We start from the raw sequence: 144,179 nt of genomic DNA, 5'->3' as shown, positions 1-144,179 counted from the left end.
AATTATCTGTTGCCCCAAGCCTAAAGGTTTGAAATGATTCACCAATAAAGCAATCTAGGCCTGACATTTTCAGAAATAGCTGGCAGGTGGAGGTGTCAGGGATGGTTCTTCATTCGTGTTTTCAATTTATTCCATTTTGTATCTTTGTATCTGCTAAGGTTCATTTTGTTAATTCCTATTCTCTTAGCAAACATCCTCTCATCCAAGTTTCCAAGTTCATTTGCATGTAATTTTTTAAGGTTTTATTTAATAATGCTGTAAATAACCATAGAATGTGTGGCTATTTCTAATTTCTCATTTATAAATATATACATAATTGGGGGATTTTTTTCCCTTCTTTTTGATTAAACTCAGTAGGGGTTAGTATGTGGGTAGGATGTAATTAACTCTAGAGCTAAAATGCCTGATTCAAATCCAGTCTCAATTACTGCTTGTCCTTAGTGTCTTCCTGTGCAAACGGGTGTGTGCATTAGGACAGATTAGGTGAGGCCATGAACACACGCATCAACATCCCAGTGACCCACAGCTCCAGTCAGGCTGTGCTCCCTGCATCCTCACTCTCTATCAAATTCTCTCCAGGACCCCGCCTGATAGAGCAGCCTCTTTTTGGAAGATTGCCTGACTCTGAACAAAAATAAATAAACAAATAAATAAAAGGACATGGAGGATCACCTGCTGGTTCTTAAGACTTCTGTTCGGAAATTCTATCTGAACACTTTTGTTCAGATTTCATGGACTAGAGCAAGACATGGCTGAGCCTTTATCAATAAGGCAGAGAAGTGTAGTTCCCTCCCCACAAAAGGGACAGCAAGTATCTTGCAGAAGTACACAGTCCACCAGAGTGGGTGGTAATAAGTCTGTGAGGAAGCATGGGAATTCACATAACTTCCTGTGCTTAGTGTGGAACTGTAGGAAAGACTTAATAAATTATTTCATTCAAAACACATCACGGAACATCTAACATCTGTTGTATGCTTTATGCTAGGCAGAAGGCAAATAAGGTAACTGGTTCTTAGTTTCAAACCTATTCCAGCTAGACTATTCATAAGAGTTGAACAATTAATGTGATATATAAAGATATATAGATGGCATTAATGATTCTATATATATATGTGTGTGTGTGTATGAAAATTTTCTAATCCTGGGCATCAACATCACAGATGGCCCCAACAATGCTGGATACCAGATGCCAGAACTTTTGCCACCGTTCTCCTCTAAAATCTTCATCACCGTTCTGGCCAAAAGATGATGCTATGATGTGGATATGGTTTCAATGTATCAAGAGTTTGGTCCCCACATGGCAATGCTGAAAAGTGGTGGGATCCTCAAACCTTAAGAGGTAGGGCTTAGTGGGCAGTCATTACTGGCACCTCACAGACAGGCTCTGATTTTCTATCTTGTGGTATGATCTCCCCCATCTCTCTCTCTCTCTCTCTCTCTCTCTCTCTCTCTCTCTCTCTCTCTCACACACACACACACACACACACACATACACACTCACATACACTCCCACCATGATGCCACACATTAGGAGGTCATTACCAAAACTGATGTTTGAACTTTCATCCTCCAAAACTGTGAGCTAAATAAAACTCTTTCCTTTTTAAGCATTCTACCTCAGGTATTTTATTATAGTTTCAGAAAATAACCTAATACAGATGGATTCCTCAGAGCACCTGCTATTCCACATGGTTGCTTCTGAATCAGTCTCACACAGAATAGTCTCTGACTGTTGTATCCAGGGTAAACTTCCTGTACTTAGTTGCAAGGGAAGATAGGTCAACTCTTTCTTGAAGGTGCATAACTGATAATGAAGAAAACCAGGGAAATTTAGGAAATATGTCAGATACTGGATGACAATGTATGATAAATGTCTGTGAAACAGGTGTATGAGAGCACTTGCCTAGCATGGGTGGGGCCCTGGATTTGATTCCCAGTACTGGAAAAAAAATAAGCTTATATAAAAATTTAAACAGATTTTACTTATGCAAAGCTTAGAGTTCAGTAAGGACACTGATATCAATCATTTAATCAAACAAAATTATAAGCACTTGTGCACAGATCTCTGTGAGCTGTGATATTCAGATTCAACAGATGGTCACAGCTTCCCTGAGGAAATGGACATTAAGTGGAGATTTGAAGAAAGAGAAGGAAAGGAGTTTATCAGATTGATTGTGTGGAAAGGGCCCAGGAGGCAGGCAGAAGGAATTGTGCAAAGATCCCTGTCAGGAAGGACAAGAGAAGCCCTCGAGGGGCCCAGAAGAAGCCATCACCACGTAGCTGTAAGATAATCCTGGAGAAGTAGGCAAGGTTGGACCACTGAATCCTACGTGGGGCTCTGAAAACCTCTGGGAGCTTGGGCCCAAACCCACAGTCTCTGACTCAGTCCAGTGTGAGACAGAAATCCGTAAATTTTAACTTTCTGCAGGGCCTCTGACACAGTCAGGATTTGAAAGCATTAGTCTAACCTCTAGCTTAGCATTCCCCTTAAAGTGATTTTTAAATGGTAGCAACACACTGAGAGAAAAGGAATGATGGGGAGAGAAAAGAGTATTTTTCTAACACCTGCCATTTGCCAAGCACTGTGATTAGGGCTTTATATAAATTACCTTCCAGGTTGGTGTAGTAACACAAGTGGGGGAGCACAGCCCCAGATCCTACAGGCAATAAGGAACAGGAGCAAGGTTGAAATCCAGGCCTTCCTGGTAGTAGACGCAATCAATGGTCTCTCCACTTAACATGCATGCAGCCAGCCAGAGTTCTGTATGTGTGGTCCTTGAACCAGCAACATCAACATCAGCTGGGAATTTGCTAGGAATTCAAATTCTGAACCTCAGACAGCCAAAATTCCAGGGTCAAAGCCCAGCAGTATTAAACAAGCCCCCTGGTAAGTCAGATGCACTGCAAGGTTTGAGAATTAGTGCATATGGCCAGTTGGTCTCAAGAATATTTGAGTAAGGGCTTCTAAACCTTCATCTAATATTTTTCTAGCATGTCTTCTCCTTCAAACATAAGAGCAGCCTTATAAGTACTCCGTGGGAAGGACCTCATGTTGCCTCCATTAATCTGTTGTCGGCTGCGGCCAAGTAACTTCTGTTTTGCTCACAGATGTTGCACTGATATGAAAAAAACCCTGCCCCAAGGGTCCATGAGCAACAGCATGTACATTCTCCACTCCCCTGGAGAATAGAGAGCCCACAGGACTAAGAAGAGACTTCCTGTCTCTTCCTTCTTGTAAAAACGTAGGAGAACAGTGGAGTGGCTTTAGAGCTTGAGAGGATTTTCACCATCCTTAATAAAATCCAGCAAAAGGGCCCCGATGGGACACTTTCCCCTAGGGAAGCATGAATCAGTCTCTTGCTGATGCAGTTTTGAACAAGACTAGCAATTCAAACCTTGTTTAAAAGAACAGGGGAGTAGCCTTTCCTTGTGATGGGCAGGGGAATTTCAAAGAGAGAGAGAGAGAGAGAGACGCAGACTGTGGGGTTCTGGAGGGTGCAGGTGATGATGTTGCATAGTCAGCCCATCTGGGTTTCCCTGAGGGGTGTGGGGTACCAAGGGTGTATAACCACGAGATGTTGACCTTTTTTCTCCCCCTAACAAGAGCTCGTAGAGATTTTTCCTGACTACCCTTTAGTCCCACTTTCACCAAACAAGCTCAAGATTTCCTCAAAGTGTCCAACTTAGGACCAGTGACCCAGTTTATTATGCCCTGAGAAACCTGGCATCTGGCAGTTGCAGTGTGAGGTCACAATTGTGCTTTGTCATTTGCTCTAGACAGGTGTCAAATGTCAACTTGTTGCCAAGACAGAGTCAGATCCAAGAGAATGGTGGTGACTACACCAACCACACAAACTTTACTTTGGATCTAAGTCCTAAAGCAGAACGATGCTGAGCTTTGAATTTTCAAACAGGGTTCTGGGAAGTTCAGAGTTGGAAGATGAAAAAGAAAATAGGTTAAGTAGAAACCAAAAGCCATCAATCTTTTCAGTTGCCAATGACAGGGAAAAAAAAGAAAAGAAAAATCTCAGGAAGGAAATCGTGCTTGTTTCTCAGCTCACTGCAGAGCGAGGTTAGCTTGCAAAAGCTCAGGCACCTCTTTATTTATATGGTTACAAAAGAGTAAGAAGAAAAAAAAGTATTTATTTTTCTGTGACAAAGAGCCATAGGTGGGTGCTGGATGCTTCTCTTTCTTTTCATGGTGAATAGTCAGGCTTTTTTTGGCTTTGCTGTTTGTGTGTGTGGTGTGTTGGATGTCTATATATTGTTGTTTCTGTTAACAGGTGCTGGTTATAGAGAAATGGCCTGGATTCCAAATGAGTATTTTTCTGTAAAAAGGATTACTTGACAATTTGTGAATTATAAAGCAATCTTTACATAAAGATTAGGAGTGAGAACTTGGGCTGATGTTAAAAAATAAGCTGAGGGCTGGGGTTGTGACTTAGTGATAGAGCGCTTGCCTAGCAATGGGAAGCACTGGATTTGATCCTCAGCACCACATAAAAATAAATAAGGTTATTATGTCCATCTACTGCTAAAAATTTTTTTTTAAAAAAAGCAAGCTGAATTATTTAGTGGGTTTAATGATATGGATGCCTCTGCATGTCCTTAAAAACATAGCTCACCAGCCTCTTAGAGGAGAAGTAAATTAGCACAGAGGTTAAACAAACCTCATCAACAGGAATCACATTTGACATTCCCCAATCAGTGGGGACCAGAGTCACTTCTCCGCATTTAACAGTTTATCCAGCTCAGAGCCACAAAGGGGGCTTCTTCCCACTGGTTTTCACTACCCAATTGAAGACCCTGCTCTTACATGAACATGAATTGCTGATTTATTTATGTAAACCGTTGTCTGTCTTTCCCAAATCTTCTAGCACTTTTCAACACACTTTTGGCATTAGAAATTTTCTCATGCAGACACTATACAAACTTTCCTAGGCCTCTGATAGCTAGACCTGCCATGTGACTTAGATTTTGCCATCAGAACCTCCTGCTTTTAGAAGCCAGTAGCATCGAGGAGCAGGTAACCACAGAGGTTCCATTTTGGCCAGGATTCTGAAAGGCAGATCTTGTTTCCCAAAGCAGTAGTGATAGGAATTGCTAGCTATAGCTTCCAGTGTACTTGTGCCGAGAGAAGGGTCAATTCTGTGTCTGTGCTCACCCCAAGGACCAGATCTTCTATCCTGTTATAGGCACCTTGGACTATATAGCTCCTAATGCCAATTCTCTAGTCCTGATGAAAATTCTTTAAATCATTGTTCTTTAATACTTTCTTTTTCAGCCTAAAGTGGCCCAAACTGAATTCTGTTGCCTGCAACCAAGGATCCTAACTTATATAATATGTATCATCTTATTGGATCCCCAGAACAAATCTATATAACAGGGTTAATCTCATTTCACAACAGGAAAACTGATGCTCATAGCACTCACTTAGACTAATAAATGGGAAAGCTGAGATACCACATCTTTTTTCTCCCCATTCCATGGACTTTCAACCATACCACACTATGTATCTTCACAGTGAACTTGCACTGTAGTTTCTTTTATTTTCCTCCTACAGCATTCTATCCTTAACTCAGGCATTATTTTTCATTGCTGTAGGTATTTAGGTCCTCTCTCTCAGCATGTTACCTGCTTATACTTAGACTCTATGTCTGTAATGTCTATATTGCATCTTAGCTAGTTTAATTTTCTTTACTTTTTTCTTTGTTATGGTTTAGACCTGGTATATTCCTCAGAGACTCATGTGTTGAAGGCCTGGACCCCTGTGCAGCAATATTCAGAGGTGGAGCTGTTGGACTCAGGCAAACTCTGACCTCGTCAGTGGATTAAATCCAATTTTGGTTCATAATTGATTGGACTACTGAAAAGTGGTGAAAACTGTAAGAGCTGGGATGCAGTTGAAGGGAATGGGTCCTTGGAGGCATGCCCTTGGGGAATATATCTTGTCCCCAGCCCCTTTCTCCCCCTCTCACTTTGCTTCCCAGCACCATGAGGTGAGCTGGAGTGGAAAATAAGCAATTAACGTTTCCCATAACTATACCCTGCCATGATGATCTGCCTCACCTCTGAAACTGTGAGCCAAAAATAAATCTTTCCTCCACTAAGATGATTTTCTCAGGTATTTTGTCACAGCAATAGAAAACTGGCTGAGACACCCCTCTTCCTTATCATTTTTATGTATCTAAAATCTGATTAAAATAAAAGCATTATAGATAATATTTTGGGAACTACATCTCAAAATCAGCATGCAGACTGTAAACTTCTATTAAAGGAAGAAAGAAAATATCATTGCTGGCTACCCTATCTCCATCTTCCCTTCTGTTGGAGTGATTAGGAGCATCAAATCTATTTTAGCACCTGAAGCTTGTTGCCATCTGTCCTCATCCCTTCATACATACTTATAGGCAGTCTCTCTCACTCACTTAAGTCTTTTTCCCCAAAGAATCTCAGATAAAAATCTTGTTACTCCCAAACTCTTCGTGGGTCCATCTCTAACCTGTTCTTCCTATCAACCCCGGGGCAATCAACCTTATAATGGAGGAGCAAGGCTGCCCCCAATCCCCATAGTAAGGCTCAACATGAGGCTAATGTCTCATTCTAGTGTCTCCAGCCATTGACCATTGGATCTTCCCTTGCAGAAAATGAGGTTTTGTACCCTGTGAAGGATATGCTGATCTTTGCCTCTCATACTTCCATCTATTTTCCTTCTTCCCCCTCCATTCTAGGGAAATTTAGGGGATCTTTTCCCCTGACAGTCCAACATCTTCTCATAGTCCTTTTGAGTTTAGGGTCATCTCTCTGGAATTTCTTTTCTGCTACTGAGCATAGGACAGGGACTAGGAATAAGACCCGCTGGAAATGACAGCAGAGGAAGTTGTAGCATTTCAAATCACTGTCACTCAGATGCCATCCCATCATGTACATTATTGATTTATTCTTAATAGCATCCATTTAAAAAAAAAAAAAGAGTAGAAGGGCTGGGGTTGTGGCTCAGTGGTTAGAGCGCTCGCCTAGCATGAGCAAGGTGCTGGATTCAATCCTCAGCACCACATAAAAATAAATAAATAAAATAAAGGTATTGTGTCCAACTACAACTAAAATATGTGTGTATACATTTTATATATATATATACATATATATATATATATATATATATATATATATATACATTTTATATATATGTATATATATTAAGAGTGGAAAATAAGTAACTATTGCTTTCCAACTGACCACTTCATGCCATGTTCTGGAGGATTTAAATTTTTTACTTAAGCCTCACAACAACCTTACAATATCATCCTTTTTATTTCAGTTTTGTAAATAAGAAATTTAAGTCAACAAAAGAGCAAATAATCAAAGTTATAAAGGCAGTATGTTCTGGAACTATTATTTGAACCCAAGACTTTTTAATCTCAAAGTTCTTTCCTCAGTAAAATGAAGCTTATGAGCAATGCTTGCCTTTTTGGAACCTACACAGTACAACAAAATGCAGATTATCTAAGAATTTATGTTTTCAAATCCAGGGTGTTTTTTTTGCTTTGGGGTATTTATTTTGCTTTGGAGAAAGGTACAGGCTAATTGTTTCTTCCTCAACTGGCTTATTTCATTTAATCATTTATGAAAATTATTTCCTTAGTTGACAAGCCTGAAGATTTAGGCACAGCCTCACCTCATCATTTCAATATTTCTTACCATGACACCACCGGTAGAATGTGTCAAGAAAATAACATGCAGCCCCGCATGTTCTGAAAATGTGCAGCAAAGTGAAGCAAGCATTCTCACACCATCACACTGTACTTTTGGAGGCAAGTTTTTTGAGAAATATAAATGAAAAACCTCCAACCAGAAAGCACAGGGAATTCCAGAGTTCTGCCCCCAAAATTCCCTGAGTGTCATCCCAATTTGCATAAAATGAGAATTTTAAAACAACAATAATGAAAACCAAATGTTATGCATCAAATCAATTTCAAAAGTCTGGGAAAGAAAGGAGGAGTCTTCTTTTTCTTTTTTTACTATTTTTTTTCCCATTTGAGTGTGTTCTGCCCAAGATCTCAGGATTCTAGGAACCATGAGATGTTTCTGTTAAACAAACAAAACTCATTCTAGATGCAGCAAGGGAACAAAGAAATCTTTTTTATTTGTTGTGATGAAATTCAAACAGGATTGAAAGAGACTAAGAGAGGAAAGAGATATTTCTTTCCCGAATTGCTGCCTTTGGGATCATAGTTTGTTTTCCCTTCATCTGTAGCAACTTCCTCCCCCAGGGCTCTTCCCTATGACACCTACTCAGCAAATAAAACTGAAAACCTGATTTGCCACAACACCTAGGAATTGGAGAAGGTAAACTGTACCCACTAGCTGTGTTAGAAATAAGCTGATTGGCAAATGTGTGTCTTCTAAGACAGCATGATGTCCAGTGCTATAGAAAACAGAGTTGTTTAAAAACTGGTCCTTATTCTGAAAGAACTTATGTACTTTGATGGGAAGAGATGATCACAAATGAAACACGAGTGAGCAAAATTAAATGATGTTCACTTACTGTGTTTTATAGCATATACTGTAAAAGGGAAAAGGTTTCAGGAGAAAAAGTGAACATTATTTGTAGGTAGAATCCTGCTCATTAAATTCCTTAACCTCAACCTACATCATCACTAAATCCTGCTCCAAACCTGGAAGCTTCCCTGCTGAACCACTTGGCTCCTCACTTTGGTATTAAAGTCATCCTTACTAGCTTCCAACTCCAATAAACAGAAATGTACTAATAAACTACCCCAAGCAAAGTACTTGCTCTGTTTAGAGATCCCAGAAATCACTAATAAGCCAGTACGTTTCAATGGCATTTTCCTTCAGTCTTTGGATGTTGGCTGCAGCAGAAGGGAAGCATGTGACCTTGAGCAGGGCAATTTCTTTAGCCAGAGCAAATATTGCACAGGACTGAGGCTGAGGTTTCTGCATACAGCACTACCAACAGAGAAATAAGTCCTCCAGTATTGTCTTAGTCTGTTTTGTGTTGCTATTATAAAATACCTGAAACTGGACGACTTGTAAAGATAAGAGATTTCTTTCACTCACATTCCCGGAGACTCGAGAACATGGTGCCAGCACCTGGTTGGCTCTAGTGAGGGCCTTGTGGCAGACGGTATCATAATGGTGGGAGCTCATTCAAGAAAGAGGTCACGTGATGAGACAAGAAGCAAAAGAGGGAGCTAAAGGGAACTTTCTTTATAAAAACCCATTCTTGCCAACACAATACTCTTTGAAAGATCAGCATTAACCTATTTTGAGGGTGGTGCCCCCATGACCTGATCACCTTCCACTAGACTCCAGTTCCCTAAGTCTCTATCACCATTCTGGAACCAAGCTTCCAGCATAGGAACATTTTGGGGACACATTCAAACTATATGAAAACCATAGCAAGTACTAAGAGGGATTCAAGCATTATGTCACAGCATCTACAGTTTCTCCTTTCTACTGACGGGACCCACTACTTTAAGTTCTAGAAGCATCTACACTAGGATTCCACAGGGAAAGAGAGTAGAGGAAGGGTTGAGAGTCTCCCTGGGGAATTTAGAATAGAGGTGTTAGTAGGAAAAGCTGTACCTCTGCCCATCACAGCTGGTTTCAGGGTCACAACTGATTTCCATCATGCCATTCCTCTTCAACCACTGGAAATTGTCCTCCCTCGTGGCAAGCACCTATGCTAGCTCTGGTGGCCCAAAGTTGGCATTACCCAGTTCTTCATCCCTGAGTGACCTCAGTCCCCAGTCAGCCTGTCCTTCTCAGGCAGTGGCTACTGCATTTGCCCATTTATCATCAAGAATGGCCAAAGGAGTATCAGGAAGAATAGTTGGGTGACATTGCTTTCCCTGTCTCCATTATGTAACAGAAGCCATACTTCCCCCAGATGTTCAGTCCCTGCTAGGATTATGATTTGAACCCACATATTAAGCCATTCCATCTTTGAATCAGACTTTGACCTCATTCATCAGCTGACTGTTAGCTATCCCCAAATGCTTATAGGAGTGACATAGGGACTTGCTTATTCATCTGCTTATGTCCTCTGCCCCTGCTTATGCTCCATCCCTCACATGGTGGCATGTGCTTCCATCTTGCAATGGATGGTTGCTGCCCAAATTTATGACTTGGTGGGTCTGACAGAACACCGCTCTTGATGAAGTTCTGACTCTGTATTCATTTGGTGTCTCATGATCAGTCATTCCATTGCTACCACGGCTCAGCTTCGAATGCCAGAAGCTGTTATTTGAAATACATACAAGTATTTGCTAGCAATCACATGGTCTTGCTCCAGAATCATGGGAGTCTGTGCTATGAATATTCCTTGTCACTTGGCATAATCTGAATATGAAGTATTTTCCCACCACTGAATTAGACTATTTGCATCAGATGAAAGAAATGCTAGTTCATTGGGAGCCCCATGCACTTCAAAGGATAGGAAAAAATAAAATATTTAGGGAACCCATATTAGTAAAAAAAAAAAAAATGATGGTATAAGGGAACATATCTGCAGGATAGGGCAAATTATTCTATTGTGCACCTCTCAGGACAAAAAACAAGGCTTACTACCTGGTGGGCCTACTGAGGAATTGAAGTCTGCATTTTTCATACCTAGGAATATTACTTCAGACTCTATCATGTACATTGAAGATTGCTAGTTTTGATTGGGGCCCAGAACAGGAAAATGTCCAAAGGCAGATAAAGGCTACTGTGCATTTATTCCTGACACTGACCTTAAGATATAGAAGATCCCTGGCTACTCCTTGGTCCTTGACACTCCTTATGATAAATTCTATGCACCTGGCTGTGAGGGTTAAGTGGCACCACCAGATCCCTGCTGGGATCTTATCTTCCCCATTGTTATCAGGGAGTCCAGCTCTGCAAAGGCATCTTCTCTGACCAGTCCTTATCCACAGAAGTTAAGTGCCACTGAACTTCTCAATGACACTGGTTCCCTCTTCTCAGCACATTCCTTAATCCTTTGCTCAATGGCATATCATACAGAACATCATCATATGGTGAATTTTCTGAGTTTGTGTGATATACCACTGTCTTTTATTCTCTTCTTCCATAGTTATGACAATAATGCATTTCATCTCCACTTAGAGTGAGCTTTGTCCATGATTCATTTAATGTGAGAGCCATCTAATAGCAAGTTCATGCCATCTGCAGGTATCCTTGCCAAGGTGTTAATTCCTGTACCATAATTCTTCCCAATTATTAAATTCTCCTTCATCCAACTTTATGTTTTACCATCCTGAGGCAGGATACACAAAATTCAATCCCATTTAGAGTCTCCTGTTTTTCTTGCAGGCTTGTTCTTGCTAGGTCCTACAGCCCCTTTGGGTGCAGAACCTATTCTCTTATGGGTACTAGATCAGTTCTCTGCCAAATTAGGTTATTATTTAATCCTACTTCTTGGCCTGGTGACCAGGAGAGGTAGGAACAGATTCTGAGAGCTCTGCATAATCTTCAAGTTTAGGAAGAGCATTCATACTTAATAAGGAGTCAAACCCCTTCTGGAAGTTCAGAGCATAAAAAGATATGTTGAAATTCAAGGGTTTTTGTTATTGTTGTTGTTAATTGAATTTTGTTGTTTTTGTTTTTTTCGTTGCCACAATCTAGCCCTATCTCAAGTATCAGGGTCCAATTCTTTCCCAATCAAGGTGAGGGTCTTGGCCCTGCAGACCTGCCTAACTTGAGATCTTAGGCTTCTCTGGAGTTCTGCCACTCTTACAATTACATCATGAATCATAATTTCTCAGCCCTCAGGCTGCATAAGATGAGAGCCTCTTTATAAGCTACCAAAGAAGCCCTCCAGCTTTCACGCTTGGTCTTTAATTGCTAATGAAACTTTTGCAGCCTTTCATTATCTAGTTCATAACTGTCCATTGTGCTTAGCAACAGCCACACCATTTCACTGTCCTCAGAGTATCTTATTTCCCCTTATTTCTCAAAGACCTGAAACATGTCACCTGCTAGACCATTTTCTTCAACAATACTTTTCCAGTCCACTTCTGAGTCTTGATAAGCACTGCTGATTGGTGACTGGTGGAATTCCTCAGTAACCACTGCATGGCAAATAGTCCAGCTCCCAATTCCCGTCTTCAAGTCTCTCCAGCCATTCCTAGCACCAAGTGTCATAGCTTGCATTCCCAGATAGCAGACTCCGAGATAGAAAGTAGCATGCATGAAATGTATTACAGGTTGTTCTTGCAATTAATACCTACAGAAGAGAGAAGGAATCAGGGATACAATCTCAGTAAGACTTCAGGCGGTTCTGAATCTATCTAGAGTTGTGCAGAATTGAGCACGCCTTTCTAACACCATGGTAACTAGTCATCAGAAACAGGCAAGGTCTTGAATTTGGGTGAGGAGGCCATCTTTGAATAATTCTGAAGAGGACTGGCAACTCACAGCTCTAAGGACAATACTCTCTGCAGCTGTGGGGAAGGACTCTTTTGTTGCTAATGGAGAATCTAGGAGTCAAATCCCAGCACCCATTAGAGCCTCTCTCAGTGGGATGTCTAATACAGGCAAGAAATGTAGGAGTCCAAACTTTAGACAGCTAACTCTAAAAGGGTGCATGCCAGAAAAAGAGTGTTGTGTTTGTTGAAATTGTTTGGGCAAAATTGAGGGTAGTCGCTGAGTCAGGCAGACAGGGAGGTGAGTTGAGGGGAAGAATTGCATAGTGATTCAGGAGGCAATGATTTCAGTTCCTCCTTTCTCAGATACTAAATGACTGCCAAAGTCTTTTTGCCTCTCTGACCTTGTCTTCTTAATTGAAGGTGAAGGAGATAAACTAGAGATTGCTAGTATCTAGAATATATAAAGAACTCTCAAAATTCAACAGTCTAAAAATATTCAAAAATTAGGAAAAAGACAACACATTCCACTGAGTAGGATATATGGATGGCAAAGAAATATATAAAAGACCATTAACCTCTACAGAAATGCAAAATAAAACTATAATAATAAAGCACTACCCAGCTATCAGGATAGGAAAAAAAAAAAGATACCACCAAATGCTGGCAAGAATGTGGAGAAACTGGATCACTCAAAAACTGTTAGTGGGAAAATAAAACGGTACAGCCACTCTAAAAACAGTTTGGTAATTTCTTTAAAATAAAAAAAAAAAAAAAAAAACAGACATATGCTTACCATATGACCCAGCAAGTGTATTCTTTAGGCATTTATCCCAGAGAAATAACAACTTATGTTCACACAAAAATATGTACGTGAATGTTCATAGCAGATTTATTTGTAATGACCAAAAAGTAGAAACAACTCAAACATCCTACAATAAAGGAATGACTAAATAAACTGTGATCCATCCATGGAATACTACTCACCAATAAAAGAAAGAGTACTGATATATGCAAAAACTTTGCTGGTTACCAAGGAAATCATGCTAAGGGGAAGATGTCCCACTCAAAATGTTATATGCTTATGATTCAATTTATACAACATTCTTAAAATGACTTAAATTATAGATTGAGAGATCAGACTATTATTGGTGGTCAGAGAATATGACGAGGAAAAGAAAGGTGGCAGCTATGGCTCTAAAAGCTATAAGTGACCCTTCTGGTGGAACTGTTCTGTATTTAATTGTAGTGGTGACGTATGAATTTATACATATGATAAAATTACATAAAATTAAATATGCATACATAAAAACACAATGACTGTATGTAAAATTAGTGAAATCTGAGTGGGATTGGTAGATTCTATCAAGGTCAATTTCCTGGTTGTGATACTGTGCTAGAGTTATGCAAGTCATTGCCAATTGGGAGACATGGGACAAAGGGTATTTGTAATATTTCTTACAACTACATGTAAATCTGATGATATCAAACTAAAACCACTTTTAAAATAAACTGATATCAGAGGAGCCTTTAAAGTTGTAGATCATAAATAAGTAAAGTCGTCATCACCCTTCAGCTCCAACAATGACAATGTTGATTGGGCAGTGATTCATTTTAAAAATGCATTGTAATTACCTATTGTGAGCAAAGCCTTGTGCAGAAACCTGGTCACACAGCAATGAACAGGATAGGAGCGATCCTTGCCTTCACAGAACTTACAGCTTCTAGAGAAAGTCAGACATTAAACAAATGATTACCCAAGCAATACAATTACTACTGTATGATCCTGTCTAGGAGGTTAAGAAAGAGTTCCCAGAAGAAGTGGGATTTAAGGTGGAAAGAGAAAGAACAGGAACTACTTAGGGATGGAGGAGGAGGTACCTCCAAGAGGAGGAAATACACTAGACATATGCTTATATGTCTTGAGCAAAATGGCTGAGGGGGTGGTACAAGAGGCTGAAAATGAGTCTGGATCATGTGCAGCCTCCAAGGCCACAGGGGACACTTTAGCTCAAAAGCAATGAAAAGATAGGGAATGGTTTTTAGGAAGAGTGAGAGGTGATTGCAGCTGCAGGAGAAACACAAGCTATTTTAGGAACTTGTGATTACAATAGCAATTTAGGACTGGAATAGATTACCAACAGAGTTTGGGGGGTCATCCTTTCCAAATAAGTTGGCTGTTAAGGAAGATAAATAACTTCACATGGGAAAGTATGCAGAAGAGACTGCAGGGGGTTGCAAATTAGGTCAAAGTGGGGGAGTTAGACAAAGCAAGACTATGGGGCTCTTGTCCCAGATACAAGGCCTTTGAAGTGGGAAATAAAGGTAGTCCTTTTGCTCTTTTTGTCACAAGGTGGAAGTCTATTTTGTCGGGCTGTAGGAGCATTTTCCTATCACCTCTTAAGTTCACTAATACGCAGGATGATAGGACGGTATTTCAGAAGGGGAAGGACGCTATGGCAGCTAAAAAGCAAAACAAAACACTCCCCCAAGCATCTGCCAAGACTTCAAAGACTTCTTCACCCACATCAATGGATGATTATTTTCCTGGGAGATACTTTTATCCAATAGGTGGGCAACTCACAAGGAAGAGGAATGGGACAGAATGGGGTCTTCATTTTCAACAACTTCCCAAGGAACTTTTTCTTGCTCCTATAGTCTCCTCAAACTCAGGCTAAGTTCTGTGTGACTCCCTTTGTTTCACTTCACAATTTCTGTGAAGAACAAATTTACAGGTGCTAGAAATGGGGAAGCTTATAAAAACCCATCCTAATAATTAGTGGTCCGTGTTGATCATTTCTAAGTATAATTCCAATTGTACTTATTCACAATTATCTTAATGGTTATTGAGCACTGCTCAATGCCATGCTACTGCATGTTTAGTGTTTTATACATGTAATTTCTAGAAAAGAAGGAGTGTAAAATTTTATTGACTAAAGGATTGAACAGTAATTGCTAATCATCAGATAACCAGAAAATGACAACAGGATCTATGCACATCTATCAATTAGTGAAAGGGAGTCCTACTAAAGAAGAAGTTGAGGCAGCAGGATTGCAAGTTCGAGACCAGCTTCAGCAAGTTAGTGAGGCCCTAAGCAACTTAAGACCTTGTCTCAAAAAAAATAAATAAGAAGGTGCTGACGATGTGGCTCAGTGGTTAAGTGTCCCTGGGTTCAATCCCCACTACCCTGCCCCCCACACAAAAAAACTAATTGTGCATACTTATTAGACAATCAACCTGGCTGAAGGAAAAATGGGTAATAATCTTCTAATTACCTGCACTAAAAGACTGAAAGACTTTTAAGTTGTTCCTAAAACTACGTAAAGCTCAAGTAATTCCTGAGGTTGTCCAGTTAACAATTGATTTGAAGACATTATCAAGGAAAGTTAAACAAATTAGCAGAAACACTTGAGTAAGCCCAGATATTGTGCAAAAAAATAATGGATCATTTTGATTGCATTTGATGGGAACCACCAGTTAAAAAAAAAAAAACATTTCATTCCACATGGCCAGAGCTATATACTCTGATAGGGTTATGGAAATTATAACCTCAATACCTATGGGAGGATGTGTTTATATACAAATAAAATACTGTTGGAAATCAAAAATTATGTATCCAGTAGTATTTCAACCTAAGTCTTCCATTCTAATGTCATAACTTTACCTTCTCAACTCTTTTCTTTCCATTCACAGAGCTCAGGCCTAAAAGTTAAAGGAGAAAATACGAGAAATCTATTCAGTGGCAAATAAATTAGTAAGCAGTAACATTAGGGATGTTGGTTACTCTGTCACCCAGCATCCCAAGACTCTCTGTTGGCCCATATTTGGCATGAGATCTAAGGGAGAAAAAAAACCTTAGTAGCTGCAAGTCACTGACAGTCTAGGGTTGCTTATTATTGCAGAAAAAATCCCAGCTCTCACTAGAAGCTCAATAAATGCTTTAGGTTAAAATATGCTTAGAATGCTGACTACAATCAGTTTGAAATCCTCAGCCCAAGAAAGCTGGTGAGCTGTAATCTGGTACTTAAAAATCCAATTTGGCCAAGTCCAGTCCTACCTCTATTAAAGGCAGACTCAGAACCTACTCCCAGCTCCTCTCTGATAACCCCCTCCAATAAAATGCACTTCACTATCACCTATTGCCTTGGGAGATCATCTTCTCTCTAAGGGGAGGAAGGCCTTACCAGACTATTCACATTACTTAACCTCTTAGTCAGACCTGGAGAGAAAGGTCTTTGTTAACAAAGGGTAATGAAACTTAGCCTGAGGGCCTGAAATGGAAAGTCCTTTTTCCGATGGGAAGATTCTTCAGCTTCAGAAATCAGCGCTTTCCAACTTGCCTTCACCTAACTGTTTAAAGCAGAAATTGAAGCCCTTGGCTCCTAAGGTTAATGGTCATAGTGAGGGAGGGTGGATATTTGGAGGAGTTGGGGGACACCGGCTAGGCTTTTATGTGGTCCCAGTTCTGCTATCACTTCCCATCTCAGTCACCAACATTTCTCCAAGGGACACTGCCATATCTGTTCATTCAAGACTGGCTCTATCATTTGTGGAGGTCAGTGAAACATGAAAATGTGACACCCCTTATTCAAAATCTACTAAGAATTTCAAGATTACAGATCATTAAACCAAGTGTGGACCATACTGAGTGCAGAGGCCTATGTCAATGCACTGGCACATGTCCACAAAGTTGACCCTGTGTCCATTGTTTCCAGCCCACTTATCATGAAATTGCCAGCTCTTGTCCTCTGTAACTGACTTTTGGATATGAATTTGTTCAACCATCTCTAAGCATTATGTATGCCTGTACTTGTCCACTGGACTGAAGGCAGAGAGAAAGAAGTGAGGAGGGAAAGGTTCAAGGCCTAAGTGGTCGTATTAGAAGATCCCCCACATTATAACCATGGCTACAGGAGCAAATTTATTTACTAGTGCTGTGTGCATAGAAGACAAATTCATGTAAGAAATATTAGTCCTTCTAGAGATTTAGAAATGCTTGCTATACTCAAAAGTAGTAGTAGTAGAATAAAACTTTCATAAATAGCTTTTAAAAGCTTATGGGAAAGGCTGTGTTTGGAATCCTTAAGCCACCTCTGACAGTATCCCAACCATACTTGTTCATTGGGTTGAGGGAGGTAGGAAGGGAGTTGCAAAAGGTGCTTTGTTAGACTGTTCTAGAACTTTTCAACTTTCCCATTGCCCTGTATGTTTACATGCATTTCATTTAACTTTTCTGTACTATATACATGTTATGTATATATTGGATTAGGAGTCCTAATCTTATAACATCTAGTCTCTAGATATTAAAGAGACTAACAATATGTGACAAAGGTAGTTAGTAAACTAACACATTTTGTATACTTTGTGTTAAAATTCATAGAAAAGCAGTCTTCTGTAAAGGACTTTTGGAAGTGAAATGGTAACACATCTGAGTGACACACATGCCTGTCTCACATGTGATACAAGAGAGAAGGAAATGGACAAAATAAGGGATTATAAACCAGAATGTTCCCACTTAGAAGACACTTTCAGATATAACCATTGCTACATGTGTGTAGCTTATTCAGGACTACTCTGCACATAGTGAACAACTTAAGTCCTTATTTGAGACATCTAATCTTTCTACATGGTTAGAAGTGTACAGACATTGTTAAAAGTAGAGGTAGTCAATAAAACATTTTGTAGATTGAAAAAAAGATTGCCAGCCCTTAAACTATTTGTGGCATTCAAGAGTTGCTCTTGGGATGTGGGGGAAAATAAACTCATACATTGCTGGTGGGACTGCAACCACTCTGGAATGCAGTATGGAGATTCTTAAGCAAACCTAGAATGGAACCAGCATTTGATGCAGTCATCCCACTTCTAGGTTTATACTTCAAAGACTTAAAATCAGCAAAAATCAGCAAACTACAGTGATGCAGCCACTTCAATGTTTATAGCAGCTCAATTCACAATAGGTGAACTATGGAACCAACTTAGATGCCTTTCAACAGATGAATGGATAAAGAAACTGTTATATATATATATTATTACTCAGCCTTAAAAGAAGAATGAAATTATGGCATTTGCAGGTAAATGGATGGAGCTGGAGAATATTATGCTAAGAAAATATTATGCTAAATATTATGCTAAGCAAAATAAGCCAATCCCAGAGAACCAAATCTGAATATTTTCTCTGATATGTGGATACTAATTCACAATAAGTGAGGCGGGGAGAATAGAGGTATTTTGGACTAGAGGGGAGTGAAGGATGTGAAGGGGACATGGGGTAGGAATGATAGTAGAATGAATCAGATATTATTACCCTATATGAATATATGATTACATGACCTGGGTAACTATCACGTACAACCAGACGAATGAGAAGCTATACTCCATGTATGTATGATGTGTCAAAATGTGTTCTACTGTCACCTATTATTAATTAGAATAAACAAAAAATATTTTTAAAAAAGATTTGTTCCTGTTATTTCCTAAAGCTGTCTCTGTCCACAACTTTCATGTGGAGGCCTCAAAGTGAAGAGAAGTTAGTAGAAGAAAGATGTTTGTATTACTTTGGAAGTCAGGGCTCTTCAGAGAAATGGATGAAGGGATGGATGTTTGATTGATAGGTAGATAGATAAATCAATAGATGTGGATGAATAGATAGATGATACATATACGTGTGTGTGTGTGTGTGTGTGTGTATATATATATATATATATATGTAATTGACTCAGATGGGTGTGAAGGCCGAGATGTCCTATGATATGCCATCATCAAGCTGTAAGCCCAAGAGAGCCAATGGGTTCCAATCCAAGTCTAAAGGTTTGACATCCAAGAGAGCCGATGATATAATTTCCAGTCCAAATGCTAATTCAAGAACTGGGGGAGCCTGTCATATTAATTTCAGTCCAAGTACTAGTTTGAAGGCTTCATAAAACTCATGTCCCAGCTCAACAAGAGTCAGTCAGAGAGAAGAGATTTTCCCTTACTCCACCTTTTGGTTCTCCTTAGGTTTTCAATTAATTGGATGAGGCCCACCCACATCAGGGAGGGCAATCTGCTCTGTTAAGTCTATGAACTCAAATGTCAGTCTTATCTGGAAACATCCTCACAGACACCCAGAATACTGTTTCTTTATATATCTAGGCATTCCATGGACAAAGTGGCACATAAAATCCACCATCACAATGCTCTTCTCTCTTCCCTGGACCCATCTCTAAATTCTCATGGGAGCTTTGCTTCCTTGAGCAGAAGATGGAGAACTAGTCCTGCTTTCCAAGACAATCATGAATCAATAGAGTCTGTGACCACACATTGACCTCCCAGCTGCAGATGCTACTCAAGAGTTATCAGGTTGATCCACTTTCTATGCCCTTGGGCACCTTCCTCTAGTCAGTGCCGGGCATCAACCCTTTTGGCTTCAGAGATGGTTTATCTTGGCTTTTTCTGAACCGAATAGCTTGATGTCTCTAGCCCAGCAGCAAATCTAGATAGACCATTCATTCTCTATCTCTCCAAATCTAGATAGACCATTCATTCTCTACCTCTCCACTCCCAACATATAAATATTTCCATAGCAACTTCGTGATAACAGAATACTTTACATTTTTTAATTTTATTTTTGGTCATTCCATTCATTTGTAATACTGAGAATACAGCTAACCCATCAGACAGGAAGAGTCACAGTAGTAGGTCACTGGGGCATCTGGCAAGAAATGGAGAGTGAGGGCCTCAGAGCTTGATTTTCAGTTTTTCTTCCTATTCTTGACAAAGGAGTAGTGTTGCTTCTCCCTGTGGCTCTTGGCTGCAGTTGCCTGTGGGAGGCAGGAGGGAAGAGTTGGGTTGGGTTTTGGAATGACATCTGCTCAAATTCATCGCTAACTTATTTTATTGCCTAAGACACGTTTCTTAATGCTTCTCTCTGGTCCTCAGTTTCTTCATCTGCAAAGTGGGGAGGCTAATAACTACTCTGGGAGATTATTGTGAAGATCATAGATGTGTAAAGCACTTAGCATATCCTAGAGACTCAGAAATTTCCTTATAGCCTGGCTCCTTCTTCTGGGTGTCAGTCCTTGTTGACTCATTTTGAACAATAGGAAAAAGATGAGCACACATTCTCATGGAGGCTTGGAAGACATCAGGTGTGTTTTCTGTCTTGAAAAGGAGATCCCAGAGCCTGGTTAGCCTTTTGCCTTGTTTTCTCCAAATCACCTTGTATGTTGGTTCTCACAACTTATACCCTTGGGAGCTCCCCTCCCTCACACCTCCCAGGGAAAACGTGTCAGCCCTTGGTGCTCAAGGAACACAGTTTTGGGGCCCATCTTAGCACAGACACTGGTCACAAAGAAGCACTTGACCTTAATCCACCTCTGGCAATCAGAAAATATGTGGAGGTATTCAGCTGAGGTACTTGATTTAGACAAAAAAAAAAAAACTCCTTTCTCCTCCTTACTCCTCTTAATTTGCTATCTTTGCAGAATGCCATCCATATTGCATAATAATTACAAAAATGGACCTATATCTTTCTGCCCCAGATGATCTTCCTATATTCATGCGTTAAACTCCTTTTTTTTTATTCTGTTAAGTTATACATTGCAATAGAATGTATTTTGACATATTATACATACATGGAGTATAACTCCCCATTCTTGTGGTTGTACATGATGTGTAATTACACAGTAAACATAGGAATGGTATGTCCAATTCATTCTACCGTCTTTCCTATTCCCATCCCCCACCTTCCCTTCATTCCCCTTTGTCTAATCCAGTAAACTTCTAGTTTTCCCTCTTCCCTATCCCCCTTTATTCTGTGTTAACATCCACATATCAGAGAGAACATTCAGCCTTTGGTGTTGGAGGATTGGCTTATTTTACTTAGCATAATAGTCTCCAGTTTCATCCATTTACCAGCAAATGCCATAATTTTATTCTTCTTTACTGCTGAGTAACATACCATAGTGTATATGTATCACATTTTCTTTATATCTGTTGAAGGGCACCTAGGTTGGTTCCATAGCTTAGCTATTGTGAATTGGGTTGCTATAAACATTGATGTGGCATCACTATAATAATGCATTAAACTCTTAAAGCTCAGGAACAATTAAGATTTATTTCCCCTGGTAATAAAAGTTGAGAAGCCAAGGTCTCTCCAATGATCCTCGGGGGTCATTTGAGGAGTCCATCTGGCTGTATTTAATAGACACCATAAAACCAGCCTCCTTTCTTTTATGAGGCCAAGACATGTCCAAGAGTCTTCCTTCTTTCCATCCCTCATGCCTCCTGGTCTGCAGTGGCCAGCCCGTTGCCTGGCTTCTCCTGCATTTCAACCCCAGGCTGAGCAAGAGCCTCTGAAGCAGAGGTCAGCAAAGATTTTCTATAAAGGGCTGGATAATACATACACTAGGTTTTATGAGCCAAGATATACCATGTGGGTATTTGCATAACCCTTTAAATATAAATTGTTTACTTTTAATAATTTTAATTTTCATTTGTAGAGGTTTTATTTGGTCATCTGACAGGCATGATCATTTTCAAGTCTCTTGTTTTTCACACTACCATTTGATAAAATTTTTTTTCTGTGTTAAGCATATTAAAGGTGCTTAAATTTATTCCATCATCAATAATTGAATGTGTGCAGTATTTGCCAGGCCGTGCATGCTGGCTGTTGGCTTCTGCTGATTCTTTCTCAACATGCCATTTTTCCTCAAATGTACCGTGGTACTTTCTTTAAGTGAGTTCCAGTTCAGTGGAATTTTCTATCTGGGAATCTGTGCGTCTTAGGTTAACAGTGGTTCCTTCATGAGGATTCACATTTGTCTTTAGGCTGAGAATACTCCCAGTTCTGTGCCATATTAAAACAAATTATTAGCTATGGTTTTTCAAATCACACTGACAGCATAAATGTGGCTGCAAGCACACACAAAGCTGACCTCTGGTTATAAATCCTCAGATTCTTCCTCCACATCTAGAGGCAGGATGGAGATAGGGAAGTTTCCTTTCTTTCAATGAGGAAAGGAAACTTCAAAAAGTCCTGGTGTAAACTGTCACTAAGAAATGTTTTTCGGGATATAGATGATTTATAATTTATAAGAAAGCCTCCAAGCTGACTCCCCACATCCCTTAATATTTTGTGTCCTGTCTGGTGTGTGGATAGTAAAACCAATTTGGGGGGGTGGTTCCCTGGGGGGGTAGACGGATAACCACAGAGAAGCCTTCAGTTTATCACCGACTTACCTCTCTGGATTCGTGCTTCCTTGCTTGTTAGTTTGTTTTACTCTTATTTTCCTGCCTGTATCATCATGCATTTGTAAAGGCTTTTAAAAATATTTCACTCAGAATTTTCAGGTGGATTTTTGTCTTGTTTTGTGGTGCAGGGGAGGGAATCCAAGGCATTGAGTATGCAAGTCAAGCATTTTACCCCTGAGCTGTGTCCCAGCCCCTTTATAGTGTTTTAAAGATATGTTTTGAGGACATCCCATTCAGTATTATCACCTGTGATAAACGTTTTGAAAGCTCTAGTCTCCCCAGTGTATGAACTCAAATGTATAAGTCTGGGAGCAGTTCTTCTGGTATTCATTCCTTTGATGGTTCCCTTATATACTGAATTAAACATGGTCAGAGTGACCACAGTATAACGAAGTGATGGTTTGTCAAGGGCTAAGTCATAACAGGTACTGCGCTTTCTGTTTGCTCTTTCTCAGATCACTCACTAGGATAGAAGCCAGCTTCAGAAAACTCACCTGTAAAGAGACCGGTGATTTCTGGAACTGAGACCCATCAAAGCCACATGAGTGACTAGATAACAGATTCTTCAGCCTCACTCAAACTTCAGATAACACAATCCAGGCCAATATCTTGTCTACAACTTTATGAGCAACCCTGAGCTAGACTGACCCAGCCAAGTGGCTCCTGAATTCCTGAGCTTCAGAAACTATGAGGTAATAAATGTTTGGTATTTAAAGCTGCTAGGTTTAGGGGGAAATTGCACAGCAATAGATACCAAATATAAATTCTTTCTGCCCTGAGATGAGTGGAGAATTCCAAACATTTTAGAAATATTTTATGACAGTCTGTCGAGAAGTTCCTCATTAAATTGTGTAAGTGTCAAGTAGGTAGGTAATGTGTAGTAAACCCCATACTCTCTTAAATGACCAAGAGTGTGGCCTTGAGAAGGAAGGCCTGGGATGCATGAGATGTGGCCTGGGGAAGTTCTGTCGACCAGAGTGTTGTAGGTCTAGAGCGAGGCTGCAGCAAAGAGGGGCCATGTGAATAGAGAACAGTTGCCCTGGAGAGACTGGGGTCACCAAGGTGACACCTTTCTCTATCCCTTTTGCTCACACTGTTTTCTCCCCCTTGCATCTTGCCTGATCCTCTCTGGTTTTCTAAGCTCTACCCATTCTCCACTCATCTCAGATCGTACCTTCTTAGCTCCACTTCTTTTGACTGTGCCAGAAAAGACTGACTTGTCATCCCTCCTGTGAGCTCCCATGACACACCCTAGCTTGCACGGGGTCTGCACAGAGCATGGCCTGCCCACCTCTCAAACCAGATTAGAAACATCCTGGCATCTATGTTGCCCACACCCTGATACCTGGCAGAATATTTGCATGTAGTAGGTGTCTAGACATCTGTGCCTGATGAAGGCCAACTCTGTGAATAGTTTGCCTCCTAATACTGCTTAGGTCATAGCCTTAAGTAAGACAGTTTAGGCTCCTAAGACTTAACTTCCTCATGCCTGTGAAAAAGGGACACACCTACATTAAGTAGGTAAGAAGCTCTTTGGGGCCGCTTATGCACTTGGCAAATGGACCAGCTGAAAGGGAGCAGGGGCTGAAATCTAGCCACCATTCCCCTTCCCAAATCTTGTGGCATCCCAGAAGAAGGGACACTTTTGTAATTCATCCCCACAGAGAGCTCCTTTTGTCGCACACACAGAGATGTGTCTTGCTAGAAGTTCCCTGAGCACTTCATAGTATGGAGTAGCAGTCTTTCCATGCACAACCTCCCTAAAGTCCAGGCCTGGGGAACTGTTGTTAGAAACCCTGGGAATTTCACAAGTTGTCAAAGTAGCCCAATAGAAAGCTGGTTCCATTTCTCAGACATATGGTAAAGCTGGGAGTTTTAATTGCTGTCTTCCCCATGTGACTGGCCGGTCTTTGCCGTGATTTTGATTTAGGTACATTTTCCCTCACCAGGATTCCTGCAGGTTGCCACATTACTCTCTCTTACTCTCTCCCCTGATCCTGTTCATTCTGTACTTTTTGTTTGTTTAATGTGTGTTATTTCCTGACCAATCCAGTTTTCAGTGTTGATATTTAATACACCCACTTTTAAAAACACTGAAGGGTATTTCTATTTGTACAAACAGAGGAAAAAGTCAAATAAATGAACCTTATAATTGGCACTTTAACGAGCTAATGATGATAACATGGCCCTTGTGTTCTATGCATGATACCACAGGTATTCCTTTCTGTCTTTCTTCTGAAGTTTTTCTGCACTCTATTAGCAGCCCTTATGACCAAGAGAAACTATTTATGTTTCCTTAGATTAAAATAATTCTTGATTATTTATATGTACGTAAACCTAAAACCTACCTTTATCAATCATATTTCCTTTGCCAAAAAAAAAAAAAAAAAAGGAAAAACTGCAGTATTGCAGTTTTAGGGACTGAACTCAGGCCCTCTCACATGCTAAGTAAGCACTCTACAACTCAGCTACACTTCAGCCCTATAACCAAATTTCCAAACCATGCTAACTGATGGCACACAATTCTCAAAATTATCACATTCTGCCTTTACACACACACATACACCAAAAAAAAAATATATATATATATATCTTTAACCAAAGTTAGCATACCTTTCCAAAGACATGTCCAAAATTCAACTTTGTTCATAACAATGTACCAAATGGTCAGTTGTTCCTAATAGTCCCTACCGAATGGAACACCATAGAGTGGACACCTCTAACCTGTAGATGCTTCAATAAGCATTTTTGCTATATTCCCTTTATTACATATCTAGGCATTCTTCATTCATTCTTGAATGATATTTTTGATTCATTTCAGTGTGAGTTGCTGATATCAGTCCACTTTACCCCCCAAACTCTGCAGCATGTGTAAACTAGAGTTTAAAATTTGTTCATAATTTCTTATTTAAGCCCAGCCTGGTGGTGCATGCCTGTAATCCCAGGATCTCAGGATGCTGAGGCAGGAGGACCACAGAGTCAAGCCCAGACTCAGCCACTTGGGGTGAACTTGTTTCAAAATAATAAAAAGGATTATAGATGTAGCTCAGTGGTACAGCATCCCTGGGGTCAATCTCCAGTAATAGAAAAAGAGGGTATTATTTATATACAGTCAAACCCACAGGTCTTGAGTGTACCAATAAGTCTTACTTCAGATCCTCTTTTAAAATAAAAATATTAACCTTAAGAATAACTCCTGAAGTCTTTAATGCCTCAGCATGAATTGGATTTACCTATTTCATAAATAGAAAATCTTTAACAGGAGAAAGCAAAGGAAAAGGCAAGTAAAACATCTACTTCATTACTTTCCTCACTGGAGCTCAACTGCAATTATTGATTGATTGATTGATTGATGTATTTATTTTTGCGATGCTAGGTATGGAACCCAGGGCCTTCATGCACACTAGACTAGCACTGTACCACTGAACCATATCTTTAGCTTTCAATTGCAATTAATTTTTTGAGACTATTAACTATTTATTTATTTATTTTGGTACCAGAATTGAACTCAGGGGCACTCGAGCACTGAGCCACATCCCCAGCCCTTTTTTGTATTTTATTTAGAGACGGGGTCTAACAGAGTTGCTTAGTGCCTCGCCACTGCTGAGGCTGGCTTTGAACTCACAATCCTCCTGCCTCAGGCTCCGGAGTTGCTGGGATTACCAGGTGTGTGCCACCATGCCCAGCTGAGGCTATTAACTCTTAACTGTGCAATGTATTCCAGTTCCCATTAATATTATTGTGAAAATCAATATTTCTAAGAAACACCCCATTTCTAATAGTAATAATAAGGTTCTTCCATGTGCCAAGCATTAAGCTGATTTCTTTATACACTGCATATTTAATCTTCACAATCAGATGAGGTATTTAATAATGAAGTTGAACAGCTTTCTCAAGGTCACACAGCTCACAAGTGGTACAGAACCACACAAGGCTGATTCTCAAGCCCACTCAGTAGTCAACATTTCACCAATATTTACTGAGCACCTACTAAAATCCCATCACAATTCCAGGTATAGAGTGTGCAATCAAAATTTGATACTTAGAAGAAACTATAGTTCAGCAGAAAGGACACATTAAACAAATAAAACATAAATATTGTGAAGTAAATAAATTTTGTGTAAATCCCAATTGATAGATGTTACTATTCCTGATTTGCAGTGAAAAATCTAGATTCACAAAAATGAAATTGGTCAAAGACTATAGTTCTTATTAATAGGTCAATGGTATTGAAATAAAGATTGATTTTAAATGTAGATAATTAATGGCACATGATAGGTTTCTTTGTGAACAAGAATTTCTGAGACAAAAGGAAAAAGTGAATATAATTAGCAAAATCCTTAGAGTAAAATAGAAGCAAGAAATAAAATAAAAACTGCTGTCATATATAACAAATTAGAATAAGTAAAATTTAAAAATTTTTTTTAAAAGTGTGCACATCTTGGCCTAAAGAAAGGTGAAATAGTACATGAGGTGATGATCAACAAAGAAATCACTGAAAATGGTGTAACTTATAACAAAAGTTTCCCAAAGAAAGCAATGCAAAATAACTTAAGGGGAAAAAAATCCTCAAAAGGCATTTTTGGTTTTTGTTTGTTTGTTTTAAGGAGTCTTTTCACACGGTGAGCAGAGGAGCTGAATTTGTGATGTGGCTTCTACTTTGGTACCTCTGAGTCGTTGTATACATGCTTCCAGTTGTAGGGAGCACACACATTCCTAGGGTTAATCTATGGCAGTTGAGACAAATCGTCTTGAATGCAAATCATAGTCTAGTTTTAGGGCCCAAGTTCCCAAAGTAGATACAATGGAAAAATCAAATTAGATTGTGTTTGGTCCTTTTATTTTATGTCTTAACAAAGGGGATAAGGGGACAGTAATATAACTACGATGATTATAAAAACATAATTGCATCAGAATCTCTGGGATAGCGTCCAAATACTGGATAAGCTCTGTTGACTGTATTGCACAACCCCGGTGAATAATCACCGGCTTGGAGAAGGAGCCTGGGGGCTGCAGTCAGAGAACTGGGTGTGAACTGCAGCTGGAAATCACCTTTCAGCCTGGAGGCCTTAAAACAAGTTACTGATCTCTCTCATTCTATTTCCTCTTTACAAACAGGGATGAGACTGTAGCACTAAATACATGTCAGATTTGAGTGGTTTCACAAATGCTCCCTACTGTGCCTGGATTATTAGGAGATGACAAAATAACCATTTCTTTCCATAGTACACACACACACACACACACACACACACACACTTTACACACACAAAAGGCAATATTTTCCAAAGAAAACTGCAACTGATCTCTAGATGGGGAACCAGGCACCCATAATTGGAGGAGAAGGAGAAGGAGAAGGTAAACATGGTCAGGAAGGGCTGAATTGAATCCAGGGTGTCAGGGTGCTGGGGGAGGTGGGCTTGGAAAAAGTCAAAGACCAACATGCTCGAAAGCCAGACAAGGACAAGGACGTTGGTCTGAGAAAAGGACATATCCTTGGTTTTGGAAACTGATTACTGTTAGAGCAAAATATTAACTGAGTGACCTTGAATCTCAGTTTCTTCATTTCTAAAACAAGATTAGGACTACCTCACTCATTTGTTGTGAAGATTAATATAATTAAATGTGATGACATGTATGAAATGACATAGTTTGTTATAGATGCCAATAATGGTCAGGTAGTTTTCCATTTGAAACTAGTTTATAATTAAATATTGTTGATTAATATTGGTTTGGCTTTACAATAGCTATTATTGATATTCAAAATAAAAGGAAAACAGATCAATTCTTTGCATGTTGAAATCCAGCTCCTTGATGCTATAAAGAGGCTATATCACTTTCCCTTTTCTTCTCTAGAATTCAGGCAATGAAGACCTTCTTTGTACTTCAGAGATAAGTCAGAGCAGTGGCTGGTGTTGGTCCAGAGGCAACATGCAAGCCAGGAGTCAAAGGAAAGTTCAGACCAGGTACAGACTCCTAGACTGTTTATAGTAAAGCTTTTTTTTTTTTTTTTTTTTTTTTCCCTGCCTGAGAAACTTCCTTTTATATTTGGTCTCAGAAGATTTTATCTGATTAGCCAGGCAGCCCACAAAAGCATTTCCACCCTTGTTTGAAATGAAGGACAAACTGAGCACCAACTGGGAATGGAGCTTTGTGTAATTCCCTAAATCCAATTCAACAGATGACAAATTGTTGAGAGAGCATGACAGACTGTATTTGTGTGTGTGTGTGTGTGTGTGTGTGTGTGAGAGAGAGAGAGAGAGAGAGAGAGAGAGAGAGAGAGAGAGAGAGAGACTGTGGGAGAGACTGTGGATTGAACCCGAATGTTCTATCAGCCTCCTGAGTTGCTGGGATTATATGCATGCACCACTGTGCCCAGCAGCGAATTTCATTTGACATTAGTAATTTCTTCAATCAAGGGGACACACTCAAAGATTAGAACGTTTCTACACATGGGGATAAGTATGACAATAATTTGCTCTGCTGATATGAGGCACTGTGCCTGATTTTCCTCTGTCCTCCAGAGTGAAGAAGAGAGTGTTTTTCTTGAAACTTTTCAGGGTGATATTTGAAATGTGAACTGAGATCTTGACCAGGGAGGATATATAACTGCTGAAAAGGCTAATCAGTCACCTTGAGTCTGATCTACAGATAGGGACATGACTTCTATTTACTGAATTATCATTCTTCAGAGTACTGATCCTTCTCTCCTGCTCCTGACCTTCTCCAGCCTCCACTTGTCCAAATCTAAGTGGCTTCTTACTCATCGGTGAATCCAGGTAAGCCCTGGTGTTGAACACAGCAACAGCCCTGGGCTCTAAGAAGGGAGACAGCAGATCAAGATCAGGGTGTCCCGATGGCTTCTATGTTGAAGGTATAACTCTTCGTAAGTGCTTCAAGAGACAAAACTAAAGATGCCTTTTCTATTTGGAAAGATATTTTGTCCATAGGAATATTCCCCAGCACCTGGAATGTAGCACCTTCAGACCCAAACCATCACCATCACACCAATTCAATGAGCACCTCCAGTGTGAGTGTCAGGCACCATTGGGGCACATTTCCTAGTGGACCACATTTCCACTCTTACAGCTTTGCAAGGTCAATTTACTCCTCTCCATTTTAGAGAGGAAGACACTAAGCTTCAACCTGATCAAATACTTCGAAAAGGTTCCATGGTTGATTGAATAAATGCAAGATTGGCTCCCAGGACCACCTGACTCCAAACCCCCCAGTTTTCTTATTTTAGTTAATGTCACAAATAGAAAGCCATGTGCTCACAATAGTACAGTGGGTGTTAACTCCTCTTTCTCCTTCACCCCCAATCCTATCTTCCATCTGATGGCCTTTCAAGACTTACAATGGCTTCTTCTTAATTGATTTCATATCTGCCTCCTCCTCCATGAGCATCTCTAACATTCTCATTACTTTGCAGTAGAATGATGGTAATTTCCTCATTTTTGACTTCACCTTTCATGGTCCTCCAGTTCATCCCTTATACTCCTCTCAAAGTCATCTTTCTAAGAATCAAATCTGACCAAGCTACTCCCCAATTGTATACTTCAATGGCCTTCCATTATCAATAACTATCATTTTATAGTACTTACTATGTGCTGGGCATTGTTTCAAGTATTTTATATACAAGTGCTAATATTATCTCCGTGCTACAGATGAGGAAACTAAAATGTAGATAATTATGTTTCTTACCCAAGAATACCAGCTATTAGGTAGCAGGATTTGAACTCCATAAAGTTCTAGAGCCTGTGCCTCTAACCCCATACCATGTGTATCATCTGTGTTTCTAATATGGCATGTAAGGCTCCTCATAATCCAAAGTCTCCTGCTCTGATCTTTCTCCCTGCCCTATTCTCCAGCCACTGGTAACTACTTAGAGATTTATGAGCGCACTGTGCCCTCAAACACAGGGCACTTCCATTCCCTTTCTGCTCCCTTGCCTCAAATCCTATCCTCCATATCTATATGATTGACTCTGACTCATTCTCTGAGGCTTGATTCAAGAGTCATAACATCTGGCAGGACTTCCCTATGATCATCGCTGTTCTCTGGAGTTTACACTAAAGACCCTATCTGCTACAGTGGCCGAATGCCTGTCACTACCTTCTGAGGCAGGCTATGAATTCCTGGGTCTTCAACATCATGTACCTTCAGGATGTGGCACAAAATGAGTGCTAAGTAATTTTCCTTGAATGAAAATTTAAAGTAGAATTTGACAAGTGACAAATAAGTTCTATTACAAGATGGGTAGAGATATTTAAAATTTGGGGGGAGAAAGAAGACAATAGTGGGCCAAAGTATATCCAACAGTGTCCTTATTTTACCTAAGAGAAAACTGAGACTCAGATTAGTAAGTTCTCCGGTCACAGAGGTAGGACTGGAGATAAGATTTGGATTCTGACGTCAGTTAAGAGATCCCACCCTCTACCTGTACAAACCTTTTGTATTTTAAGTTGTGTATTTAATATACAGCATTTCAATATAAATTGTATAAACTAGTAATTTTGTGGGCATTGTTTAGAATGAACATACAAAACACGAGTCCATTTAAAGACACTGAGAGGAGAACAGTTCTCAGAACTAACGAAAATCAGAACAATGGAATGATAACAACAAGTCAATATTTATTTTCAGGAAACAGGGTAAACTATGATAAAGTTAACTAACCTCTAATTTACGTATCTGCCATAGATATAGCTGATGAGATGTGCCCTAATGTCAGGCTGACTTGACACAATAAAAATGTACTGACTGGCTAAGTCTTTCCACTGGGACCTTGAGAATTCTCGGTCCATTGCCAATCAATTCCTTGCACTTTGGACCCTTCCCCAGAACACTTTCATTCTTTCCTTCCCTTCCGTTTCCTTCCACTCCTGAAAACCTGACATTCTCTTTAGCTTAGCATTTTACTTTCTGGGGCATTGTTGGCTTCCTTTCTCATTTATCCTAGAACTGAAGAAGGGGGACACATTCTCATTGTCCTTCACCCTAGATCATCCTTGCTTTGTCTTCTACCTCCTCAACAATCTCTTCTCCCTGGAAATCCATGTCATATCACTCTTGGTCCCTTTGTGCCGCTGCGTCTATCAACTTTCAAGTTACCTTTCCATGAAAACTACAGCCCAAACAATGTTTGAGTGTGACTACCTTTTCCTTCTTGAAAAATCTCTTCATTTGTTCTTTGGGCTTTGTGTTCACTCACCTGAAAGGTGGGATTTTTTTGTTTGTTTGTTTTTTGTCTTTTTGGTGCTGGGGATGGAACCGAAGGCCTTGAACAAGCTATACAAAGGTTCTATCAGTGAGTTATACCCAAGCCCATAAAAGATGGGATGGATTGATTGGTTGATTGATTTCCTTCTTTCTTTCTTTTTTGGTAACTGGGATTGAACCCAGGAGCACTTGACCACTGAGCCATATCCCCAGATGTTTTTTATTTTTTATTTTGAGACAGAGTCTGAGTTGCCCAGGGCCTCACTAAGTTGCTGAGGCTGGCCTTGATTTTGCGATCCTCTTGCAGGGGATTACAGGTGTGCATCACCGCACCAGACTAAAAAGGGGATTTCTTTAAGGTCCTGCATACCCAGTCTTTAATTTTTCCCTCTTTCTCTATTCTACCCAATGTCCTTCAATATCTTCAACCATTACCTCTTTCCAAATGTCTCTCAAGCCTACCTCTCTTACTCAGAGTTTCTCCTCAACTATAGGCTAAAATTCCCAAATGGCTTTTTGCAATATCTCCAAAATATCCTGTCAGCTCAAGCTTTATCAAGAAATGGACTCTTTCTCATAATCCTGGCCCTCCCTCTGCTCCCCTTCTCCCAATGAATGGTGATGATCTAGAAGAGAATGCTCAGAATTCCTTTCAGAACTTGCCTCTACTCCATTACCCCCAACATCCCTTCGGTTACCATATCCTCCATTGCTCTCTGTTTACAGTTGCTGTGGGTCTGCCCTCACCAGCGCTCAACCAAACTACCCCAAATAGCCTCACTGCCTGGGTCATACCATATCACGTAGCAAAGCAAATTGCTAGACTAAGACTAGAACATGTGGATCTCTGGCTCAGACACCTTCTAAATATCAACTTTATCTAGAGAATGGACCTAAATTTTTTTAACTGGAAAGCCAAGATTATCTCTGGAGCCTATTTTTTTCCCTTCATCCCCTATATGAATCTTCCTTAACCAAGCCGGATTTCTTGATGCCTAAATAAGAAATTCATTCATTTATTTATTCAAGAAATATTTATTAAGTTGCTCCATATTAGCCCAACACTGTACTATGAGCTGGGCATATGGTGGTAAGCATGACTTGTGTTTAAAATTAGATGATACAAGCAATGACAATGAAATATGGTCAGTACCAATCCAGTACCAGGTGTGTCCATCTAGGGGCTCCTGAACCGGGTAGAGCAAGGTTTGGGGAATAGGGAGATCAGTTAATCTTTGTGAAAGAAGTGAGAATTGAGCTGAGGCCTGAAGGTTAAATAAGATTTATTCAGGTGTAGCGTGGAAAGAGGGGTGTTATTAAAACAGAGAAAAATGTATTCATAAATATTTGGGGTAAGAAGGGATTGACAGAGAAAAGGGAACAGAATGGAGGTTGGAGACAAAAGGAAGAAGAAAGCAAAGATGTTGCAGAAGCAAGGAATGAGACTGTAAAGTGAGTGAGAATGGACTACAGTGTCAATGCTGCCAAGAGGTCAAGTAAGAGGAGTAAAGAGTGTTGTTGGCTTGAGAAATGAAGAAATAAAAAAATACCCTCATATCTTGGACTTTTTAAAATTCCTGGCAGTTAGAATGGATTGTTCAGTACTTACCACATAAATCTTTGCTGAATTAGCAAACCTCTCAGTGATCACGTGGCATTTCCTGTGTGTGATTGTTAGAAGCACTTGCTTCTTGCCACCTTGAGGTCCATTTAGCTGTATACACATGTCATCTCCCTGACTACACAATTTGATGATGATGAACTAACAATTAGTCATCTTTGAACCTCTCATAGTTCTGAGCTAAGTTCATTGTCACTGTCGTCATTCAAACTGAACTCAACTGACTGTTCTCTCTTAAATTCATTTAAGCACATAAAATGTATGACATAATCTTGGTCCTGGAAGACAATGATTTTTTTTCTCTTTTTTTTAAAATTTTAATTTGTGATATATGACAGCAGAATGCATTACAATTCGTATTACACATGTAGAACACAATTTTTCATATATCTGGTTGTACACAAAGTAGAATTACACCATTTATGTCTTCATTACCCTTCATACACTTAGGGTAATGATGTCCATCTGATTCCACCATCTTTCCTACCCCCATGTCCCCTCTCTTCCCCTCCCTTCCCTTGCTCTATCTAGAGTTCATCTAATCCTCCCATGCCTGCCCAACTCCGTTATGAATCAGCATCCTTAAATCAGAGAAAATATTCGGCATTTGTTTTTTTGGGATTGGCTAACTTCACTCAGCATTATATTCTTCATCTCCATCCGTTTACCTGCAAATGCCATAATTTTATTTTATTTTAATGCTGAATAATATTGCATTGTATATATGAAGACAATGATTTTTATAATAACTTTTTTTTTAACTATACCAGGAACCAAACTCAGGGTCTCACCCATGTTTGGCAAGTTCTGTACCACTGAGCTATATCCCCAACATTTTAACAGTATCTATAACAGGCATGGAAATTTTGGAAATTTTTAGTCTTTTGCGGGGGCAGGCAGGGATCAGATCCAGGGCTTCATATATGCTATTAGACAGGGTCTCACTAAGTTGCCCAGGCTGGCTTTGAACTTGTGATCCTCCTGCCTCAGTCTCTTAAGTCTCTGAGATTATAGGCATGCACCACCACACCCAGCTTTTTAGAGTCATCTTTAACTTGTTCAAGTATTTTCACATGCTTTACATTTTCTAAATTCTATAAATGATTATTAGATTGTTTCATTTAATATACATGAAAGAATATAAACCAAGTTTCTGAATCAAGTGAAACTCTTTGAAGCTCAGAGTCCTCAAGTAGCAACTCATTAATGAAGCTGAGTTAACTACTCACACATCTTTCTCTTTAGAGAAAAAATTCTAGAGATTCATTAAACCAGGCAAAACTAGAAAAATGACATCGAACTTTTGAGATTTATAAGGAATGAAATCAAATGAAAGTCATCTTCTTAAATTCTAAGTGATGATCATTTGGATATGGCTTATTTAAAGAGAGTAGAGACAACATTACAAATGAAAGATAATTTTATTTTGTTGTAGATTGAGAGTTTTCCAAAAACTTTTTATAGCTAGAGAAAATAAGAGTCCCTTAACTTTTTTAAAAAATTAGTACACTTGATAAGCTCCAGTCTAAACTATGTTAGAATTTCTCTTAGGCATATTTCACAATTCTGCTGCAATAGATTCTGAAACTTTTATCACTTCCTTCCTAGCCTAGCCTCACCCTTTACCACATTTTAAATACAGAGCACAGAGATAACCAACTCATCCCTACATCTCATAATAGAACTGGAACTAAAGTACAAAGCTCCACTTCTTTAAAAAAAAAAAAAAATGGGTTTGACGATACAGCTTAGAGGAATAGCAATTGCCTAGGGTGTACAAGGTCCTGCGTTCAATGTCTAGCACTACAAGAAAAAGAAAGAAAAAAAAAAAGAGAAAATCCTGAATCAACTGTCTAAATGTCAATTTCTGATGAAACAGGATAGTGGGTATTCAGGCAACTGATACTTTTTGCTATTCCTTCCTCTAACTGTGAACTATAGCTTTAAAATAAATTTTTTTTTAAAAAAAATCCATATGGTCCAAAGTTAATGGACAACTTAATAACTGAATGAGTTACTTTTACTGACTCTTAATTATTCAAGTTCTCTGCTTGGTCCATGAGTGCTTAGAGATCAGTTATTTTTTTCAGTTTTCAGAGGAAGAAGCACGTGAAAATAGTTCAGAGAAACCAAGAGATTCTAGAGTAAGGGCAATAAGCTGACGTCAGAATTCCTGGGAGGGGAAGCAACCTAGTACTTCACGGCATAAAAGGCATTCAGTGAGTACATGCTTGATTAATTGATTACTTGTTTAACAGGGATGAAAGCTCAGCTTCTTGAGAAAATGGTACATGTCACTTTCTTTCATTACTGACCATGGACATGCTGGGCCAAACTTGGGAGAACTCTTGTCAACTCTTAATAGTAGTGACAGTTCAACATGGAACTCCTTCAACTCAGAATGGTGCCTGCATTTGTAAAGCAGCTGACCCAGGGTTATGGATATTGTTGAGAGCACAGTTAATGAATTCAAAGATTAGGAAGAACCACAGAACTCAAGGGCAAGAAAGAGCCAGTGCCTCAAGGAAATAGATTTCATTTTTTGGGAGAAGCAGATTAAACCCAGGGGTGCTTAACCACTGAGCCATATCCCCAGCCTGTTTTTATTTTTAATTTTGAAACAAGGTCTTGCTAAGTTGCTGAGGCTGGCTTTGAACTTGCAATCCTCCTACCTCAGCCTCCCGAGCCATTGGGATTACAGGCATGCACCACTGCACCCAGCGAAGGAAATTGATTTCTAAGCTACTCCCTCATTTGGCGAGCATTCTGTTACCACAAAGGTAACTAAATGGCATTGACTTAGTTGGTAGAAAAGTCCACCAAACAAAAAAGGGAGTGCATAGTGTTTCCAGTGCAGCTGTTTATGCTGTGTTCTGATTGGAACATGAGGCATCTCCCAAAACGCTCATATGCTAGGCAATGGAACACTCAGAGGGGAAATGATTAGATGATGAGAGCCGTAACTTCATCAATGGATAATCCATTTGATGGATTCATTATTCAAATGGGTTACCGGGCAGTAATTGTAGTCTGGCATGGCTGGAAGAAGTTGGTCATTGGGAACAAGTCCTTGGAGAGTATAATTTGTCCCTGGCCCCTCCATTTCTCTCTCTCTCTCTCTCTCTCTCTCTCTCTCTCCTCTCTCTCTCTCTCTCTCTCTCTCTCTCTCTCTCTCTCTCTCCTTAAAGTCCTCAAAGCATAAGTTTAAGCACCTGTAGTGAGTAGACTAGTAATAAAGAAAGAAAAACTTCAACTCTAAAGAGGGGGTTGCCTGGGGCTATAAGTGGTATGTTCACTGAAGCTTCTTGAGACAAGTGTAAATCAAGCCTGGTGTGGTGGCTTGTGCCGGGAGGCTAAGGCAGGAGGATTGCAAGCTCAAGGCCAGTTTTGGCAACTTAGTGAGACCCTGTCTCAAAATAAACATTTTTAAAAGAGCTGGGAATATAGCTCAGGGTAGAGTGCCCCTGGTTTAAATTCCCAGTACTGCAGGAAGGTTTGGGGGAGTAAGTTACTCTGTAGAGAGTGGGACAGAGTCAGAGTTTGTGTGTGTGCGTGTGCATACATGTGATTGTGACTTGTTTGCAAGAGTGGTTTCTCCATAGTTATTTATTTAATTTTCCCTCTCAGCAGCCACAGCCCTGGTTAGACCCAGGATCGCAGCCAAGTCAATGCACTCAGACTGGCAAGATTCTCAGGGAAACCTGAAAGACTGGAGCTTGAAAGGATATACAGAGCAAGAGCCCAAGTCACCATTGCCCAAATGGAGGAGTTGTTCCTGGAGAGGGTGCAAGATTTGGGCCATGAGGTGGCTGAGCAAGAACTGCAGCCCTGGCCCTGCTCGCAGCCTACCTGGGGGTGGGGTACAAATGCCTGGAGCTTTCCTTGTTACCTATAAAATACTAGCAATGAAAGAAAGTCAGAGTAAGGATACTCACCCTCTCATTAACTTTCCTTCCTGGCAGCACACACCATCTTTCCAAATCTTGCTCCTGGGCCTGGAAACAGAATTCCTCCTTAGAGGTTTCACACAAAGGAGCCAGAGGGCGGTGGTAGAGAAGGTTTAAATGAGTTCAAGGTATGAACAGGTCGGGAAAAGGGTTACACAGGAGGAGAGGGGAATATGAGGTAAGTCAAAGAGAAGCCAAGGTCAGCCATGGTCCTATGACTACAAAGGCCCCTGGCCAAATTGAGCAATGCATTTTCTCCTCTCTGCAGGGGAGAAAAGCCAGAAGAGACAGGTTCTGGGAGCTGCCTCTGAAAATCCCAGCCTGCTTGGGGTGACATTGCTGAGTAGAGCTAGTGGAGGGATGAGACCCAGAGACACCATGGGGTCCCCTATTTGAAAACTACCTTTCCCAAGGAGGGTCAAAACTGCAGCTGGGAGCCCAAAGCTGGGCCAAACCTCAGAAAACCACAGTCCCTTTGGGACTTCGTGTCAACCTTTGGTCTGAACCTGCCCAAGACCAAGATATCTTATGCTTCCTGCCAGCCTAATCCTCCTGAATATGCCTTCATCTCACCCCTCCCTGGACCAGATCACTCCCCTGGCTCCACATTGCCTCATTCTTCAAGTCTAAACTTCGCTTCCCTGTTCTTTACACGCACATTCCACCCCCACCCCGCCTCACTCCCCATCCTCCATCCCACACATCCTGCTTTAGACACTACTATCACCTCACTCTCCCCTGCAATGTCCATGATCATTCCTAACTCTGTTGTCTTTTCTCCTCTTCTTCTATTCAGAAAACCATGCTTCTTCCTCTGTCAAAAAACTAATCTACCTCTCCATCAAGGTGTGGCTCACTTCTTCCAGGAATCCTTCTTCTTTATCAGTCCATCTGGATCGCTTCCATCTAGAAATGTCATTCTAACAATCCAAGAGCTGTACCAACACCAATACTAACACTACTGCTAAGGCTAGTGCTAACACAGATGGTAAAGCTTACTGGGTGCTCACCACATGCTGGACTAAATTCTTGGTCATTTTGTGTGCTGACTCATTTACTCCTCCCCAGATCCTACAAGGTAGGTACTCTGATTCATTTTACATATTGGAAAATAATAAAGGGTATATAACATGGCCTTAGTAAGTGCTCTCACATTTGGTGGGTATTTAATATACAAATGGCCCTGGATGTTATCCAATGAGAGGAGAAAGCTTCTCCCTTTTTCAGTGGTAGAGCCATTGGTAACCCTTGGCAGCTTTATTTATGAAAATAAATCATTCCTAAACTGATTCAGGGTTTAGGACAAGCAGTATTCAGGCTGAATGGGAAGCAGGGAGCACAGGGAGAGTTGCATTTATCACAATTAATATCTTGTGCCTTGTCAAATATCTGACATACTGTGCCTGTGTATTACCTCTTGTCTAAGGCATGTGTAAATGTTCAGTTAATATTTAATGGCCTCCACTGGAGAAGAACTCATGGCTCATGATGAAGATTGATGTTGGACTTTTTATTATGAACAATTTCAGACACACACACAAAAGTAGAAGAATTTAATAAGCTCCGTTGTACCTGTCACCCAGATCCAACAATAATCAACTCTCAGGCTTGTTTCATCTATATCCCACTTACCAGCCCCCAACCCCAAATTATTCTGAAGCAAATCCAAGACACTGTGTCGTTTCATGTTGAGAATATTTCAAAGAAAAAGGAAAGGGAGAGGGAAATATACATTTTACATAAATTTTACTTTTCCTTAAACAACAGATGGAGCCTAGGAAAGAACAAGACACCCAGTCCCCGGGAAGGAGAGAAAATAACACTCTCCCATTTTAATTGCTTTGCTACTGTATATTTACTCCATAGATTCTTGATCATAGTTCTGTAAATTTATAGCTTTAATGTTCTCACTGGGGGTTGTCTCATCAGCTCCAATTACATTGGAAACACCTGGCAAGCAAGATCCACATTTTCCTCTTACTGAATTTAACGTCATGTGTTCTGCTGTTCCATAGGACATCTGGCTTGCCCTCCTCCCTCCCTTCCTTCTTAATGTCTGCCTTCCTTCCTAACCAGTCTCCAGGCTTCATAATAATGTCCTAACTTCCTTTTGTTACTCCCATAAACATTCACTGGATACAGCTCCTGGTATACAGTAGACAAAATTGGAACATGTAGCACACCAGTGGAACTGACAGGTGGCAGGAAGGCATCTCCCACAAGGTGATGGTGCAGCTGAGTCTTACAGAGTAAGCATGAATTAGCTGATTGCAGTGGGTGGGGGGAGTGGTTGTTGGAGGAAGGGAATTTGAGGCAGAGGAAATAGCCCCATCAAAGATCTGTGGAAGAAATTTGGGCCTATGTGAGAAACTGCAAAATGTACCACATGGTTGGATCAATATATTTAAATAGGTCATTGAGGTCAACAATGAGATTTGAAAATACACTGCATCCAGACCTTGTAGGACAATACCAATCAGAGCAAGGGAGCAGCTAGAGAAAGACAGGTGGGAGAGAAAGGGAGTCCTGATGCATAAGAGAACAGCTATGATGAACTCCCCAAATGCCTGGATTCACCAAAGCTCTTTTCAACTTTGACATCATCTCCTATGGAAATATGTTCTCCCAAGATCATCATATCTCTTTGAAAATTAACTAAAGACTGATGCCCCTCCCCTGAAAGATTTTTTCCTGATCTAGAACCTATATTACTGCTAGAAATATTATCTATGGCATACATATTTCTTTAGTTTGCAAACATTTGTTTTCCCAGGAAAAAAAAATGTTTTCAAAACAGAAACTAGACCAGACTTTACGATTTTTACATATTTGCTTCGCTTGGTATGACAAAAGAAATGCAAAACAATTATGAGATGGGGAGTGGTGATGCAAATAATAATTTTTTGTTATGGTGGTTGTTTTTATTAGGTTACCTGTACCTGCAGTGCACCTGTGGAAATATATCTGAAAATGTTCATTTTTTAGCACCAGGGCTGTTTGATCATGTAGCCGATTTATGAACAAAATCTGTAGAACTCAAAAGGAAATGCAGATCTGCCGATTGGCTGCTAAATTGGGGTTGTGCAGGTAACTGTTGCCACTGATCTAACCTGGCTATGATCACTGCCTCCACTTAGTTTGCAGTTGAAAATTCTACACTTCGCTCTTGAAATGTTGTGCTCCACTGCTTTCAGAGCTTGAGGGCTGGAGGGGTCATGTTTTTAGTTCCAGAGGTCATGAATTTGATTTGCAGTAAAGAATGTACTAGAGAGCTCAGGAGTGAGAAGTGTGATTAAATGACCTCTAATGGACCTTCCATTACATAATAATCTCCGTCCTTGGGTCGCCGACATCTGGAGCACTAAATGTATAAAAATATTTTTTTCTAAACTAAAAACTAATCAAACTTTAATTGATGACTTAATGGATGGTAGTGGAAGGCATTTGACCATGTTGGATCTAGTTTCACACTTTACAAGATTTAGATTTTCATTCTTATTTAGATTGACATGATTCAGATTCAGGGTCCATCAAGAACATTGTCCCAGGACAGGATAATGCTGATTCTCTGGAGACCAGATGTGACTTCATTTCCACCCATCTGTTCTCCCATTTGAGTCAAGGGTTCACTCACTTGTTTTCTTTATTTGTGGTCCATGGGTGGCTGGATTCTGATAGTATTGTGTTTGACTGCTGTTGGACAGACTTTCGCCCTCACCTTTGAAGCTCAACTCTGGGGAAAGATCTAGTCTTAAAGAGGAAGAGCTCTTTAGAGGGGTAGTTAGAGCCTAGAGTGAATCCCTGTCTCAATTTCCTCCAGATTGTTTTTAGTGGGCTTATTATTCCATCCCCAATGTTTCAGGAAACAGCTCTCCAATACATACTACTAGCATTCTCTATGCCATACCCTGCTCTCTGGGCCTTGGTCGATCTCCTACCCTACTCCTGCTTGGAGCCACCTTGAGATTTTAAACTGTGGGAACTTGGAAATTATTCTTACAAACTACAAGCCCTAGATCACTGAGGCTCATAACCCCTGGAAATTGCCAGAACATATCCTCCAGTTAGGTTCCCATTTGGACCTTCAGACTCTGTTGACTCCACTGCTGGGCTCACAATCCTATAATTCACCGGTCCATCCAACTCTTCCAGGCCTGAAACTCACATACATCCCTGGACTTAGTTTGTGCCCAGAGAGAACATGAAGAAGAAATGTGTAGCCTGCTGAGCCTTGCCTCAGTTACCAGCACCACACTATCACATTCTAATTGCTCTTCTCTGCTATCAGTTTTCTTTCTTGTATGTCTTGTATGTCTTTCTTGTATGGTTTCTGACCCAGAGCTTGACCTGACTATGGTAACAGTGTCTGTCTCAGGACTCTTGCTTCCTTGAAACTCTGAGAGCCTTCTTGGCCTCTGGGATATCACCTTACTCTGATATTTGGCTCGAACACACTCAGACCTCCCCAGCCTTAACTTTCTAGTCACCATGGACCCAGAACTTCTGACTCCAAATTCAGTGTTCTCCCCAGGATGCTATAATATTATCTGTCTCCTAGATTCTACTCAAAAGAAAATAATTATTCCATGAAACAATTATTCTATTCTCATTGATAGAATAGAAATAGTAAGAGTTCCTATACCACAAGATTCAGATAAGAATGAACAGTGAATAATCTCAAGTGCACTGAATACTGTAAAGGTGGAGTGTTCTCTGAATGTGTGATGCGTACAAAGCAGTCACATGACTGGACCTTCTGTCTCATGCTTTTTAACAAAAAGCCTGGGAAATGGTGGGAAATCAAGGCATAAAAGGTATGAAATCCTTGCTTATATGAGAATGTCTACAATGTAACTTCAGTTTCCTCTTGATTTTTCTTCTCCTTTTCATCATTCCCCAAAGCTTCTAAATGGATAGAACTGCACTTCAACTGTCAGAGTTTTCTTTGAAATCAATAAGGAGGAAGGCTTACACTAGAAAATCTTGCCATCTTTATCCTTGACTCATATTTAGTTTCTGGATCTTCTAATATGCCATTCATATGACTATCCTTAAAATTGGCTACATTTGATTGTGATATCCATATTTCTCATAGTTTCTTGTTATGTTCATATTGCTCCTAGTTTCTCTTACTAAGTTGTGAACTTGTGGATGTCAGGAGCTTTCATTTATTCATTTATTCAGCAGGTAGTGACTGGTCATTTGCCATGTTCCAGGCATGCTTCTAGACATCAAGGACAAAGCAATGAACAGACAACTGTACCTGCAGTGCACCTGTGGAAATATATCTGGAAATGTTCATTTTTTAGCACCGGGGCTGTTTGATCATGTAGCTGATTTATGGTAGTTACTTCTCATTGGTAGTTACAATTTGTTATTTATTACAATGTTTGATGGATGGATGAGTGGGGTAATAAATAATGAGAAACAAATGTCACAGGACTCTTGGAAATGCGCTTTCTTACTTACCTCTTCTTCCATCCCCCATGAGATTTCCTACTTGCCATTTTGGTGTGGATAAAGCAGAAGTTGAGCAATCATGCGGCACTGGTACGGAACAGAAATGTCTCCTTTGAAGAGACAAAGGACTATCAAGGAGACTCTTGTGACATTTGTGACTTTTTTTTTCCCTCAAAAAGATGCAATGAGAGATTCCTGTGTGTGTGTGTGTGTGTGTGTGTGTGTGTGTGTGTGTGTATATATTTGGGAAATATATATATATATATTTGGGAAAGAAAATAGCTAAGTTCCATATTTCTAATTTCTCTCCCATTTGAATTTTTTATTACTTTTGCATAAGCCTGAGAGAAACCCCAACAAAAGGATCCCAAATCCTTAGAAGAAGCTGGGGTGAGAAGGGGAAATCACCACTTCTATAACAGCAGGCAAGAGGCTAATTCACTTGATAGATTTCCCTACAATGCTGATGGTCGCATTTCAGGTCTGATTTATATAATTCCTACCTTGGCCTTCATGGGTGCACATTTTCCAGATGCCATGGAAATATTCTAAAAATTTTTCACTTACAATTTGTAAAAATTCAAAAGTACATATAAATGGTAGATAACTCAAAGACTCAAAAGTGCATATCATGACAAAAAACATTTCCTTTCTCCTGTCTCTGGACTTGCCCATTCTCCCTCAAGGCATCTTTTTTATACATGTTTCTTACACATCCTTGCAAGATATTCTATAAACATATTTGAAATCCAGGACTCCAGCATGCACATGTGTTTCACATATACAGCTGTTTAAAATCAAATAAGGTAAAAATATTTCAAAAACTCAGTCCTTACTTAAATGAGTAGATCTTATTTTTAACTTTCAAGTAAAGGCAAAAAGAAAACTTGGTATCACAAAGGAGTGCTTCCTGGGACTCAGGTGACCAGGTTCCACCACTAACTTGCAGATATGGACATAGCTGTCTCCCAGAGAACCACAGGGCTTTCTAGATGGCATCCAAATTCCCTTCCAAAAAAAAAAAGGACCATATGTGTGCTAGACAAGAGATCACAGTTGTTTTCTCAAGTCAAAGTCCAACTTAGGTACATGCTGCATTTGCAACATTATACAAAAAGATTGATGTTGCAGATGGTCTAGGTGCTACAAAAATCACTATGAGATAGTGCATTTTCATGATTCATTTTTTACTACAGCTCTTTAAAAACAGACAAACCGTCTATTAAGTGTATATTGTAACCTAAGCCAGAATAACATCACTTCCTTAATATTCCTGTCCTGATCAAAGCAATGAAGAATTATTTGCAGGTGGGTTCATCTCAGCAATTAAGTTTTTTTTTTGTTTTTGTTTTTTTAAAGAGAGAGAGAGAGAGAGAGAGAGAGAGAATTTTAATATTTATTTTTTAGTTTTCGGCGGACACAACATCTTTTGTGGTGCTGAGGATCGAACCTGGGCCGCATGCATGCCAGGCGAGCGCACTACCACTTGAGCCACATCCCCAGCCCCAGCAATTAAGTTTTAAGGTATCACTCCCTCGGTGTTTGATAGTGTATCAATTCTTTGCACATCGCTAGAGATTAGAAGTGTCCCCCAGAGGCCCAGGTGTTAAAGACTTGGTGACCAATCTGTGGCACTCTTAGGATGTGGAACCTGGTGGAAGGAAGTTAGGTCACAGGGGGCATGCCCTTGAAGGGGATATTGGGACCCCAGTCCCTTCCTCTCCTTTTTTACCTCCCACCTGGCTGGAGGTGAATGGGCTTCCTCAGGCTGGTTATAGCAAAATCACATTTAAATAACAGAGTCCCAGGTTAATTTCCTGGAAGATTTACTCATCAGATCTTGGTTGAGGTTTAGGAAGTGCTCTTTCCAAGCTCTTAAATAAGTGATTCTCCAACCTGACTACACACTGAAATCTCTTGAGGAACTTTTAAAAATGCTCCTGCCTCTTGTCCCATCCTGAGATTCAAACATGGTGGCTCTGGAGTATGGCTGGGCACTGGTTTTCTCAGGGCTGTCCTGCTGGTTCCAATGTGCAGCTAGGACTGAGAACCACCATCTGTAGATCTTGACCAGGAGTGCTTGGTTCAGCAAATCCTTTTGGATCATCGAAATGTTTTTTGTTTTTTTTTTCCCTCCTCAGGTGGAATTGGTGTAGTCTTCTCCCACGTTAATGCTACCTTTTTTATGTGTGAAATGGAGGCATTATCGGTGGTGCCTAGCATGATGCAGAGAGCTGTAGCACCTCTTTACTGAGGAACTAACTTATTAGTGAGGCAGCCTCTGGGCCCCACCCCCCAAAACAATTGGAACAGAACCTGAATTTTAACAAGACCTCTCCATCTCTGTGTTTCATTTGCACATTAAAGTTAAAGGAGAACATCAAAGTGTCCTCCAGTTGTGCATTTCCAGTTTCCAGGTGTTGTGGATATTGTCAGGTCCTAGATCCACAGTGATAAGAATCTAAAATATCTAAACATTGTTTTCTACATGTGGCCAAAATAAAGTGTGTAGGAGATTCCTTCTGGATTTCACCATAAACCTCCTTAATTGGACTTTGGGAATCTGCCTTTTTAACAAACTGTTCATTCCCTGGTAATCTTTATTTAAATGAAAGTTTGAGAGCCAATGACTCCTGTCCAACTTTTTCCCAGAGAGAGATGATTCTATGAAAAGCAGCCTGATCTAATTGCATTTAGTCTAACTTAGCTTAGAGAAAACTATGTTACTCTCTGAAAAAAATAAATAAATAAATTGTCTCTTCCTTAGCCCTTCAAATTACTGAAGCTAGTCTTTCTCCTGCCTAGGGGATATTTGTTTCCAACAGCTGCTCCTAATTCCTTTTCTTACTCTTCTGGTTATCCGCCGCCCCCCTCCCCTCCCCCCCCCCCCCCCCCGCCTCCCCACCCTCACACTGGAAATCTAGTTTCACCATACTTCTCAAAATAAGGGAGCCCAAACCAGGGAATCACAAAGTTCAAATGATGCAATCTTCAGCTCTGATCAAAACTATGTACCTTTGGGCTGGGTTGTGGCTCAGCGGTAGAGCTCTCGCCTAGCACATATGAGGCCCTGGGTTCAATTCTCAGCACCACATAAAAATAAATAAATAAAAATTTAAAAACAAAACAACAATAAAAAAAAACTGTGTACCTTAGTAGTGCAGATGGAGTTTACATTCTTTTCTAGAAAGCCTATGTACCACGAATGTTAGCTCAAAATTAAGCTTTTGTTAACCACAACTCCTATGTCTCTAGTTGCCGTTCCTGAATAGTCTTGAAGTGAGACAATCAGAAAACCCAGATTCAAGTCTCATTTCTATAACTTTGCTATGAGGCCTTAAGCAAGTACCTTAGCTTTATAAGGCAAATTTTTATTTCTTTTAACAAGAAATTTTAATAGGTGTAAAATAGTATCTATTTTAGCATTTAATATTTTGATAGGTGCAATAATAATACTTATTTTAAAGGGTGAGTGTGAGGATTCCATAAAATTCTATAGAAAGCACTTTGTAAAGTTTAAAAATATAAATGTGGGTTATTAATAAAAAGCACTCCCAAGCTACATATAATCTACAAACAACTGTAATGCTGATTTATTAATTCATTATATTTTCTACTCCTACATAAACCAAGTGGCAGATCTGTCACCTCCATGTCCATCTCTGTCCTATTCTAGTTTGGTCCTTGTGTAACAGAGCTCCTGTCTTTCATTAACAAAAGGAAGAGAAACATGATGTGAGAACCAGGATGACCAAATGTCAAGATAATTCTCTGGAAACCAACTGCAGAAGTGGATGAAACCAGAAAAACCTTGTAATGTGGCTGACAAGAGTACACACAGGTGTCTCTTTCCATTTACTCACTGGAAGAGGAACTGAGATTTTGGTCATTGGAATTCTGTAGAGCCAGGGCTCCCAAGCTCCTAGGCATGTAATAAATAATACTACATTATAACTGGAGTTACTCAGGAACAATGAGGTTTCCTATGGAAGCCTGTGAACTTGGATAGACCCTCCCAAGAGAGGCAAATTTCTTCAATGGCAATGAGTAAGGACACACTCCCAGGACCAGTCATTATTTGCACCTCTCTGCTGTACCTCTGTAACCCTAGTTCTTAAAATAGGGACAATCTTAACAATAGGAACCTAAGGTTTAGCTCAAAAGAATAGGAAATGCTCGGTAAGTTTCCTTCTCTATGAGCCTCCAAGTACCTTTTCAAACACCTTTGCTAATTTGCATGATTGACAGATTAGATACCCTGAGGAAGGTAAAAGACACATACTTTTTCAAGAGACTAATCATAGGGTTATAACCTGACCATATGTACAAGGCGCAGCAGTTAAGGATGAAATACACTCAAACTACTCAAGTAACAAACACCTAATATTTATTAATAAATTAGTACACTTGAAGGCATTTTTCTGATATCGGTCCCTCACCACTACCCACAAACCCCCAACACACAAAGGGAGTTCACACCACCTTTGCATTAGAATCTGGCAACTGAGCATTAGACGGTAGGTTTATAAATGGGAGCATAGTTGCAAATATATCAGACAAGAGTTCTTACAGCTGCAGCCATTTTTAATTAAAGTGTTTGAATGATGAAGGAAATCCAGCAAGATCAAGGCCTTGAGGGCAGACTGGATCTATTGGCTATGTGTGTATAAAAACAGACATCTTTTAAAGCAAAGCTAGGCAAATTCTCTATGGAAAAGGTGCCACTGGCACTCAATTTTGATTTTCCGAAGTGCAGCAATGTGTGCCAGAACAGCTCAATCCCTAAAAGATGAAGTTCAAATTCTTTGGTGGCCCAGGTGTCAAGCCACTGAAACGGCAAGTCTGGATGGCTTGAGGATTTCATTTCTCTAGCCCAGAGCATATTAACATTAAGAGGGGCACAAGTAATCAAGCATTCTGCACAATGTCCAGGTAAAAACCATACAATTGGCAATAGTGTGGTCAAGTTTCAGCCATGAATATGAACTACACACAAGACATATTAAAATGATAATCCAAAGACTAATTGCATTACAGTAACTCAACAGGGTCTTAAATTTCCTTAATTCTTAAGAACATGTGTAAAGGACAAACAATAATAAAAATGGTAGTAATAATTTTTTTAAAGTAGGTGTGGAAAAAAAAGTAGGTGTTGAAAGACATAAAGACTGCTTATAGAATTCATGAGATGCCATTTACACTTTTAAGAAGTTAAGAGCCCCATAATCCAGTGTGCAGGAAAAGTCACACTGAGATTTATGGTAAGTTAAGTGAATTTAAAGTGCACAGAACAATTTTGAAAATACATAAGGTGGCAAAAATGGAGATAATACAGAACTTAAAAACCTTTAGTGGTGGATATTTTGCAACAGTTATACCTTGAAAAGACTTATAATCTAACTTCCCAGGAGAGTAAAGAAAAAGAAAGAACTCAAACACTGGCCATATATTCTGTTAAACACACACACACACCCTCAAAAAAACAAAGTCAGGAACAAAACAAAACCACCCTGCCACTAATCTCCAGCACGATCTTCAGAATGCAATCTCCCTATGTTCTACAACAGATCAGGAAGATGGCTATAAACAGAGTCCAGCAGGGTCTGACTGGCTTCTTGGCTCTTGACTCCAATAATCTCAAATAGCCGGTCTAGTTTGTCCTCAGCTTGGGGAATCTCTTCAATTACCCGCAGCTCCTCAGGGTTCAGAATGTGCAGCATGTCATCGAAGATAGGCTGCAAATCACAGGGGTCCAGGCGTACCTGCCGCAACACTGTGTCCTTCTTTTCTGCAGGGAAAAGAGGGAGGGAAAAGAGAAGGATGAAAGAGACTGTTAGAGCAAGTGGGGGCTACCTAGAGAGAGACATCTACCTGTCACCCCTCCAATCCCCCCTCCTCAAGGTGAGTGTGTGACCTTCAGGCACATTTGTTTTTTTAAACACAATTTTTTTTTGCCAGATATGATGGTGCACCTGTAACCCCAGCAACTTGGGAGGCTGAGGCAGGAGGATCGCAAGTTCAAAGCCAGCTTCAGCAACTTAGTGAGACCTTATCTCAAAATAAAAAATAAAAAGGGCTGGGGATATGTCTCAGTGGTTAAGTGCCCCTAGGTTCAATCCCCAGTACCAAAACCAAAACATGAACATAAGATAACAAACAAGATCTGCCCAATAGAGAGATCAGACAAGAACCTGTTTGAATGGATTATTGATGTGTCATTAATGTGACATCTGTCTAGACTCAAATGATTACTAAATTGTTCTGAAACTCAGGGGAAAAAAATGTTAAAGTACTTTAAAAAAATCTTCATTACTTTTTCCATCAATAATGTGCTTACTAAACAAAGATGTATGTTGGCTTACCCCTTTTCCAAATGATCAAAACTCTCAAACTAGTGCAGTTTGCCTATTTGACGTACTGATTATATTGTAATACTTCAAACTGCTGAGAGAGTAACACATAAATGAGAAATATTGCTTCTTAGGTCATATTTTACATTGGGGTGAGGAAACGCTAACTTCTATTAAACTTATAAAACATTCTCTTTAAAATATGTAAACATAAAATATAAACAAAAATACAAAAAATCTGTACAATTATTAAATATATTAATATAAATATGGGGGGGCTGGGATTGTGGCTCAGTGGTAGAGCACTCGCCTAGCACGGGCGAGACCCGGGTTCGATCCTCAGCACCACATAAAAATAAAGGCATTGTGTTGCATCCATCTACACCTAAAAAAATAAATAAATAAATATATAAATATGTACATAAAACATAAGTAATTTTATAAAGTATAATAAAAACTATAACCCTTTCACTAACATTTTAATGTAACTGCTTAAAAACTAGGGAACTTCTAACAAAACTTTGCTGTCAATATAGTGCACGTAATTCCCTACACTAACTAGTACACACCAAAAGTGGCAAGTTGTTTACCAAAAGTACCAGTCTATTATTAAAAAAACATTATTTGCAATGTAGCTTAGAGCAATCAGAGGATCAACTTATGTTGCTAAAATTGTACTTCTGACTCCCGATATACCTGAAATCCCTGAATTTAGAAAGTCTGATAAATAATTTTCAAAAAGCCCACCAGGTGCCAGGCACAGTGGCACATACCTGTAATCCCAGAGGTTTAGGGGGCTAAGGCAAGAGGAAGCCAGCCTCAGCAATGTAGTGAGGCCCTAAGCAACTTAGTGAGATCCTGTCTCAAAATAGAAAACAAAAAGGGCTTGGGATATGTCTCAGTGGTTAAGTGCCCTTGGGTTCGATCCCTGGTACACATATACACACAGCCCATCAGACTACATTTTATCAGACTTTTCCCAAAATACACATTTGACAGCATCACGAAGACAAAGGGTGACAGTCACTTTTCCACACAGGCCTAGGTGTGGAGACTCATTGGTCAATGAGATGGTTTTCTGGAGCAGAGGCTGGTATTATCTTTGAGTTTAGGGCAGGTTTTCCAGAACAAGTTATTCAAATGTTTCAGTGGCAACTGGACCAAGGGATCAGCAACGGAGAAACCCTGGGGCTTTTCTGGGGAGGCTCAGAGCGTGCATCAAGAGCCCCACTGGTGGGTATCGTACCTTTGGTAATAAAGGAGCCGGTCCTGCTCAATGCCGAGGATCCGCTGGATGTGGAGTCACAGCGGAGAAGGGGCTCAGACTCATCCACGAAGAAGCCCTTGTTCTTGTCCAGCGGGGAGGGCTCCACAGTCAGGAGAGTGGAATTCTCAAGTTTCACGTTAGGACTGGGGATGGGGCTTGGGCTAAGTGGGCTGGGGCTTGTTGGGAGGGCCAGTTTGTCAGTCTCCAGCTGTAGGAGGGAGAAAACATTTTTGTTAATTATATACATTAAAAATGAAAATAGAAAAAAATAGCGAAACTAAAAATCACTCCTCAGTCACTCTTTTGTTCAATTTAATATTGTTAAATTCTTGCCAAAAGTAGTGGTACAGGCAGGTAATTCTGGCTATTCAGAGAGGCTGAGGCAAGAGGACCAGGAATTGGAGGTGATTGAACAAGATCCTGTCTCACGATGAAAAGTGCTGGGTGTGTAGCTCAGTGATAGAGTTAGAGTGCCCCTGGATTCAATGCCCAGAACCACAAAATAAAGAAGAGATTAGAACACAGATACAGAGAGGGAAGACCCCATGATACACAGTGAGAAGGTGCCATCTTCAAGCATAGGAGAGAGGTGTCAGGAGACACCACCTTGCTGATATCTTGATCTCAGATTTCTAGGTTCTAGAATAATGGTAAGATAAATTTCTGTCGCTTAAGCTACCAAGGCTGAGGTACTTTGTGAAACCTCAGCAGACTAAAGAACACTGTAAAAGTGAAAAGACTTCCTTTTTTTTTTTTTTTTTTCTTTTAGATACCAGGGTTTGAACTCAGGGACACTCAACCACTGAGCCACACATCCTCAGTCCTATTTTGCATTTTATTTAGAGACAGGGTCTCACTGAGTTGCCATTGCTGAGGCTGAACTCATGATCCTCCTGCCTCAGCCCCTCAAGCCACTGGAATCACAGGCATGCACCACCATGCCCAACTGAAATGATTTCTTAAATAAGGCGAACAAGTAAGGGGCAGATCTAGATGTAACAGAGACTCAAGCTTACATTCTGGAGTAGATATCAGAGACACAACAGCAAGCAAACAAGCAAAGAAGATGGGTTCAGACAGGGATGGTGAGCATCACAACACTACAGCTGGAGTGTGAAGAGGGGATTTTAGGGAGGCAAGAATCAAAGTAGGAAGACTAGTTAGGATGTCCCAATGATGGCTAGGTGATGTGTAATTGTGGCTTATCCCAGGGGGATTCAATAGAACCATAATAAAGCAATTGGTTGTTATGGTTCGGATATGAGGTGTCCCCCAGAAGCACCTGTGTCAACACAGGAATGTTTGGAGGCAAAATGACTGGATTCTAATCAGTCCATCCTAGTTTGAATGGACTGGCTGGGTAGTAACTGTACCAGGTGAGTCGTGGCTGTAGAACCTAGGTTCACTGGTGGCACGCTCTGGAAGGGTGCATCTTCCTTGTGACCACACCTGCCCCCCTTCCTGGGCACTTGGAGATAGGCTGCTTTCCCATTCTCTGCCCTTTCCCCATGATGTACTGCTTCACCTCAGAGTGAAATAGTGAGCCTGAAATAAACTATTGCTCCTTTAATTTGTTCTTGTCATGTATTTTGGTCACAGAGACACAGAACTAAAACATAGGTGACATGAATCTTTTTATAGGAGAAACGACGAAAGTATAGAGAAGGCACACCGTTTAAAGGAGGAAAGCCAGGGCTCAGCAAGGCCTGCTTGACTTCTCCACTTGACCCTTTCATTTGAGAAAAGACTTGAGAACTCTGGCAGGCACTTATGGCCTGCTTACTTGGTTGACTTGATCCTTTTATTGGCTCTTCTGGCCCAGATGAAGGTCTGGGAACCAGGTGGCCAGATCAGGGACAGAGTTCAGGGAGTGGTGTACACACTCCCTGGAGCTATTAGTCACCCCTCTTTAGAACTCTATCATTTCCCTCATATACTTAAAGTGAAATGTTCTCAAATTCTTCAACCGAAACATTGACTCTCATTTCAAAGCATTATACTGAAGAGTTATATAAGGCAGAAAGCAAACATGACTGCCTCTTTTACAACTTTTAAGGCCTGCGAAATTCTTGCAACAGACTGCAGATTGCATAAGACCACTGGTTACTCTACACATCTGATATACTGGCAGCACTATTCCTCTGAACCACCACCTATGCCCTGCCTCTCATTCCACTGCAAGTTTCGGGTATGGGTAACACCTGTTCCTAGAGGTATCCTTTGATCCTCAGACAAGTTTTATGTCTATGCTTTAAATTTTTTAATTCAATAGGCCCTGGCATGTGCTGCTTCTCCTGAAAATGCACATGGCCGTTCATGCCAAGATACTTTTTTTTTTCATGCCTTCAATTAGACAAAGAGTACTTGTCCACTTTCTGGTTCTCAAGGACATTACATTGGAAGACACAGTCCATCAATATGGTGCACTGTTCTTGTTTAAAAAGAAATTCCCACCCACAAATCACATGCGAACAGACTAAGTCCACCCACTTATTTCCTGAACTCATTTCAAAATTTTACATCTTTAATCTTCCCATCAGTTTTTCCAAAAGGTTCTATGGGTAGAAATTAAGCACATAATTTCCAACATAATTTGGAAAGGCAGAACACTAAACTGATGCTCTCCTGTAATGAACAGAATCAGGTATATATGAAAATGTCCTTGGAGTGGTATTAGCATTGCCACAATGGAGCCAGTAAGCATGGCTAAAGCCAGAGACAGCATAATTATCCTTCTAGAAATCCACTCAGCTACTAAGTATATCTGTCTCTCACTTTATGCAACAGTAGCTGCTTCTGTTCCAAATCTGTCTGAAATTTATTTGTATTTTTCCCATAAGAAAAAAAATTGCACATAGAAACTTATTTCTTTCCTCTACTTACCATTATCTATAAAAGTTGGTTTATAACACTGCAACTGTAGTTGTACTGTGTTAACTGTGATCTCTCTATCAGAAACAGTCACCAGGGTTTGTGAAATAAATTGTTTTATTAATTACAAAAGTTCATGATTTAGTATTCAGAGTTTATAGAAAATGAAAACCATTATGATAAGATTTGGGGATACTAAACAGAAGACACATATCTAAGCAAGAAAGCCAGATTTCCATAGAAAAGGTTCTTATTTCCTTTAAAATGTTTTGAATTCAAACTTACAAAAGAGTCACAAAGTACAGTAACTTAATTTATTCCTTAAGCTTCTTTGAGCTTTCTAAATTCTAAGGGGACATATTAATCTTACAATTAGAAAAACAATACATGTTATTTTTACAAGCAGTCACCACTGATAAGTATATTTTCCTTCTGCTAACTTGGGAATGTTGTGGCTGCAGCAACTCTTATTTATATTGGTGGCCATGAAACAAGATAGCTGGAAGATCATCTCCAAGACTGAGCTCTTCTGTTTTTGTTAAGTGTTCATGGATACAAAAATGTTCATACAACCCCCAACTTACTGCTTAGGCAGATATTAAGACTTAAAAGAACAGCTTCTGGGAAAACTTGGTCTGTAAAGGAAATGCATCCACCAGATTTTTTGTTGTTTTGTTCCAGGGATTGAACCCAGGGACGCTTAACCACTGAGCCACATCCCCAGACCTGTTTTATATTTTATTTAGAGACAAGGACTTGTCAAGTTGTCTTGGTCTCCCAAGGTGCTGGGATTACAGGCATGCCCCTTTGGCAAAACTTGAAAACCTCAGTTCTTTTTGCTTTAAAGCCATGGGATAATCATACTAACTTGAGAAATGAGGTAGAGGCAGAAAGACAGACCAAAAGGGAATGGAGCAAGGATTAGGCAGGAAGAGCACTCCTTGGAGCCCAAATTGAAAGAATTCCACTGCATGCACTTAGGCAGTAGTAGTCCATCCCTTTTGATCAAATGAATCCCAAATGTTGTCCTCATTAGTTTCCATGCAGGCTCACTTAGTTCTTCAAGGTATTTATTAATCCGAACTGATAAGGGAAGGGAGATGTATGGTTGACTTCACTCAACAAATAATTCACATGTACAGCTGGTTTGCTGGCTTCCTTTCCTTTCTGAGTGCCAAGACAGTAAGCACAAGGAATCATCCCAGTGGATTAGGTAAACAGAGTATTACTTGGAATTTGGGGATCTGATGGTTCTGAATACAGCAGTATTCACAAGAACAGTGGTTTAACTTGTATTTGGGTTCTACTGGGATGAGCCAAAGCTGTCATCTTCTCCTTTCCCCCATTTTCAGCTGTGTCCTTCCCAACCTTCCCAAACCAAGCAGAGTTCTAAAACTGAAGCACCCACTCTGGGTGCTCAGCCAACTCAAAATCAGAAACTGATGCTCAAAAATAATCCTCAACACTTCTAGTATCAAACAGAAAACTCACTTCCCTGTTGATTGACCTTCCCTAAGAGGACACACTGGGAAAGGGTGCAGTTTCCCTTAGCTTCTGGGGACGGCAGAGCCTTTCCAAGCCTCATTCATGGGATATAGGAATGAAACAAGATTTTGATGTGTCTGCTTTTCTTCTCCACCATGCTCTGCGGAATAGACTCTGCAGTCAGGAATAGGCCAAAACTCCAAACCTCATGAGGCATCTTTTCAGAATACATTTCCCATTCCCCACAGCTCCTTAACAGTCAAAGTCATGAAAATCCTGGAAAATCATTGCAAGGGAAGAAAGGAGATATAATACCAACTAGCTGCATGGTGTCAGAAAAACCACTTCCCTCATGAGACCTGCTTCCTCATTTTTAAACTGAGAAGGTTAGACTAGGTCATCTAGTTCCTTCCATTCCTTCCATTATGGCTTCTCCATTGCTTGTGTCAGTACCACTATTTGATTCTCCTAAACCCCACCCAGATTCCTTTCTCCTTCCCAAGTTACCCCCACAACTGGTTCACTCAACTAAAGCTTACCATTGAGTTATTTTCAATTACTATCCAATTACAGTGTCCCTGTGGTTGCACAATCTGTTTTCATAAAACTAATTAACAACTTTGATGCATCAGTGACCCCTGAAATGAAGTATTAATTACCCAGCCTGTATCCTCCTTGTAAGTCTGCTAAAATGTTTAAACTTAACCCCTTGACTCCTGGCACTCCTTCCTTGGATATTAATCCCCCACCTCCATGTAGACAAATTTACCATCTCCAGAAGAAAGCTCCTTGTAGTCAAAAGCCACCCTTTCAATTGAACTTTCCTTTCCCTCTAGACCTCATCTAACACTTAGAAAGAAAGAAAAGTTCTATTATGTTTGTGTAAATACATCCCGTTAATCATGGTTTTTAGAAGCCCATTTGCTAAATCCAAATGAAATTAATTGTTATTCCATATAAGTTGACCAACTTGTTACTCAGATCCAGTGAACAACAAAGGAGTTTAAGAAATAAGCCATTACCAATACTGTTCTAGATGACTTAGCATAACATATCTATAATCTGCTTGCTGCTAAGATGTTAGCTCCATTTATAGATGAAGAAATTGAGGCTCAATTTGCCCAAGGTTACGGAACCAGGATTCAGGACCAGCTCTGTCAAGATTTGAAGTTGCCCCCTTGCTGGGCCATGTCACTTTCACATCTGGACTCAGCATCTAGAAGCTGACACACTTGGTAATCACATGGCCACAAGGAGTTGCCCTGGCCCTTTGGCCAGAGTGAAGGGTCCAGAAACAGGGTCTGAAAGAACCCGAAACCCTAAGTTGGATTTACACTCCAGCTGTATAACTGTCCTCAGATAAATATGAGAGATTCTGTAAACATCAGACACTTCAACTGTAGCCAATAACTTTGTTTTCTGTTAGAAAATATTTCAGATCCCAGCAGGCCAGTGACCGGTTAAAAAAACAAACAAATTTAATTTCCACTAAAGGTTAATCTCAAAGGAATTATAGTCACAAATATAAATTCATGACTATTTAAGGATTATGATATTATCTCAAGCTTGCTTCTCTTTCTGTCCCAGCCATGTATGCCATCAAGATCAAATAAGATTTCAGACCATCTACAGGTTAATGTAGTACTTTAAGATTGGCTCTGGAAAAAACAGAAACACCCCCCCCCCAACAAACAAACAAACACCAACCAGTTATCCTTCTTGCCATGTATGTTTTGTTTGTTTGTTTGTTTTTGTTTGTTTTCGTACCCCAGGGATTGAACCCAGGGAAGCTTAACCACTGAGCCACATCCCCAGACCTTTTTTATGTTTTATTTTGAGACAGGGTCTTGCTGAGTTGCTCAGGGCCTCACCAAGTTGCCGAGGCTGTCTTTGAACTCATGCTCATAATCCTCCTGCCTCAACCTCCTGAGCAGCTGGGATTACAGGAATGTGCCATTGCACCTGCACATAAATACTTCTTGATATGTTAAAGATTGTTCCTTATTTAGAAAGCAGGAATTCAGATAATAAGGAAGGCTTTCTTACCCAAGTCTATGTAGTTCCAGGACTTCAGATATTTAACAAACAAACATTCAAAAAGTAAGGGTTAGCAGCCTGATCAAAAAATTTATCTGAATCTATCCAATTCTTAAGTTTGGATACTGAAGAACACCTGTATATAATGATTTCTTCTTTAAAAAAATAAGTAAAACAGGGCTAAGGATATAGCTCAGTGGTAAAATGCTTGCTTAGCATGCTCAAGGCCCTGGATTTGATTCCCAGTAGTACAAATAAATTCATTAAAATTAAAAGATAAAACAAATTCATCACCTTCAGAAAAGAGGGAAAAGGGGGTAGGTTTCCTTAAAGTCTCAGATGATGAGATAACAGCTTTTAAATTATTCTTTCCAGTGAATTCTCATCAGACCCTACCTAGACAGAGTGAGAGAGAGGTCTTGCCAAGAACAATCCAAATTTTCTCAGCTTTTTTTTTTTCAAACAAAAAGAAAAAAAAAAGATGAAAGAAATGAGAAAATACTGGTTCCTAAACCTTTCAAAGAATGATTATCAGTTATAAGAAATTGGAAGGAAAATCTTAAGACGTGGAAATGTGGATTAAGATTTATACACACTCACATAGATAAAGCGAATATGCCAAAATGTAAATAATTCTTGACTCTAGAGGGTATAGGTCCATGTGTATTTTCTATACTGTTCTTTCAATTTTTCTTTGTTTCATAGGTCTTACTTTTTAAAGTAATGAAAAAGAGGGCTTAAGGGCCAAATAACTGTTAAGACAAAAATTCCCCTAACTTTTCCTAGGCTTCTGATTGCTTAGCTATATCCTCTTGTTTTTCCTTCTCTCTTTTTCTGCCCATTCCAGACCCTAGGAGACTATGCAAGGAGGTTGCTGACACTTAAATGTATATCACCAATTAGCAGGTGGACAACAGGAGGGCCCTTGGCTATCTAGATGGTCTTGGGTCATTGAAGGTCATGGTATGGAAGCAGGAACAGGAACAGCAACTCTAAAATACTCTGCTCAGCTTCTCAGGGAACCCCCAGAGTCAGACTACTCAGCTTCTCAGGGAACTCTCAGAGCCAGCCAGCATAGATGAGTGAACTTTAGCTGGGAACCAATTTAGAGCCTGCAAGATGAACTCACTGGCCATCACAAGAATCTTGACTCTAGACAGTATAGGTCCATGTGTATTAACCTGGTTGAAAAAAATGCCAAAAGCACAGGGGGATGGTTTGAAGAGACCCCTTCACCAACCCTAGATTTATTAAAATACAGAATAATGAAATAATTTTGTTCTACCTGCAACCTTCATTAAGGCTCTACTGCTAATTTTAAGTCAAAGTGTCCATGGCCAATCCTTGCCCTAAGCAAGAGAACTATTTCTTTCTGGATGCATAGCGGGGAAACTACAGGATGTCCCATGTAATGCACTGCAAAGTGGCCAAAGCTGGTAAGAACCGGCTTGCTCTAGATGGAGGGAAGGGAAGGAGCAGGGAGGGCACACCCTGCCCAGCTGCTGGCCTATGTGTCTGCAAGCTGTCCCTTCGCTGACATCAACAGTAATGCAGTTACAGCCCAGAGCTGACTCACTGATTAGCTTTCTCAAAAAAAGGAAGTAAGGATAGTTAAGTGGGCTTTCTTCTTTAAAAGCTGGAACCCACTCACAATAGAACACACTGCCAAACCCTGTAAGAGTTCAGCACCATCTGAACATTAGATCATGCTCCCTCAGAAAGCAGGGGTTTCCTTAAACTTCACTCAATGAGATCCATTAGAAATTCTTTTCCACAAAAAAATAAAAGTCTTTGGACAATTCTAACCATGAAAACTAGTTGCACAAACCTTTTTAAAGCTTGCTCTATAAGATAATGAGGAGGATAGAAAGTAATTTCATAGGAAATTCAAAATCTCAAGGTAAGAAGGCTCAATTTCATCTTTGTTACTGAAGCTTTCTGAATTTTCAGGCCATTAGAATTATAATACACATAGTATACAATTCCAAACACTTGCAGGTCTGTTACTCAGGTCCCCTCCCTGGTGGAAACTGCAGTTAGCAATTCCCCTTAGACTTTTCCAGATATAGTACCAATAAATAGGTACATTCTCCACCACACCCTTTCAAAACAGCTTTGGAGGTTATCAGATAAAGAGCTGACTCACTTTTTTTTTTTTTTTTTTTTTTTTGCCAAGTTCTACTGTACAGATATTTCATAGCTTACTTAACCAGTGTTCTGGTGAAGGGCATGTGAGGGTTCTACTCTATTGCTATTAGCAATAACAACTACTACGAATACTCTAGTACTAGCATCACTGAATACGTATAGGATATTATTCCCAAAAGTGAAAACACAGATCAATTGGCACATAGTGTAGTAAGTACTGCCAGACAACCTAGTATAGAAGCTGTATTAATTTAAATACATATCAGCAATGGACACTATTCTTTTTTTATTCCTTCATGCCTTTTCCTTTTGGTTAGTCTGAGAGGTTAAAAATCTGCATGTACTTAAATATTTTCAGTACTTCCTTTCCTGTGGACTGTCTTGTCCACAACACTGTCTTACTTTTCTCTTAACTACTTTGTAAAAATTCTTTTTTAAGAAAATTAAGCCTATACTGCAAATACCACCCCCCGTCCCGCAGTCCTGTTGTCTTTTGAATTGTACATGATGTTTGCTGTCTTGTATATTTCTGTTAAGTAGCTTCATCTTTCTTGTATGGCTTCTATGTTTTTATATCATTCTCAGAAGAGCTTTACCTACTGCTGTGATCATAAAAACATCAAACAAAAACATCTACATCAAAGTTTCCTCTGGGATAATTTTTTAGGGAAAACCAATAGTGACATTTTTCTCAAGGTAATGGTGAGGAACAAACCACTAAAATGTTGTCATTAACTGGTACACAATAAAATCTACTGCTGACATGATGTGATGCCTTATCAGCAATTGCACCCACCATTGAAACTTGGGGTTGTAATAGATCAAGGGACAGTTTCAAATACATACAGAGAGAAGCTAGGCTAAAATTAGAAGTTAGCAAGTTTCTTTAGACATATGTTTTGACTTTAAAAAAGAAAATGTGTTCTCCAATACTGGTAATTGATAGGGAAAAAAAAGTTTCTTTTCACACTACTGATTCTGATTTCCTCCCAATGCACTTTTTGAGGAAGCCAGTAACAGTGTGGACTAAAGGGATGGAAAACGTAATCAACTAATAGACGGTCTTTTCTGAATGACACCATATCTCAGAAATAATAAAAGCTCACTTTAATCTCTTCTACAGAAGTTTCACAGAATATATTATAAAGTTCGGCTCACATATCTATCCCTCCTATAAAAATGTCAGCATCTTGAGGGATGATTCTGTTTTTTTATGTAAATTATTTTTTTATTTATAACAGCAGAATGCATTACAATTCTTATTACATATATTGAGCACAATTTTTCATACCTTTGGTTGTATATGTAGTATATTCACACCAATTCGTGGATGATTCTGTTTTTGAGTTTTGTTTCTTTCCATTTACTTTCACAATGCTGCCTGGTACAGGTCTCAATATATAATAAGTGCTGTGTTAATATTTACTAGATAAACTGCCTCTGTTAAATAATCCCACACTTGAAGGTAATAATAATGACACTGATGATGATAAAATGTGGTGTGTGTGTGTGTGTGTGTGTGTGTGTGTGTGTGTTTTATAGAGGGAGAGTACATTAATATCAGTATTTATTTTCCAGGCTTTTCTCCTTATGACCTATACATACAAAGTCCAACATCCACATTTCATTAGTTCCATGATACATATCTTTTTACATTTTAACATCTCTGAAGTAGGGATGTATCTTGCAGTGATTTTTTTCTTTCTCAGTGGTACACATAACAGTACATCTTACAAATTACACAAGACCCAATGAAATATAGTAATACATCTTAATTACAAATACCTATCTAAACCTCTCAGGACCATGAAACTTGATAAATAAGCCCAAACTTAAAGCACCCAGACAAGTTTTGGGATGCAATAGATATACTCAGCCAATGCTGGTTTGCTTTCTCCTTACTATGCTTTTATAAACTGCATTTGCTCCGACAAAGAAAATAGGAAATAATCACTGAGATTCTTCACGCCTCCTATTTTATGTCAAGTGGCAGACTGGATTTTATACCACATTCCCTAATTCTCAGGAAATCCTTCCAAAACAGCTATAAAGAAACTGAGGCTGGAGACATAACTGGACTTGCCAAAGGTCACACAGTGAGTGGCAAAAATAAGATTCAAACCCAATTCAGAGGAACAAAGTCCAAGACTTGGATTTCTTTAGTCTCTTCCATTGGCTCTTAGAAATTCAAAGTCAACCTCCAATACTTGACATGAAATGGGACATCAGAACCTATTCCTGTGCCTTTAAATATTACAGAACAGCTAAAGGCTTCTGAAAAGCTTGCTATTAAGCAGAAAAAAAACAAGGACATAAGTAAAGCAGATGTTCTCTGTAGAGTCGAAGGTTTGAGAAGCATTTTGTGTGAAAAAGCAGATGGGGCTTCGTAGTTGGAAATAAATGGGAAAGTATCAAGGAAGAAGAACAAAATATCAAGAAACTATGGTCTGTGTTGTTTTTTCATTACTTTCAAATGGACAAATATTCATCTGTTCTAGTTTTCTATGTATTTTTTTGGTGGGTCCAGTACTCCTTCCTTCTGATGCTATCTTATAATTTCTCATGCACATTTCTACTATAATATTTGCTTATCCTGCTGAATTGTAATTATTTGCACATATGTTTCCATCCCAGGAAGTGAGCTGTGAAAAGCCAGGGACCACCCTCTTCTTTACCTAGTACCAGGGACACAGCTGGTACTCAACAAAACATTGTTGACTAAATAGATGAAACTTTGGAATATGGTAATAAATAGAACAGTTTGAAATGTCATTAAAAATCTAAAGGCTATTCATAAGCCTGGCTCCTTTGTGCACAATGACAGCCTTAAACACAAACATCACAAAATGTACCTGAGCCTGTGTCAAGAATCCTTTTATCATGTTCTCTTCTCCTCACCACCCCAAAAGTTCCCCAGAGCCCACAGTCACACCCTAAGATTAAGTAACCTGACCTTAACTGACCCTTTCTGCTGTACTGATTCGGCAGAGGGAAGGGGTGAAGATACATGCAAGTTTAGCTACCATCATAGATCCTAGGTCCTTAGGTGTCAGGACAATAACCTCTATTTACTAAGAGATGACTGACTAGAAAATTAAAGACAAAAGACAAATTTGAATAACCCAAAGCCAACAGTTAAATGTACAGCTGGTATTTGCCTCAACCCGCCCTCACTGTATTACATTTCTCAAAATAGCTGGTCTCAGTCAGATCCATAGATAAAGACAGCTGCATCCTGCAGCTGGTAGGCCAAAAATCAGGAACTATCATCCTCTTTGCAGAGGAAGCAGGAGCACTGTTCTAGCCAAAATAGAAGGCCCAGTACTTCTCTATCTGTTGGGATTGTCCCAGTTGATTATACAGAGCAAAGCCACCCAGACTCCAACACTAAGGCTATTGTAGTACAGAGAAAGAAGCACTCCAAGGGCTCTGTCCCTGAGATGTGGGTCTCCTATGTGGTTCTGGAAAGGACTAAGATTCCCTAGGAACAAAGACTCATTCTACTTCATAGAAGTCAATATGGCAACAAAAGTAAACATTAGGCCTGGGTCTACTAGCTGCTAAATCATAGTTTAGTTTTAATCTACCTAATCTATGGAAGGAGTGAAAAGAACAACAACATAGATGCTCATCAGATGCCTGATCAACATCAGTCCTTTAAATGGGTCAATCTCTAGTCAAAGCAGACAGCTAAAGTGACACTTTCTATTATGTTTAAATTGCAATGGTTGTTTTTAGTATTATCATTTTTTTAAGTACATGAAAATTTTTTTCTTCCACTTTTCAAATGAAACCATAAAAGCACAGTCAACCCAGCACCATGCCACTAGACATCGCTTTCATATCTCACTTGCCCACATCCCAGTTTCACAAGTCATTACCTCTGTCAATTTTGGTAACCACTCAGTGTGTGAAGGGCATGTCCTTGAATTCCCATTTAAATGGAAAAATCTCAAGAGTCCAAGGAATTGTTCACTCAGGGTCTCCTATGGAGAAGAATCAGTCTCCCTACATCCAAGGGGTTGGGGATGGGACCCAAAAACAAGGGTTTAAAAAAAAAAAAAAGATTGCATTGCTTAAGCCTATCTGCATTTGCAGAGGCCCTAAATAAAAGTTGGGAGAGGGGGTACATATAAAACTAAACTGAATGAAATCCTAGAAATTCAGTTGGTTCATGTTGTTTCTTTTTTCTTGACAGCCACTGAGGGAGCAGAACATTATCTTCACACACACCTTTGTTTCCCTGCTACAGAAAACATTCCAGCCAGCCTAGGAACACTTGCTCGGCCAGTAAGGAATAAATATTTACACTTAGCTGAGATTTCCAGTTCTGGGGCACTGAACCCAGGCAGCAAGCCTCTGCCTTGACCATCTACTTCAAGCAGTCTTGGAATTGGGAGAACTTCTCCACCCAAAACTCAGTGACCCTCAGTGTTCAGTATTTAAAAGGTCCATTATGTGTGGTTGTTGGAGCTAGTTGGGAACATTCTTCCATCTCTCTGGCCTCTAGAGCTGGGAAATAATTGCAACTAATGGTAAACATCCACTGGCTGCTTACTGTGGCCAAACAACCCTCGTTCCCAAAGCAACCTGCAGTCTATTCACTCATGTTGTTCCTGATTTGTCATGGAGAAACTGAGGTACAGAGGTCAAATTATTTACCCAGAGTCCCCAAAGGGAGTATACCCCCAGGAAAGGAATTTAAACTGGCACACACCTCCATACCTCTGTTCTAATTGGAGCCCATTATTAGGACAGCCAGTATACCCCATCCAGGCCCCCTGGACTTGCTCCCTCAGGAGGTAAGTATGTGTCCACTTCTTCTATTCAACTGCAGGCTCCTTCAACTGCACTGACTTTGACATACTAATCTTTGCATTGCCTGAAATGCCTGGTATAACATAATTTATTACATGATATAGATTTAAAAATAAAATTACATCATCTCTTTGACTGTTTAGCAGAGGAAAACTTCAACCCAGGCATTAAAGCACTGAAAGAAAATAATTGGCTAGCTAAACTTCTATTTGCAGTTAGCCTTCAAAAACTATGGTGAAATAATGTTATTTATTTATTTAGTGGGCATTTTCTAGATAAAGAGAACAGAGTTTACCTGTGGACACCTACACTGAGAAACAGTCTTTAGGTATATGTATCTCTGTATTTAAAAAAATGTAATCTCAGGTAAAAGCTAAAGATGTAGGAAGGTGTGAAAGACAACAGAAAAGATCAATACAAGGCAACTCTCCTTAAATCCTGATTGTAGAAGACCATGATCATGACCATGCCTTTGGGTGCCATTAAACATGTAGCATTAAAATTTATGACAGTAAAACCAAAATGCAAGACAAGAATAAATAATATTCAAGTCTTCTAAGATTTGTTGTATTATCTAAAAAATGGTTTGAAAAATATAAATATATTTATATTTCATATTATACATGTTATAATCCCTAGAGTAGTCATTAAAAGTTTTTTTAAGTGTAACAAGCTAATACAGGAGGAAATATGGGATAATAGAAAATATTTGATTTATCCAAAAGAAGACTTAATCCAAAAGAAAGGAGGAAGAGAAAAAAAAGAGAAGAGAGAGAAGAGAGAGGACAAATAGGAAATAAATAGTAAGATGGTAGACTTAAAGACAAATATGAGTAATTATATTAAGAAAAATGTAAACCCACTGAAATACTCTTAATCAAATGACAAAAACTGTCAGACTAGATTTAAGAGAACACCTTAAGTATATGGTCATTACAAAAGCCATTCTTTAAATAAACACACACACACACACACACAAACACGGTAAAAGGATGGAAAATGAGATAACATACAATTTGCAACACTATATTAGATTTTTGTTTTCTTTTATTTTTCAATAACTTTGGCAAAATCCTTGCAACTTCTAACTATCAGTCCATTACTCCGCTGCTTTTTCCAAATGCTCATTCCCTGAAAGAGAAAATAGGATTCTAGAAGGCTGAGCTTAGGTTAGACTGTTGACCTTGAAAGGAGACAGCCTGAAAAAACACCTCATACCTCAAATTAAGGAAGACAGATCCTCTGGATGTGTTCATTTTAAAATGGTTCATAGGACACCATAGTTAATAATGGACCAGCTGTTCTGGAGAGAGATAACTAAAAGTCACAACAGGGCTAATTCCTTGGGTGGAATATAACATAGGTGCTCTCAGGTTCAATGATAGAAAAAAACATTAACCACTGAAAACAAAAACAGTCATTTTTATACACTAAGAGTCCACTGAATTCTTGGAGCAAAGTCCCCAATGCTCAGCAATATCACAAAACACAGGGAGTACAAAAACAGCATACTACAGGGTCACAGCCACATCAATGTTTATAGCAGCACAATTCACAGTAGCTAAACTGTGGAACCAACCTAGATGCCCTTCAGTAAATAAGTGGATAAAAAAAAATGTGGCACATATACACATGGAATATTACTCAGCAATAAAAGAGAATAAAATCATGGCATTTGCAGGTAAATGGATAAAGCTGGAGAAGATAATGCTAAGTGAAGTTAGCCAATCCCCCAAAAAACAAATGCCTTATGTTTTCTCTGATATAAGGAGGCTGATTCATAGTGGGATAGGGAGGGGGAGCATGGGAGGAATAGACGAACTTTAGATAGGGCAAAGGGGTGGAAGGGGAAGGGCAGGGACAGAGGGTTAGCAAGGATGGTGGAATGTGATGGACATCATTATCCAAAGTACATATATGAAGACACGAATTGGTGTGAACATACTTTATATACAACCAGAGATAAGAAACATTGTGCTGTATATGTGTAACAAGAATTGTAATGTATTCTGCTGTCATTTATTTTTTAAAAAATCAATTAATTTTTTTTTTTTTTTTTAGTTCATCTTAATCAGTATGGAGGAATTAAAAGACTAGGAATGGTGTTACCATGTGATCTAGCTATACCACTCCTTGGTATTTATTCTAAAGAATTAAAGACAGCCTACTAAAGTGACACATGCATACCTATGTTTATAGCAGCACAATTCACTACAGCCCATCTATACACCAGCCTAGGTATCCATCAGTGATTGATTGGTGCTATGGGTTTAGATGTGGTGTTCCCCAAAAGTTCATGGTAAGACAATGCAAGAAGTTCAGAGGAGAAATGATTAGGTTGTAAGAGTCTTAACTTAGTGAGTGAATTCATCTCCCCATAGGGATTAATTGGGCGGTAACTAAAGTGGTAGAGTGTGGCTGGAGGAGGTGGGAATCAGATGTGGGTTGGGGTATACATTTGTATCTGTATAGTGCACTCACTTTCTCTCTCTGCTTTCTGATCACGGTGTGAGCTGCTTCCCTCCACCATACTCTTCTGCCATGATGATCTGCCTCACCTCAAGCCCCATAAAATTATAGAATATTCAGATAAATGGATGGAGTTGGAGAATATCATGCTAAGTGAATTAAGCCAATCCTCAAAAACCAAAGGGCAAATATTTTCTCTGATATGTGGATGTTGATCCATAATGAGGATGAGGGGGGCATAGGAAGAATGGAGGAACTTTAGATAGGGCAAAGGGGAGGGAAGAAAAAGGAGGGTGTATAGGGGTAGGAAAGCTGGTGGAATGAGATGGACACCATTATCCTAAGTACATGTATGAAGACACAAATCATGTGATTACTTTGTGTACAACCAGAGATATGAAAAACTGTGCTCTATATGTGTACTATGAATTGAAATGCATTCTGCTGTCATGTATAACAAATTAGAATAAATAAATTTTTTAAAAAATGAAAAAACATTCATCTTAAGATGCAAAGACTAAATCTAAATTACCCCCCGCCTTCTGACTCTCGTTTGACTTAGCAAATTTCAAGAGATTAAACTATGAATAGACAGTTTCATACTGTGCAATTAAAAAGAAAAATCCATGCCTATTGGTTATTAAAATTAGAGTAAGACCTGGATCCAGGATGTTGCTAAACAGTGATGTACACTGTTATTGAAATATGGAACAAGAAACTTAGTATTGCTGTCTCAAGAACCATCCCCACGGGATTCCACCTCTTGGGTCCCCTTCTTCCTCCAGGAGAAGTCTTTTCTGCTGTCCTTTAATAAACTTCTAATTTCTACTCTGAAAAAAAAAAAAGAACCATCCCCACACACAGGCTATAGCAGAACCAAACATAAAGCTGCAGAATGCTTGTATACCACTGTTTCTCAAAATGTAAATAACAAAAAACAGATACTATTAAGATCTTTTAGTATTATAGGGGAGATAGAAGGAAGGAAAGAATCAAGGTGAATAAGAGTTTGGCATTTGGGAAAAGAAGAAGAATGAATTAGAAAACAAAGCACCCTTTTCCCAAATGCCAAACTCATTCACCTTGATTCTTTCCTTCCTTCTATCTCCCCTATAATACAAAAAGATCTTAATTCTTCTTCATTTCCTATTATTTTTATGCTGTGAATTAATCTCTTTGATATATGGTCTCCTCTTATTCTTTTGCTCTGGGCCCAGCAGGGGCTTGAGTCAATCAATCACATTATCTTTCTTGTAGGCATCATCAAAAAGATCTGCTGATATAGTCTCAAGAATCTAAATCTTTTTTCAAGTCTGCTGTTGTCTTACCAGTCCTTCCCTTAAAATCAAGAATCTAAGAAAGCACAATACAGCTTTGCCTTTGCACTCCCTTTATTCAAACTGCAAGCATTATATTTAATTGAAGGGTAAATGTCTAATCTGCTTTTACCCAAAATCCAGTTACTTAAAGGCTAGTTTTAGGAGCAGGTCATAATTATTGAAATTGTTTCTCAGAAATTCATAAGACATTGGTGTGTGACTTCCAATGTTTATACTTGGTCTATTAGTAAATATTATTTTTCCTGAAATTCCACATTTTCAAAAAGTCAAAAATATACCAGGAGCTTTAAAGACCACCTTCAAAGTCAATTAGCTCCTATAAATTTTTATCCAAACAGTTGCCTGGCTAAAAAATCCCACCTGATGTGTGTTTATTTTAGCAGTGAAGGAATACTAACACTGTTGGTATAAATAGATAAAAGAAGGCTTTTTGGTCTTTTTAGGTATATAAAATTGAGTCCTTTGATATACAAAATTTGGTGCAGAATGATAGTGAACTGAGTTGTGGGGAAAAAAAACCTCTCCCTAGCTCTGAAGTAAGGAGTCTCATCACTGGCATAACACAGGAAGATGGCCTTCTGAATCTCAAGTGGGTTTTATCAAGCCTTAGTGGTTGGCATTTTCTTTATTTTAGAAATATATTCCAGAAGTTTAATTGAAGTCTGTGAGAAATATGATCCAATACCCAATTCTGTACTAACTTCATGGCCTTTCAGGGCAACATAATTAAAGAAGGGCTAAGTCAAATGATTTGCATCATGTTTGGAATGGCCTTTTGTAGAACAACTAAAATAAGCCAGACTTTTTATGTTTTATTTCTAGTATTAATAAATCTTATAAAATAGGTTTACAAATGCAAATAATGATAAAACAGACAAACAAAAAAAGCTGATGTAACTTAACCTTAATCACCCACCTAGTCAGTGTCTTTTCAATGCAAAGCCAGGGCTCATTAGTACAAATAAATCACACTCCCAGATCCCCCCACCCTCAGTTTCCATCTGATCTGCAGGAATGAACAACCAAGGAGGAGAACCGGTTCTGTTCTCACTGCTACTAGCACAACCTGCATCCTCAAGACTTAAAAGCAAGCCTCCCTCACCACCACCACCACCACACACACACACACGTCTGGAGGAAGGGAGAGGACAGGGAAAAGAGGTTTTCTTCTTGGGTGTGTTCAAAGTATGTGATGCAAAATGAGACTGTAGATTAGGTGATGGAGTAGATCTGACCAGCGCAGCTTGACGTGGAACCAATCCCAAAGACAATGATTATCAACTTGCCTGCCACCTTGGAATCACTGAGCTTTCAAAAGTATTAATTCAAAATCTTCTTCTTAGAGATTCTGATTTGACTGACCTGCGGTGGGATCCAAGCATGAGAACTATTTAAAAAGTCCCTAGATGATACGTGGATGACCATTGAGAGCCGTTGGTCTGGAAGACCAGGGTAAGGATGTGCTCCTAAACAGCTAACATCAGCTCTTTTCCCCTGTCACTTGTACCTAGCGCAATGTGAGGAAAAGAGGAGTGGCAGAGACACAACCAGGGCCACATTACCTGAGTGGTGTCCTCCATCAGCCCGCGAATCTTTTCCACGACATCGTTGCGGCGGTGCTGGCGCAGGGCACTAATTAACTGGGCGAGGCTGGCCTCAGGGCCCCGGATGGTCCAGTGCTGCAGAGCCGCATAGGCCCGCTCGTGGTCCGCTGTGTATCCGTTGGAGAAAGCGGCCACCTCCCTCTCGCTGGCATTGCACAGAAACTGATAGATATCCTTCCACTGGCTCCCCACTTGGGCTGCGACAAGCTTCAGGATGTCAATACCTACACCAGGAACAAAATAAAATTTAAAAAACAAATTCAGAACAGGTATGCATTATAAGGAGGAGGCTTTCCTGTTGCTCTGTGTCAAAGGAATTTGCCGCCTTCCCCAGGTACCTGGCAGATGCAGTCCAATTTGGGAACTAGGCTGATACCCTCACATGAAATTTCATATCCTGGGTTGGGGATGTAGCTCAATGTTAGAGGACTTCTCTATCACACACAAGGCCCTGGGCTCAATCCCCAGTAACTCAGAAATAAATAAAGCAAACCCCAACCAGTGCATTGATTTAAAAACATTCACTTCTGGAATGTGAAACCAGAAGAAGGTTTGATCTTGTAAGTATAAAACATCAGCCCCAGAAGATGTTCTAAAAGCCAAACCCAGTTAAGGTAATCAGAGTGAGTCCTTTGTTACTACTAAATACAACCTTAACCAAATAAATTAGAGGTTCTACACTATAAAAGTGGTGACTTCATGAAATTCAGAAAAACTATAAGCTACAAATTTAAGACGACTACTACTACTGTGGACAGGTAGGGGAATACTGTGCTATTATTATTACCCGGCCTTGTTGAGACAAAGAATGTGCAGATTTAAGTCAACTGGCAATGTACACAACTGTTTCAGCCCAATAGACGTGGTTCCAGACTCTACTTCCATGCTCAACAATCAATGTTCTGGTCTATTCAGTCTTCTTCTAAGTTGACTTGCATAGCTATTATAAAGATAACAGCCAAAATGACATCATCATCACCACCATTATCTTCCAGGTATTAAGACCAGGCATTAGTTCACTGAACATGTTTATAAGGTATTAATATCCTGGTTGTACAAGTAAGCAGAAAAAATACAGCAAGAAATGTTAGGCTACTGGACCAATATCACAAAATTAGGTGGATTGGGTACTTAATCCAACTCACAAGGTTGGTAATCTGAACTGCTATAGATGTAACTACTATTAAAAGTGTTAATACATGCTACCTTCCAAGAGGGAGCATATGCCTTTGACCAAACTACCCAGGCTGGTTTTTGTTTTTGTTTCTGTTGTTATTGTTTTGCCAAGTATCTTCCCCCCAATATTTTAATATATATTAGTCCCCCCTTATCCATAGAATACAATGGATACCTGAAACCACAAACAATACCTAATCTTATAGTTCAATGACTTTTTCATCTTCATTGGGCACTTAACATGCATTGTGACTGCACCTTTTACAGTTTGAGCCAAAAACAACAACAACAATAACAACAACAACAACAACAACAAAAACTAGCATTAAATTTCTTTTGTCTTCTTCACAATTTTACAGGTGAAAGATTCATTCTTATTGTCAATCTTAGCAAACCCAGCATTATGATTTTCTTTCTTTCCTTATTAAGCAGAGAAACTTCACCTCTTCACTTGCTTGTGCAACTGATACAGGAGGATTGTGAGTTCAGAGTCAGGCTCAGCAATGGCAAGGTGCTACGCAACTCAGTGAGACCCTGTCTCTAAATAAAATACAAAATAGGGCTAGGGATGTGGCTCAGTGGTCGAGTGCTCCTGAGTTCAATCCCAGGTATCCCCCCCCCAAAAAAAAAAAAAAAAAACTGGACAAAAGAAAGCACTTAGGGCTTCTCTTGCTTCTGTGAATTGCCAGTATCACTATGAAAAGCAAAACGGTGGACAGGTAGGGGACTACTGTGCTATTATTATTATGGATCATCACACTTGTAAACTCTTTAACAAAGAATCAGTCTGTGGTCCTCAAATCTGATGAATACAGAGTGAAATGCCAAAATCATATCTCCAGATCCCTAATGATAATCTCACCTTCTATCAGGTGAGATTCTCCACAAGTAGCTTACTTTGGTGTCTCCTGCTTTATGGCATCTTCTCTCTACAATTACAAGTTGGCTTTGCCTGTTTTATACAGAGTATTCTCATGTAAAGGGTGAGTCCTCCAAATCCATATTATGACTTTGAATGTGGCTCTGTTCACATTCCCCAATACTAGAATTGTTATTATTAACAATGTCTTAAAAATGTTCGTCACCTAGTAAAAAAAAAGGGGGGGGGGGTGGTCAAGTTTCAAGTGAAGTTTAGGAAAGAGAGGAAAACAAATAGGTGCTTATTACCATTATGATTGATTGGATTTTTCAATTAACAAGCAGTTGGGAGGGAATATTTTTTGCTCCCAACACTTGTTGAGGAAAATATTTCTAAAATGAGCTATCAATTTTTGCCTGAGAAAATAACAATAATAATTACAGCAAATTTTCTGAAAATGGAGGATTTGCTGTTTCCTCCATATAAGTCTTTACTATACCACACAATTCTATTATGTAGATGATTTGGAAGACCATCTACATACACATCCAAAATCAATTCTCTGAAAATTGTTTTCAAAAACTAAGTTCCTAGTAGAAGGCTGCTTTCTCCTTAACTATAAACGTAGAATGCCACAAAACATAAAAACTTAAAAAAAATATAGAAGGCCACAAATCAAGACATAACTTTACTTTTAATACTGTTCTCCCTACTTGATCCAGTTGCTTTTTAGTTTCAATGTTCAGTCAGATACAGAGCTTTTGATTTCAAACAAATAGACTCCTCAAAAAACCAAGTTCTATTTAAAACACTGCAGGTAACTGTAAGAAACAAGCCAGCTCTTTGTGGTTAATGTGGTAGATTCTTCCCAACGCCAAAAGGCTTGTTAGTCCCTGAATCTAATTTAGGTCAATTTGACCAAGACCCACAGTGTCTTACATGAAAACATGACTGCATTTTCTTATAAGAAGGACCATTGCTTAAATCTTCATAACACTGATGACAGTGTGGCTTTGGGCAAACCACTAACTGTCACGTCCATTTCCTCATTGTACAATGGAGATACTCACTGTGGTCACTGGGAATGAGCTGATTAACATTTTCTATGCAGTTGATTTATTTTGGGAAGTACCCCCATGATTACAAATGCTGCATATATACTGAGCACTAAAACTTAAGGCTCAATGTATTTCAGATGCAAATACACAGCCTTTATAGAGTAATTACAGAGTTTAAAAAGCTTAACAACCATTCCTTTTCCAAAACCCCGTATTTATACTTTAAAAAAAAAAAAAGTCACAAAGAAAAACACAAAGGAATGGATACAATGAGATTTTCCTTCAAATTAAACAGACCAGAAAGCTGAATTTAAAGATTTCATCTTGCTCTCTTACTCAAGTGGATCTCCCCACTATGGGAGTATCCTAGGGCAGCCATGTTTCTCACTACTGTCCTCTCCCACTTGAGAGTTGAGAAATCTAAGAGTAGGCAACTGCTCCCTCAGGAGATACCAGACTTTCAGCTTAATACATTATCACAAAACCCCAGTGGGGAGAAAAGCCTGAACAGTTGAACTAGCCCCTGAGTTGGCTGTACCTTGTCCTTACCCCATCATGAAAAGTAAGACCAGTGGACTATTTCAAGAGTATTTATTGAGCTGCCCCTGTGTGTTAGGCTGTGTTTGCACAACTGATAACCCTTATGTAATCAGAAGGCAGAAAAAGTCATCACCAAGAAAATGAAGCAACATCAAGGAAACACAAGTTTGTCATCTGTGAAAGTGTTCTTTTTTTTTTAATAGTTTTAGGTTAAAAAGTAACAATAAAATTATGGAGAAAAGCAATACTGTAATTAACCAAATTGAGACAGTTACCTCTTGGCAGGGGGTGGGGGAGGGAAAGGAATGCACACAGAAGGGATCTCAAAGATATTCATACAGTTCTATATCCTAAGCTAGATGGGTGTAGAAAAATGGGTCTTCTTATTTTACTACTATATTCAAAAGTTTATTTATTATTCCTCTTAAAACTATCTAAACATTTATATACATAAACTCATGTATGATCACCTTCCATATCCACAAGTTTCATGCCTGCAGATTCAAATAACTGCAGATCAAAAGTATTTTTCCAATCACATCTGTCTGAATATGTACAAACTTTTTTTGGCCATTATTTTCCAAACAATACAATATAATAACTAATTACAAAATATTTGCATCAAATGAGGTATTATAAGCAATCTAAAAATGATTTAAAATATATCAGAGGAGGTATATATATTAAATTACTATGTTACTGTCAAGTACTATGCCATTTTATATAAGGGACTCGAGCATCCTTGGATTTTGATATCCCTATGGGGGTCCTGGGACCAATCCCCCATGCACATGAGGAACAACCATATATATAAGATGTATGTGTGTGTGTGTGTATGTGTGTGTGTGTGTGCAAATGCTTTATAAACATATACTTTTAAGCAATTCACCTTATCAGTAAAAAATATCACGTAGATGTTGGTGACTAGTACAAAGTCATACAGCCAGTTAGGGGTGCTTCTGTTGTCATTAATGGAAGTGACCCAGTAGAGGAGCATAGTACTCACAGGAATTAATGCTCCCTTAGCCTGGTTATCTGGTTTAGACATGAACGTGCTCCAGGCTAGCCATGGTGTCTACGCTCCCTCCTGGTCTATTATTACTGACCAAGCAGACTTAGGGCTGTTTTCTCTAGGACTAGCAAATTTATTCCTCTTCACTAAAATTCTGATACCCTATTAAAAAAGGGGTGGGGGTTGTGCTCTATATGTGTAATAAAAATTGTCATGCATTCCACTATCATATATAAATTTTTAAAAAAGCGTGGGGGAAAGTTCAAAAAACTTTTTCTGCAATGACAACAGTAAATATTTGAGGCTTTGAGAACCCTACACTCTGTTGTGTCTTCTCCACCCCCCTGCTGTAACATGAAAGCAGCCACACACCCTATTATAGCATGGAGCATGAAAGACCATGCATACAAATGTGCGTGGCTGGGTTCTAACACAATTTGATTTTCAAAAACATGTAGACAGATGGATATGGCCCACAGGCTATAGTTAACCAACCCCTGCAATTCGTAATATAAAGACCACAGCCAGATTGTCAAATAGCATAAGCATTTAGAAAAATATTTTGTTAAATACACACACACACACACACACACACACACACACACACTGAAAGCTCCTATCACAATTATTAATTTATATGTGAAGTGACAGGAAGTGAAATGAAGACCACTTCTCTGCTAGACAGGTGCTCTGGTCATCTGTCCCATCAGAGTTCTCAAGAGTTTTCATTAAGAATGGAGACAGTCCCGATGTGCTGAATTGGTCTAAATTGTTTAATTGTATGAATGTTTAGCCTCCATTTTCTTACACTGAAAAGTAACAAAATTCTCCACCACTGAAGGGCTGATAGGGCATGCAGCCCAGCATTGCTTTTTCCCATAGTGCCAGGTCCTAGAGTTGTGACTGAAATTTCTGAAGAAGTCATCAAAGGAGCCAGGCCCTATAAACCAGAGGCGGTATATGCCAGAAACTGAAAAGGTAGGTGGCCTTGGCTCCTGGGGAAAGGATGAGAACTGTAGTGGAAAGATCATGAACTTGACCATTACAAGATTCAATTTCAAACTCCAACTCCATAATTTGTTAGTTGGGTGACCTTGAGCAAATGATAACCTCTAAGATTTCAATGTCCATGTAAGTAAAATGGAAATACTACCTTTTGTCTGGCACGATGGATACGATTATGTATGTGATCAGGTATTAAAAATGCCTGTCACGGTGCCTCAGTATACTATGGCCTCCTTCCTTTGCCCCCTCTGTTTCTGCATAGATAAGAATCATAGGGAGGGGCTGCACCTAAAAGGTGGGAGGAGTTCTGCATAGACATTGGGATCATAGGTGCTAACCAAGAACCATAGCACCAGGCTCCCGGCTTCCTGTGCTGCATGGACCCCTCACTAGTGTATGCCAGGAGAGGCAGCCTCACTGAACTCACCCACTAGAAGTCCAATGTGGATGGAAAAGTATTGCTGCCACCACCTCTGCTGCACACAGGGAATCACAACAGGATCAGTGGGCTGACACTGACTTGATCCACAGCAAGAGAGTGCAAGAATAGAGGCACACAGTAATAAATGATTATTGCAGAAGAAATGGCATTTTCCAGTGCATTATAAAACCTTGAATTAGACATAATCTGGGTGACAATGCTAATTCAAGGATCACTTCTTAAAAGCTCAATGTCAGCTCCAGTATGCAAAAATGCTTCCTTCTCTTTTTATAAAATTCTGAATAGATGTTAATAATTAGAAGAGGTGCTAAAGTCCTTTCCCTTTTGGAGATAAATATCTGAAATGAGCGCCTTCAGATATACCCTTACTAAAGCCTTCTTTGGAAGAGGTATAAAAGACAGCAATTATGGAGCCAGAGGAGACAAAGGCTCTCTGTTATCACAGCACCCTAGATTTCATGGCCTGTAACCAGGCTTCACACAGAATGGGTGCATCCAAGGGCTGAATATGGTTATAAACTTTTTGATGGTAACAAAGTCATCAGTTAAAAAGGATTCAAGCATCTCTCATACTCGTTAAATGTGATGTCAGTTTTCCTTCTAGAAAAAGAGGCAAAAGTAATGAGGCAAAAGATAATATAATGAGGCAATTAACATGAAACCTCCTCCCAGGACAGATGACTCCACAGTTACCCCATGCTGGTTTCTCAACACACACACACAACAGTCTCCTGAGAGCTACATGTGAATAACAGTAGACATAAGCTCAAGACGGCATCCCTCCCAACACTACCCCGATCCTTGAAAGATGTGCTTATGGTAGGCATGTGCTGTGTCTATGGCTTGCAAACTGCAGATCCAAGGGCAAGAATGGACACAAGACATACAATGTATGTACAGATCAACATATGTCAAGTTCAGACACTGGAATGAAAACCTGGCTTCCGCATTCCCGGATCCACATTCTATGCTGTACAATGGTCCTGTCTTCAGAGATGCCTTTCTAATCCTCTGTTCCCCAAGTCTCATATCTGCTTTGAATACCATTATCTCAGCACCCACCAGAGCCTAGCATATATTTGGAAAGACAACCAATGCATTCAAATGAATGAAGAAATGTGAGTGGAACCTGGGCGTCCTGGAACCCAGTTCTGGCACAAGAATCTCTCCTTTACCCATCCCTCTTCCAACTGAGGGCAGGCTACCACTTGCCCTTCAGAGGCCAGAGCTCATAGTGGAAAGGCCTTGCAGACTGACCCACTGCAGTTCTTTCTTTCTGCTGAGATCAGTAGTGTAGGCCATTTCTGCCTGCCCTGACAACAAATTAAGTACTCCTAAAAGCCACCAACCCATGTGTTTCATAGAAACAGTACATCACTGAGGGTTAAGGAGTGGCACGTCAATGGGGAAAACCCCAGTGCATTTATTACAAAGAAACTGCTTCTTCAGCACTGAGAATTTAGTAGGCCCCAGGTTAAAAATATTCTCTCACTAATTGAGGCACAAAGATTGAACAAACAATTTGGATTTTTTAAAAAAACCTGAAAATGATTTCTGAATTAATCGCTATCTTACTGAAGTTTTAATAGACAATAATTATAAACTCAGGTGAATCTTAGGAGCTACAAAAAAAAAAAAAAAAAAAAAAAACACTGTACAAAGATCTCTTCATGTTAATGGGTAGAATATTTTTTAATGACAAACTATCAAAACAGTAGAGAATTTTCCAAATGGAAAGTATCCCTAATGCTACAAGGAAAACTAATAATATTTTATCTCATTCCACAGGAAACAAAACAAAACAAAAAATGCTTTCTTCTTATTTTGTCTTAGTTATTTGAAGTCCCATTTATCTAAAGCTTTTGTTTTATTTATTCAACAAAATTTTATTGAGTATATATTTTGTTCTAGGCACTGGGGAGACAGCAATGAATGAATGCAAAGCAACACACACACACACACACACACATACACACACACATAATCCTTTTCTTGTGTAGACCATGTTCTATGGGAAAATATGGAAAGAATAAACAAATAATAAAATACCGAGTACGTTAATGAGGAGTGCTAAAAGGAGGAAAATTAAGCAGGATGTTGTGGAGCAGTCGCCTCATGGAGGGACATCTGAGTCAAGACTGAATGGAGCAAGCTGTGCTGATATCTGGGGCAGGGAGTTCCAGGCAGAGGGAACAGAATATGCAAAGTGATGGTGGGTAGGAGCAGGGAAGGAAAGGTGTTGCATGTGCAAAGAGAGCTGATTGGCTGCAGCAAGGGAGTAAGGGAGAGGGAGTGGTGAGAGTCACAAGGTGAGAAAATTGGAAAGAGGGCAGATCTGGAATTGGAATGAGGCCTTTTGGCTGTTACTCTGCATCCAATAAAGTCACTGGAGGTTTAAGAGAAACATGACACTATCTGACTGAAACTTGAACAGTATCATTCTGGCTATTGTGTCAAGAATAAACTGAAGGGGTACAGACAGAGATGGAGCAACCAGGTAAAGGGCACAGCAACGATCCAGAAGGGAGTGAGAGTGATTTGGGCCCAAATGGTGGCTGTGCAAGTAATTTGAAGTGGTCAACTTCTGCATATATTTTTTAAAGTAGAAGTGATGAGATTTGCTAATGCATCAAATATGGGGTCAGAAAGAAAGAAGAATCAAGGATGACCAAGGTTTCAGATGGAGTACATGGGAGAATGGAGGACCACTTTCCATGATGGTAATGGATATGCATGTATGGTTTGGAATTCAGCGTTATCCATCTTAAGCATAAGCATAATAGACATCTGTCAAGCAGACAGAAGGATATTTCCATCTTCATTTCAGGTACAAGGTCCAGGCTGGATAGATGTGCCTGGGAATTTCCAGTGGACAGGTGGTATTTAAAGCCATGAATTACCAAAGGGGGGAGTATTTGATGGAAAAGAGGTGCAAGCATGGAGCTTTAGGGCTCCACTGTTTAGAGGTCAGGAAGATGAGGAGGAATCAGCCAAGGAGACAGGGAAGGAACAGCCAGACACAGGAGGAGAACGGGGAGTGTGTCGTGTTTTGAAGGCCAAGAAAAGAAAGCTGCCACAGGCCAAGTAGAGGAAAACTGAGAATAGAACAGTGAACTTAGAATTGTGTTGTCAGACTACATGGAAAAGAGAAACGATTGTGGCTAAAATATGGCCATATTTCACTAATGCTAATACATCTGAATGCATATTTTAACAAATGCCTTTCCATAGCTTGGTTGCAGTAACCCCCACCCATCAGTGGTATAAATATAATATGTCTCCCAATCAACTGTGTCACAGATTTGAAGAAGTATAGTAAGAGTTATTATTTTTTTTTAATTTATAAACTTAAACCCACCAATCTGTTAAAATTTGATGAATCATCAACCCAACACACTGAGTTCTATACATCCGCTGCAGCGTTAGCCACAAACTTGTGAAGAACGATCGACACAATTTCAGAAATTCTTCCTCCTCTGCAAAATATGCTTATATAATACTTGACCAGGTTGATTCAAGGACACACTTTTAGGGATTTTTTTTTTCTATTTGTATCTGAGCACTATGTGCTAGAAATGCTGATTCGTTTTTCACTAAAACAGTTTTAAATTAAAAAACTGTTTAAGGAGCTGTAGGAAAAAAATAGGAAATATGAAGTTAAAGAGTAAAAACACCTTTCCCCTAAAGCCAAGAGGAAGAAGTGGTGGCTCTGGAACGACAGCTGCTTCTAACTCCCAAGGACACAGGCCACATCTCCAACTACTCCGCACAGGAAATAATGATTTTGAGGCCTTTCTCCTGTCACAGTTCTGTGTGCCTTATAATTCTCAAACTCTCTAGGAGTTTAAACAGGAAGGTGCTGTCTGATGGAAATGGCACTGTTGGAAGCAAACTTGGAAAAGGCAGTGGGGTGGGGGTCTGGGGTGGAGAGCAGCCCAGCCATCCCCACCCTATAAAACAACTGCAGCAGACAGCAGCCCTGCGGCAGGAGGGCCTGCACACAGCAGCCTCTGAGACTGCTATGTCTCAGAAATGATCTGCTCCCTTTGCCCAACTTCCTGGTGTTTACACTTCAAGTGTACTTCCCATAGGAAATGTGGGCTGACAGGATGACTGTCTGGAATTTTTAGTCAAGGAGTCTCTGGCAGAGGAGGAAGGGCTGGGGCTGCTGCTGCTGATTGCTTGCTGCTGCTGTCTGGTGCTGAGAAAACCACCAAGCTACAGTGATGTGAGTTCCGATCAGCACGACTCCATCACCTCTGACTTACTGCAAATAGGCTTTACTTTTTAAAACCTCTCAGCTTAAAATTTTTCCATGCCAAGCGATTTATGAAAAAGTAGAAAATCAGAGCAGCTTCTACAGAGGAAAGCTCATTGTGGATGACAATTTTCTAAGTGGTTTATTTCAGAACACGCTGGGCAAACTAGGTTTTGCTAAGGGAAATAAAATTTTTCTTGGTTTGAGCATGGTTTAAAAAAAACACACACACACACAGCAGGGTAGAGATGTAGCTAAAGGGGTAGTGTGCTTATGTGTGGCCCTGAGTAGTTTGATCCCTGGCACCAAAATAAATAAATAAATAAATTGAAAAGCCTAGCATCAAGTAATTGATGGAAAATCCAAATTCTTATGATCAAGCAGCAGCGTCTGGAGTCAGACTGAAACTTGAGTTTAAAACCAGGCACTGTCAATTCTTGCCAAGAGACCTTGGGCAAGTTACTCTGTACCTCATTTTCCCCATCTGTCAATTGGGGACAGTTGTGGCCTTCCATAGAGTTATATAAATTAAGTCACTATTTATAAAATACTGACAACAGGACATGGCACTCAGTAAGCATGATATAAGTTTTCATTAAAGTAGACAGTGGAAACTTGACTGGTAGGCGAAACCGTTCTTTTAAGGCTAAAATATGTAAAATATTATATAATTCATTTTAGTAGTCTCAGTTTTTCATCTTTGCACTCACAAATCACCTCACGGTCTTACCTATGTGGGTAGTAGCAAACATCCTAACTTCACTTTACACAAAATTCAAGTGGAAAGGTACTAATTTAATATCCAGTTCATTTCTAAAAACTGCATATGGTGGTTTAAATAATTCAGATTAAATGTTTCCTCCAGCCCTTTCTAAAACCTAGTTCAAGACTTGATTTATATTATTCAAATATATTCACGGCACAGGTTCCAGTTGCTTAACACTTGTCACCTAACAACTACAAATCCTGGGAAATATTTATACAAGAAACAAACACAATTCCACTCCCACAGTTGTTCTGCATGACAAATCAGCTCTACAGCTGGATTGGATCTTACCGCTTACCCTGGAAAAGAGGAAGGCAGCTAAGGAGCTGTACATCTATCTAAGAGACACATTTCCTTAACAACACCCAATAAGACCAGTTCTCCCACAATGAACCAATCCTAAAGGAGAAATGGCACTTGGGGAAGAAAGGAAACTTTTTCTAATCCTGTTGTTGAGATTCATAAGGACCTAGAACCGAGAATGAAGTTGTTATTGAAAAAAAGCTATTTCTCCTTGCTTGCTATACAAAGTGGGGTGACGTTATGTTTTGCTTTGCTTGAGCAGTGAATTGTGGATAGAGGACGGGATGGAAGAAATAACGAATATTATCACCAAAAACTCAAGACATAAAACATAGCTCAATTCAATAACAATGTCTGAGCTTTTAAAATAAGTGCACTAAGCAAATTAAGTCCTGGTTCTTAAGAAGTATTTTTCCTCTAACAACAGTTTCACATACTGATTGGGGCATGAAAGTCATGCAGATAAAAGGTTGGACCAGCAAGCCAACTGGTTTTGAAACTCTTTTGAGTTTCAATCTTGACATATAAAAGAGATTTGGTTGTGGATTCTTTTTAACTTCATGTTTCAGGATCTGCATCACTGAAGGATTTTACAATGGAAGGAGATATTAGAGATAGTTGAACCAAAGGCTTTATGATACAGGTGACCAAAACCAAGCCCCACAAGGACCTTCCCTTTGCTTCCCTCCGGCACCCAGTGTTGCCCAACTCCACACATCTCCTCAGTGCATTTCTATTTTCACCTGTTGGTGGAGTGGCCTCTTCTCCACCATCACCCCAGCAGGTGCTCTTCCCACAGCAAGTGCCAGCAATGTAAACAAAGGTCCTTCCTCCCACCCTGAGTGATCAGAATCACACTATCTAGGTAATAACTCTGACTTTCTTTTCCAGTTTCTTTTATACTAGATGCAATCAGACTTGATGGCATTTTACTGCCAGTTTCTAGTGCAGATGTTTCTCTGCAGCTATTTCTCATGGCTTGTTCGACTTGTTAAATTTGGCCCTTACTGCATTTCTACGTGGGTTGAAAATCTTGGGCCTCTCTGTCCTGACATCACCTCTGTGAATGCTCCAATATGGTTCATCCCAATGTCCTTCTTGTCGGGGGACAGAAGGAAAGCCAGGCTAGCAGTTTTACCAACATTGCATATGATCTCATTCAATCTGCATGAGCAGCCCTGAGAGAGGAGTCATGTCCACGCAGCAGATGAGCAAACCAAGGACAGTCCTAGCTGCCGGGCACAGTTATATGGTTAGTGCTGACACTCCATACCCAGCTCAATCTGACTCATTGGTTCTCTTTTTTCATTGCACCATGCTGCCTCCCAGGACTAAGAGTCATCAATCCCATCTTTTAGGGAAATTTACCCATGAACTTCATCCCCAGCCCTTTTTTCATTTTCCACTTTCAGACATAGTATCACTAAGATACTTAAGAGTCTCACGAAGTTGCTGAGGCTGACCTTGAACTTGTGATCCTCCTCCTTCAGCCCGCTGAGCCACTGGAATTACAGGCGTGTGCCACTACAACCAGCAATATAAATATTTTTAATGTGTTTCCCTGCTAGCTCCCATTCCCCACTATGGAATGACAGAACTAGTTCCCACTCCCCACCATGGAATTACAGAAAGGGAGACAAAAAGAAATGAAGCAAATGCACATTGCAACAGTACATTTGTGTTGGTCTAGGTTCCAACTCTCTGTCCACACACCCCAACACCTTCTCCAAAAGCGGGAGGGATAGGAGTGAGAAGCAGTGGAACACACTAATTACCAGCTCATGTCCAAGACTGAATGCCTAAGTGCCTGCCCAGGCTGACCATGGTCATGTGGTGTGACTTTAGTCAAGTTACTCAACTGTTCTGTGCCTCTGTTCCTGATAGGTAAAACAGTCATGAGTCTCACATCATAAAGTTATTCTATTAACAAAATGGTAAAATAAATATAAATTCCATAGAACAGTGCCTGACATATATAAGTTTGAATTATTATTTCTCTCCCTCCTTACAAATCAATGCCTCAACAATGAAGTTCCTCTAAAGAAAGTTTCTTATAGATGTATCTTGGACAAGGAAAATTTCAAGGAAAGTTGAGTTAAAGTCAGAGAATGTCAAGAGCAGCCAGAAGCTGCTTGAACCTCTGGGGGATAGGCTCACAGACTGCAGGGAAAGGAGAAATGGAAGGGGAGTGCCTTCACCCCCTCTAGGCAAAAGTGGGAAGGTGATGTGCATGTTGCAAGAGTTTAACAAATTTCTATCATTTCCTTTCACCTCAGCCAAGACCTCCTCATTAATCTCATGGCCACTGCTCTTTCTCCTTCCATGGCCTGAAATCATTCAGTGACAATGCTTAACAAAGGTGGACACATGCCACCTCCTCCTTATTCTCACTCTATGGACCATCACAGTTCTTAGCAAGGCACTCCAGGGAGAGAAATCAGGTCAAAGGATGCTCCTAAGACATACCTTCCATCTTCCTCATCTTCCCCATGACCCACTGAAGGCCAAAAGGACTTGTGCTCCTCCAACCTAAGTCTCCAGCAACTTCACAAGCACATGACCTCTCCATTTGCTCATTCAAATAATTTGAGTAATTGTTTTCAAACCACAACAGCCTCTGGACTTAGCAGTCCTTTGACCAGAAAAGAAACAGGTAAAATATAAAAAGCACTTTCCCAGGAGTCAGAAGAGACAGCCCTTGGCTCCCTTCTATCCCTGCAAGCCACATGATCCTGAGCAAATCACCCCTCTTCCCTATGCTTCTGCTTTATCTTGTGTAAAATGTGAAGATTGGACTCAATGAGTCTCTTCTAACTCTTGTTCATTCCCTCTCTCTCCCTCTCCCACCCTCCCCACCCACCCTGTGATCTTCACTGCTTGTAAGTTTTCCAAAAATAAAATAAAAACAAACACTGTTCATGTTACTAAAGTCTAGTAAGCCCCGGTCCTAAGACAGTGCACCTTGAACTTGGTGTTCAAATACATAAAATTAAATGAAAACACCACAAAAGTGGTTTAATAATAAATCTTTGTGTAAAATTTCCTAGTCCTTCCTTGACCTTAGGATTCTTTAAAGGTGAACCTAGTTACAAATTTATCCCAAACATCCCCCGCCAACCCCATCACCGCAGAGCAGGACAGCATAATGTACACAGGAAATGTTTGCTTCGTATACATTATATTCCCCTGCTTTGGCCAAAGAACAATTAATTCAGAACCTAACAGACTGACCAATTCATTTTTTATTTTTAGGAGAACAGTTCAATATACAGATAATAATAACTCAAACAGATGTAACACAACAAAAAGAAGATCAGAGAAAGATATGTAACAAAAACAAAGTTAATCATTCTCTAACCTAATATATCACAGTATTTTTCCCTAAAGAAACTCATGGTCATCTTTGCTAAAGATATACTCTATGTACAAGTACTTGGACAAAGTCTTTCTGTTTTTTTTTTGTTTGTTTGTTTGTTTGTTTGTTTGTTTTGGTACTAGAGATTTAACCCCCACTGATTTAACTTTACCACTGAGCTATACCCCCAGCACCGCCCTGCTTTTTTTAAGACAGAGTCTCACTAAGTTGCTTAGGGCCTCAATAAATTGCTGAGATTGGCTTTGAACATGCCATCCTCCTGTCTCAGCTTCCTGAGCTACTGGGATCACAGGTATGTACCACTGTGCCCAGCTGACACCATCTTTCTGGAAGCAAAGTAAATTATTTCTGTAATTCCAGCTTTCTACTCTTATATGAGTGACAGTTTTCTCCATCCTCAAGCATCACTTTTAGATTACCTTGTAAGCACAAAGTCCCAATGAGTTAGTTACAAAGACGCACTAATCTGAAGAAAACACGTAATTTAGGAAGCCCTTTTCTAGGGAGACTTATATTGACCCTAATGAGCCATGAAAAGAATATATTGAAGTGAAGATGGCTTCAATATATCCCAAGTCTAAACCTACTTAATTAGTAAGTAATACATAGCAGGACTTGGGAGGGAGTGACTGCCAGGACATGTGCCCACTGCCAGCTGGACCACATGAGACCAAGGTGTCCCTCTGCACAAAAAAAAAAACAGAATGAAATCCTCAGAGAGGGCATCACAATTCCTTTGTAATCCAGGTGCATGTTGGATAATTATGATTTTTAGTGACACACTTGTAGAGGCTTAAAGACTCAAAACATTTGTTCTGTAATAACTGTTCAATCTCTAACAGAACAAATGTGTGTCATGTTCTCCCTAAAAGCACACAGTTGTTGAACATTCTCTTGGTCTTCCCCAACCATGTGTCCCAATTTGAGTAGACATTTTTACTATCCTGCTGTCACTTTCTGATAAGCTAGAGAAAACTTCTTTTACCTTACTATGAGCACACGGTCCTTCTTTGGCACCAACTTGGAATTAAGCCTGGCCTCTTCCTTCTGACTAGCAGCATGCTGCTCTCCATGCTACAACCCATTGCAAAATCCATCAAGCCAGCATTTACCCTGACAGATAACAGTATGCCAACAGGCACACTAAATGAAAGCAAAAATAAACTGTCACATTGACCACCCTCCTGCAATGGGTTCAAGTCTCCTCATTTAAGAATGCTGACCTCCAAAGACAGAGCATGCCTTGGCCAGAATCACCCAGCCTTTTCATAGCAAGACAGATCTGGACCTCAGCTCTCTCAGCCAAATGTGATTTTTGCTGCCCACAGCTGTTCCTCAGTACTGCAAACCAACCTCTAAGAAATGAGCCCATGCCTTTGCTAAACATTCACATATTTTTTAAAGAACTGCATTGCAGATGTCCTTTTTCTGTGTATACATCCTGCATTCCTCCCTTCCTCCCAGGTCTCAAGCAGCACTATGTGAGTATGGAGTTAAAATATTCCATATGACTCAATTAGTCCTCTCCATTTCTTTTTGAAGAGGACAGGGGTGGAGCTGGGCTCCAAGGCTTTATGCATTTGTCCACTACTCCTCTTGGTCCTGCTCTCCATTCAAAGAACATCAGTTCTCTGAGCAAGTAGATATAAAAATAGTAGGCAAAATTGGAACCCAAGCCACCCTGCCCCCCCACAACGCACACAGTTTGGCAAAGAAACCAGGTGGCAGTAGGTCCATGAAAGGCACACTGTGGGGTGGACTTACATATAAGATTCTGGATAAAAGCTGGCATTTATCAGGAGGAGAAGGATGGATTTTAGAACAGTGTTTAAGATAACAGGCATGTCCTCCTAATTGTCACATATCAGAACCACTCTGATAGTTCTGCTTTGTTACTCGTCTTGACAGCAGACTGGGAAAACAGTCACCATGAAAGGTAAAGATGAGCACTGACTGCTGGAAAGGCTCCAAGAAGAATCAGACTGATTTTCAGAGCTGTGCAAGCCACCAGAAGGTGAGGGAGTAGAAACTGCTAAGAGACCAGGGATCTATGGTGTACATCCCCTGCTGGCAACTATGGCCTGCAGGATAAGCCACCTGCTCTTGCAAATCAAGTTTTGCTGGAGCACAGCCCCGCCCATCATTTGCATGCTGTCTCTGGCTCTTTTCAGGCTATAAAAACAGTGCTGAATAGTTTCAACACAAACTGTATAAATCTCAAAGCCTAAAATATCTCTTAGCTTGCTGATCCCTGCTGAAGGTAGGTTACAGAAGATATTACAGTGGAGAAGATAGACTCATTTCTAAGGGTAAGAATGGAGTCTCTTGGGTTATCTAAGAGGTTCTCTGTCCACTTGAGAGGGTACAACAGCAAACTCATTAAGTTAAAACTCATATCTGGCATGCAGGAAAAACCACATTTCTAATAAGCCCTTATAAGTTAGCAGCATTGACCCCAAGAACAGCTGCTTGTATTTTAAAGTTTGCCTTCCTTGTGGTCATTATTTCTATGAATCAGAAAATAGACCCAGAGAGGATGAAGATAAAGATGACATGAGCAAAGGACACTGATGTACCTTCTGCGTCATCTCCATCATCCTGACCTCACCCTTACCACTGCCAGCACCTACAGACCGCTGACCACGTGGCCAGCAATGTGCTAAGCACGGAGCACACATATCCTGACTTAATCCTCACCACAGCCTGTGTACTTGCGCTGTCTCCACGTGATACATGAGGAAAGTGAATGCAGAACAGCGAAATCACTTGCCCTGGGCCACACAGCCAGGGGTGGAGTGGAACTAGAGTCTTTGCTCGTATCTGCATGTTGTAATGCCTTTTTCTAACTTTCTAATCTTATAAACAGAAGTCCATAGAATAAAAGGTCCAAATGAAAAGTACATAACTAAGAAATGGCAAATCAGAATTTTAGAGCCCAGAATTTCTAGTCTATGATGCTGCTTTCTTCCTCCAAATCCTTATCTCCACTCTTTGTCTCTTTCCTACCTCAGATCCAGCCGCAGGACTCCCACAAGTCTTCTCAGCTTAAGGTCACTCACATAGCTCCATTTCCCTCTATAACAGTTGAACACAAGCATTTGAACAGGTACAAAGTGCCTTGGCCTTTGCAACACCCCGCTCTCCAGTATCTGTGAGTCAGTGTTCACTGTGACAGAGGTAAATCAGATGGGGAATATCAGCAATCTTTTCCTAGTTTGTTTTTGCGTAGGTTAAAGTGCTGGTAGCATGGGAAACTTCCTTTAGCTCTGAAAAATAATTCTTTTGGGCATCTAAGGCAAATTAGTATAAAGAACCTTAATATCTTTGCTTAAATCCCTAACACAGACATCATTATAAGTCAACAGAAGAAAAAAAAATCAATGGTTCAAAGGCTTCAAAACAATCCAATCTTGAAAAGAATAAGTATCTTAATTAGATAATGGGTGCCCCAGACCAATGCCAGCCCACAGAACTTCTACAATGATAAAACACTCTGTGGCTGTCCCATTCAGTAGGGTAACTACTAGCCATGTGTGCCTACTGGGCCCTTAAGATGTGGCTGGTACAACGGAGGAGCTGAGTTTTCCATTTAGTGTTAAATTAAATAGCTCATGTGGCTAGTGGCCACCTTAGGAGCCAGCTCAGAACTAGATCACCCTTCCTTGAGCCCTGAGCTAAAGACCAAGCACAGGAGACACAGAGTATGGACCCAATGTCTGCTATCTAAGAATTTATAAGTTTTGTGATTGAGAAAATCTACATAGTCACAAACAGAGTGGCAAATGGTAAAAGCTAAAGGAATTAAGAAATAGCATCTTGGAATCTAGTTCTCCAGAATGAGACCCCCGTCCTTTTGCTGCTACAGTGCAAGAGCCTGCTTGAGACCGTGCCCCAGTTGCTCTCACAATCCCTGCTCCTGTCCACTTACAGGAGATGTCATCTCCATCTGTCATGTGCCTTAAGTAACTACCCAGGTGGATCACTGTTCCCCATCAAAGCTTACTAGCTCCTTCAGGCATAGCAATGAAGAACGGGCTCATCAGGAACGAAACACAGTGGAAACTACATAAATCCAATTCCTTCATTTCTCACCCTTTTCTTCTCATTTTTCTTCACAGCCTAAAGTCTGAAAGAAAATGGAAACATGATGGAAAACAGGAACAGCTGATACTTTGCTCCCTTTAACCGCTTTCCAGAGCTTCCTCCGTAAGTCCTGCCAGGGCACTTTTCATTCTTCACCTGGTTTTCAAACTCCCCCTCATATTGAGGGGAACAGCTAGGAAACAGCTTTCTGAGAACCCAATGTCATACTTATAGCAAATAAAGATGCAAGGTGGCAGGAAAAAAGATGTGGGGAAGGGAAAGAGGAGAGATTGACAGGAAGGAGAGGTAAATCTTATGGCACAAATCAGAATGAACAATGAGGAGACAGCAGTTGGCCCCTGTTCTCAGTCACCCCATTCTCAACCAGGACTGGACTACAGTTTCACTTCTCTAGTGATGAGGAAGTGAACAAAGTGACTGTTTTAAGATCATTTGAGACTTTGTCAGGGCAATGCACAGCCAGTTGTGAGGAAATTAAGTTTTATTCTTTGCTTTTATTTATTTTTTTTTTTTTGTGGCAAAATAGCTCAAATGAAAAAATTGTTTTCCATGTAACCTTCCAATTAATGGGAGCCTATATTAATCTTAATTTTAAATTAAACAGAACATTTGGATCACCTCCCATACTTACCCATTATGTTGGAGTCATACTACAAAAAGGAATTCATTCCCCTCCCCTCCCAAAAATGACAAGAGTTGACAATTTGAGCAGTAACAATCAACTTAGATATTGATGACACTGAGACCCGGTAATAAACTCACAAGTAGATTTTGGTATATAAAAATTCTGAAGGGACTTGCAATTCTTGTTGCTGAAATAGATTTATTGTAAGAAACCATAGTCCATTCCCAACCTACCCAAACAAAATCACTCTGGCTTCAGAAAGGATCTTTGCTTAAATCCCTAACACCAACATCATTTTATAAGTCAACAGAAGAAAAAAAAAAATCAATGGTTCAATGACTTCAAATACCACAGGACCTCATTCTTCCATCCTCCTGGCCATATAAGGCCTCATCTTATATTTCCAACACTTGGACCCCATGAAAGTAGTATTGCAGTTTTGTGGACTTCAACTTTTTAAAAGTCCATGGCAGACAGAGAGGGCTGAGTAGAGCTGAGTAATAATAGAAGTCCTTGTTGGAGAGATGGTGGGCATCCATGGCCTTGCTGCTGAGCACTGGGGGTCTACTTGGCAATCAGGAGCACTTGATTGTCCTGTTTTGTTTTGTTTCAAACTGGGCGTTTTTCTATTTATTTATTTATTTATTTTATGTGGTGCTGAGCATCAAACCCAGTGCCTCACACACACACACACTCAGTGGTAAGCAAGGCTCTACCACTGAGCTATGACTGCAGCCCTCTGATTGTCCTATTTAACATGCACAGGGTAAGTGAGGTCTCACAGAACCTCTCATAGAAAGCAACCAGGGTTCCGAAATTTTATCTCCACCCTCATCCTCATGAACAATTCAGTGTGAATGGACAAGAACCAGGAAGAGATATTATTATTCAGGATAATCTTCTGGCCAGAACACAGAGCAATCGGATCAACAAGGCCTTGTTTCTAGAGGACTCTGAGCACCAGGAATGGCTTGTACCAAACAGAAACTCTCTTTGTAATAGGATTTTACCTGGTTGTACCTTTGAGACTAGCAATTTAGAAAGAAAAGACCTTCCTTAGAAAAACACCTTAAACATAAACACCCCAACACAAAAACCCAGGGGGAGAGGCAAAGCTGTGGAAAAACAGTCACACCTGAATGCGACTACTGTGATTAAGTTTGAAAGGCATATTGCTGAACTGCTGCTTTCACGGAGGGTATCACTGGATTTATTTTGACTTGGCATTTCCATTCTTTTTACAATAGGATATTGTTTTAAGGGCACAGGCATGATAGTTATATAGCATTATAGTTTATACAGTGGCCATAAGAATGTCCACTGTCACCCTATTAAATTGCTTTCTGCTGCTGGCCCAGCTTTTACTTCTACAACTTTCTGTGTTCTCAAGCATGTTGAAAACTATACTGCAAAATAAAGTTTCACAAATGCAGTTCCTGTAACCAAATCTATAAATGCAACAACCAAAGGAAGGGATTTGCCTCTTTAATAAAATGAATAAGGAGAGGACAATTCTAAATATTTACATAATCTAACAGGATGTTCACATTTGCTTTTGCTAATGAGGTAAATCAGGAACAGAACAAATATTCTGACTGGCAACTTACAGGACAATTTCATGCAATATCTAATCCTAGATTGGATCCAATACCCAAGGAAAAAAGTGTTCTTTCTATCAAGGGCCTTAGCAGGTCAACATATGACACTGAAATGTGGATGGCAAAATATTGGACCCATGTTAAATTATTGAAGTTAAAAACTGTATTGTGCTTTTTCAAGAGAATATGCTTATTTTTATGATAGACCCTGAAGTACTCAGGGGTAAAGGGCCATGAAGTGATTCAGAAAATTATATGTGTGTGTGTGTGTATACACACACACATATATGTATGTATATACTCCCTATGTTATATATCATTATATTAAATAATTAATTATTCTATAATATATATTTTATTATATAAAAATCTACATTTTTCTACATATTTTTTAATTTATTTTTAGCTGTTGATGGACCTTTATTTTATTAATTTATTTATATGTGGTGCTGAGAATAGAACCCAATGCCTCACATATGCTAGGCAAGTGTTCTACCACTGAGCCACAACCCAAGCCCTACATATGGTTTTCTAGAGAGAAAGCAACTAAAAACAGAGCAAAGTGTAAAATGTAAAAAAAAAAAAAAAAAAGACAATATGGGCAGAGGTATACAGGTATTCTTTTTACTAGTCTTACAACTTTCCATAAGGTTGCAATTAGAGAAGAACTGAAGCTTTCTTCAGCTAGCACAGAGTTATTATTCAAGTCTGCATAGGCCCTATCCCAGGTAGGACACTGGCCTCAGTCTGATTTCCACTTGGCTTTAGATCATTCACACCAGTCAGCAAGGGAGGCAAAAAGAGTTGTGTGTGTGGATGGATTTTTTTTAACTTTCTCTAACTTTTTTATTATAAAAGCAGCATGTGCTCATTATAGAAAATGTAAGGAAAGTACAGAAAACTAATAAAGAAGAAAAATCCACCATATAAATCCACAATGCTAGAAAAAAAAAATTGTCATTTTGGCATGTTTCCTTTCAATCTTTAAAGTTTTAAGAGAACTGGTATTATGTTATATAAAGAATGTAGCCTGGTGGGGTTTTTTTCTCTCTTAACTTAATATAACATTTTCCTACAACATACGTAAAAACAAAAGCTTCATTAAATCTTCAATTTCAACACAATATTCTATTATTTAGATAGTCCATAATTTCCTTAGTATTTGCCTAAAATTGGTCCTTTGGTTATTTCCAATGTTTATTATACATAATATTGAGTTAAAGATTAAAATTTTTGTACTGGCACTGACGGGGAAGAGGGGAAGTATTTACCTTTATGATAGTTTCACTAATATAGAATTGCTGGGTCAAATGGCATAAGCATTTTTAAGATGAAGTAGAAAAGGCCAAATCACTTTTTAGATATCTAGGGACACATCTTTATTCTTTTAGGGGAAAAGTAACACCTGAATGGGATTACCAAAACTGGACTAGAATTTCCTTTAGGATTTAAAGAAAGGGAAGTTGCCACAGTCCCGCTGGGCAAATAACCGGGAGGTGACAAGCAACTTGAAGGTTCAAGCAGGAACTACTTTATTACGGAGCAGCAGGGGTATATATACCTAACGGATTACACACAGCTTGACTCAATTAACATCATCTAGATACAGCAGTCAGCCAATAAGGAATCCCCACCATCTTAATGGCTCGCTGGCGTTGCTTCACAAACCACTCCTCCTGGCAAACTGCCAGGCGCCATCTTGACTTGATTTGCATCCCCAATAGGAAGTTATAGCCATAGTCAGAAAACTGCAATCTTCAGGTTCAATTTGGCTCTGGGACAAGTTCTATGAGCTGCATTTTGCCCTCCAAAGAGGAAAGACTAAAATGTTCCAGCCTATATCTACACACATCAACTACTAGACAAGGGATATAGAGCCCAACCCAGTGTGAGCATCTGTCATCCAAGAGCCCATCCTATCTTTCTGATGAAAATGGGGTCCTAAAATTTAAGTGTGTGTGTTGGTGGGGGGGGGGGGTTGCACATGAGGAAAGCAATTGGAATTGAAAAGTAAGATTCAGATTCAAACCTTACAAGTTGGGTTTTGTTTCTTTTTTCTTTTTTCTTTTTCTTTTTTTTTTTTTTTTTTAGCAGCACAATGACATCAGAAGAGGAAAGGCTCCAAAAGTCAGGAGATGTGCCATCTCGTCCCATCTGTCCTGAACAAACAACTAGCCTGTTGTTTTGAGTCAAATCTCCCTGGACTACATTTCCTTCTTTATTAAATGACAAGTCAAACAAGGTCCCGAAGAGTTACTCTCAGCTCTCAACTGATTCTACAACATTCTCCTGTTTTAAAGGTGCTGGAGGAAATGGCAGAGAAGTTATTCTCTCTGAATGCTTTTTTTTCTGGTGAGATGGTTAGAATCATCTGCCATAACACGACTAGATCAAGTAACACTTGGTGTACCAAAGGAGGTTCCGCAAACTTTGCATTTCCCATTCCTATAAAAAAATGACCTGAGGGAAAGACAGGGAGATCTGTAAGAAAGGAGAAAAAAGAAGGCTCACCATGGCCATTGCAGTAGTAGATCCACTTCTCTCGGTTCTGAGTTGGAGTCATGGATTTCTTCAGCGCTGCCTTTTCCACAATGGCGCTGGGATCCTGCCTGGGCCCCTTTTTCAGAGTCCTGGAGCTTTTCCGGATACTGCATACTACTATCACCACAAGCACCAGCAGCAGGAAAAGCACAATCATCCAGGGCAAGTGCTCATTGATGTCGAAATGCTTGTGCAGGTTCTGTCTGGGATGGCCCCTCTTGGGGCCCTTGATGGGTGTGCTGGACTTCTCGCCCCCGGTGGCCTCCATAGATGGCAGCAGCTTGAGGATGTGTCGGTGGTGGGGGCCTTGCTGGTGGCTGACTATCTGGAGGCTTGGGAGGGTCTTGTTCACGCCTTCCTCCCCACTGGCTGAGCTTGTGTTGTCAGGGACTGTCCCTTCTTGGATGCTACTCAGTACCTTTGGTCTAACAGAGGCAGAAGAGTTGGATTCTGTTGAGGTCATGCCTAGAAAAAAAGAGTAAGGAGCAGGGAAGAGCTTTTCCATATTTGGGGATCTATATATTCCCTCCTCTCCCTGGCCAGATAATCAAAGAGAAGAACTTTGAAGCTTAAGAATAAATTATGTTGCACATTTTCATAAAGGCCTTTTATGAAAAGCACCTTTATTTAGAAGGTAAAATCTGAATAGCTAAACTCACTTCTTGCACAAAAAGCAAGAGCACACTCAGGGATCCACTCCATCTGAGTGTCACATCTTGAGTGGAGAGATGTGTGTTCAATGCTCCAGTCAATTCTAAATTGTTTTGATTATTCAGAAAACTAGTTCAAATTTAATTCCTTTGTTAATTCTCCTCCTTTCTTTAGACTCTTTCATGATGCAATGATGAGCATATTACTAAGATAAAGAACAGAGATCAAATACAAATCCAAGTCTGATTAAGTGGAAAGTTTGGTAGAACAGGTCAGTGAATAAAATAGAGCAGAACTTTTGTAGCACCTGTTATCAATAGATTAAACAAGATTGGGGCTGACATGAGTAGACTTCCTTCAGAGAAGCTTCCACAAGTAGTTTCATTAAGGAGTGTAAAAAATGGGAATTTGAAGCCCCACGGACAAAACTTGGCCTTGTGCCATTCCCTGAAAAGGCCATTCAAACTCTTTGTGTCTGTTTCTTTATTCCAAAATGGCAGATGTAAAAAAGTTCTCCCTATAGTGTTATGGTAGAGGTCAAATATCTTTACACAAGGGAGTTTGCTGGGGAGCACAGCTCAAGTTGGTTATTATCTCATAAAAATTAAATTCCATCAAAAGGATTAAAAATAAAGGCTAACTCCATATTCTGCCAGAGGTTCAAATGGAATCTCAGGAAGACTTGGATATTTGATGAGGGGCACAAAGTTAAGATCATTGAAAAAAAAACACTTTAAGTTATTCTTTTCCTGATGTGAATGCTAGTCATCTTCAATCTGTTCTATATTTGCTTGTCTTCTGAAGCTTCTAACTTTCCTTTACATTCTTTGCCCTACCTTAGATTCATTGGTTCCTTCCAGATGTAATGGCAATTTCTCCCTTTCTCTCTCTCTTTCCTTCCAGTGGTGTCCACCCAGGGTTATTCCATGTTAGAAAACAATCCAGAAGGAACCTTAAACACTTAAATCACTCACTTAGCAAGTTTGAAACTGAGACCTGAAGAGGTTAAGTGACTTACATGAGGTCATATGCTGTCCTTATTTCTCTAGGTTCTTATTTTTCTAGCTTGATGTGACCTAGTTTTTAGATATTTGATCTCTCCTAATAGAAAACTCCTAAGTTTAAATGTTTCTAACAACTCGAAAGAAGCCAGATTTAATTAGCCACAAAATGAAGGGCTCTTCTCCAAGGGATGACTTTGGAATACACAAAATGGAGAACACATCCTTGATACAAGCCCCCTCATGGTACCTCCAGTGGGCTCAAAGTTTTCCTCAGAGAAATAATCCATGAGGTTAAATTACCTTTGGGAACATAAGTGGAGGAAGGGACTTCATGGGATTCCATGTGCTCAGGGCGTGAAAAGATGGCTGTGCCAGGGGAAGGCGGGGCCGTGCTGGAGGCCAGGTGTGTGCCACAGACGTTGTCTGTCTCCTTGGTCCCCGGCTTGATCACCACCAGGTTCTGACTCAGACAGTCTGTGTATGTTCTGCATTTCATCACACTAGAAGGCACATCAGAGAAGGTACCCCGAGGGCACTGCTTACACCGCACGTCCTCGTTCTCTGTCCCTTTCTTCCGCACACCCCAGCCCACAGGACACACTGTATGGGGTGCGCAGGTACCATTAAACTGGAACGTGCCAGGTGGGCAAGTGCATTCTCGGTCAGTCAAGGCAGCACAAGGTAATGTCTCAACCATTGGCCGTGGGCATGGCTGACTACAGTCATGGCATCTCTCTATGCCATTTTCATGCCTGGTAAAGGTCCCTGGAGGGCAACTGCTGCAAACTCGCAGGCTTGTGTTGGTACAATGCTCGGAAACATAGGTTCCTGCTGGACACTTGTCACAGGTTAGCACCTGGCCAGTTGCACGGTCAACATGGCGGTATGTGCCAGTGAGACTTGGGACCTTAAGTTCTGGCTGAGCCGAGGTGGTGCTAAGGAATCCAAGCTGAAAGAAATAAAAGGGGAAGGGAAAGGAACAAAAACCAAGAAGGTGTTAAATAGGAAAAGGGGAGATGAAAGGACCAGCAATCCCAACACCACCACCATCCTTCTTGTTAAAGGTCTGACCGATGCCACATCCACTTGACGCAATAACCTCAAGATGGTAGGAAGAGGGAAACGAAGACTTGAACCACACATTAGTGCCTGATTTACTGGCTGTGAGGCTTTGGTTCAGCTGACCTTTGCCTCAGCTTCCCATTTCCATCTGTAAAATGAAGCTGACAATACTTCTCAAATTGATTATAAAAATCAACTGAGCCGGGCGCAGTTGCACACGATTGTTATCCCATCAGATCGGGAGACTGAGGCAGGGGGATCATGAGTTCAAAGCCAGTCTCAGCAATGGTGAGGCACTAAGCAACTCAGTGAGACCCTGTCTCTAAATAAAATACAAAATAGAGCTGGGGATGTGGCTCAGTGGTTGAGTGTCCCTGAATTCAATCCCTGATACCCGCTCCCCCAGCAAAATATCAATTAAGAATATGAATATGAAAGCACTCTGTGGATAGTATTTTAAAATGGTAAATATGGGCTAGGGATGCAGCTCAGTACCATAAACTAATAATGATAATAATAATGATGATGGTGGTCCTATATAGAAGTAAAAAATCCTAAATGTAAGAAGAAAATAAGTGAATAGTTGTCTTCCTTTCCCTGACCCAAATGTTAAGCTGTCATTTCTCAATATCAAAACAAAGCAACTGAGAACCAAGATGGCATGTATTCAAGCTACCACTTTCCTAGCACCATATTGCATGGTCAGGGTTAACCTGTAGACCTGGCATGATTTTTTTTTTCAAAGCCTTCTTCTAAATGAAGTTAAACTTCCTCTTTTTTCAAAACAGAGGCAGGCCCTTGGCATTCCTGGTAATGTGCTTTAAATAACAGAGTTGATGCTTTTATATTCACACCCTGTTTATACAGCCTCTGAAGCCTGCAGCTGCTAGGTCATGGGCCTGCAGCCACGAAGACCCGGCAAGAGGGACTCAATAGACATTTCTATTTCTTTCATAGAACAGAAACTTCACTCAGCAAAAAGGATTTTAGGCTAGCTTCAAGATGAAAACTCTAGGGGAAAGCAAATTATTTTTGTGGTACTAAATCCCAAGGTCCTTTGAGAAGTGGAGGAGTAAGAATAGAAAGCTTTTCTGCAGTAATGAAGATTGAGAGGTTTCAGCAGTTCTCACTGTCCTCTACGAAATGGAGAAAGTTGGTAAGAAAACAATAGCTGCCTCAAACTACCAACTACCTGCCCAGGCAAATTCACGCTAAATTTACCACTGTACCAGTAACTAAGAGAATAAACCTAGATTTTTTTTCAAAGTGATTAGAGTTCCTGTCTTAGCTTCTTGACACTTCATCCAAGGTTCAGTTCCTCCCCTGCCCCAGAATTTAACCATCTGAACCAAAATTATTTCCCTTAAATTTTTCTTATCCCAAACAAACCTCCAGTTAAGTGACAACAAACACTTTTTGGCTTATAATATTCAGGTTTTTCTTTAATCTGAGACCAAAAGAAAAAAAAAAAAAGTTTCACTTCATCTTCTTAAGTTTAATTTGATAATAAATTCTGTGATGCCTTCCCTTTTTTCACTCCTGGCTTTACCTTTCCTTTTCTCACCTCTTCTACTTAGAAAATCAGCTCCAGCCACCCTCTTCTGAGCACAGCAGATGCACTAGGTAGAGGGAATTGTCCTGTGGAGGCCAAGTTAATTTGGCAGGTATACCAAGAACAACATTAGTTCCAATCACCCCAAAACTGAAGATGAGGTCAAAGAGGTTTCCAGGGCCTCTGCTGCATGCTACTTGGAGCTCTTTATTATGTAACATCAACATGCAAAAGCAGTTTTATATAGCCACAGCATCCTGGGAAGTTTGAAAGATTTATAAGGTAACCGAAATGAAAGCAGGCAACAGAATCTGAATCCTGGCCTGGGAGTGGTGGTCAGGGATGAACACCCTGATGTGCAGTGTGACCTAAGTCTGCCCCCCTTCCTCTGTGGAAGGCTGGGCAGTCAGTCACACAAACACACCAGGAGGGTGGCTTTGCAGATCAAGCACAGGTCATAAAATGGCACTGTCTATGAGTATGCATGGGGTTGGGGGTAGACATCTGATATGGTTTAGATATAAGGTATCCCCCTAAAGTTCATATGAGACAATGCAAGAAAGTTTAGAAGTGAAATGATCTGGTTATGAGAGTTTTAACCTAATCAGTGCATTAATCCCAATAGAAATTACTGGGTGGTAACATAGGCAGGTAGGGTATAGCGGGAAGAGGTGGATCATTGGGGGGCCTGCCTTTGGATATGTATATATTTAGTTCCTGGCAAGTACAAGTATAATGTTCATATTCTCTCTCTCTCTCTCTCTCTCTCTCTCTCTCTCTCTCTCTCTCTCTCTCTCTCCCCTCCCTCCTTCCCTCCCTCCCTCCCTCCCTCTCTCCCGCTCCTTCCTGGTTCTAACTGGGGAGTTTCTTTCCTCTACCACATACTTCTCCCATGATGTTCTGCCTCACCTCAGGCCCTGAGGAATGGAGTCAGCTATCTATGGACTAAGACCTCTGAAACTGTGAGGCCCCAAAGAAACTTTTCCTCTATAAAATTGTTCTTATCAGGTCTTTTGGTCAGAGCATCAAAAAAGCTCACTAAAACAACTTCCTACAGCTGTATATATCTCCCCCAGAGTATGCTTTTCTAAATTTGAAATAGGGCACGGTAGGTTCTCCATCAGACCCCCGACTACGGAATTACCAGGTCTCCCTAGCATTATAGAAAATCTTCCTCCAAACCCCACTGCACCTATACTCTTGCCCATGCTTTGAGTGGACTTATCAGTTCTTGAGTCTGAAAATGAACCTTTAAATTACCTCATACTAAAGGTTGTGATTCCAGCTCTGAAAACCAGCTGACACAGAACAGATGCTTTCACAGTGTTGCCTGGGCTAAACAATAGAAGTGAGATTTGTGTAAAAACTAGACTCTATGAATTTACTGGACAAATATTTCTTGAAGACCCACTATGTATGTGCAAGGCACCATGCCATGAGTTGAAGACAGAATCTTGAGAACTCTATCCAAAGTGAGATGCACAAAAGCTACAAAACCAGTAATCAGCCAAACCCAAGATTGTTGTAGAGAAGGAAAAATACAGAGTTCTGTGGGAGGGCATTGATAGGCACTTCCTAGCTCAGAAAAGTTAAATGTTTTGAAGAAGCTTTCAAGGATGGAGAAGCAGAAATTAACGGGGAAAAGGCAGGGAGAAGTGGAGGGTATCAGGCAGAGGAAATTTCAGAGCAAAAGGTGAAGGATAAAGAAGCTCAGATCAGGAACTAAAAAGCTAAGGCTCTACCTCAAGATGCATCAGAGTGGCCACAGCTAAAGTTGAAGAGACTCCAAATTTTTATCTTAGCTTGAAATGCAATGACAAACGATTTTGTGTTTATATTGGGGGGAGGTGTAATCACATTTGTGAATAAAAAGTATCTGGTTGCAAAGTGGAAGGTGACCGTGGAGGTGGACAAGAAAGTGCACCTAGGAGGTGAGAGCCTACGTGAAAGTTGGTGGTGACTGGGACTAGCATGGCAGCCATGGAAACAGGGAGAAAGTAATAGATTTGAGGGCTTCGGTTGGCTGGATTTGCTCAGTGGTTACTATGGAGGGGAAAGAGGAAGAAAGAGACACGGCTTTCAAACTGGACCCAAAAGAGCACTGGACGAGACACAGCACATAAGACTCCTCTTGGACCAAGAAGGAGTAAGAAGTAGGTTCCATGACTGTCTACCTCTGCCTCAAACAGAGCAGCTCCACTTTACCAATTTGCTAATGAGTCGTCTTCCAAATGAAGAATTCATTTGAAAGAGAGTTAATTCCTAAAATGATTCTGAAAAGATCTCTTTTAATTCTAAAGTCAAAAGCTAAATGCATCTATGCTTCAAAGATGGAGGAACCACGCCAAGGAAGTGATGGCGACCTCTCCTTTATCTTTACAGAGACAGATGGCACCTAAGAGAAGTTATTATAGTGAGATCTCTTAGTTTACTGCAGACTCCTGATCTATTAGCTTTTCCCACTAGCCTGGTGGCAATCCCTTGGCTTCTAAGAAAATTAAACATAGGAAAAATCATTCCTAGAAATGATCCTGCAGGTGAAGTAATGGGTAGTGAGGATGAGGTGGATCAATTTTTTAAAACAACATTTAAAGCTGGGTGTGGTGATGCACACCTGTAATCCCAGCAGCTCGGGAGGCTGAGGTAAGGAGGGTCACAAGTTCAAGGTCAGCCTCAGCAGTGTAGAGAGGCCCTAAGTAACTTAGGAAAACCCCATCTCAAAATTAAAAAATAAATAAATAAAAAGGCCTTGGATGTAGCTCAGTGAGAAAGCACCCTAGGTCCAATCCCCATTTTGTTTTTTAATTATATTTAAGGTGCTGAGGCTTAAATGTATGTGTGTGTGTGTCTGTGTATGTATAAGCTTAAGGATGGTCTCCATATAATATCAAAACAAATTTAGATGATACCTAAAGCTAATGCAAAGGAAAACAGGAGACACAGTCTTTGAAAAGTGGAGAGTGGGGGCCAGAAAACCCAAGGCTGGGCCCAACCTGATCAAGATCCTTAATTCTCACATTGGTGCACAGGTAGGTATACTAGAACAGAGGTTCTTCACCAAAGCCTCAGGCCTCAAATGCAGCAATAAAACTACCTGGGAAGCTTTAAAAAAAAAAAGAGTTCATATCCCTAGTCTCATACTCTCAGATCACTGTGAGCCTGTAATGAGACCAAGAATTTGCTTGTTTTAGCTGTGGTTTGTTTTGCTCTCCTAATCATTTTGATACCCAACTATGTTTTAGACCCCAGAACTAATCCAGGACCCCTCTGGCTCTAATCTTCTCTGATTAAGACATAATTTGGACATAGCCTAATCCCATCTTTGTCAGAGTGACTGCTTCCAGATTCTTAACCAACCTGGCACTTTTAATTATTTTAATGTTGTTCTTTATTGGTATTTTTATAACAAATATAAACATTCTTGCATTAATTCTAACAATTAGAAGATATACAGTAAAACATTTAACTCTCTGCTCAAATCCACTCAAATCCCCAGAGAAACCCACACTTAATTTTGGTGCATATATTTCCAGACCCTTTTCTGAGTATCTACCCCTAATACATATGGACATATTTTAAGTTCGCTATTGCTGTTGCTTTAGGTTTTACTTTGTTTTGTTTTGTTTTTTTATCTAAAAGGGTCGGGCTATATGTACTGTGTGGTGATTTGTCTTTATTCAACTTCTAATACTGCATGAAATCTGCACATCCGAATGGTAGACTACTTCATTCTCTCTAAGGCCAGACTTCTTCATCTGTAATGAGTATGCCCTTCCACCTGAGCCCACAGAGATCACCTTCTTGTCAACGCATACATTTTTCCTATCTTCTCTAAGTCCCTCTAACTCACCCAGTTTCTTTTTTTTCCTCTCCCATTCCAACCGCAGATGCAACCATATTGCTCAATCGATTGAGAATTGCTTTCTTCCAGATCAAAAGAAGTTTCAATACAACCCATAACTTGAAACCTCTCCCTCCATTCTCTTTCCTGTTAGTAAGAATCTACCATATATGCATTTCCAGACCATGTGTGGACTAAATCTGGGGTAAAAAGAATATCTGGGCAAAGATTTAGAAAAGATTTATATTTTTTTCCAACCTCTGTCTTAAAATCAGCAGGATGTTGGTTTACTTACTTATTAGCAGGTTTGCACTAGGCTGCATTCAACTCTAACCTTCTATGTTGTGATTATTTATGTCAAGTTCCACCCTCTTTGTGAAGCCTTTAGACACCCAAATTCCACACACTCCTAAACACCCAGATTCCAAGGAGATGAGCAAACTCTTCATCACATTTCCTGTTTCTGTTCATCATATTGGTGCCTAATTACATATTGTCTTGTAATGGTCACTGATGGCCCCATAAGTGTATGTACTTATCTTCCCATAATGATTATAAGCAGCTCAAGGCCAGGGACAACCATGTCAACTGCATTTCCTTGCTTGCTCAACCACTTCCATAATGAAGATGGCGGAAATAATAAGCAAAGCATCCTCTGAGCCAGGGGCCAGCAAACTAATTCCAACAAGCCAATTATTCTAATAAACAAGTTTAATGGAATCCGGATACTCATCTAGGTATCGCCTATGGCTACTTTCACGCTATGTGGGAGAGCTGGGTAGTTGCAACAGAGACCATAATGGCCCACAAACTCAAAAGATTTAGCGTCTGGCCCTTTATAGCAAAAGTCTCCCAATACCTGCACTGTGCAGTCAAAATAAAAGTCAAAAATACAGAGATGAAAAGTTCACAGGAACCCTCAGACCTCCTCTGAGAGCCTAACAGTGAATGCTGGGGTTATGCTCTTCCTTTCTGTACCACCCGCTCCAACTCCCACACCAAATCGGATCCTCATACCCAGCTTAAAATTCTCAGTGGCTTCCCACATGACTTCGGATGGAATGCAAAATCATTAACAGAGTCAAGACCCCTCTGGAATGCTATCCCTGCCTGCCCCTCCCCAGTGGAAAAGTTTCACAACCTCCCCCACCCCCTTTTTTTCTCTTTAAGACTATTAGAATTTTCTACATTCACATTTATGGGTTTAGTTTGTCTTCCCCTGTGGACCACAGGATGCATGAGGACAAGGATGAGGCTAATTTTTTTTACACATGGGTCCTATCCAAGCCCCAGAAGACCTGATTCATGGTGTACTTGACCAGCGTTTGTTGTCTAAATGAATAAATTTGAAGACCTTGAATAACTAGAAACAGCAGATGAAAAGGTGAGGGATGGTTGCCAAAGATAAGCAAGTGTATAAAAACAAGTGTGAGAAACCCCCAAAGTCTCTGCAGTGTAGTCACATAACATGAGAGAGTAGCCTAGAACCCGTCAGTGTGAAGACAAATTCACTTCACCTCCAAAGACACCAAGGGCATCACTTTTAACAGAACCACTGCTGGCTTACAAGAATTACCCTCTACATGGTATTTAAGATGAAAAGCTAACATACTGAAGAGTTAAAACATTTCCCTCTCATTTTTTAAAAGAAGATTATACTAACTTGATGCTTAGAATTATAAGCAGCGTAATGAAATTATTCTCCAAAGTTAGCTAAGCTCCTTCCTAGTTGAAACTTCAGAACACTTATTTCAAAAACAATAATGGAGGAAGGAGGCAAATATCATATACTATCCCAAACCATACATGATGTAGGAATACAATAAATATTGCATAATTAGAAGGTAAAAAGCAGAACAAAACAAATCCCAAAACAGGGAAGAAGTCTCTGTAAATAAGCAAGTGTAAAGGCTTCCAGAATCTCATTGCTTACCCTGGTGACCCAAACCACACCTGTGCTCTTTCACTTACACTCCAGGGCACAGGGATGGGCCTGACTGAAGACAAGAAGCACCCGGATGCACGGACACACGCCAGAATGTTGATGCCTACTCACTCTTTAACAATACTTATTCTGTGATCTCATCTTTCAAACAAACAAAACTTCCTTGAAGCTTATGATTACTACATATGTATATGGTTCTTCCCCCTATCAAATACTAATAATATTTTAATGGGAAATGAGCAAACTCGAGACAGTGATAAACTTTCACTATTCATAACAGATGAGCAAGGAGATTGCCTGGGAGATTGCTGTAGAATATTTTTCAATGCTGCATAAAGCTAGTATTTTTAAGAGGAAAGTCAGTTACTGTGGAGATTATAAGGCAACCAAGTTATTCCTGTGATGGTGGCTATAAAACATACTAACAGATGACCAAAAGGCAAAGGCCAAGTTTGAGGTTGTTGCTCAGGGGTAGAACACTTGCTGGAATGTGTGAGGCACTGGGCTCGATCCTCAGTGCTACATAAAAATAAATAAATAAAATTTTAAAATATGGCATCCATCTACAACTAAAAAAAAAATTATTAAAAAAAAAAGGCAGGGCTGGGGATGTGGCTCAGGCGGTAGCGCACTCGCCTGGCATGCGTGCAGCCCGGGTTAGATCCTCAGCACCACATACAAACAAAGATGTTGTGTCCGCCAAAAACTAAAAAACTAAATATTAAAAAATTCTCTCTCTCTCTCTTTCTCTGTCTCTCTCTCTCTCTTTAAAAAAAAAAAAAAAAAAAAAGGCAAAGGCCAGGCAGAGCCGGATACTCTCAAAATTTCTGGCAGCTTTACCTTAAACATCATATTAAATCAGTACTATCAAGACACAGTCTACTTGGAATTCTCCATATTTGAAGGGAGAAAAAGAATATATGGTAAGGAATGCTTTGAGGACAAAGCTTTCACAAATCACAGGCAGAACAGTCCCCAGTTATGTTATATAAACTTGGTCAGCTCTCAGATTTCCTACTATCCTCTCGGGTTAAAAAAAAAAAGGCTTTGGTTGCCAGGGCAAAAGCAAGGACTGCTTTTAAAGCTGGTGAATATAGAGAATGCCATGGTTAGAATGTGCTGACTATAGGACCAGAGGGAGGTAAGCTCAGGGGACACTGGGAAAGGAAAAACACAGGCAAGACTAAATCCCATGCTGCTTTCCCAGAATCTGCAATGCAGAAGAGCATGTATACCCTGTGCTCAGTCACTGGACCACACCCCCTCGTCTCCCTCCATTATCATAGCTATATCTAAGACCTCTACCACATAGAGATGCCAAGAGCAGGCTGCCCACTTCCTTAGTCACTGAGTGGTGAGCGAGTTGACATCACATACAGGACAGTCAGCATGGACAAGGAGATGCTACTCCATACTCACCGAGAATTTATAGAAAAGCATATAAACCCAGGCAAAACCAACTTTTCCAGTCAGCGTGGCAACTCCAGCATGAATGTATAAGAAAAAAACTATTTTAGCCTAGAGTGCACCTGGAGTCCAGCTCTACTAGGAACTGGTTGAATGTGATACTGGGATATAAAAACATATATTTGGTCTCTGTCCCTGGTTGCTGGCACACAGCTCCTAAACCCTTGAAATATTTAAAGTGATAAGAGTGTTTTTGCGTGCTAATGAGATGATTGGTGGCTGGACACCACTAGACAGCTTCAGGATGGGGTGTAGCCACCAAAAAACTGAGGCATAATTATAGAGTTGGTACTTTCAGCTCTACCCTCCCACCCACCCCCCACCTCTGTGGAGGAGCAAGGGGCTAAAAGTTGAGTTGAACAGCAGTGGCTAATGATGTCATCAATCACACCTACATACTGAAGCCTCCATAAAACACCAAAAGAACAGGGTTCAGAGAGCTTCCAGATAGCTGAATACATGCCTGGAGGGTGGCACACCCAGGGCACTGGGCTCCCCGGCCCTTCCTACATGCCTTGCCCAATGTAGCTCTTCTCTCTGACTGTTCATCTGTATCATCTGTAATATCCTTTATCAATAAGCCAGTAAATATAAGTGTTTTGCTGAACTTTGTGAGCCCATCCTGGCAATTAATTGAACCCAAAGAGGGGGTCATAGGAATCCTGATTTATAACTAACTGATCCATCAGAGGCACAGATCATAACCTGGGACTTTCTGATGGCATCTGAGTTTGGGGCCAGTCATGTGGGACTGAGCCCTCAACCCATGGGATTTGATGCTGTCTCCAGGTAGAGGGTATCAGAATTAACACTACCAAGTGACACCATCTCCAGCTGGTGTGACTGGAGAATATGGTGTCTGGTGGGAGAGCAGGAAAAACACTCTAGCCTTTTTTCTATCCTTAATAATGAGTAACCCTGGCAAATGGCTCGACTTCTGTGTCTCCCTTCTTTGATAGTAAAATGGAAGTAAGAATGATATTTCCTCTTCAAAGACTGTTTTGAGAATCAAAATCATATATGTTGGTCATTTTAACTATCAATCTCACCAATTTATTATCTTACTATATTTGAGCTTCCCTTAGAATTCGATAATATTTTAACACGTCCCAATTAAGATAACAAATGTTTGATTCCTCAGAAGTGTATCAAAAACTCCAGATTTTAAAAAGCTGCAATCCTGAAACACACCCTCCTGAATTATGGAGCATACAACAGAACAAAAAATACAGGATTCATGGCAACAATTTAAAAAGAGAAACAAGGGACAATTTTCAAAACAGATTTAAAATTAAATAGTGGTAAATAGCAAATGAGAAAGCACAAGAGAGGAGAAGAATTTACTATTAATAAGTACACTTTAGAAAACTAGAGTAGCAATTAAAGAGGCATTTCCCAGGGTGAGTTTCCCTGATCCAGTCCTCTAAGATGTTAATGATTTTATGGTTTACAAAAAAATAGTGAGCAAACTCTAGCACTCACCTGCTTTTGTACAAACTACAAGTTAAGAATGGTTTTTACATTCTGAAAAATTGCGGGGGTGGGGGACAAAAGAAAAAGAATATTCAGCGATGTACAAAATGACATGAAATTCAAATTTCAGTGTCCACAAATATTTATTGGAACGCTGCCGTGCCCATTCTTCGAGGTATTGCACACGGTTTCTTCTTCCACATAAAGGCAGAATTAATCGGTAATTACTAAGAGAACATATGCCCCCCCTCCAAATAAAAAATACATATGATCTAGCACTTTACAGATAATTTACCCATACCTGGTCTGAAGTTGAAGCAATGTTTCTTTTACAACCTTCTCTTGGAAAAACACAATTAATCTCAACCTATTACTGGCTCCAGCAGGCTCTGCAGAAGAGCTGACTGAAATGGGGAATTAGAGGAGCCCAGCCCTTCTCAAATGTATTTGCCCATACAATCTTTTACGCAAAGAACTTGCATGAACAACCTGTAGAACACAGTGAGCTAATTCTTCATCACAAATAGGACACCAAGGTCCAGAAAAGTTAACAAAACCAACCTTTAGGAGATAAAATTATAGAACCTTCAACAGATAAATAAACAAAGAAAATGTGGTATGTATACACAATGCAATATTACTCAGCCTTAAAGAAAAATGAAATTATGTCATTTGCAGGTAAATGAATGGAGCTGGAGAACATCATGCTAAGCAAAATAAGCCAATCCCCAAAAACCAAAGGACGAATGTTTTCTCTGATATGCAGATTACAATTAACAATAAGGGGGAGGGGCCTAGGGAATGAAAGGAGGGGAGGGATATGGGGATAGGAAGGAGAATAGAATGAATTGGACATTATTACCCTATGTGCATATATGATTACATGACCTGTGTAATTCTACATCATGTACAACCAGAAGAATAAGAAGTTATACTCTATTTATGTATGATGTGACAAAATGCATTCTACTGTCATGTATAACTAATTAGAACAAATTTTTTTAAATAAAAAAGTTAAAATTGTAAAATTCAGCTGAGCTTGGTGATGGATGCCTGTAAATCCAGCCACTCAGGAGGCTGAGACAGGAGGATCATGAGTTCAAATTCAGACTCAGCAATTTAGTGAGGCCCTGTCTCTAAATAAAATACAAAAAAGGGCTGGGGATATGGCTCAGTGGTTAAGTATCCCTGGGTTCAATCCTTGGTACCAATATATATATAAAATTCAAAGTTATCAAATAGTTTATCTCATCTGTTAAGCGATCAGTTTTGACTAATAAAACAAAATGAACTCCAACAACAACAAAAATATTCTTAGACACACAAAAGAAACTAGATTTAACAGTATAAACTTAAATGTTCATATTACTAATTATAATAATATCAAAAGTTCAGGGGCTGGGGTTGTGGCTCAACGGTAGAGCACTCGCCTAGCATGTGGGTTCCATCCTCAGCAGCACATATAAATAAAGGTATTGTGTGCAACTACAACTAAAAAATAAATAAATATTTTAAAAAATAATAATATCAAAAGTTCAATGTAAAAATACATTCCATACACAGCTAATAAAACTTATAATCAAAAAGATATAAAGAATTAATATAAATGAGACTAACACAACTATAATCGATAGTTGAAACAAAGAACTACATGAGTAATTACCAAGGTAATCATAATACGGATAAATTTGTGACATCCATGAACTAGCAACTACCAAAAGGCAATCTGCACAACCAAATACCTTGTATTTCGTGTGTTAAAGGCACATAAATAAATTAAAACTCCACTGCTGGCAGGTCGTGGGGTAGAAAACACATTTATGGGTGGCTGGTGGCACTCTGAATTAATTGTCATCCTGAAGACAATCTGGCAATATGCAGTGAAAGCCATAAAACTGCTCATTCGTCTCCTCTGACCCAGCAAGAGTCCACTTTGAGGAATACACCGTGAGGAAACAACTCAAAAGGAAAAAGAGTAATTGTCAAGAGACAACTTCATTAGTGCTGCTTGGTGGAAGAACAGCAGCAATGCACACACCTAACAGCAGGAAGGCCCAACATACCAACCAGGCTGGTGAGGCTCTTTAAAAATGGTGAACGTGAAGGCCTGAGCTGTGAATCACATGCACCTAAAACTTCATACACATAAACATCCATGGGGTTCCCAATCCCATCCACTCCTCTTCCAGCCTGCCCTTCCCACCAGAGACACTCAACATAGGAACCTGGGAGTAGACCTTGATAATCCCTTTATCTTAAATCCACCTGGTCCCTCCTACCTCACCATAGGTAAACTCTCTGACATCTTCAGAGGTCTTGTATGATCTGGAACCCTCCTGCCTCTTCCACTTGAATCCAAGGCCCCATTCACTGAGCACACTAATCACAATGACTTTCCTTCCCTTCCCTGACCATGTGGGCTCCTTCCTGTGTTTGGACTGTTCTACATGTTGTTCCCTCCCGCTGGCATGCTCTTCCTCCTGCTCTATGAATGGCTGCTTCTCATTAAACATCACCCCTTCTATGAACTCCAAGAGGAGAAGACTGTGGATAAGTTTTCACAATCATATACCCAGATTCTAGTCATGCCTGACCATTAACAGATGTTCCATAAATTTTATTAAATAAATGAAAAATACAAATGTATCTCTGTAAGAGAACAACAACAACAAAAAGCTACATACAGAAAAGCAGAACACAAGCAAATACATACACACTGGTTTTAACCATACGTAAATGTTGTCAAGGACGAGAACTGAATTGGTAGGACACAAAGACAATTTGTATCCTCTAGGTTCTTTGAGTTTACCAACTTAAGTTAAATGTTCTAAAATGTTCTTTCTTAATAACTCAAGTATTCTTGAGTTGAAGCTCAAAGTATTGAGGGTTAGCCCAAGCTCCAACTACCCCTAAGTTGTCTAGAATGAGCAAAGAGTTAATGTAAAGCAAGATCTTTCTGGAAATCATCCAACAATCATTTATTGCTTAACTACTATGTGTTAGGACATTGAGCCAGAAACACAAAGATGATTAGCACATTGTCCATGTTCTTAGAAACTGGTGGAAGAACAACATTGGCCCCTGAACATGAGGAAAGAAAGACACACAAACTTTGTCCATTCTATAATTTTTCCTGAACCAGTATTATGATTTGGATCTGGAAAGTTTCTCAAAGGCTCATGTGTTACAGGCGTGGTCCCCAATGCAGCAATATTCAGAAGTGGAGCTTTTGGGAAATGATTAGATCAGAGGGGTTCTAATCAATGGATTAATACATTGATGGGTTCACAACTGATACCATTATTTGGAGGAGGTAAAACTTTTAGGAGTGGAACCTAGTTAGAGGAATTAGGTCACTGGGAGCGTGCCCTGGAAAGGTATCTCCTCATCCTGTCCTCTCTTTCTCTCTGCTTCCTGTCCACTATGTGCTAAGCAACCTTGCTCCACAACACCCTCCTTATCATGATGTCCTGCCTCACTTCAGGCCCATAGAATGGGGCCAAATTACTATGGACCAGAAGTTCTGAAACTGTGAGCCAAAATAAGTCTTTCCTTCTTTAAACTTTCTCAGGCATTTTGTCACAGTGACAGAAAACTAATACACATACACACACACACAAAAAAAAAAAAAAAAACCACAGGTACACAAGATTTAAATCCAAGAGGAAAGACTATGGACTTCTAGACATAAAAAAGGAGCTTGAGTTGGATGATAACCAATAAAATTATTCTGGGAACCTGTTACCATTTGCCTCCCCAACCCTCCTACCTCTCCTACTTTTCATTAAGTACAGCTGGCCATATCTAGAAGAAATTAGATAATGTTCTTGTCACAAAGGTTCTTCAGGAGACCAGAATTCCAACTCCTTTTCCAGGACCAGCAATTAAACAACTTCCTCTCACCTTTTGCCTTTCCCTGATGGACTCAATCCCTACAATCTATAAAAGAGATATATTTGAAAGAGGATGCTACCAGTAAGTGTGATCAACTGCACACACCCAACATTGGTGGATCCATTCAAATCCCAGAGTTAAACCAGTTTCTAAGAGACCTAAAATAAAGTGAACAAAGGAAATATTAATAACAGATGGTACAAGCCAATGCACTTACCCTATACAAATAATTAAGCTGACAGCAATAAAAAAAAAATCTCCTAAAAGGCCCTCAAGTACATAGGAAAAGTGAGTTGAAATTACATTGCTAAGCAGAACCCATGTCACGCTGTTACTCACTAAGCAAATATTTTTCAAAGTGACCCAAGTTGCAGGAAAGCAAAGCATTCATTCCCTATTTATAACATTTCAATTTGCAGGAGTAGCTTTCCATCTTAACCATGGCACCACTGCCCGTCAGAGTCACACCATAGGAAAATGCTTGCCAGTGGTTCCACACCCTCCCCTTTCAATCCACACACAGGTTACTCTTACTACTAGTTTTGGCTAAACTTCCAAGCACCATCATGGAGCAGAGCTGCTCATGAGAGCATGCTCAACTTTCTGGTAAAATCATTCCTGTGAGGGAAATGAACAGAAAACAAAATTCTGGTGAATTCAAGTGGCCTGGCCCCTACCTGCAACTTGGCAGAAAGAGCAGTGTGTTATGAAGCCACACTGACCTAGATTTAAATCCTCTCTCCAGCACTTGCCAATAGCGGGGACAAGAACCCTGTTAAACCTCACTCCCTTATCTGTAAAATGGGGTTAATGCTACTACCTTGAGGACTTGTGTAATTTACTGAGATGGTTTGTAGAAGGTACTCAACAGCAATGATAAGCACTCAGTAAATGAAGACTAGTGCCATCAATATCAACGATTAACATTAATAGGCATTTTCTTGTCCCTTTCCTCAGAAGCCTTATTGAATTCAACTGCTTTTATTTGATTCCAGGACTCATGGACCTGCTCCCCACCTCTCTTCGAAATCCATTAAGCTCATGTTCCTTTTCCCAGAACAGACAGATGTACAAATGGTGCCAAACAACAGAGCCACCAAGAAGTTCTGGCAGCGAGGGAGAAAATGGAAAATTATATAAATATTAGATAACAAAGACTTGCTGTGACTTAGCTTAATAAACCTTTCCTTTTGTTTTTATTTCTTTGTTATTGTTTGTTTAGAAGAATCTTAGGTATAATTTTCTAATATTCTAAAGAGAAGATGAAACTACCTAGTGCAGCACCCTGATGACCCACCCACATCCTGCCCAGCCCACACCTGCCTGAGACTCCTCTGTATACAGTATTCCCATCACTGCAAATATCTGTCCTCTCCAAAGCCAGGACACTGATAAGAAAACCTTACTGGTGACCTTTAGTGACCCTTAAGAATAGTCAGGTCACTACTGCTTTGGATCAAATATCAGTGATATGTGGATCTAAACATCAGTGAGCTGTAGGTCCTGCCTATGCTCATTGACACTTACTGGGTTCCTCTCAGGTTGTACCTTCTGCCTGAGTTCTGTTCATCTCAGCTTCAGGCTAGAAATAGAAGGTGGTAGGAAAGCCAGGTGGCAGCAGACAAGCCAATTTAAGATTCCTGTTGATTTTTTGGTATTTGACAAATTTAAACACTGGAGAAAGGCCAGGATTCATTTATGATCACACCCTTTATTCCTAAAGAACCAAAGCTTGCCAACTGCTACTGCATCAGGCACAAAGTTCAGCTTCCTGCTGACACTAAAGGGGAATTCGATTTGGGGAACCAAGCTGAGTCCTGTTATGGCTTTGCTTTGGTTGTCATTCTGTCAACTAGACAGATCTACATCTAATGGTCCAGACTAAGTCTGCCCAAATGATCTTTAGACATGTGACCAAAGCTCAGAGATAATCTTGGCTCCTCTTTTCACAGAAGAGAAGCACCTGAGGTTGCCAAGAAGTTGCTGGTGACCTGGCATCACCGCAATTTGCCAGGCCTGTTTGGGGGAAGAAGGCCAGAAGAGAATTAGCGCTTACTGGAAAATAGGCATAGCTGTTTATGCAAGGAAAAGTCACTCGATTCATACTGGTCCCTGAATAGTCTGATGATGCATTTGACCATTTCCCGTCACAAAAGAAAAAAAAAATTAATAAACTTTACTTAAGCCAATTATTGCTTACATGTTTTATAAAGCTCCCGCTGAGCAAGCACAAAATTAATGGAGCTTCCAAAGAGACTTTACCTCTCATCTTGGAGGATGGAGTCAAGTGCAAGGTTAAAGTGTGAGGAATCCACATTGTGACTTATAAAACAGATGCACATTGACTACTCACCAGGGCCAGCAGAGAAGCTCACAATTCCTTGCTCCTACCCAACAAAGACACACCTGGAGAAAGTCACTCTCTACAGATTATCCCAGAAAATATGGCATTCACTGTGCTTCCCATACCCAGCTTGACAAACTTTGACCAAATTTAGCTATGCTAAAATATGTGATGTCAGCAGTTGGTGGAACTCTGCCTTTTTGGTTTTAGTTTTGTGGGGGTTTTTTCCCTCTTTAATTAAGGTAATATACATCTCATTATGAGATTTTTGTTGTTGTTGTTTTGTTGTTTTTTTGCTGAGGGGTGGGGAGCCAGGGATTGAACCCAGGGGTACTTAACCACTGAGCCAGAAGCCCAGCCCTTTTTTATATTTTTATTTTGAGACAGGTTCTTGCTAAATTGCTTACAGCCTCACTAAATTGCTGGTGATAGCTTTGAATTTGCAATCCTCCTGCCTCAGCCTCCTGAGCCACTGAAGGCATGTACCACCACACCCGGCTTTTTGTCTTCTTTATGAATTTGTTTGTTCATGTAGTTTATATACACTAGAGGATGGTTTGCTTATTTTGGACTAGACTGAGGCAGATTCAAACATATGCCTTTGGGAAGTTCAGATGAGAATGCTTGAACCCATTCTATACATTTTGGCTACAGGCATGACTCATGGGAAAGCCAGAATCCTTCATTCCAATACAAGTTCTGGGATGCCCATTCCTCCCAATTCCTGACTTCCCATAAGTCACTTTCCCTACTGGGGCTGACTGTGTTAACCTCAAATTGGAAATGCTGTCTTTTAGCTTTTCAGACTAATAGCCAAAGTTACTTCATGTAACTTCAAATTTTAACATCAATCATATTTTGTGTATTACCCTGAGCCTAAGACATTATCCACCAGTTCCAGATAAGCAAGTGAGAACCAACAGTAGTACTGAGGACCACAGATGTTTTGCAGATCATACAAGTTGTACCTTTGTGGCAAGACACAAATATCAGTTCATTTCTAGATTTCCACTTCCGAGGTGGGTGTCTCATTCAGAAAGGGTGTTCAATGTAGGCTTGCTTGTTAACATGGGGTCTCACTAAGCAAATAGTGGGACCCTTTCTTATAGAAAAAAAAAAAAAACTCATGATGTCAGGTGTGGTACGTAGTTTACATCTGTAAACCCAGACACTCAGGAGGCTGGGGCAGAAGGATTACAAGTTCAAAGCCAGACCTGGCATTTGAACGAGACCCTCAGCAACTTAGCAAAATCCTTTCTCAAAATTTAGAAAATAGAGTAAAAGACTTAGTATGTAGCTCAGGGGCAAAGTGCCTCTGGGTTTAATACCCAGTACAAAAAGAAAAGAGGGGGGAAAAAAAGGAAGTGTCATAAAAATAATGACAATAACAAAGACTGTCACACCAAAAGGGAGCTATTTGACCATTAAAAACTATAATCAATGTTTAATCAAACCACCCCACATCCTCCAGTAGTTGGTGTGGGGTGGTACCTCACAATGTTTCCCTTGGGTGCCTGTATCTATCATTTTGATTCATCCAAGATTCCCAAAGAATAAATAAATTCCACAGGACAACGTAATGAGATCATTATTTCACACATTAAGTTTGTCCTGGGATGGAGTTGTGGCTCATTGATAGAGTGCTTGCCTAGCATGTGTAAGACACTGGGTTCAAGTCTCAGCACCACATATAAATAAATAAATAAAAGTTCATCAACAACTAAAAAATATTTTTTAATTTAAAAAAAAAAATCTTGTCCTGAGGAGTGGGGCATGTAAAGTGGGGATGGAAAGGATAAAAGATTTCTTCCTCACCCTGGTTGAGTGCTATAATACAGTCCCTGATGATCCCTAAAGAAGAAAACTCAATAATCATCCCCCAGGATGACAGGGTCAAACTCCCACCATTCCATAAGTTTAAGCAAAGTCTTTTTATTATAGTTAGCACCAGAACAAGGAATCATGTGTGGGTTATCACTTTGGGATTGCCTCTAAATCCCATTATAAATTTCACTGATATTCTCTGGTCTTACCAATCCAGTGTACGAATTCGGGTAAGCAGAGTTTATTGATTAAAGCAAAGGAGCTGGACCCTTTCTTGGTTAGTTAAGACCCTACTCTTTGACTACATTGAGACCTTGCTTTAAGCACCTATCTCATGCTAAAAGGTCAAATAAATGAATATTGCATAACACATTACAATTCAGTGAATGAGTGGACTCTTTGAGGACTATTATACTCAGATGTATCAGAAGCACTCGGCAAACATGTGGTGGGTTACAGTAGTGGGTCTAAGGCCTTAAAGAGGGAAATCCATTAACAGATCTAACTACCAGTATTAGGGTAGATGTTTCCATGGACGTCCTGCGTTTCTATGTCCAGACTATCAATCCAGATTCAGTGCCCCAAGAACTTCCTTTCCTGCTAAACACACTTGTTTCAAGGATACAAACCTGGGTTGTGCCATTATAATAAATGGGCAGAAAAGAGTCTCTGTAGGGAGACTGGGACTTGCCTCATTATAAATGCTAACAGCAACAAACTTTTCTTTAGTTTCTCCCTTCCCCTTAAAATACACACACACAAGGAACCAGAGTGTCTGTAGGATGAATTCCCAGGCCATAGCAACAGCAGTGCCCTGGGATCTAAGCAGGTTTTGGCTGGCCAGTCAGCAAGCTCTTTGGGGGAAGGAGACAGCAAGCCTGTTTTTCCCTTACACAATATTGCCATGAAAATAGCCTCTTTTTGTTTTTGTTTTTGTTAGGTTTTTAGCTAACAACCTCCATCCTCTATGCAGGGATGAAAGAATGGAAAACTTATGTTGGCTTAAAGGTCTGATTTCATCCAGTTCGTCCATTTAATTCACTCCTTCACCCGATATTGGAAACAAGGGGCAGGGACTTTCAGGGAAGTTGTAAGTTTGGGGTCAAGAATCTTTTCAGGCTTTAGTCAGACAAGTGATGGAGGACTATGCAGAGGGCACACCCCAGGTGTGGATGCAGTTTGTGTGCTGAAGGAGCCTGCATCACCCTGCAGGGTCACCTGCCTAACCACAGGTAAACAAAAAATGGTAAAGACTGGAGGAAATAAATCTTCCTTTATGTAGATCTCTTTTCCCCTCCCCCCCCTCCACCAACCTGGTGCCAGCATGCTGGCTGGCTTTGCGCGGGTATGCTTTGAAGGCGCCTGAGAGTGAAGGTTTTTGTTTTATTTTTTTGTTTGTTTTATTCAGAAACAGACCCACCCGAGCCAAGTGGGAGGAGAGAAGAAAGATGGTAGAGGGATGGAGAAAGGGGCGGCTTGTGCCCTGCTACGGAATGCACCCAGCGGAAGCACCCTGAGGTCTCCAGAATCCGACGCGCACCGGTACCACTCTCCCACTGCGGTAGCATCCCGACATGACACTGCAGCTGCAACAAAGCGGCTAGTCGTGGGTGCCCTATACTGCAGCTCCGGCCCCACACCATGCGAGAAGGAGCAGCAGCGGATGGGTTGCGGGGACGTCGGAGTGAGAGTAGATGTAGAGGGTGAGAGGTAGGCCAAGTAGGGGAAAAAAGCCCTGAAATGCGCAGGAAGCCGGGCGGCCACCTCTAGCGCCTCCTCCAGCGCAACCAGACAGCAAGGAAAACAATTCGCCTTCATTCCCAAACCCTAGCTGAGCCCAGAGCCCAAATGACCTACTAGGAGCCCTCAGCTATGTTGGTTTCCCTTGCAACCCTTCCACCCCAGCTAGTTCGACCCAGCATCTCCTGCATTAGCAGCCGGGGGACCCGCCCCGTTCCCAGAGAGCGGCTCCTTGTGCTCCGCGCAGCCGCCACCCACGGTACCCCCGAGCGCTCACCAGGAGAAGGGAGCCCACGATCATCGTGGCTCCAATTCCGCCGGCGATGCGGCTGCAAGAGGCGAGGGCGGTGCTGCTGCTCGCGGAGGTCCCCATGGCTGAGCCGGGGGCTCGTGGCCCCACGGCAGCTGGAATCGGCGGCTGCTACTGTCCAGCGCCGCATCCACCGCCGCCTCCCGGGCCGGGAGCCCATCTACCTCCAACACCCCATGTGCACTGCGGCAGCCAGGCAGCCGGGCAGGGGAGGGAGGTGGCAAGGGAGCTCTGGAGGCGCTCAGCACCTGCCGAGCGGCGCGGCCGCCCGGGCTGGGAGAAACAGCCGCGGCTGCAGCCTGCGCCTCCCGGCGCTCTCCTCAGACAGCGGCTGCGGAGAACCAGGGAGGAGGGCTGGCCCAGAGAGAGCAAAGGGACAACTTCCCATAGCGAAGCCTCCAGCCACTACCAAACACCCTCCTCCGCTGCCCAAACCCGCCGGCAAGGGACTGAGTCGGGTGGCGGTTGAGCACGGGGACACACGTGGTGGCGCCGAAGGGGCGGGGAACCGGCCCTTTGTGATGTCACCGGGGAGGAGGTAGGGCTCTTTGTGCGGTCGGAAAGGGAAAGGCGTTCCAGGTACAGCGAGGAAGGAGATGGCGCCCCTTGGCGTTCGCTGAAGAAATCGCATTTGCTTGTGGAGCCAGGGGACGCCCTGCGAAGTCATGCACACCTCTGATCTAACTTCTTTTTTTCTAAGATAATTCTAAGTAAACTATTTCTCCAGCCGAGAGCTTTCTATTGTTTTTGACACAATGATTTAAAACAGCCAACGACCATACAGTACTTAGATCCACTGCAAGACAAAGAGACTGGTGTGTTGGTTCTCAAACTGCTGTGCTTTGGGACCTGGTGGAGTTTAAAATATTTATGGGTTGATTCCTGGATAATCAATATCTCCAGAGATTCTGACTTAATTGGAACAAGATGTGGCCTGGCCTGGGCATTGAGATTTTTTTTTTAAGTTCCCCCAAGTGATTTTAATATCAGGTAATATTTGGGCTAAGGAATGCCATTAAGGAAATCCAAACCAAGAATTCCAGACCCTGAGTGATTAGTACTGGGTCTGGGATGGTCTTCCACAGCATCAAACTCATTGAAATTTGTGGACAGATGCATTTTCCTAGTTAAAGGATTTACATTTTTCAATCAGATTACCACAGAGATAAGAAACATTCTCCACACCGCCCACCCTCCCAAAAGAATGTGTTAAGTTTTTCAGCTGAGTTCCAAAAACCTTGGTTGGATATGGTTATATAAAAGGAAGGTAGCATTCTGCTTCATTAGTAAAAACAACTAGAGTATTCTCTTGAATGGATGGCATCTTCCACATTCTGAATGTGAGAAAAGACCTTGTTTCACCTGGGGGAACGGTCTCCTGACTGTGGACACCATTTCTAGTATGGGTCAGCCATCATCTGCACACTGACAGCATCCAGGTGGCAAAGAGAACACTAGATTGAAATGACCCATTCTGCCATCTGATCCACACAACTCAGTTGTGAGCTTTATGATACTGGACTCATTCTAGCTTTCCTGGCCCCTCTTCCTTCAAAATAAATATATTTTGATTATCTTCTTTAAGACCCAACTCCCAGTGATCCTGAAGTTAATATACTAAGACAAAGGTCTTCTTATAGGTTAGTGTGTTGTCGTCCCTTGATTCTTCATTCTATGCATACTCTGGAAGAAGCTGAAACCTAATACAAGAATTAATTCCAATCTAGTCTTTAAACATCTGTCACTAAAGAAAAGGATTGTCCATATTGAAAGGGAAAAAAACACATAATATATGAGCTCGGTGAAATTCAAAGAAATTCTGGAAAATATCTCTCTTAGAGAGTAATATTTGGACTTGAAACTCTTGTTTCCAGAAGTTCAAGGAGTAAGAGCAATTTTCTCTGTCTCCATGTGTAACAGTATCAATAATGTCTTCAAAAATTCAAGACTGTTTACCACTATCAAGATTTTTTTAAAAGGTATTCAAAGGGAGTAGGGTTAGGAGCAGTTTTTAGTTAGTCCGTTTAACTTCCCATATCCAAGCTTAAATTTCTCAAGATAATATCAGGTTGAGTTGCCCCATAGAGTTGGGTAAGTCTGAGTTTAGAGTTTGGGTTACCAGATAAGTATGAGGCATCCTTTCTTAATTATTCATCTTCTTAACACCCAAAACATTTTTGTAAATATTTCTTTTTTACTTGTAGATAGACATTATAACTTTATTTTGTTTATTTTTTTAATGTGGTACTGAGGATCGAACCCAGTGTCTCACACATGCTAGGCAAGCACTCTACCAAGGAGCCACAACTCAGCCCAAAACATTTTTACTTCTGTTTGCATCACTTTCAGATTTCATTACTTTCTAATGTGACACTGATCACATCAAGCAGAATTTTAATATGCAATTTGAGAGATAAAAACAGTTACTCAATCCTGTTTACTTCTAATATTTAAATAATCATCCAATTATATAAGTGATAAATCAAATGGAACTGTGTATTGTGGTGCACACCTCTAATGCCAGCAACTTGGGAGGCTGAGACAGAAGGATAGCAATTCAAAGCCAGCCTAGGCAACTTAGGGAGACCCTGTCTCCAAATTTTAAAACTGAGGTGGGGCAGGGATGAAGCTCAGTGGTAGAGGTCCCCTGGATTCCATCCCCCGAAAGTCAATCTTTAATACATTAATAAATTATGGATCATTTGAATCTTGAATAATTTTAATCTAGATGGGGTATAAAGCTTTATTACTCTGAATTTTTTAAAAATATTAATGATTTTCATTTCATTTTGTAAAAATGTTTCAACCATTAGTTACCTCAATATAGTCACATAGACATTTATTTTCTGAGAAAAGATAAAAATTCAATGAAACATAAGGAAGTTTTCTTTCCAAAGAGCAAGGAAAGAGAAGATAGGTGTTGATGAATTATAACTAAGATCAAAAGATTTAAAGCAAGAACTAAGTTGCTTTACTAAGACTTTGAACTTCAAGTTGAAAATAATGAGGAAACTTTGCTGGGCTTTTGGTAAGGGAAGGATATGATCAGATCTGGTTCTAAAAAGTTCATTTTTCTGGATAGGCAGTGTAGATAGGTAAATCGAGTCAGGTTGGATCTAGGAGGCCAAATTTGAGTGAGTCTGGGAAGTTGAAGACTGTCCCGTGAGGATTACTGTTTAACAAGATGTAGAGCCAGCCCAAATAGGCCCCCAACTGAGGAAACCATGATTGGTTCCCAAGTTTCCAGACAAAGGGGGAATGAAAAACCAGCCTCTACCTCAGAGCAAAGCCTGTCCAAGGAAGGGACATGGCCTTTGTCCTTGGAAAAACCCACAGAGCACTCCTAAGCACATTCCCACCCTGCTAAGTTGTTTATCTACAAATAACAGGAGAGATCTGCTGCCCCAGGTGTCCCTGACCCAGTCAGGCTAGGTGGAGATCCATAGCAACCCCCTAGCAGGCACCAATCAGCATGAGACAGGGAAATACCTGGGATGCCAGATGACCCTCCCAGTAGTTTATGGTGGTTGATAACATGTTGGGAAACCATGTAGTTCAGCACATACATCCCTCTTGGCTTAAACCAATCAGTTCAAATGAATACCCCTTTTGTACTGACCAATCACCCCTACCTAACTTGTTCCCGCCAGTGAATGTGCTAATCATGTTTTAGAGTTGTTATTTGATTTTCCCGCGGTGTGTGATGATTTGCTAAGAGATGCTATGATGTATGTGAAGTCCCTGCCTTCTCCAAAGACTATATAAAACTGCTGCAAACCCTGGGCTCGGGGCCTCTCAGCGTCACCAGTTGCTGTGTGTGCACGCGGAGGACCGAGCTAGCTCGCAATAAACACCTCTTTGCTGCTTACATCGAAAAAAAAAAAAAAAAGTTCATTTTTCTTAGCAGGTGAAAAAATAATTTATTGTAGGACTGAGAAATCTTTGCCATAAAATCACTCTATCTCCAAACCTCCATCCTAACATTGAACCTTTCCTACTTCTGCCAATGTTGTACAATTCTTCTAGTTTCTTGGTCTCATACTCAATGCTAATACTTCATTTTCCTTAGTACATCAGTGTACTTTTTCTATCCTTCCATTTTTTTCAGTTTTCTCCAACTTTTTATTTAAAGAATTGAAAATGTATAACTAGACACTGGAGAAAGCATTAGTGTTACCATCTTGCCTTGAACTTTTTCTCTATTCTGAACACTTTTGGAAGTTCTAGTAAAATTTAAATTTTTAGAAATGTAAGTCCGGTATTCTCCCCTTATCCCTATTCTCAGTGGGTGCCTGAAATTATGGATAGCATCCAACTCTTAATATACTATTTTTTCCTATACATATATACCTAAAATACAGCTTAATTTATAATCAGGCATAGAATGAGATTAACAATGATAATTGCTAATAAAACAGAATAATTACAACTTAATAAAAGCTATATGATAATAAAAGCCATATTAAAGTTGTCTCTCTTTCAAAATAACTTATTGTACTGTATACTTCTTTTGCTGGTGATGATGTGAGATGACCCAGTGTCCACCTGATGAGATGAATGACATAGGCATGTGACATAGTGTTAGGCTACTATTGACTTTCTGGAATATACAGTCAGAAAGAGGATCACTGAGAGTTGGAATTGTGATGTTGCAAGTTGACTATAGATAACTGAAACTGCAGAAGGAGAAACTGCAGATTAGGAAGGGAGGACTAATGTACCCACTTTTCAGAATAAAAATAGCATTTGTTCACATTCTAAGGAATGATTGCTATATAGCCAACTTCCTGAGCTGAGTTATGAAGGAATGGCAAAAATTTGACAGGAATAAGTGTGAACACACAAAAGGTGTAAGAGTCATCTGAAGCCAAGCTCAAAGAGAGGAAGAACATGAAACATTTCTAAGCAACAACAAGATCATTTAATTTTAACACACTATAGATATCTACGTGTCCACTGTGTGCTGGGCACCATAGGTTGCTGCAGTTATAATAAAACTCCATCTTGCCTTTGAAGGGCTCTCAGTTTCTTCTCAGGAAAGGGTAACACTGATTAAAATAGTGCAGCTATAATACAGGTATGGGTAGTAACAATTGCCGTTGTCCCCCATAATAAGTACATACATACCTATTTTCATCTGATCATGTGGCTGCCCAGGATAAAAGAATACATTTCCCGCACTCCACTGCTGCTAATTATTACGTGACTAAAGTTCAGTCCACGCAGAACTGTCATGTGAACCAGCTCTGGGAAGCCTCCCCATTGGCTTAGTCCTAGTTATCCATCACCCATCTTATACTATGTGACACTAAGAACTGCTAATTCTAACTCAATCAATTCTAATTTGCTGCTATCTCTATCAGTTGTGCCCCCTGCCCCTCCTGTATTGGGTATATCCCTTCTTCTCTAGTCTAGGCCTCTTGCCTTGATTACACAAACCCCATAATTGGTTTCCCTGCCTCTAATTGTCCCTAGATCTCTCAGTCCTACAGTAAATCATATTTGCTAAGAAAAATGAACTTTTTAGAACCTAGATCTGATCACATCCTTTCCTTACCAAAACCCAGCAAAGATTCCTCATTATTTTCAAATTGAAGTTCAAATTCTTTGTAAAGCCACTCTTTTTTTTTTTTTTTTTTTTAATACAGGGTCTCACTGTTGCAGTGGCTGGCCTCAAACTTGAAATCCTGAGTAGCTGGGATTGCAAGACACTGTGTTTTAATCGTCTTCATTTCTCCATAGTCAAGATTTGAGATTATTTTCCCAGGTCCTTAGTAAACATTTGTTGACTGAAACAAACTTGGAAATTTTGGCAAGCAGTTGAATATGTAACTCATCTGTTGTATCTTTCCATTGTCCACGCCTGAATTCAAATATCCTGTGTTGTGTTACACAGACAATAACAAGTTTAATCTTGTGTATCACTAAAGTGCTGTGTCCAGGACTTGGATTAAACAATTTGTCCATGGCTCTCTTTCCTTAAAAGAACTCATTTAAGAACCCGCTGTTCTTTGGTCTAAGAAGGAATATCAGCCATTCAGCAACAGATTGCAAGATTAAGTGCATGAACACGAGTTTGATCCAGTCTCCATGGTGACGTACTACAAAGACAGCACCCTTGGATAAGATCAAATGGGGATAGAATTGCAAAGTGGGCATTGTTCCAGAAGCTTCCTTCTTTCTTGGATGATAAAGACAGGATGATTTTAAAAATAAGATGGCCAATTCCTTCCAGAAGATATGACACATCTGTCTAACTCCCAAGAACAGTGAAGTAATTAAATTATTTCCCTTCTCTGAGGAAAGAATCTGTAAAAAGAATAGCACTATGGAAAAAAGGAGCTCACCTGCAATCGCGTGTCACCCATGTGCTTAGGAGCCCACTCCTGTAATTTTTTATTTTGTCATAAGCTTTTCCCACTCATAGTCTGAAATCATTTCTTAGTTAATAGGAGAGTTCATGAGGAAAAATAGATCCCATTCATCACCCCTCCCTGTTCTTGATAAAAGAAGATTTAATAGTTTAATCAAAAGTGAGTAGATTTGGGAAGCCACCAGATGTGGGTTCAAATCTCCATTTTACTACATTAATTGGGTAGGTCTGAGCAAGTACCTCAATCTTTATGAGTCTCTTCACTTGTAAGGAAGTTTTTTTTTTGTTTTTTTTTTTTTTTAAAAAAAACTATCTCATAATGGCTATATGAGGAACAAATGAGAAAAAAATTAAAATTATCCTCAAATGGTTTATCCCTTAGTATGTACTCAATAAATCAACTTCCCCTCTGGAATTCCTTTTAGGGAGGATAATCTTTTATAAACTCCTCTTATTGAAGAATAAACATTGCACTGGAAAGTTTTAAATGTCTTCAGATACATTAGAATTTAGAGAAAAACACTTACTCAGATTAGCTACAAGGTGGTACTGGGAAAAGTATAATGATGAGGAATCCTAGTTTCTGAACTTGGCTCTGGCATTAAAGGCTGTGTGACTTTGGACAAGCCCCTGTACGTCTCTGCATCTGTTTGGCATTTTAAGCTTCCTCATTCACAAAACAAAAGAATGGACCAAATTTATCTTTTCTTATCCTTTCTACCATCAAAGAGCTAGCATATTAATTGGCTCATGTGGGATCTTTTCCCCTGATATAAGCAGATAGGCTAAAGCAGGATGGGAGAGAAGATTGACAAAGGCACTGTTTGAGGAGGGGTGTGTCCAAGCAGACATTGGGAACTGTGGGAGGATCATGGAGTTGCTTGTCTGGACTGGGACTTACAGAATCACTGGGTTCTCCACTCTTCTCACTTGTTCTCTCTGACTGATCTTTCATCTACTCGGTCATCAAACAGTTACTGAGGACTTGATTTGGACCAGTATTAAGGTGTGGGGTTGCAGATAGAACATTAGGCAAGGTTTGCCTTCCAGAAGCTTACATCAAAATCAGATACAGTGACACTGCCTGTAATCCCTGTGCCGGGAGAGGCTGACAGGAGTATCAAAAGTTTGAGGCCAGCCTCAGCAATTTAGCAAGGCCCTCAACAACATGGAGAAAAATTGCAAAGTAAAAAATAAAAAGGGCTGGGGATGTGGCTTGGTAGTTAAGCACCCTGGGTTCAATTCCTGGAAAAGAAAGATGAGAGAGAGAGGAAGGAAGGAAGGAAGGAATGAAGGAAGGACGGACGGAAGGCAGGCAGGCTGGCTGGAGGGAGGGAGGAGGGAAAGAAGGAAAAAAGAAGAAAATCAGATACATGAGATAACATACATGGAAGTATATATCACAAACGGTAATTTAGTATGAAGACATGTGACCCAAGCTATACATGTATAGGACAGAAAATGACTGCTGAGTTTGGAGAATTTGGAAAAGGGTAAATAGGTCATTCCTTGAATATGGAGAAGATGAATGGATAAAAAAAAAATGTGGCACATATACACAATGGAATATTACTCAGCAATAAAAGAGAATAAAATTATGGCATTTGCAGGTAAATGGATGAAGTTGGAGAAGGTAATGCTAAGTTAAGTTAGCCAATATAAAAAAAAAAATAAATGCTGAATGTTTTCTTTGATATAAGGAGGCTGATCCGTGGTGGGGTAGAGAGGGGGAGCATGGGAGGAATAGACAAACTCTAGATAAGGGCAGAAGGGTGGGAGGGGAAGAGATGGGGTATGGGGTTAGAAATGATGGTGGAATGTGATGGACATCCTTATCCAAAGTAAATGTATGAAGACCCGAATTGGTGTGAACATACTTTATATACAACCAGAGATATGAAAAATTGTGCTCTATGTGTGTAATAAAAATTGTAATACATTCCGTTGTCATATATAAAAAATTAATTCAAAAAAAAGAAATATGTATATTAGAAAAAACTGGTTGGGTTTCTGAACCAAGCAAGTAAAACAAGCAAAATCACAGAAAACAGGATGATATAACACTGCCATTTGAAACTCTTCAGCTCTGCTAAGTCTGACCTGGATGTCCATCATGACTTCTGGTCTATCTACTCCTCCCCATTTTATTGTCCCACTTCGATTGTCACACCACTTGCCCCAGAACCATCCTACAAGCCGTACCCCATGGCTTACCATAACCATCTTAAAAGATTCAAGCAGTTTGGCACAGCCTGACCTGAAGGTTTCAGATCTTCCCCTGTGAAGATCCATCATGGGTATAGACACTAACAGGGCTGTATGCCACCCACCCAACATGGTCCTCACCCCACGACGGCAAGCATGCTTTTTTCTTTTACTTCTCAGTGCACTCAACCTGGTGTCTGCACTAACCTTTTTCTGCTTTCAAATCCTCTGTCCCCACCTGGGTCCCTTCACTCTCTTCAGATAATCTTTATGATCACGTTTCTGCAAAGCCAGCTTCCTCCACTTCCTTCTTGCAAATCTAAGCCTTTCTCCCCTCCCCCTTCTCCTTGTCTTTCCCTCTTCTGTTTCACTGGTTGGGGTGCTGGTCCTTCTTGCCAAGACTGAGGCTACCTCTTATGACCTAGGGCTTACAACTCTTGCCTCCTCGAAAATTGTGCCTCCTTTTCCTCTTGCATCTTAAAGAATCTCTCTTTCCTGATCTTCCCCATAAATAAGATGCCCGGGTGTCCTCATCCTTAAATACATTAAGAAATACGCACATAAAAGAAGGGATTCCATATTACCTGCTACTTCTTCGTTTTACGACTTAATCTTTCTTTTTTTTTTTTTATCAACAAAGTTTTGAAAATGTAAATTTTCTTTGTACATAGCCACTTTCTTATCTCTCTAATTGGGTTTTTCCTCTCATCAAACCACAATCCCCACCATCTGTTCTCACTTCTGCTCCACAATCCTCCAGCTAATGAGAATCCCGTTGTCCTCCATTGGCTTCCACGCATCAGCGTTACCTTAAGATGGCAAAATTTCTGTCTCTTTGTGTTTCTTCCTGATTCTTCATTTCAGTATTCTTTCTTTCTAAGATGTGCACGTTCCCTGGTATTCTTTCTTCACCCCTCTTCCTCTCTCTCCTGGACTTCTCCTCTGCAAATGTACATTTTGTCCATCTCAGCACTGCCTCTGTCCTTTACCTCTCAGCTCTGCCCCTCTGACCCTGTCCTTCACTCAAGACCCATTTGCATTTCCAGCAATCTGCTTAGTGCCTCTTCCTCCATTTAGAATGTCCCCCATCCTCAAAGTTCTGAAACCATCCTGCACTTCCTGAACAAACCCACCACTATTTCTGCCATCACTGATTTGTTACTATTTGTTCTTCCTCATCTAGAGCCTAGTCCCCAGAACTATCTCTGACTCCTTCCTTTCTTTGCTTTCCCACACCGCCTACTTCTACTCGGCTGCTAAGACCTGCCCTTAACAAAGTCTCTTGTATTTTTTATATATCTTTCCATTATTTCTACCAGCAATCTAGTTTTAGGTCTTAACATTTGCCCAGTTGTACTCTTTAACTTCATAACTCAGTTGCTTCTTTCTAGTCCCTCTTCTCTTATATTCTTATAGGCCACAGTCACAATAATCTTTCTAGCTCACAGCTTTATTTATTTCTAATACCTGCCCAAGAATCCTCAACTCCCCATGGTTAAAAATATTATGTATAGGGGCTGGAGTGGTAGCTAAGTGCTTGCCTAGCACGTGTGAGGCACTGGGTTCCATCCTCAGTACCACATAAAAATAAATAAATAAAACAAAGATATACTTTTAAAAAGAAAAGAAAAATTATGTATAGAATTTTCAATTTGGTATTCAAGGATCTCCCCAATTTGACCCCAGCCTCCCTTTTCTGCCTCATTATCCGTCACTCTAACCTTCAGAGAACATGAACTTCTCACCCTTACCAGAGGTAAGATTTTTGCATTTTTCTACTAAGTGATTTTGTATGTCCCATTTTCTTTGCATGGAATCTCTACCAGTTGATAACACCCATCAAGGTGCATCTGAATATTTCACTTCTCTTACTTAGTTTTATTCAATTTGGCAAACATTTCTTGAAAACTTGCTAGTCGATGTGAGCTACACAATGGTGAAGAAAGGTGATATCTGCCTTCAAATACTGGTAGTAATATTGGGAAGAGAGCCACATAGATAAGGACATTCATATTTTGACACTGACAAATGCCTAACATAGAACCTGGCACACAGATTATTTAATACAAATTTGTTGGGTGACTGAATAAGTGTTGTACAAGATGCAAACCATGAAGAACTAGTGTGCATAAAGTAAAGGTTTATTTCAGCTGGCAGTCCAGCTGTGAAGGCCTAAAGAAGGTGTTGGATTTCCAGCAGAGTGGGGCCTTTGCAGTATAGTGGTTAAAGTCATGGGCTCAGAGCTGAGGTGGAACTCAATGGTAGGGGACTTGACTGACACATGTGAGGACCTAGGTTCCATTCCTAGCACTGCCCCCCCCCAAAAAAAAATGGGCTCAATACAAAGTTGGATTTGAAGTTGTTTGAAAGTCTATCTACCTATTAAAGAGAGCCTGGAGCAAAGAGCCCCTCTCTTGTGAAGATCTCCACCTGTTTCTTGGGTCTTCCTGCTCTACATCCTTTCTCACATCTTAGTTCTTCCCGGTATCTCAAGACTTCTCCAAGCCTTTCTGAAGTCAGTTTCAATAAAATTTCAAATTAGTTTGCAAAGAAAAGTCTCCATAACCTAGAGAAAAACAATTTCACTTTGTTTTTTACAAAGCCTTTTTTTTTTTTTTTTAAGGACCAGGGATTGAACCCAGGGTCACTTAACCACTGAGCCATATCCCCAACCCTCTTCTTTTTTTATTTTTTATTTTGAGACAGGGTCTTGCTAAGTAGCTTAGAGCCTTACTAAATTATTGAGGCTGGCTTTGAATTTGTGATCCTCCTGTTTTACCTCCCGCTGTCTTGATGCCTTGAACCTTGTCTTTCAGAAATTGTTATATCACAAAAGAAAGAAGCAGTTTTCTCCTTTGGCCCACTCCAAATGAGGAACTTGACTCCATTTATAATGAAAACTAGGAGAGGATTTAGGACACTAGAAATAAAAATAACACTAATGGCAGCATGTTTTGAACATTGACTATATACCACATGCTGTAGAAGTTCTTCATATTTTGATCTCATTTAATACACAGAATAATTTTTTGAGGTATGTATGATCATCATCCCTATGCAAACTGAGACTTAAAGGGACTTTTGTAACTTGGCTGTTCACATACTTAGCCACTGGTGGAAATAGAATTTGAATCCAAGTCTTGTGGCTTCTCAGCTCACTCCCTAGCCAATGTACAGGGAACTGCCTCACAATGGTACCTTGTTATAGAAGATTCTTTGAGTAAATAGAAATTCCATCTCTTGAGTAACTTTTCTTTTTCAGTTTCTGCAAATGGTCAGGACAACATTTAAATCTTCTGATAAATGGACAGAAAAGTCATTTCATTAGCAAAAAAAAAAAAAAAAAAAACTGGATCCAAAATCATTTAAGCAATGAAAGTTTAGGTAATATAATTGCCTACTCCCCAATTTACCATTTCACACATACATCCGTGCCTCAGTTCTTCAAGGGTCTTTAGTTTTTATGGATGACTAACTCTTTGGCACACTGCCTGTATCATCTGATCTCAGGGAAAAGGATTTTTTCTTGAGAAGGAATTTTCCCTTGTGATTAAAAGGTTTTTACTTTTACTCCCCACAACAATTACTACACATGGTGTTTTACTTGGGGTACCTTAGAGGTCACTGCAATTTTCAACCTCAATACCTTTAAAGCTATACCTATAACACACTTTAAAAAAAAAAAAAAAAAACTTTCATTTGAAAGTTTAATTCATTTTAGCTTTTTGTGTAGTATGGGGGAAAAATGTAATTTCACCTATCTCAAGGTTTATAGTTGAGATACCTATAACAAAAGAGAAAAGTAAACACATTCATTTCATGTAAACTTATGTGACATAGGAGCCTTCAGAGATGGAGACCCAAGGAAATCTGGGTTTGTTTATTCTTAGGTTCACAGCTGAGATTGGACAAAGCGGGCAGGAGACTATGGTAATAACATGAGGGAGGGGAACTTACCAGGTCTGTTTGTTCAGATTCCTCCCTGTGTCCCTGTGACTTCAGAGATTAAGACATTTCTTTCCTCTGGGTTTAGGGTAAGTAGCTCCAGAAGGAAGATTTTTTTGACTTCCTTTACAAGAAGGTCAGAGAATCTTTAATGGCCTGTTTCAGAGGAGAAGGGCAGAAGAAAATCAGAGAGTAAGTCCTGATTCTGTTGTTTTCTTGAATGCCAACATACTGTATTTGGGGGTAGCATGTTCAAAATCCCATCTATGATTATTACACTTTTGTGACTTTTTTAATAATAGGTATTCAGTTTTAAATTTTTAAAAAATTTTTTTAGTTGTCAATGGACCTTTATTTTATTTATTTATTCATAGCGGTGCTGAGAATCCAACCAGTGCCTCACACATGCTAGGCAAGCGCTCTGCCACTGAGCCCCAGCCCCAGTTCAGTTTTAATTTTTGTCTTTCAAGTTGAAGACACCAAACACTGGTCAAAAAAAAAAAAAAGATTCAAATTTCACCAAAATGCATAAAAATAAAGAAATTGAAATAATACTTTCAAAGGATTTTTTGCTGTTTTTTGTAGCATGTATACTTTTGAAGTAATTAAAGCTTAACACTGAACTAAAGTTTGGGGGACATTTTGTACATATAATTATGCTTGTACCTGAAGTCATTTCCCAAGCATCAGAAACACCCAAACCTTGCTTGAAATTAGTAATTTCACTGAAATATTTAAAACATTTTAAACACTACGTTTAACCACAATGTGGTTGTCACTTGGCAAGGCTTTCAGCCATCTCTCTTCCCAACGCTAAAAGTAATGCTAAATAGAGAATTCATAAGGATGAGCACAATGGATATGTGTACCTTAAAGACACCTTTTCTAGAACTGATTTATGAATAGTGTGGGTTGAAATTTTATCCTACTTCCTTGACTATTTCACAAATAAGTTAAACTCTGCCTTTCATATAGAGCCATTTACTATTCTAAAAAAAAAAAAAAAATACCATAGAGAGCACCAACAGCAGAACTCATCAGGAAGACATAATATGTGAACCCAAAGACAAGTTATTTTAAAATACACAATCCGAGAAGAAAAAGGAGTAGTGAAGAAAGCCTATGAGATTCATGGAACAACACCAAAAGAGTAATGTTTGAGTTCGAGAGGGAGAAGAGAAACATAAGGAGATAGAAAGCTGTCAGAAATTTAAAATGGGGGAGAGGAGGAGTACTATAGTTTCTCCCTACAATCAAAATTAAGTTGTGCTTAGTTCAAAATAACATGTTCTAACTGTAAGATGTTGTTATACTTTGGATATGAAGTGTCCCCCAAACACTTCTGTGTTGAAGGCTTAGTTTCCCCAATGTAGCAATGTTCAAAGGTGAGCTTTTGGGAATCGATTGTACTATGAGGGCTCTGATCTCATTGGTGAACTCATCCACTGATGGATTGATAATCTGATGGCCTTACGGGGAAGTAGTGGAAACTTTAGATGTGGGGGTCTAGTTGGAAGTACTAGGTAGGTCATTAGGGGAATGCCCTGGAAAGGTTTATCTTCCCCCTAGACCTTCCTCTCTCTCTCTCTCTCTCTCTCTCTCTCTCTCTCTCTCTCTCTCCTTCCTGGCTGCCATGATCTAGGTGTGGTGGAATAGAGCTACTCTATTGCCATAGTATTCTGCCTCACCTCAGGCCTATAGCAATGGTGATCACTGATTATGGCCTAAAACCTCTCAGCTAAAATACATCTTCCTTGCTTAAGTTGTTCATATCAGGTATTTTGGTCCCAGTGATGAAAAACTGATTAACACAGATTTTTTTGTTGTTTTTGTCTCATGATAACCACCAGGCAAAAACTTGTAGTAGATACACAAAAAATCAAAACAATCCTAGAGAAAATCACTTAGCCACAAAAGAAGATAACGAGAGGAAGAAAGGGACAAAGAATCAGCAAAACCACTAGAAGACTATTAGCAAGATGTCAGCCACAGATCCTTCCCTATCAATAATTACCTCGAATAAAAATGGATTAAATTCTCCAGTGAAAAGACATGGAGGGGCTGAAGGGATTTTTAAAAGAAAAGAAGACCCAACTGTAAGCTGCCTACAAGAGTCTTGGGAGTTGGATTCCATAAGACAATTTCTAAGGTTCCTTGCTTTTACAACTCCATGAATCTAATAAAGATACAAAAAGAAACATGTTACTACAACATGTTTCATGTTATAGGAATTTCCCCCACATTAAGGGATATGGGTTCTAAGAATTTATCCCTTCCACTTACGGAAATCCAGTGAATATCAAAACTCCTCATAAGTAATATGGCAGCAAGAGAGAGCCTATAAGATGGACAGGGTGTGTGTGTGGGGGGGAAGGGTAAGGAATGAAAAGTGGGGAGATAGGGAAGTGGAAATCTGCTAAGGACACAAGCTGAGAAACAGTGGGCTGAAGCAGTCAGGGCTTAATTAGGAGGGACTGAGGACTCCTGCTTTTAAACTAGACTTAATCGCATTATTTGAGTGTATGTAATAGGTCTGGTGCCTTTTCTCCAAATGATCTTGACACATGTCTGTTCAAATAAATGAATGTTCCTATCTGGCTCATTGGATGGGAATGACAAGGGCATATGCTGACCAGAGGACAGGGGGAAGGCACAGCAGCAGAAAAAAGAAAGGCAGATCAGGAGGAACAAATTCTAGTGTTCTGCAACGCAGAGGGAAGGATGGCTGCAGTTCACAATTTATTATGTATTTTGTAAAGAAGTAGAAAAGAGTTCAAAATCTCACTGTAGAAAGAAATGATAAATGTTTAAGGAGATGAAAATGTACAGTGTGTAATGATCACTACCCTGATGTGATCATTACACACTGTACATGTATCCAATTATCATACTGTACCCCATAAATATATATGGTTATTATGCCATTTAAAGATTCAAAAGTTTTAAAATTTTAGAAACATAAGGTGACTAAAGATGTTATTGAAACAGCTATAAAAATATAAATATAAACTGTACTTTATTTTATTTTATTTTATTTTAAAGGCAGAGACATTGCATGGTTTCTCAAACTTTCCCCTTGCCACGGGAGAAACTTCCAGCTATGGATATGGCTGGCACTGCCTCATCTCCTCCATCCTTACCCTCCTACCATACTTAGTATAAGTCATCCATATTAAATTTCTTGGCAGTTTAGTTATATTTTGTGCTCTTTCCTGCCTTTTGCTTTTTTTAAATCTTCTTTTATTTTGACTCCTTTACAGCACAGTGAACTCCAATCCTTTCTTGGAGACATAAATTAAAATCCATGTTTCTATACTAGAATTTAAACCACGGTGGGGCAGAGCCCTTGCTGTCTCATTCATGACTATATACCCAATGACTAGGCAGTATCTGACATTTAGCTGGCTCTCAATGTTTGTTAGTTGGCTGGATGGATAGTGTTAAAAATATATATATATTATCCATTCTGACACACTGCTCCTGCTAAATAACAGTAAGACAGACTTTCTTCTAGTGGAAATATTGTGATCGGTACCTAGCAGGGCTGCTGCAATGGGATCTCACAGGGAAGGACAGAAATCAGGCTCAACTCTGAATACAACAAGGAAAAGTGGGAATTTATAACCAAGGAGAAAGGAAGAGATCAGTGATGGAAAATTACTGAGAGGAATCATCAGGGATAAGGAAGGATTCTGTCTAAACTGACCTAAAAAGATTCTTGCTGAAGCTGGGTGCGGTGGATGGCACACGCCTACAATCCCAGCAACTCAGGAGGATGAGGCAGGAGGATTGTGGGTTCAAAGCCAGACTCAGCAACTTAGTGAGTCACTTAGCAACTCAGCAAGACCCTGTTGCTAAATAAAATGCAAAAAAGGGCTGCAGATGTGGCCCCATGGTTAAGTGCCCCTGAGTTCAATGCCTGGTACCAAAAAAAAAAAAAAAATTCTTGCTGAAGTCAGGCCAAGGTAATTAAACATGACCTAGCATACAGCAGGGGATGAGAAATTAGATTGGAGATCGAGGGTGAAAGTTCTGATTAAACTGACTTAGTAGGATTCTTGCTAAAATTGGGAAATGCAAAGATGAATGCAGAAGTCCTTTGGGTGCAAGTTTCTTGACTGGTGTCCTTTGGGCACTTTGTACACATCTTTATTAGGCTTTATTCCTAATAAATCTCATAATGGAAGATAGCATATACAGGAACAATAGATGGGAGAGGGAAGGAACAGAGTCTTACTATCACCACAAATTGCCATCTCAGAGGCTGGGTTCTATTGACAAGAGCCCCTACACTTCTGTTGAGTTCTTGAATCATTTTGCTATCCAATGGATTCCAGAGTCCAGGCTGCTGGGAACTGGATACTTTCTCAGAAAGCAAAGAGGAGAATTTTGAGGCAGGAGGGACAGAAGAAGAAGAGGAAGGTAGCATGTTGGGGATCTTTTCTGGGTAAGAAATGGGCAATGGGAAGTCACTGCTAGGGACTGCTGGTAAGGCTTGATGACTTTTTAGATTTGAAGGTATTGTCTTCCTGCAGCATACACGCTCCTCCCACATCCTTCCATCTTTAGTGAGCCCAGTATCTCATGCTTGAAGTGAAAGGAGTTGAATTCCTTATTAAGCAAGAAAAAGGAATGGCATGCAGAGCTATTCCAGGTGATCAACCAACCTAGGAACACAGGGAAAACAGGAGTTTGGATCAGAACATGCTGCAAGCCTTCTGGAGATAGAATCATTTGGGGGTGAGCTTTGGACTTCCACAAGACACAGAAAGGGTATTCAAGACAATCATGTCTGGGAATGCCCAGCTGATGTCTAACTTGGAAGTCTCTGAACAAATTTGTTGAAGAAACACAGAGAGAGGAAGTGAGACTAGAAGAAAAGTTAAGATGTAAATTCTAGTACTTTATTTTTAGAATTGAGTCTTGATTATTTAATGCAAACATGGAAAGGAAAGGAGTATATTTAATAACAATAACAGTTTCAATTTTAGAACTTTCACTCACAAAGTATCTGCAGAGGGCTTAATTAAAATTTGGGGAAAATTTATTTTGACCTCTCATCTGTTGCCTCCCAGACATCAGGTGCTATCCCAAACGTGGTAGCACTGATGAAGGGCAACTTTCTAACTTTCCTGAAAGTGAAGGAACTTTATATATGTGGGAGAGATGAGAGAATACTTTATGCACAGGATATCAACCCCCTGGATCAAGGATTAAATTACAAAGATTCAAACTTGTGCCTCACAGCCTTTCCCTCTATATGTCCTCCTGCCCAGTATAGGACACAGAGAAAGATCTAACAACTGTATGTTCACCATGCACAATATTCTCCACTGCTTCCTTCCCTGCCCTCCTATCTCCATTTTCACAGCCCTAATTTAGGACTCCAATGTCTCTTCCATCTTATCCTTAAGCTACTAGAATATCTTCCTAACTGAACTAACAATTTATCTCCTATCAATTTTCCACCCCAGCCTCAACTAATCTTAAATGCTGGTTTGTTTGCACTCATTGTATACCATTGTCTGAAGAATTAAGTCTCCATCCCCAGCAGGTCTCCTAAGCTGGTTCTTCAGGTCTGCTTAATGCCATCTCCAATTCTCTGCTCCCTGGGGTGGAATTTAGTCCTCCTTATTCTCTAGAAAGAGTGCTTTTTATACTCTCCTACTGTTAGAATCAAGTGCTTCTCTGTGCATTTCCACACAAGGTTGTGATCCCCTTCAGGACACAAGCATGCCTTAGTTTTCTCTAGCTTTGGCTCAATGTGTGTTTTCCATGACTATATTGTTGAATGAATAATGGGCATGAAACAGGTAATTTTAAAGACTATATAAATTTTAAAGACTATATGTATATACACACACACATATATATTTGGGAATAGAAAAAGTAAGCTTTCTATTTGATTCCCATGACAGAATAGCTCTGCTGGACAAATTCTATACACTCCCTGAGCTTCAGGTACTTTAGCTCAGTTGTTATGAGAATCAGAAGCAATGCAATTCCATTGGGATTCCCTAGGGCAAGACTGGCTCATAGAAAGTGTTGGAACAAAGTAAAGAGCTAATATTTCAGCTTCTGCCCCAGTCTGCCTTTCCACAATTTTCTCCCAAGATTTACTCTTGCCATGTGGCATGCAAGTAGGAGAGGCAGGCTGTGGCATCAGGTTGGCTAGTTTCAAGTCCTGTCTAGATCCTTGTATGGGACCTTATACAAGTTACATCACCTCTTCATGCTTCAGTTTCTTCATCTGTAGATGAGAAAATGCTAGTACCCACCTCACAAAGTTGTTTGAGAAGATTAAGTAACATGATATATGCTACCTACTAAGACAGTGCCTAGTCTCAGTGCAAGATAAATGTTAGCTTTCATTACTGCAACACCCAAGCAAGGCCCATACATTTTAGACTCTTACCCTTGTTCATGCTGTTCCTTCCTTTAGTAATGCTTTTTTTTAGCTAGCTTATTTTTTGTTTAATCTTTATTCAGTATTTATAAGAAGCATTACAACTTATAAATTAGCTGATCATAAAAATCATCTGTGGTGTTTGTAGGAAATATTGATTCATGATCCTATCCCAGGATATCTGAATACTGAGATGTACATTTTTAACAATGTACCAGGTGGTCCTTAGGAAAAGAAAGTTTAAATGGCATTGGACTATGTCATGGAGTAGAGTCTCAAATAGTCCAGCTTTTAAGTCCTGAGTTCTCCTCTTTACCAAGCTCCATGATCTGCAAAATTTATTTAATTTCTCAAAGTCTTGGTTTCTTCATCTGTAAAAGAGGAATAATAATTTTTACCAATTTAATAGGATTGTTGTTAGGATAAAATGCGGTATTATGTAAGGTCTTTACCTCGGAGTAAATGCCCAGTCAATGTAAGGTTATATCAAGTGCCTACTCTGTGCCTAATATTTGGCATATGACATCTCTTCCTATGTTTCCTCAACTTTTGCATTGCTGTCACCCAAATACTAACAAGAACAATTTTAGAGGAGGAAAAGTTATTTGGAACTCACAGTTTCAGACTACACATGGCCAACCCCATCCAGGCCCAAGGTGAGGCAAAATATCATGGCAGAGGAAAGAAGCTCAGGGCATGGCAATTAGGAAGCAGAGAGAGCTCTGCTCGTTAGGAACAAAAAAAATGAACCCCAAAGGTATATCCCTAGGGATGACTTCCTCCAGCCACACCCTACCTGCCTATAGTTATTACTCCGTTAATTCATTCAAGTGGATTGATGCATTGATTAGGTTAAGACCCTCACAACTCAATCATCTCATCTCTAACCTATCTTGCATTGTCTCACACATGAACTTTTGGGGGATACCTAGTATTGAAACCAGAACATCCTGCCAATGGCACAGCAAGATAGATATCATAATCTTCATTTTGTAAATTACACTAGGTTAATCTCTATGGGATAGTTGCTGAGAAAAGAGACTCATAAAATTTGCCTACCTTGTTCAAGATCAGAAAACCAGCAAGTGACAGAACCAATACTGAACCAGGATAAATCTGGTCACTTCAAAGCCCAACATCTTGCCACTATACCATACTGGGATATACACAGAATCTTCTCTATTCTTCCTCTTCCTCCTCCTCTTTCTTTAAATTTCTATAACATTGTTTTGGGATCTCTCATAGTATTGTTATTTTTATTATTAAGTTTTTCATTATTTGTAATCATGTCTTAGAATCTTTGCAAACCAGTGGTTTTTAGCTGGGGACATGCCACACCACCACCACAGGACATTTGGCAATAACTAGAGGCATTTTTGCTTGTTACAATTTAGGACAGAGGAGAGGTGTTACTGGCATCCAGTAGATGCCAAGGGTAGAGGCCAAGGATGTTGCTAAACATCCTACAATGCACAGGACAGCCCTTCACAAGAAGGAATCATCTAGCCCGGTTGTAATTTTGCTGGGAATAGAGGATGAGATAGGAACTTCTCAAGTTTGAGATCAGCCTGGATAAATTAGCAAGACCCTGTTAAAAAAAAAAAAAAAAAATCCAGCCCCAATTGTTAATAATGTCAAGGCTAAAAAACCCTGTTTATAGACAGGTTTCCCAGTGGCATGATGGGTACCACTCCTGTTTGTATCCTCTAGGGCAGTCCTTCTCAGTACTTGTAGCATTTTATAACCCTTCAGGAAGCTACTTGAATCATCCTCAAAAAGTCTGACTTAATCAGTCTGGGGTGCGGTCTGGGCTTTAGCCACTTCTTAAAACTCATGAGGTGATGAAAATGTTCTAAAATTGGATTCTGATGATGTTTGCACCATTTTATAAATTTCTAAAATTTGTTGAATTTTAAAATGGGCAAGTTAAGTGGTATGTAAATTAATCCTCAACATAGCTGTTAAAAAGAAAAGCTCCTCAGGTCTTACGTTCCTCTACCAGTAAGAAGAATGATTGTTCTTTAAGATCTGTCAGAGGGTTTTGTTCATAGTAGCCACTCAGCAGACATTAACTGTATAAATTGAAATGTAACTGGATTAATTTTAATATGGAATAAATGCTCTCTACATAATGGCCAGAATATATGACTTAAGATCCTTTGAAGACTAAATTTGCATTACATTTGGACACACTGGAGGTGGCTCAGTGATTGGCTTCCTGAGGGTTTTGTGATGTGGAAACTGACTGGGCACTCCACGTGCATCCCACTGAGCAGGAAAAACCCTGCTCACTGCACCTGGAGAAACAGGAAGCCTCTCTTTTTCCAGTGAAACTGGGAAACTGACAGGTTATATATCCATGAAATCATCCATTTAAGGATTAACAGTGAATTTAGCTATACATACACACACACACTCTCACCAGTAAAACTACATTTGTTTTTTTTTTTGTTTTGTTTTTTTCCTGTTTGGAAATGGTAGGATGAAACAGACCTATTTTTATGGTTTGGTGTATCATTGTAGGTCTACATGATAGCAAAAGTTTAAATTAACTAGAAAGGACTGGAGATATAGTTCAGTAGTGGAACACTTGCCTAGTACGTATGAGGCCCAAGGTACAATCCCTAGTACCCACAAACACACAAACAAATTAGAAAAGAGAATCCCTATGACAATAAGAGCTGCTATGTTATCTGGAGAAAAGAAAGATTACCTGTATTTTTCCGATGATAACACTTTTTGCTTATTTATTTTCTACCAATTACAGGCAATGGGGTATTTTAAAGGAAATCCAGGGCTCAGCTAAATCCTTACCTATTCATGGATCTTTCGTGATAAACAATCAGGCTGTTGTTGTAATGAGAATTCTTCTGGAGTTGCTTCCTGGGAATGCATACAGGCTGGATGCATGGCACATCCTCCTCTGTCCTTCCTTCTGATAATGGTTTTCCACTCCACCCCTCTGCCATACTGAGGATCGAACTCAAGTGCTCTCTACCACTTAGCTACTTCCCCTGTCTTTATTTTTATTTTGAGACAGGATCTTGCTAAATTACTGAGGCTGACCTTGAACCTGAAATATCCTGCCTTAGTCTCCCAAGTAGCTGGAATTACAGGTATGCATCACTGTATGTGGCAAGGAGTGCTTTTCTTAATATCTGTTGTTACACGAGTCCTTTTTTTTTTCTCAGCTTTGTAATAACCAAATTAACTGGTTATGAAGCTTCCTAGAAGTACTGAGATACTCAAGATTTCTGGGCTCCTTACTGACCACGTAAGGCCAGGAAAAGCCTAAGAAAGTGTCCTTGCTGGCCAAGCCCTAATCCCAACCAATTCTCTTTAGGGAATCAGACAGAAAACAAGACTCCTATGCCACCCACTTACTGGGAAACCTAAGGAACATTTAGGGAAGCATTCTATGTATTAAGAGTTGTGGGGCAGAGCAGGATCCTTTTTTTTTTTTTTGGTACTGGGAATTGAACCCAAGGGTGCTTAACCACTGAGCCACATCCCAGCCCTTTTTTGTATTTTATTTAGAGACAGGGTCTCACTGAGTTGTTGCTTAGAGCCTCTCTAAGTCACTGAGGCTTGCTTTGAACTCAGGATCCTCCTTTCTCAGCCTCCTGAGCTGCTAGGATTACAGGCATGTGCCACTGTGCCCGGCTGGGATCCTATTTTCCTCACACCTGTTTAACTATGGGGTGGCAGCAGTGAAGTTTTGTTTTTGTTTTTGTTGTTGTTGTTACCAAGGATTGAACCCAGGGGCACTTAACCACTGAGCCACCTCCTCAGCCCTTTCTTATAGTTTATTTTGTTATGGTGAGATTGCAATAAATCACCAAGTCGATCTTAAAGCAGGGGACAGAACCATCTTTATTCACCAGCTGTCAGGCCAAGGGGAAGGCTGCAAATCTACATCTTTCAAGCCCTTCCAAGGGTTAGAGTACATCTTTATAGTCCAAAACCACATTAATCATAAGTGGCTGTTGAGATGATTCAAAACAATAAATAAACATCATGAGATCTAAAATCATAAGCACAAGGGGAAGTAGGTCAAAATTACTCTAGTTGAGTACAAGTTAAAGAATGGTTACTAATGTCTAGACAATCATTCTCTGGCAGTGTATATTGTCAAGAAAAATGAGAACCAAGAAGAGAACAATTTTACATTGTATAAGAATTGCCATTTTGTGTCGCCAAACATGCTATGCTAAGCATCTGTTGATGGGTACAGGGGCAGGGGTTTTCCCATGGGAGAAGCATTTTTTATATGAAATGGAGTCTCAGAGTAAAATGGAGTCTGCTTGGTCATTGCCCTTATAGCCTGGCCAGAAACAGGGGGTTTTGGTTAGTTGCATAGGGCCTCACTAAATTGCTGAGGCTAACTTTGAACTCGCAATCCTCCTGCCTTAGCCTCTGGGATTATAGGCATGTGCCACTACACCTGGCTAGCATAAAGTTTTGCTTGATACAGACCTTATACAAATTATGCAAACTCTCTGTGTCTTAATTTTCCTGTGTGTAAAGTGGAGGTAATAACAGTATATGCTTCTTAGACTTAAATACAAGTGGTTAATAAATAAGACTTGTTTTATAATAAGGCAGTACAGAGCCAGGTGTGGTGGTGCACATCAGTAATCCCAGCAACTGAGGAGGCTGAAGCAGGAGGATCACAAGTGTGAAGGCAGTCTGTTATGGTTTAGATGTGAGGTGTCCACTAAAAACTTACCTGTGAGACAAAGCAAGACAGTTTGGAGGAAAAATGATTGAGTTATAGCCTTAACCTAATCATTGGATTGATTCCCTGATGGGGATTAACTGAATAGTGACTGGAGGCAAGTGGGGTGTGGCTGGAGGAAGTGACTCATTGGGGGAAGGGTAATGGGGTATATATTTTGTATCTGGAGAGTGGAGTCTCTCTCTCTCTCTCTGCTTTCTGATTTTCATGCAAGCTGCTTTCCTCTGCCACACTCTTCCACCATGTTGTTTCTGCCTCACCTGGAGCCCTGAAGAATGGAGCTGACTTTCCATGGAGTAAGACCTCTGAAACCTTGAGCCCCTAAATAAACTTTTCTTCCTCTATAATTAATTGTGCTGGTTGGGTCCTTTAGTCACAGCAGCAAAAAAAAAAAACAAAACAAAAACAAAAAACTGATTAAAACACAGCCTCAGCAACTTAACAAGGCCTTGAGCAACTTAGCAAGACCCTGTTTCAAAATAAAAAGGACTAGGGATGTGACTCAGTGGTAAAGTACCTCTGGGTTCAATACCAGTATTAAAAAAAAAAGTTTAAGGTAATAAAGAAACAGAGGCTTTAGCAGCAGATCAAGACCATCAAGTTATTCTATGAGCAGGATTCACTACAGTGTCTAGAAAGTGCCTGTCTAGGAGGATTGAGAGTTCAAAGCCAATCTCAGCAATAGCGAGGTTCTAAGAACTCAGTGAGACCTTGTCTCTAAATAAAATACAAAATAGGGCTGAGGATATAGCTCAGTGGTCAAGTGCCTCTGAGTCCAACCCCCATTAAAAAAAAAAAAAGTCTCTGTCATGATGGCAAAAGGTGCGACTTATACAAGTCGAGGGGGAGAAATAAAGAATGTCCATACACTTCTGTCTTTGTCAATGCTTTACTCACTCAAATAACTCAGTACAATATCACTTTATAGGTTCTTAATCAAGAAAATGACAATCCTTAATGCTAGGCACCGCAATAGACATAATCAATTCACAGCAAACAATTCTAGATTAATTTTAAGCACTGCAAACACACTTAATCAAGAAAGGCTCATGATAGACATTCCTTCTGCATGCAAAGTTTAAGTGTCAGATCAAAAGTGTCAAGGCTTAGGCTCTAAGTCTAGCAGATGCAAACTCACTCAGATTGTGGTGATCAGATCAGGAACAAAGCAGGCTTCTCCCGGGGAGGAGCTGGTGGCTGGAGAGGGACATAGGGAGAAGTTGCGGTTCTTATCGAGGTCAAGATGTGGCTATAGAGTTTGAGAGTGATGAGGAAGATGCAGAGAATCAGGCAAACGATGAGAAGAGTTGGAATGTCAGTCCAGGTCCTCATCAGGTTCTCCAGTGTAAGGGCATCAGTGTCGGCTAGCTGAATGTCTGTTCATTTGCTCCTTCATTTATACTAAATTTTGGAGCTTTTGACCCCCTTTTCAATCCCTGTCAGTCGCCACCAGGTGTCTCAGTGACGTCATTTACCCTGGGGTTAAAGCTTCTGCTCTGGTGGTCCTCACCCTGATTTTCTTGCCTTTCCCCCTTATGGGGCAAGGACAACACACCAGAGACTTCATTCTGAGTTTTTCAGGGTAGGGAGAAGTGACTTGTTTATGCTTGAAGGCCATCTGGAGGCCTCTGTAGGTGTGCCTGGTGAGACTGCAGGTTTCAAAGTAGAGTTTTAAAACGGAGTTGCTTAGGCTCAGGCCTAAGGACATCCTTACACTGTCCAGGTGCCCATGCAAGGAGGGATCATCAGCAGAGGAGAAAAGAGAGCCCATATTGGAGACCTCCAGTTGCTGGTTTGAGGGAGGTCCAGAAGGATAAAAAGGTGACTCTGGAAACACTGAAATACTTGGCACCATCCATCAAATCACTTGTCCAACTCTGACATTTGCTTCACTATCTGGCAATGTCCAGACATTTTGCACTTAACTGAGATATATTCTGGAGGCATGTAGTAAGGATGAGAACCCTCTAACCAGGATGTCTACAAGGATTTGTTAAGCACCAGTTTTTCTTGACACTGGAGGGAGGAAATTGAGAGAAGAGGCAGAGAGTGAGGTTGGAAGAAAGAAAAGAACATTCATGTCAAGCTCTTCTGCTCTTCCTGATAAGACTTACACCATGAAATGAGATTACAATCAAGCAATAAATTATTGAGGTGCACTTGCACGTGATGGGGAAGTTCCCGGGGAGGTGAGATGGGGAGAGACAAGAGCAGTAGAGGAACATGAAGACTCGTACAGCATAAATATTGATTTGTGTGCCTGCTCTAATTTTTCAATTCTCAAAATGACTCAAAAGTTAGATATGATTTCCCCTATTTTACTCAGGAAATTGCACACAGTGAGATTTTAATTCATGCCCAAAATGATGCAACTAATAAATAAGGAGTTAAGTCTAGGTTTGTGCCCAGATGTGTCTGTATTCAATACTTTTGCTCATTCTATCCTCTCGGAGCTGAGATGAAATTTGAAGAATGGTTATGAATCAGGCAGGTGTTGGTAGTAAATTGGGGTTGTTCTAGGTTTTAATTCAACAAAAGGAAGTGTAGTTTGAAGTGTTGGTTTATGAGGGATGAGGCTCAGTAGTTGAGTGTTCCTGAGTTCAATCCTTGGTTTAAAAAAAAAATTACTTTGGGAATTGTTACATATAAATATATAAAGCATGGAGAATGAAAGTGTATTAATGGCCTTCTTCACCTGGAAACTCTCCTGATGATCTGGTGCCACAGGATCTTGTGCAGGCAGGTTTGTGGAGATAATCCAACCCAGTGCTGGAAAGTTCCACAGCCTCTGTATGATTTTATGAGCAGATGGTACCACTTGGACCATCTTTCAAGTCTTAGGGATTTTGTTCAAAATTTTAATTTTTCGCTTATCATGGATAATTCATATGAGCCTTAACAGCTTGTCTTGTTGAAATATTTCCTTTTAAACTCTGTCTTCTCAGTTGTTCTCCACTTGATTGAGGCGCTGATGAGTTTAAACAAATAAATAGTACCTTTTACAATAGCAACTCATGCCTAGTTTTTAACTAAAGTAATCTAAACTATAATTTTTGTTGGGATCTTCAAAGTCCATCTTGAATACTTAAATCCCTAGTTCTGGTGCTACCCTGTAAGGTAGTCAGAAAGGAAAGAAGAACTGTCTATGGCTGGTTGCACTTTTAGTCAATTATGTATAATGATCTCTTTTTATCATCATCATTAATATTGTAAAGCTTTCATACACAGAATCGCATTGATAGAACTGGCCATACTCCTCAGTGTGCAGCACATTTCTATAGCAACCAGATCATATAACCTATACAATCCTTTCTTTAAGTCCATTTTATTTTCACCTCTTATACCCAATGGCATTTGACATTTCCTCTCCCACCATACATACTCATGCTTTCATAGTTCATGAGATCATTCCACCATCCATATCTATATTCCCAAATTTATGTAACAGTGGACTACTAAAAGTATTATTTCACATTTTACATAAATTACAATATTTTAACATTTTATTTTGCTTTTTACTTCTTATCCTCCATATCATGTTTGTGAGTCATTCTTATGATATATGTATATTAGTTCCTTTTTTTGGTTGAAACACTCAACTACTGAGCCTCATCCCTCATAAACCAACACTTCAAACTACACTTCCTTTGGTTGAATTAAAACCTAGAACAACCCCCAGTTTACTACCAAAAAAAATGATATATTTGATAATATACATCATTTTCATTTATTCCCTATTGATGGCCATTTAGGTTGGTTCCAAATCTTTGCTTTGATGAACATTAGTAGCAATGTTGCTGTGAGTCACTTTCCTTTTGTTTTTCTATAAAAAAATTTTCTAAGATATTGACCTAAACATGAGATTTCCTGAGCTATAGGCTAAGCATGTAATTAATTTCACTAAATATCCACCAAATTGCTCTCCAAAAGCTTATACTCTCACCAGCAATGCATAAAGCCTTTGTGTTTCCCCATTTTTTGATCAGCATTTGATAACGTGTTTGTCAACTTTGGGTTGCTGGAACAAAACACCTGAGAAAATCAATCTAGAAGAGAAAAGATTTATTTTGGCTTACAGTTTTGAAGGTGTTGGTTCAAGGTTAGCTGTGTCCTTTGGGTGGGACAGAGTATCCTGGTAGAAAGGCACGATGGGTGGAGACAGAGGAAGGGATTGGAGACAAGACATAGTTCCCAAGGGAATGGATTCAAGGACACACTACCTCTACTTCCACCTCTAAAATGACAGACCAAGGAGCTATGAGGACTCACTCTCCAATAAACAACTAAATTGGTGAAAATCCTACAACAATAACCACTTAAATCTCTGAAAGTTATCTATAATGCATACAGCAAATGAAGAAACACTTATGCAAGAAAATTTGCTAAATCTCAGAAGGAACACCATGGCTCCTTTCCTCCCTCATCCATGTCTCAGTGCAATAATGGAAGTGCTAACCGGGTGAGTGTGGCCAAGAAAACAAGGTCC

At 40.0% G+C, this 144,179-nt stretch overlaps 1 protein-coding gene across 1 annotated transcript; it reads right to left on the bottom strand.

The window, feature by feature from the left end:
- Positions 1-47,232: 47,232 nt before the first annotated feature.
- Positions 47,233-116,493, bottom strand: Tnfrsf21 (TNF receptor superfamily member 21). Its single transcript, XM_027938277.2, has 6 exons — positions 115,994-116,493; positions 94,875-95,523; positions 92,890-93,384; positions 69,215-69,480; positions 50,464-50,692; positions 47,233-48,655 (listed from the first exon to the last, which is right to left on the bottom strand). Exons 1-6 carry the CDS (start codon positions 116,087-116,089, stop codon positions 48,426-48,428), a joined length of 1,965 nt encoding a protein of 654 aa, XP_027794078.2. The 5' UTR covers positions 116,090-116,493; the 3' UTR covers positions 47,233-48,425.
- Between the last annotated feature and the right edge of the window lie 27,686 nt (positions 116,494-144,179).

Source organism: Marmota flaviventris, chromosome 6, assembly GCF_047511675.1.
Source record: "Marmota flaviventris isolate mMarFla1 chromosome 6, mMarFla1.hap1, whole genome shotgun sequence".
Classification (NCBI taxonomy): domain Eukaryota; kingdom Metazoa; phylum Chordata; class Mammalia; order Rodentia; family Sciuridae; genus Marmota; species Marmota flaviventris.
Note: the sequence above shows the minus strand (reverse complement) of the source record. Positions and strands in the feature narration are given on the sequence as shown.

Bases quoted from the DNA above. Each gene is read 5' to 3' on its own strand.
- Tnfrsf21 (XM_027938277.2), bottom strand. From the start codon at position 116,089: ATGGGGACCTCCGCGAGCAGCAGCACCGCCCTCGCCTCTTGCAGCCGC. The intron at 95,524-115,993 runs GTGAGCGCTCGG...TATTTCTTTCAG, and splicing joins TCGTGGGCTCCCTTCTCCTG to CTTGGATTCCTTAGCACCAC. The intron at 50,693-69,214 runs GTAATGTGGCCC...TCCCTCCTACAG, and splicing joins TGATGGAGGACACCACTCAG to CTGGAGACTGACAAACTGGC.